This window comes from Zophobas morio, unplaced genomic scaffold, assembly GCF_036711695.1.
Source record: "Zophobas morio isolate AGI-343-1 ecotype UQ-CSIRO unplaced genomic scaffold, CSIRO_AGI_Zmor_V1 ptg000024l, whole genome shotgun sequence".
Lineage (NCBI taxonomy): Eukaryota > Metazoa > Arthropoda > Insecta > Coleoptera > Tenebrionidae > Zophobas > Zophobas morio.
The window spans coordinates 12,612,852-12,734,747 of NW_026972129.1; the positions used below are offsets into that span (position 1 = coordinate 12,612,852).

The 121,896-nt window shown below is 32.4% G+C and overlaps 7 protein-coding genes and 2 long non-coding RNA genes across 21 annotated transcripts; 4 read left to right on the top strand and 5 right to left on the bottom strand.

The window, feature by feature from the left end:
* The first annotated feature begins 5,585 nt into the window (after window positions 1-5,585).
* LOC135134864 (phosphatidylcholine:ceramide cholinephosphotransferase 2-like) lies at window positions 5,586-87,818 on the top strand. Of its 13 annotated transcripts, XM_064063727.1 has the most exons (9): window positions 39,082-39,205; window positions 42,851-42,995; window positions 52,832-53,006; window positions 76,757-76,935; window positions 84,140-84,355; window positions 84,447-84,657; window positions 86,555-86,829; window positions 86,886-87,061; window positions 87,649-87,818. In XM_064063727.1, exons 3-9 carry the CDS (start codon window positions 52,903-52,905, stop codon window positions 87,796-87,798), a joined length of 1,311 nt encoding a protein of 436 aa, XP_063919797.1. In that variant the 5' UTR covers window positions 39,082-39,205; window positions 42,851-42,995; window positions 52,832-52,902; the 3' UTR covers window positions 87,799-87,818. The 13 variants fall into 13 exon arrangements, with proteins under 13 accessions (XP_063919795.1, XP_063919794.1, XP_063919793.1 ...); XM_064063725.1 differs by lacking the exons at window positions 39,082-39,205; window positions 42,851-42,995; window positions 52,832-53,006 and adding exons at window positions 5,586-5,608; window positions 19,901-20,116; XM_064063724.1 differs by lacking the exons at window positions 39,082-39,205; window positions 42,851-42,995; window positions 52,832-53,006 and adding exons at window positions 19,761-19,810; window positions 19,901-20,116.
* On the bottom strand, window positions 41,839-47,484 carry LOC135134872 (uncharacterized). The gene is made up of 3 exons (XR_010281401.1): window positions 47,424-47,484; window positions 42,231-42,590; window positions 41,839-42,181 (listed from the first exon to the last, which is right to left on the bottom strand). It is a non-coding gene; the product is annotated as an uncharacterized LOC135134872 (long non-coding RNA).
* Window positions 87,819-106,931: 19,113 nt separating the features above from the next.
* On the top strand, window positions 106,932-108,036 carry LOC135134871 (uncharacterized). Its single transcript, XR_010281400.1, has 3 exons — window positions 106,932-107,179; window positions 107,269-107,687; window positions 107,746-108,036. It is a non-coding gene; the product is annotated as an uncharacterized LOC135134871 (long non-coding RNA).
* On the bottom strand, window positions 108,024-108,717 carry LOC135134868 (phosphopantothenoylcysteine decarboxylase). Its single transcript, XM_064063739.1, has 3 exons — window positions 108,622-108,717; window positions 108,373-108,576; window positions 108,024-108,320 (listed from the first exon to the last, which is right to left on the bottom strand). The coding sequence occupies exons 1-3, from the start codon at window positions 108,715-108,717 to the stop codon at window positions 108,066-108,068; spliced, it is 555 nt and encodes a 184-aa protein (XP_063919809.1). The 3' UTR covers window positions 108,024-108,065.
* LOC135134869 (cytochrome c oxidase assembly protein COX19) lies at window positions 108,622-109,098 on the bottom strand. Its single transcript, XM_064063740.1, has one exon. The coding sequence runs from the start codon at window positions 108,969-108,971 to the stop codon at window positions 108,726-108,728; it is 246 nt and encodes an 81-aa protein (XP_063919810.1). The 5' UTR covers window positions 108,972-109,098; the 3' UTR covers window positions 108,622-108,725.
* Window positions 109,099-109,127: 29 nt separating this feature from the next.
* Window positions 109,128-109,832, top strand: LOC135134870 (TP53-regulated inhibitor of apoptosis 1-like). The gene is made up of 2 exons (XM_064063741.1): window positions 109,128-109,468; window positions 109,518-109,832. Exons 1-2 carry the CDS (start codon window positions 109,322-109,324, stop codon window positions 109,611-109,613), a joined length of 243 nt encoding a protein of 80 aa, XP_063919811.1. The 5' UTR covers window positions 109,128-109,321; the 3' UTR covers window positions 109,614-109,832.
* A 184-nt stretch (window positions 109,833-110,016) lies between these two features.
* On the bottom strand, window positions 110,017-112,391 carry Nop60b (Nucleolar protein at 60B). The gene is made up of 9 exons (XM_064063721.1): window positions 112,282-112,391; window positions 111,960-112,108; window positions 111,689-111,905; window positions 111,380-111,634; window positions 111,055-111,329; window positions 110,658-111,001; window positions 110,531-110,603; window positions 110,330-110,479; window positions 110,017-110,273 (listed from the first exon to the last, which is right to left on the bottom strand). The coding sequence occupies exons 1-9, from the start codon at window positions 112,292-112,294 to the stop codon at window positions 110,202-110,204; spliced, it is 1,548 nt and encodes a 515-aa protein (XP_063919791.1). The 5' UTR covers window positions 112,295-112,391; the 3' UTR covers window positions 110,017-110,201.
* Window positions 112,392-112,622: 231 nt separating this feature from the next.
* LOC135134867 (complement component 1 Q subcomponent-binding protein, mitochondrial) lies at window positions 112,623-114,435 on the top strand. Its single transcript, XM_064063738.1, has 5 exons — window positions 112,623-112,952; window positions 113,004-113,154; window positions 113,221-113,414; window positions 113,468-113,556; window positions 113,608-114,435. Exons 1-5 carry the CDS (start codon window positions 112,733-112,735, stop codon window positions 113,755-113,757), a joined length of 804 nt encoding a protein of 267 aa, XP_063919808.1. The 5' UTR covers window positions 112,623-112,732; the 3' UTR covers window positions 113,758-114,435.
* On the bottom strand, window positions 113,850-115,847 carry LOC135134866 (Golgi pH regulator). Its single transcript, XM_064063736.1, has 8 exons — window positions 115,609-115,847; window positions 115,388-115,551; window positions 115,233-115,339; window positions 114,957-115,182; window positions 114,716-114,906; window positions 114,483-114,664; window positions 114,250-114,435; window positions 113,850-114,199 (listed from the first exon to the last, which is right to left on the bottom strand). Exons 1-8 carry the CDS (start codon window positions 115,648-115,650, stop codon window positions 113,933-113,935), a joined length of 1,365 nt encoding a protein of 454 aa, XP_063919806.1. The 5' UTR covers window positions 115,651-115,847; the 3' UTR covers window positions 113,850-113,932.
* Window positions 115,848-121,896: the final 6,049 nt, after the last annotated feature.

A 121,896-nucleotide genomic window follows, 5' to 3' on the forward strand; every position in this document is an offset into this window, starting at 1 on the left:
GTAAAATTTAAAACTACTCTAGAAGATAAACAAAATTTAGAAGTACTGAACTTAAGAAGAAAATCTACAAAACCTATTAATAGCAAAGATATTTTGCTTAAAAATTTATATAATGGGGAGAGACCAATAGATAAAAAAAAGAAAGAAAATTTGCTGGAGCTATTGGAACTTATTGACGAAAGTGCAAAACCTTTTTACAAAAATTTGAAGGTCTCAGAAGAACATAACAGAGACGTAGATCCAGATATTGACGCTTATTTTAGCGATGAAGAATTTTAATTTAAATTATTTTAACTTTAAATTCTTGTTTTCTACTACTTTCATTATTAATAATATTGTTGTTTGTTTATTTGTTTAATTTATTACGTTACAATGTTTTTTGTTATTTTTTAGGAGTATTAAAAAAATCTGTTTACTTACCCAAAAATATTTTGAAAATAAAATGAATGTTATACTAAAAATTTTACCATGCATTCTTTTTCCATTTCACTTAAATATAGGCTATGTTCTTTTTTAATCCATTTTTTAGTGTAAATTTGATTTTGTTAAGCATACTGTTATGGTTTGTCAACTCAGATTTACACTTCAAAATGGATTTAAAAAACAGATTGTACATGATATTGTTATTAGTAATAATTTTATTATTAACGTATTAAGAGGGGTGACATATTAAACAAAATTATTATTTTAATAAAAAAAAAACGCTGCACTGTTTATTAATTAATGCATATGTCGAGTTATGAAGTTTATACAATAATAATGAGACGAACTTCAATTTGACAAAAAGGAATAAATAAACTTATTACTTATTTGTCATTACATTATGTGGGATCATCTAGAGATATACCCTTTTGTCAGTATCATATCCGGTTAATGTTTAGTTATAAGTAATTAATTTAACAAAAAACTAATAATAATTCAATAACTTCTGTAAGACAGTAAAATTATTCTATGTAATATACAAAAATGAAAAAATTGAGTTCTAATAACTATTTAAAATTATAATACTCGAAAATTTCAAAGGCGTTAGTTTTTAAGCTCTGCTGTAAAATGCAGTTTTCAGAGTTATCCCCTTTTGACTTTTTGCCACAGATATAGTGAACCAAGAGTTATAAGGTTATATGGCCATCATAAAATCATCCCATTGTGTCGAAGTTAAGTTGTTTACAATAGAAAAGGTTTTAGGGTCGTAAATAACGTGTCCACTGCAGCTCGACCGGCTCTTGTGGTTTCGTTCAGGGGCGGCTTTCACTAAATATGAAAATCCACCACTCCACTATTTCTTTACTACCTGCAGCCGCTGAGGGTTCCGAAATAACCACTCGCTTTGAAAGCCGGCCCTGTTAAATATGAGCAAGAAATGTTTAGAAGATGATTTATTGCCAACCGGTAAGCTTAGTGCGAACCACACAAAGGGGGTATTTATTTGCGGTCAACTACTTTTATGATGGCCATATAACCTTATAGGTCTTGGTTCACTATAATTGATGTATTATTTATTAAACTACTACAAGTAAAAAAGCATATCACGCGCATGTTTCAAGTTTTTTTTCAAATATAATTTTGTGATAACATCATAACTTGCTAGGAAAGACAAATATATCAATTTGTATATTAGGTCCTGTGTTCCTAGAATTTTAGAGAAATGATAAAAGCCCTTTTTTGATGAATTGCTTCATTCATTAAGTGAGGACGTATAATATTTTGCATATTTTAAATAGAATTTATCTAGGAAAACTTTGAGAAGATATTATCCAACTGTTGATGTAGATGAACAGACAAAACGGAGACCGACATTTTTGTATTGTACAATTATTCTACGTGTAAAAGGTGGAGACAACATGAAATTAGCCATGAACCCTATTACATTACTAGTTTACGCTTGAGAAATAAAAATATTCTAACAAACTTTTCCTAATTTGAACGGATCTTTATTATTAAAATACAAAGTGCTTTACAATAATACTACTACTGTGTGTAACAAACTAAATTAAAAAAGTTTGTTAAATTTCAATTTCAGCTTGCAATATTCCTATCAAAATCCACCGTTGTTCATCTATCAGTAGTCATGGTTTGACTTTCCTGTTTCCTGAAATTTTGATATTAGTTTCCTACTGATTCCAGAATTAGATATTTATTAAAATTCATATTAATTTGCTAACGAGAATTGTGTGTTGGAATGAGGTATGCCAAATGCAGAAGAAAAGATTAAAAGACATTAAAATAGTATCAAAGCACGACCTTTTTTATTTCTTTTGCAAGATTAGCACCTAAACACAGATGAAGAAAATCGATTTTTGAAGTTTTTATTTTTTCTCTCTTAGCAAAGTTATTTATACACTAGCTTTGTCAGTTATTTAAGCGTTACGGATAATACAAAAAAAAATTAAATGCTTTAGATTAATCCCTCATACCCTTTTTATGCTTTGTAGTTCATATTTTCTGAATGAATCGAAATGTAATAAGTTGTAATATATGTTGTTATAGCAACGAAATTAATTGATATGTGTTTATATACCACCAATGCAACAACATGAAGATGTTTTTGCTCTAGTACTAATGTAAAATTAACGACAGTATAAGCTGAATACTTTGATAACCTAAGTGGTTTGTAACAAATGAATAAAATATTAGAATCCTATAAAATAGCTCGATATAGTTCAATTATTATGAAATTACGATCAAGATAATCCTGCAATAGAATAAAATGAATCGTGTGACATTTTTCAAAACTGCTATTTAGAATTTAAAATCAACCATACTTAAATCTAGCTTCCTTTTTATGACACGATAGACAAACAGAAGCTTATCCACAGAATATTAATCACACTCAACATTTCAGTGTTTATCCGTCATTTTGAAAACATCGTTGTAAACAAAATAGTTACAAAAAGAAAGACGAAATATTTTTATTTTTCATGAATATGTACATCGTTACGATTGTTCTAATAGTTTGTTGTCAAGTGTACTTATTTGTAAATGGTTATAACATAAATATTATTTAGTCCACCGTTTATTTATCAGTGAAATCATAAAAATAAAAAACTGTTGGACAACATTTACAAGGTGTACAACCAAAACTTTAAAATCTACATATACAGCCCTTTGAGGGAGGGAAGTAATTAATTAAATAATAAATCGTTCAAACAATTGTTGAGATACTCAAAAATTTTATTCTTTCCAAATGGACAACCCGAAACCCTACTGAGACCCAGGTTTATGAAAACCTTATAATGATGATATAATACAGTGTGTTTACTTCCGTATTAAAATTAACGATATAGTAACACATTTAATTATGACTTGAACAATAACGAAAACGGAAGCAGTCACATGTATCTAAATAAACTAAAAAAAATTAGAAATATGTTTTGAATATTTAGATTTCCAGTGTTTGCTCCGGTTACTGGTGAAACGGTGAGTTCGAGGTCAAGTTTATGTCCGAATTGGTTGAAATTCAGAAAGCTTATATAAGTAAGGAAAAATATTCCATACCAAAAATAAACAGAACAAATATTTAAATATATGCACCAGCAAACTAAAATTTGAAATGAGAATGAGTTGACGTTTTACTTTTTTAACAATTCAAATCAAATGAATAGACAAATTGTGTTGTGGTGCAAAACAGAAGCTAAATTTTTAATACATATGTATTCTTTGATGCTCTTACTGCAATTTGCTATTATTTCATCTATTGCACATATTAAACAACAGGAAAGACTGTCTTACTCTTTCAGTTGTAAAGAATTCTTCATATATCATGTTATTTGTTCTTATCACATTAACTGTTTTACATTACATACTCTTGACTGACTGGATTAAGTTTGTTTTAACTTCTTTTTTGGTTAGTGATTTCTTTCTTTATTACTTTATCCAAAGCCTTTTTAATGTCGATGAAGAAGCAGTAGATCTTTTCAATTTTGGATATATCTTTTCCGTTAACGTGGTCTTGTATCCATAATCCTTTTCAAATCCACTTTGTTGGTCTGGAGTTGTGGTTCTATTGCTCTTCTAATTCTTTTTGCAAGAGGACTAAATACCAAGACTAATGAATTATTTCACTCCACTAGTACGAGATTGTTTTTATAGCATTATCGCTTTAACTGAAAATGGATACGTGTTGGTATGTTAGATGGTGAACTATTTAATACAAGAAAGTATCAAGTATGTAGATAAGATCGCGATTTTATTTCAAGGTGTTGTGATATTAGGTGTAGATCCGAACATTAAAGTACACAAATTAAATATATTGTTACGATTATTATGGGTGATTTAAAATCGGTGTGGGTAAAACTCAACAATTTATTTCCTAGTAACTCAAGTTTACACGACTAATTACACAGCGATTATGTACAGAATAATTCCGACTGGAATGGATTTGACCAGACTCTCCCATTGCTTGATCTTCACTGCCCACTCCCGACGGTGGTTCCCATTTAAATAGCCGCGCGGTCCTTCTCGAGGTCTCCGTCACCGCTTCAAGGGTTGTTCTGGAACACCCATCGCGACATCTGCTTCCAGGCTTTTCTCCGTCCGGCGTCACCGACAATGGGTCATCATCGCCGTACATACTAGAACTCATAGGTGTCGTACTGGGGCGGCGTATGGGTTTATTTTGTAACAGAATATACCATGTTATTTTACTGAATTCTCAGTAAAGTGGTAGTTGTACTTCAAAGATCACAAAAATTGTTTGCAAAGAATATACACAGGTACTCCTATTTTTTAAGGTAAAGTTACGAGTTTTACTTGAGAATTTTACACTTGTCTGAATTTACTTCCACTTCCACTTCTAATTATTTTTCTTTAATTATGCGTATGTAGGACCCATATTTATAAAAATTCGACAAATTTTAGTACCGTCACGTTGCCCCAGTTTTCCCTAGAATCGCTTTAATAAGCAGATATTTATCACCAAGTGTGATGTAATCATTGTACCTTCACACTTATTATAGTTTGATTATCTCTTAACGTAACGTAACGAGCGAACGAATATGTTGTGTTTTAAAGACATTTCAGAGATGTTAAAAACGACTGTTGAAGCAGGTACTTAAAAGGTGAGTTACCCTGTTTAAAATTTGTGGCATACAACATTAATTTTCTTCCGCTATCAGGTCATGCCCGTAATAATTTAAGTTACTGTCCGTATTAACATAACTTGACAACGCAAATATTATTAACCTAATTGATTACTTCCATTGTATAAACGCCGTCGTCTCTTTAACGCAATTCCAATTCCCGATTCCGTTTGACAAATACGATAATCAACTCAAAAAAGCAAAAAGCGTCAATTATTAAAGTAAACATTACCCAAAAAAAATCCGGTATTTGAACAGTCGAAATTCGTTTACGTTTTGAATAATTAATTGATAAAAAATACCATTCGACCTAGTTGCGTGGATAACAACACCTGTTTGCTTCGGCAGCGTTATAGTGACGGACAGACGCAAGCGCAACCTGTCCACCTAAAAAGCGTCGCTTCTGGTCGTCGATGTATCACCAGGAATTCAAGCGAACGCTCAGGAAGACATCCAGTGTCGCGCGAAACTCGTCGCAGGGCGCACGAGGGCTAACTCCACCGACACCAAAACTGCGACACCATGACCCAGTAAATACCGGTATTTTTTTTTATTAACAGCACTTTGGATTCTGTAAATACCACACCACTTCACCAAAAGCCACTATTATAATTAATGTTTTTTAGGCGTCACTGCTATGTTTTGCTAAATATAAAGTTTTATTTAACATTAACTACTAAGATGTCACTTGAATGATATGGTCAAATTTGGTAAGTGATAAAAAGAACAATGCGACGTAGATATGATGACCGTAGGTTTTTTCAAATTACACGGCATGGCAGTGAGCGGAAATCGATGCTTAGTGACATTTTGTGATTGTCAGGCTATTTGCAATTAAGTGTATCATTAAAAGTAACCTTTTCGTGCTTCGATTGTGTTGCCTTCGTTTTGCTTTGTGTTATTGCTTGTGGTTGCACCAAACTTGTGCAAACTAGCTAACAATTTTCACGATTTAAATTATTTGAACTTCTGAACTGGCATGTACAATATAATATGCAACTATAATAATCAGTCAATGACGTTTTATATAGAAAATATAATAGATAGACATTATTAAATGGACAAGTGAGAAAACAAGTCAGGAACAAATGTAAGTCAAAACAAAAATAATAACAACAAAAACGTACTATCAAGACACTTTTTTTTGTCCATCCAAAAAAACTTTTTGGGTAAACTCTAAATGCAGCACATTATTCCCACTGTGCTTAACATTTAAGACAAATTCCAACATTACCGATAATCCTTAAACGAAACGTAATATCAACTACAAAATGTGAATGTTTTAAAGTTCCCGAATAAACTGGATAACATTTTATGTATGAAGAAATCAACAACCACAAAAACACCTTTATTTAAAACAAGATAGGTATTTGAAAGTAGATGAAAGAGAAAATGTAAGCTGAAGAACCCATTTGACAATTTATATTATATTTCGCCTTTTTTTCTTGTTTTTTAATTTTTTTGAAACTTATTTTTTAACAGTACCTACATGGATGGACAAACCTTACTCACAAATTAAGTTCTCCATTGATTGAGAGGAAAATGTGCAATATGGTGTTGATTTTGATGTTTTGGATGAAAAATCAATCAATTAAGTCAATAACTACTTTTTTTTTGGTTTCCTATTTCATTAGCGTCAATTTGTGTTACTTATGTCCTTATATTGTGTTAATTTATTGCGTCATTGTGCCAAAATTAAGTTCCTCTAGCACACCTACTTACTTGTTGCTAGAGGCGAATTCCAGAACAATGCAAATATTATGTTGTAAATTAATTATTTTTTCCTGTTTCATGATACGAAAAATTCGTTCATCACAATTTTGGTCGTAAAGCGATTATTTGTGACTATTCAACAATCTACAAAATCTAATAGCGTCGTTCCATATGAAAACACCAAATGAGATGCGCCCCATAATGTTTGATTTTGATGAAAAAAATTGACACTGATCCTTTAGGTAACAAATAAGGAAAACTGTCGTCATTTTTTTAATGTTTCATTTCCATTAAATTCTGAAGTTGTGCCATTTTCAAATTCTCCTGTTATGGGTTGTACCCTATCTAAACAAGCACCAATGAGTGGGCTGCTGAAACTTCGTTATAATTTGCCGTTATTGACCTGAAAGAGTTGTTTTTTTTTAGACATTTAGTCCCATGCAATAGACAATGCAATGGAGGAAAAAATTGCTTGGAATTTGTAAATTTTGAAAAATCATTAGGTTGGAGAAAAAATACAAATTTGAAACTTTCACGATATGTAGTCTCCACGTTCATCTTTTCACACCAGTAAATCCAGTTCCACCATTTCCATCTCGCTGAGAGACATAATTTTTTTAAATGACTGTTTCTGAAATTATTAAAAGTAATTGGCTTCCACAGAAAATTATTATCTTACAATATATATAGTTTTCAGTTGCAAATAATGCTGCTAAATAGTGGCAGTAGTAGCAGCTGGAAGTGTCCGTCTGGGTTCTTTTTGGTTTCAAAAACAGATGTTGAAGATGCAGGAACGTACTTATCCGAAAGATTCATGAATTTAATTACAATCAAGAATACAAGGATTCATGGCAATTTTGTACCTCTTTCTCATCATACTTTAAAAATACAAAAATATTTAACAACTTCGAGAATGTAAAAATAAGTTAAGAAATCAAATGTTAGGAATAAATAATTTTTTGTGGCACCATTTACTACACGAAATAAAATTAATGCGTTCAAATTTTGATATAGGTACATACATACATATTTTAAGCAATTTTTTCTTCAAGAAAATGATAGTCCACGAACTTAAAACTTCCGTTGCATTTTCTATTGTATGAGTACTAAATGACTGAACAAAATTAATTGTCTCACATTAACAGTGTTGGTACACGAGCCAGCTCAAAATCACCAAAATCAGGAAATTAAATATTGCGAATATTAAGTAGCCCATTATGCACTGATGACATACATATTCAGATAAGGTACTCATATTTATTATTGACAGCACATTTCTTAGGCAGTAAAATAAAATTACAATAATTTCAATGTGTGTTATATAAAAAAAGTTACAGGCCATAATCGGAGAATTTGAAAATAGCACAACTTCAGATTTCTAAGGTGTGCCAATCGGAACTGAAGCACCCAAAAAAATAAATGACGATGTTTTTTCATATTGTTTACCTAAAAGATCATCCCCAATTTTTTTCATCAAAATCAAAAATATGTAGGGCACTTTTTTATTCAAATTTGGTGTTTTCAAAGAGAACGATCCAATATGGATGCAGTATTTGAAACATTTAACTGTACCTACAAAATTTGAAATTTAATTACTTCGTTATTTATACTATACTTAAAAGAACAATCGGTTCTTAGGTAAAGCAGTAATTGCAAAAAAGTTATAAATTGCATGTTTTTTCGAGTAATATGTGATAGACATTATTTTTTAAAGAACAAAATATTATTTAAATACTATGTAGGGTGCAGGATTTGACCAATATCTGACATTGTTGTTACAATAAGCTGTCAATGTGTCGTATGTCACACTTCTATTTTATGACATTCATGAAAACAAAGCTTTAATTCTTTCTCTTTGTGTGTGTAAGAAATTTAGTATGGTGGACCCAAAAATAAGACCCATATAAAGGATGTATCATCTCAACTTTTAAACAAAATTATTTCATACTCAAGAACTCAAGAGTATATACATTTTTTAAATGCAACAAGACATAATTTACATATACATAAAAAATCTGGCATAATCGAAACGTAATTTTTGTTTCCATTAAAATTTTACGACGCGATTATGATGAGCTGGACGACACAATAGCGAAACTAATGGCGATCGTAAAATGACCCCTACCAGTTAGCTTTCGGTGAAAATTAAGAGAACTAAGGCCCACAGAAAAGAAATAACAAAATTATTCACAAAGTAGCAAAACATAAATAGTCTAATCACTGTCCCTATTAAGAGAAGACTCCAACAAAGCTTTATTAATTTATTATATTAATTAATTCTGTATTTATCATTGTTAATAATTATTTTTTATTTTTCACATTTTTAAAATGTTCAGTGCGCTTATCACTTTTGATTATAAATGCTTGCACTTATTCACATATTTATTAGGATGTTTTGTATTTTCTAAACGTTGCTTTGAAATCACTCCAGAACAATTCAGTTAAATTAAAAATACAAAAGCAAGGATAATCTTAATATTTTTAAACTATTTGCACCATTTCGTAGATTGCACAGATTTTTCGAAGTTTTGTCCCGAAATAACAACCCACATTTTTACTATAATAAATGGGTAATAATATGGATAACCAACGTGAAAAATTATATTCTAAGTACATGCTTAACTTCCTTCGTTAATATTTTGTACATCGAAAAAAAAAGAAAGGAAATCAATCGAACCAACGACCTTCGCCTTGGAAATTCAACATTTTTATGGCACGACCACCGATTTATTACACGACAGTGCTCTTACAATGTTATAAAATGTGATTATTTTACACAAATTTGGATACCTAGGGTAAAAAATCAGACCGGATTCATAAAACACAGATACAGGAGTATGTTATTTTTAAATAATTTAAATCGCATTTATTAAAATAAAAAAATGAATGGGACCTCATTGATCGTAGGGATGATTAGCCAAATTTTGGTTAGTATTTCATCATCTACGTCTACAGGATATTCTTACCGTACACGTGAAATCTGACAACAATCTGTCTGATAAAAAATCGACACAGAGGACAAACAGACAAATGGAGAGACCTATTTCCTCGAACTCTTGGGGTGATAAACGTCGAGAAAACATGAAAGTAGCCAGTCGCCAGATGGACACTATTACTTAGCTCGCTCGAAAAATAAAAATTAATCATTTTTGAAATTTTCGTTGCTGAATTTGTCGAGCATTGTCTGCACAATTTCCAGAATTAGAAAAAACTGATTTTTACACTAATCTTAGGACAGTACTTTTGTTATTTGTTCAAGTTTATCAGCGTTACATTATTTAATATTTTTTGCCAAAATTAACAAACTACGATGTTTCGTCTAAATTATCAATATTTATAAAATTATGACAAATACTATATTTTGACATGAACAGTTATTTTAGATTCCATAATATCTTGACAAAATTTACTGAATATAAATCCTACATCAGGAAGTACTGCTCTGAAAATGCCAATCTACTTAGTACCATCGTATACTAAACTGATAATCTATCATACAAAGTGTTTTTTTTTTCGTATTTAGGGTCCTACCGACGTACAGCTGTCCGTTCTGTCTGTCGTCTGTGTCAATAATTATTAGAAAGAAAACTACTGGACTGATTCCTGTCAAATTTTGTATGTAGTTTCGGAATATCGTCAGTGGTTCCGTAATTTATATTGTCTGGCTAATGTATTTTTAGCAACAAACAGAAATAAAAAACCTATATTTCCCTATTCTACGCGTTGTGAAAGTTGACGAAAATATTAAAATAGACAATGACAATCGTGGAAAAAGTAGATTTAATAAAATATGTGAAAAAATATATAATCTGACAAAACTTATGAAACGCTTGGTATTGGTAGATAAATTAGCCTAAAACAGCTATAGTCAGCATGCATTTCGTCAATTGAACTATTATTATCATTAAAAAAAAGTTTAATAAGAATAGCATTTTTAAAGTAGAGGGTTTATTCTTAACTATGCAAAAAAGTACAGTATAAATTGTAAACTATTTGAATTGAATAACCTGACATAATTAGCACTATCCTGCAATTAGTTTTAACATTTTTGTAAACTCTACAAGATGTTAAAATATGACATAAAAATTGTTTACGAACACTTTGATTTACCCGTCATAACTGCGTCAATAAAACTGAAAAGCTTTAATCGATCTTCATTCCGTATGTTCCAGATATGTAAACACGTCCTAGAATTATTCAAGACGTTATAGAATGAGTCCGAATCGAGGCTTTTAATTCGAACTTCTAGAGACCCAATTTCTCGACCACTTATTCTGACGTAAAAAACCTTGCGTGTAATAAAAGAAAAGCTTTCAACTTCAAGAATTTCCACAGAAATAATTAATATTATGTCTGTCGAATTTTCTCGCCGATACAAACCGCTCCTTAATTTCATAATCGATAAGAATCGTGGAATGAGGTTGCATGCACGACATTGTCTTCTTGCAAAAGACCGACAAAAGTATCGATTGTTGTTACGTCGTCTAACTGAACAATTAATAAAATCAATTTTTCTCGAGGCCAGTCTGCACTTGTCTAAAACCAGGCTTTGCTGAAATTGTTAAGTCTCTCGTTTTCCGCGTAATTACCTAAAACGTTCTGATATCTTTAGCGTTGCCGCCCTTTAGACCACTCCTTGACAAACAGGATTGGTGCCAGAAATGCATAGTTAGGTTTATCAATCAAAAGGGGTATGTTGCGGTTGGTTGTTTATGAGGCCAGAAGTCTAATTACGTTACAAAAATATTAATATGTGAAATTTTGCCAATCATAAATAAATATTTGCAATTAAAGATTGTCTGTTATTATTAAATATTTAATTTCAACTGTAATTATAAACGTATGTACGATTAATACGATTTTTCTTTTCAAACGTTCTAAAATAAACTATAGCTAAAATTTTATAAATTGAAAAAATCTCGTCGTAAGGTCTTATGGCAACACTTCATTGAGAAAAAATTCAAAATGCAAACAAATGGGAAAATGGTGAACCGTTGAAAATTTACCAGTTCCGTTTAAATTTTTGTTAAAACATTAGTAGAACTATTTTCATAAGTTAATTAAGGTTGACTAGTTCAAAATATGATTTGAACTTGACGACGATTCTAATAAGTTAGACTCATCTAAATCTTTCTATTCTTAATCGAAGTATAACATTAGTTGGAAACTCAAGTAAATTTTTTTATAACAAATTTAAAATGTCCAGACATCAGCTTAAAGACCTAAATAAAGTAAGCATGTACGCAGGAGTATCCAGTGCCATAAGTCATACAAAATTTATAGAATAGCTATTTTATCAAAAAAGTTTATCATTATTATATATAGTGTTAGCAAACTATTCTTTGTGTTTGTTGTCGTTTTAAATATTTATTGCGTTACTTATCAAGTTATCAATAAAGAAACCATCATTCTATATATAGGGAATATTAAAAAAATAATTATAAGAGATCGACGTTTATATATTATATAACGTTGGTATAGACTTTGAGCCTTTCATTACTCATATAAACTACGAAAACTACTTTGAGACACCTTAATGGGATTTTCTTTTAGGTATTATATAGTCGATTATTTCTTTATAACGACTGAAGCGATTTTGATGAAGTGTATTAAAGACCAAGCTAAACCAATACCTACTTTACATTTATTGTATTAGAATAAGCACTGTACTTAAACCCTCAGTTTTAATAACTTTGATTTTCTTTTATTTATCAATATTAAAAAATGTGTACATCACAATATGTAGACATAAAAAAAAGTTTAACAAATATGCGTATAGTCTTACAAATAAAACATACAAATTTCAACACATCTTTTTCATAGACATATAATGTAGGTATAGTTGATGACTCAACCTGGTATAGTAAAATTTCTTCTGCTAATGTAGATAACTATATTCCTCTAATTGTGATGTAATTAAAATTGAATTTGCAATTATCCTAGTAAACTTTAACACCTTTAAAGTTAAAAGTTCCTACTACAAAATATCTTGTACTCAGGTAATACGGAAACTTTTTTAGTTGCTTTTTTTAATAATTTTTTCAACAAGTATGAAATTAGTAACACCTTTGATATTTAGTAACATTAAATACTAAATTAATAATTCAAATCAAAATCTTTCCAGAAACTGAATAGAAGTTATTTAATCAGAAGCATCGCTTCATCACTGCATAATTATTACTTAAATAATGTCTCTCTATTTGCATATATAGTGGGTATATTAACACGCACCTATATGTCGTTTGTTTTCGTAGGTTAATACTTTTTAGTCACACAATCATATTTTATGAAATCTATAACGTCAATATACGATATGGTTGATTTATTAAAACTTAATAAAAATTCACAATCCGTTCTCTCGGAATGTAATATAACGATTGTGTTACAAAAAGTTTAAATTTGGAAACTTCACTTCATGGAAGTAAACCGGGGTTATAAATGTAATAACACGGCTTATAATTTTTGGTAAAATTGGCTGGGGAGACTTTAAGTTAAATGTAGTAATTAATCATGGTCGCATTTTGGTTTATAAAGTGTTAATTTGTTGCCATTATAAACACATAGATACATGGATCATCAGAGATTTCAGATTACATATAAATTTTCCGAGGGTAGCAAATCATCACTAAATAATCAAAATTTAGCTAATCAAAGTTGAAACAGTTAATCTAACTTTGCACTACGAACGGGCACTGTATTTACTAACATTTGTTTAAATTAAAATAAGTAAGTAGTACATATCTATTCTACAGCAATTGATAAAATTTACACAGGCAGTTTTGAAAACTAGAAAAATGAATCCACATCACAACAAACATGCTTTGCTAAAGCAAACGAATAAGGCATCTTCCAAAAAAAAGTAAGTATAACCAAACAATCATTTTTTGGAAAAGGAAAATAGTGTCGTATTAATATTGAAAATTACATGTCTACTTTCGTAATGTCGTTTCTTGTCTTTTTAAATAAAACTTTAAAATATGTATAATAAAATGTTATGTACTTAAAAAAACACATCACTCTACTAGTATAATTATTTATTTAATGAAATCGTAAGACAAGATATCTTAAGCGAGATAAACTTAACTTAGTTTTGTGTAACCTCTTTTCGGAGCAGTCAATACATATATTTAAAAATAAATAAAATAATAAGTAAAAACCTGCATTTTCGTATTCTGCGGACTATGAAACACCAAGAAAGCACGCAGTTAAACATGTTTTTGGGTATACCGTGTCATAAGCTCACGCATCTAGAACGATTTTAGAACTTTCCATTATATCCTCGCTATACAGGCAATAACCGGTGTCCGCACCGTCAATAATAGAAGAAGTTTTTACGTTACTGTGAGCTCATTCCCTGATTATAGTTGTACGAAGGTCTGCACATTGTGAAGCAAATTGGACAAAAAATCAGGAATTAAATTTGCAAAAAATGTTTGACGCCATAGATATTTCTATAAAATAAAACATGTTTGTTTCATATATGTTATAAAAGAGAATACAATATTCAGGAAAGCCGCTAACATTTTGTTTACTTAAGTAAACAAATTCGAGAAAAAAGAGTCAGGAAAAAATGAAAGTCCAATTTTAAAGAACTAATTAATATTACACAATATTCTGACAATTTTTGGCTGACCTTTTTCAAAGTTAGACATCAACGTTTTTTTTCTTAACCAGAATAAAACACACATGCTTAAGCTGTAGGAATGTCTTATATTAAAAACAGTTTGATGTGTCTAAGCATTCATAATTTTTTTGTTCTGCGTAAACATGTAAAATATATAATTTTCTGACACACACTTCGTCTAACCATCGAAAACTTGATAACAATCAACTTACGTATATAAACGTGCCTATATATGTATAATTATTCGTTATTTGTTTGTGATAAATAAAACTTTCAGTTGACATTCAAAATTAAACAGTTCGTTAAAATTTAATGTAATTTTTTATTGTGAACTTTTATTTTTGTCTATCAGTGATCCTTATTTTTAAATAAGTAAAATCGAGTGCGCATTTATTCAAGAGTAATAAAAAATATTAAAAACGTCAAGAATTTTTTATAAACTTGATGCGGGGATATACACACATTATTTACAATTAATAGACATAAAAATGTATAGCAATAAACTTATTTTTAAGTCTGCATGGTTCGTTTTGAACCGGCGAAAACTGCTCCTCTGCAAATCGATAAATGCGTAATAGTAAATTGCTCTTAAATCCTGCAAGCTATCCCCAGAGAGGGCGTTAGTATTAACTTATTACCATTTTTTTAGACGAATCCTAAAAAAAACAATTAGGATTTAATGACGCCATCTGAAATCTGTTAAAGATAAAGACATGTTGCCAACCCATTTTTACGTGTCATGAAAATTCCCAGAAATAAAAATGCTTTATATACCATATGATGCCATTTATTTTTAAAATAATGATGTTGCCATTGCAGATATTTGACCCATTATTTGATAGTTATTTCACTTAACTCTCAGACTAAACAATAAATACGTTGGTTTTGCCAACATCTTTGTTTTAAAAATAAACAATTGTACACCCTACTAGGAGTTTGTTTTTATTCTTGCGGTACTATAAACACGATATTTTTGACCTTAGCAGGCCATTTTTTTTTTTTTTGTTGGCTACATCTGTCATGTATATTTCATGCGCGCTCGTTTTCAGGTAACAGAAAAACTATGTTTTTCTTTTTTAATCAAGTCAGTAAAATTTTAATGGCATTACCGTCAAACAATTACGTTCAAAATACCAAACGTAATTTCACTGCAAATAAAAGTTGCTACCAAAAATAGTTATTTTCCTAACAAGTGTGGGAAGTCAGCGATTCCGAAACGAGTGCAGGTGTTACTGAAACGAGCGTAGCGAGTTTCGGTACCTGGTGCACGAGTTTCGGAATCGCACTTCCCGCTCGCGTTAGGAACATGTTATTTACAGTTAACCTAAGGCCGGAACAAATAAGTTTAAGCATAACTGGCATATTATCTATAACTCACAAAGACCTCTAGATGTTCGTTTTTAAAATGTCTTTATAAGTGTCCCAAAAATTCTTGTGGCCAAAGATGAAAACTTAACAACTTCATGCTCTGGTAAAAGAACAGCAACCGAAATTTTTGTTGATTTTGTATTCCGAAAAGAACTGCAACGACTCTTTTTTTTTCATTTTTTAATGTAGATAAACTTTTGGTTGATGTGCGAAACAATAAAAATTTCACGAAGAGAGAAGAACATTTCCAAAATTATTAAGGTTACAAACGGTCGGGTCACAAGAGCTTACGAAGATGTAACATTTGTGTACACAATCCAGATTTGAAAAATAATCTTAGCAAAATTACAGGTAAAGGTTCAAGATTTACAATCTTATTGGTTATTATTTTGGGCTTTAAGGAGAGATATAACTTTTTATTGGACTCGAAAAATAACGACACAGATTACTACAAAACGATCGACGGGTGAAATTGGGTGATTAGTCAGCTGATTGCTGCTTTGAACAAGTTATACCGAAAATGTATAATGGTAATGGACAATGCACCATACCATTCGGAGCGGTTGGACAAATCATCCACATTTTCTAGCAGAAGAAGTCCAATGCATTGGTTGGTTGGTTGGAAAATCATCAAAATCTCTCAAAAAAAAAACAAGCGTTTTAATGAAATCTTTTAAAACTGATCGGAAAAAAACAATTCTTGACAGACAAGACATTACGGGAAAATGACCATAGATTAGCCCCATACCATTGTCAATACAACCCTACTGGAATGACGTGGGGGTTTTGTAAACTGTACTATAATAACAAGCACAGAACTATTCGGCTGTCATCCAAACCTAAGGTTGAGAATTTATGGCTTAACACTCTTTCAAAATGTACTTCAGAGATGTAGTAAAAATTAGTACAGAACTTATTTCCGCTGGTTGCAGGAAGATTGTCTGTTTTTTTTCGATAACGACGACTCATCTTTGTATAACGAAATACTGGATGCTGTAGTTGAATAGCAGGTAGAATTAATTTATTAATAAGTGCAAATAACCAAAACTCTAATAACTACTTAATAACTACTTAAATGCATCGTGCCAGAGGATAGTCGTTTTTCCAAATTTAAAGTACCATACGCAAAATTTACTTTTAAATAGTAGGTTTACCATTCAGAAAAGATTTTAGGCTTGCGGAACACTTATGAGGAAAAAATGCCTGATTTTAGTAAAAATACACTAGAAAATTATCGAATAATTTCTGTTTCTTTATTAATAAATAAGTAAGTATCATCAGGAGTTTCACATAACACCTTGTTAACTACCTTGCGAGATGATATTCTAGATTTCTTGGGCTTCTTGGCGTACCAAAATAATACTGTGTTAAATTGAAATATACTAAAGTCAGACCTGCTAATGTCTGTGTTAGACTGCCTTCGTGTATATCATTTGGGATTTTTGCGGTAGCAAATGGTTTAAGGCCCTATAGGCCTCTTTTAGGAGATTCTCCGGAATAAAACAATCTTCAAGTGTACTCTCATCTACTTCTTCTTCTTCTCTTTGCTTGTTCACATCTCGCAAAATTCCACATATTTTCAAGAAACATTACAAAATTTATGATTTTTTGACGATAATAAACAAGCGTCACTATCACCGTGAATGTCTACCTTGGTTTATTTTCATAGATGAAATAACAATGACCAAAATAATTCCAAATTGGATTTAGAATTAATCTGTCGGTATTGGGAAAAATAGTATAAGTAACACGAAATTAAACTATTTTTAATCTCTTGACTCTTAATGTACTATTTGTTCCCTCGAAAATTTTAAAGCCCTTTTAATACACTATTCGTTAGGAACAAGAAAAAATTTTAATCCCCTAATGCTTAATGTACATATATATTTGTGTTCTCCCGTTGATTTTTTGCAGCTGAAATACTCGTACACCTAGCATCAATTTTCCAGCAGTATGTTTTCCATTGATGATTAGGTACTTGATTAGTTATTAGTTATTATATTCGCCCTTCAGTCAAAAAAAATATCGGTTTTATATAAATATTCATTAAAGTTATCAAGTTCTGAAAGTTGAATTAATCACTTTAACAATAATAATCCTTATTGCAATATTTTGCTTAGTTAATCATTTATCAATCGAAAAGTAGGAATTAGACGTACTATGTTAGCCCTCGTGCCTACAAAAATGTTTTTGTTAAGTGAAGGTTTAGCTATTGAAAGTTACGGGCCAGTTTCATAATCAAAACTTAATAGTATATTAAAGAACGAGTTTCATAAGGCAAATACTGAGGCACGAATCCAAGTTTATAGAACGAGCGGTGAAGCCACGAGTTATATGAAGGATGAGTGCCACAATGGCCTTATGAACGAGTTATTTATACTATTTTTTCTACCGCGCACGTATTTCGCAAAATTTAATTGAAATTTGCATTTTTTTAAATTTTGTCGTGGTTGGTGATGGGTTGGTCTGACACTAACCACGAAATATTTGAGGTTCGAATTTTCACAACAACTGTAATTCTAATCAATTCGAGTTTTTGTAAGTTAAAATTAGTTAAAATGTCTTCTGAAGAAGTTAGTGAAATCCTTACGCATCCGGAAATACGGGAAATTTTAATTTATCATTTGCCACTGACATTCCCCTGACATTTTTCGTCATGGCTACCAATCTTACCGACCTAAATTACACCAGTTCTATTTCAGAACTCGTTTCGGCTATTAACGAACTGCTGTGACGTCATTTGCGTGCTTTAATAGCTCTATTACAAAAAAACCAAAAAACGTGCTCGGTAGAAAAAGGACCTTTAACTAATGGGAGCTTTAAATTATTGTCTCAACAATGTGTTTCCATGGTAGAAATCCAACTTTAATTGTAAAGCTCCTTTAACTTGATTATGAAATCGGCCCTAACTCTTATTTGATATTTTGGCCATGTTTTGATAGGCGGCTAATTGAACCTTATCAAAATGTCATCTTACGAAGTAGGTTGTGTTAGAATGAGGTTAGTTTATCTTTCAAATAGTATGAAAAGTGTCACAAAGTTGACTGACAACTAATTGCATGTCAGTCTGACCACACCGCGTCGTAAACTTTCAAAGAGTCGGTTTAGTGGTGTTGAATTCGCCTGTGTAACACAACTGTAATTAATTGGATATAAAGTGCAAACAACCTTCGTGGTGCAAAACACGGATAAAAATTTCAATTTGTTTAAAATGAATATAACAATGGAAGTACTAACGCGCAACATAGTATAAAAAGATGGAAGCAGATATTTTAATGAAGAATACATTTTTTGAAAAAATATGAAACATTTAAAATAAATGGAAATTATACGGAATGAAAATAAAACTGGTAATTGTTTAACAAAAGAGGAAAAAATGTGAGCTTTGCTAAATAATTGTATTTAATATAAATAAATAACCGAATTGCTAAATTACTGCTAAAAATATGACTAAGACTTTTTCATAGTATCCAATAAATACTCTTTCTTGACATCAACAACCCTAGTACATCCTAAAAATATTTTTTTACTATAACGCAACACTTATAAATACCAAATATAGTTACCAAACGCAAAGGTCATTTTTTCCCAAAGGATACATTGCATTAAAATACTGAATGGCGTGTCGGTTAATCATGCACACAACATATACTGAATAACAGTAGGTACTTTGTAAACATATGATAAATAACACTAACTTGTCTGGCCCCACTAAATTTGCCTTAGCTGCCGAATAAAAGCTACAATTTCCCATTTTTTCTTTTTCTAGAATTATAGATCACCAGTAGGTAAATTTTTCGGTTATCTTGTTGACTAACTGACAGTTATCGTTATCTTTGCAATTTATTTGAATAAGTCCTTCTATGCATAAATACAAATATTTGAAATTATAAAAAAGCAAATGTTGGTGTAGATACAGATGCTTTAGCCATGTCGTTTATACTTCGCCGCATGCTTCGATTATTTACTATTTCGTGTTGTTAAGACTTTTAATGGAATCAGTCCCAAGAGATGTTCATCGAATTGCGTACATGTGACGCCTCATATGTGTTGCTTGTCTACTACACTTCCATGGTTTGATGGCAGCAAAATTAAAATGTTGGTATTTTTTGTTTAGTGGCAACGACAGTGAGACCTTATCTGGAGACGCAAATTCCTGTAACATATCCGACGATATCCGACCTTATCATGCTGATGTAGTGTCTCCTGATTGTGGGATTCCATGGACAACCACATCCTCAGAACAATTCACTACATATCCAGTGCCTCAAAACCAGTACAATTTTGTCGAAAACTTGAAAATAGGCAAGAAATCCATCCATGAGCACGAACGGTAAGCAACATGAATGTTTATTTCAATTATAACTTCAGTTTACAGGCTCTAAAGTTGCGTTAAAATTTTATGAGCTTACAAAGCATGAGACGTTTATTTTTTTTCTATCGCGCGGAGATTATTGGAATGAATCCATCATTTTGGGTGAAATTTTCCAAACTCCACCATAAAGTGCGAATATGCAATAGATACTTGATGACGATAATGACATCAAAGTTTTACACAGCAGTGCTAAATTTTATTTACTTTGTGGACAAAATCAGTTGCATGAAATCTAAAAAGAAAGATTTACTAGTCAATAAAAGCAAAGCTTTTTAATAATGAATTCGAATCTATAAATTAAATTTTTCTGTCACATACAGTATACACTTTTACTGTATTAAATTCCACTGCCCTTGAATCGGACTCAAATTCAACAACTGTATCAAATTGGCACAAACTACATTTTTTACAAAAATCTTAGTAGAAGTCCCTTCTCCATAAGACGGAAAGAAGGAAACATGGCTGTTAAACATACTGTTGTTATTTTTTTATGAAGTATATTTTTCATTATACGCTTTACAATTGATATAATCTCCAACTTTTTTTCGCACTGATATTTTATCTTTTGTATTGTCGACAAGTAAGTATTTGGAGGTTAATGAGTTCAAAAGTGTAAAGGATTCTCTTTAGTTGACTGTTTAAGCAAATTGAATTGCTGCCGAAATTGTTTTATCTGACTAAGCTGTTTAGAAAGTAGGTAATTAAAAAAACCCTTTTCTAAACTACGTCCAGTATCTAAATTAAAACTGTTACATCCGGCTGCATCTTGATTTGCACAATGATTTTTCAACGCTTTGCATACTTTTGTTTATTTAGAAAGAGTGAGCAGTCTGTGACCAAAAAATTATATATAACTATGAAAGGTACTTAATGCGGTTATCTACGCGAAAAATGTGTTATCACTTATAATATAAATGTACACGCTTAACTTCGATTGTTTATGTTTGTACATCAAAAAACTGTCCTGTTTAGCATGTAGCAATTTGTTTAATTTGAATGAGTTTGTCTCCTCAAAACAGAGAATTAAAATTACCTATTATTAATTAAGCCACAATGAAACAAAATGTTCTTAATATTATTAAATATTCTCACATTTTCGAGAAAAGGCCGTCACTAGTTCTTAAGTTGATCAATAAAATTAGATGGTGATTAATTTATTTTGTTCAATAAAAAAAGAAACGGTCAAGTTTGGAATCGAAGGTGCGACCGCAGTTCTGCGTGCTGACTTATAAACCATAGAAGTTTACATCCCCTGTTAATCGTAAAATGTCATTATACTGTGTTAATTTTTTGTGAAAATTTCCCCGTTTAGGGAAAAAACTCAAAGCGAATTCGTACACAACAAGTACAAGAGTACGTTCCTGAATAACATTCAAATCATTTTAATTTAGAATCCTTTGAGATGACGTTATCAAATTGTTGGTGCAAAGATTATCCAAATCTTGGTTAGAGTTTTACTATCTACGTGATATTCGTAATATACTTATATATACAAAATTTGACAACAATTGCAGTTTCCGAGATTATCTGTCTAATAAAAATCAACACACACAGACGAAAACGGGAGACCACTTTTTTCGTAGTCTAGGGGTCATGAAACGTCGAGAAACATGACACTGGCAAGTCGCCCGATGGGCTCGATTTGTACACTTGCTTAGCTTACGCTTGGGCAGTAACAAGAGAAGTAAATTTAGAAGGGGCGGTTCAAATGATAATTGTCGAAAGTCACAGCCAGATTGGTTAACAATTTCGCGTAAAATTTAAATCAAAGTTAAAAGTCAGTTTATAAGGAATTTAGTTTTTTTTGGTCTATTTCAAGTATTAGGTTTAGAAGATAATCCGCTATTAAAATTAATTTTGTTTTAAACTTTTCTATCACGTATGTAGCTTCAGTTAAATACCTCATTTTAGAAAAGACATACGAATTCAGTTCCGAAGATGACTCGATAGCAAATTATGTTGCGCGTCTGATATGAACCTAATTTTCCTAATAGAGATGTTTGAGCCGGGAAGTCATCTGTGGAATACTTATTACTTGTACTCGTATGCTTATCACACTTTAAGTCAGCACAGATTAAAATTCCAAAATTAATAAGAAATTTTCGTATCAATAAATAATTTTATCTGACTTTCGATTCAACTTACAACAATATTGACAAAAGGAAAAATAAATTTTACCGATGGTTTTTTGTTATTATTACATTAATTTTAAAAATTATAGTTTCTTAAAATCTGCTTATGTTCTTCACTAATAGCTCCCAATAAGTCAGCTACATAAACAAAAATCTTTACCATCGAAGAGGCGAAGAGGGTAATCACAAGAAGGTAAAAAACGTTATTGAAATTTACCAATTTTTACGCTAAAGCCTTAGTTTTTATAATAAAAAATAAAAACTTCAAATTAAGGGAAAAAATAAATTAATCAAAAGATATGTGTTATAAATACCGTGTGATTTTCTAAATTTCTACTAAGTTGACCATGGCGCGTACGTCAGTAGTGCAATTGAAATGACTAACGTAAACGTCATGGCCAACTAGAGCAAACATTTTTAAAAATCACCGGATTGTATAATATTAAAGGGAGGTATAAATTTGTGCCCAAAATAGTTTCAGATTCGAAACTGATTTATTGTTTAAGGTGTATGTTCATTTAATCTATAGATGACTATAATTTCTAACTATAAATATTTACAACATACTCTGCTTAGAAATGATTAGATTCTGCATAATTTTCTGCGAAATTCATACGGCATAAATGGATTTAACTTAAATTTTCCTTAACTTTGACTACCATAATAGAAATAATATCACAATATCGTTCAATCAGTTTTAGTGCTAAAAAAACACTCTGAATCGATTTATTTTGAAACTGAAGGCTCATTCGTGAAAACATGTTCAGATAGTAAACAATACATTATAATAAAAGCATTATACAGGGTTATGATAAAGTAATGCACAAAATTCATAAAAAGTGCAGCATTTGTTTAAAAAAAAAATGCAAAAACATGTCAAGCTAGATAAAAGATATATACAAATGCGATTTTTGACAGATTTTTGTTTTAATTTTTAGTTATTTGAATTTTATTTTGTTTCATATTCATACGATGTTTATTTCGTTTGTTATTATTTATCTCTATTGTTTTTTTGTTATGCAACCCCTACATCGAGCTACATTTTCATACGTAGAAAAATAAGCTTTATTAAATAATCCGATCATTCAAAAAAATCATTGATGACATTATATCTTTTACAAATTTGACGTACAATGTTTTTGACATATGTCAAAAGATGGAGAGGAAACTGAATGACATGTTTTTGCATTTTTTTCAAAAACTCATACTACGATTTTTATGAATTTTGTGCATTACTTTATCATTTTATTAACATTATTTGAAGTGTAAATCTATAACCGACATTTATTTATACGTCATCATAGAAAAAACTGTCACCTCTAAGTAAATCTTTCTTGAAATGTCCTCCTTTTAATGACTTCCATATTGTGTCTAAAACAATAAAAAAGAAACACTTACTGGGTTTAAAGTAAAAAGTTACGTCTTTATCAGAAAAAGGGTTTTATCTATTTTTTGTTCAGCTGCTAAAAATAGTACATAATATAACAACTGTCGAAAGTTGCATCTTACACGCAGGTGTTGAGGCTGACACGAGCGTGCAAGAGCACTTTCGAGCGTGTTGCACACTATACTTTTTCTGCGGCTACGACACATCGTTCGAGTTTAAAAATGTTTACCCCAAATATAAAGGTCCTAGTCAAATACTTCCTCATAACAAACAGTATTTTAGGCCATAATCTACAACTTTGGTGCTGATCGTTTTTACATTCTTCAAAATCTTCAATAATAAAACAAAAAACTTGCGTGTTAAAAATTTCAGTACACTTTTGTACAAGTAGATTTCATTGGATGAAATTTAAAAAGGCTAATACAGTAAAAATTTTCGTGACACGATGTGAGACGGTTCGCTCAAGTGCTGTCTGTGTTTTTGTCAAACTTTTGAGTGATTTTAATAGTTTTTATTACAGTTTTGGATAAATTGATAAATCAATAATTATTTCAGATAAGTATAAACAAATTTTGCCCTTCGACGGCTTGCCGCCGCATTTATTTTGCTAATTTTGTGGTTTTGTTTACAACCTATCTGGACTCTAATATCCCTAATAATAATTACCTTTTTCAGTTTTGTAGTGCATTATATTTAAAGTCAGATTAAGCTCTCCTTACTATGAGGACAGTAGTAATTGCAGCTGCTGGAACTATAGTTGAGCTTAAATCGACTGGATTTACCTCTTTATTTACATACTCTTTTATTTTAATAATAGTAGTAAAGTTGAACTGCAATTGGATATAAGCCTGTTATATAACGTAATAATAATAATAAAAGTTATTTTGTTAAAATCGATAGATAATGGTTGGTTATAAAACTAAGACAAAATTTTGAATAGGGTCTGAAATGTGACTTGACAAAAAACTAAAAAACGAAATTTTTAAATTGGAAAATTTAAGAAATAGTGTGATATACGTTGACATTTATGTAAAAAAATCGAATTTTAACACAAATATAACATTCGACTTCTTCAGAAATTGATAGGTTTTTGATAACTGATACCACTATGAATTTATCCCATCCATATAAAAGGCATTGCTAACAGGTTTCCTACGCTACCAACCCAAAGTGGAACGGACAACAGACTGTGCTTTTAGAATTTACATTAATTTGAACCCGACTTTAAACCTCAATAAATATTAAAATTTTAGGCTTTATACTTACAAACATTTTGTTGTAAAACTATTAATTAATTATTCGCAAATCAAATATCTAAAATTTAGCAACCCGTGTATTTCTCTGTATACATTCTTTATAGATTTAAAAGCAAGCCGGAGATTGCTCAAATCCTTGATACTAATTCTACTGTAAAGAACAAACATCAATATTTCAAGAATTTGCGGTGAAATCAACACGACCTACTGAAAGTGTTATTACGTATCCCATTTCCTATGCAAATCATGTCAGTATAATAACAGCACACAAGCTCAGACAAGAACATCCACGCCCTCAGTTAACACGTAGTTGCCTTGACCCAACCGAAATTAATTTAGAATTCCATCGTAGTCATTGGACAGTCAACATACTGAAGTCCAGAAAAACTGCAAATTCTTCGAGCTTAATCAAAAACTTACACTTCGCGTAACGTAACAGGAACCAAAAGTAAACTCCATTAATTTATCTCATCGGTCGTTAGTCCTTGGTAGAAGTAATCGATCAACCGATTGCTAAAAGTATAAAAGGCATAAGACATTCAACAAGCTTGACCTAATTTTTTATATCTAATGCTCCACATGAAGAACGTCGCCAGTGTGATAATACATGTTTCTGGCGTATAATTTAATTGCTCTAAATAGGTGAATAAATTTTAACACGATATGCACGAAAACGGTATTAGTGAACCTGGCGCATTCACCATTTTTTACACGCTTAAAATACGATGTGTCGTTTAGTTGATGTGCTGAGCAAAACATCGAGTGCTACAATATCCAATAATATTTATCAATTATTAAAAACTTTGTGAACTTTTCTAGACAGACTGTACATTATATATTTACGAAGATTTTCAAACATTAATAACCTGGGAGAATTTTCAGGAATATGTAAATAACATTCCTCCATTGTCTAAGCTGCCTTTTAATTTTAATTATAATAATTGTATTACCTTTGTGTTGAAACTTATCGACTAACTAATGTTGATATATAAATGAAGATACAAAGACAGCAACACCAATAATTATATAAACTATAGTCTGGAGAAAAATTAAGTAATCTCGGTCCTCAAAATTAACGTTGAAGTACTTCGATAGTTTGTTTAGGCTTGGTCTTTCCCCAAACACAAATTTTCTGATTATCGACCTGTTTTGCTATAATGGGAATTGTGACAAGGGGTAGCGAACTATGATCAAAGGCCAATTAAAACATCTCGAAGATAGGATCTGTTCATGAGACATTACTAAAATTCTCTCGAGACCAATATTTCTATCTAGTAAGTGATAATTTATTGGAGAGAATTATAATGTATAGTTTGTTAGCAACCATAAATAACTCATTACTAATTGTAGAAATTGAATTACATATATAAAAAATATGATGAGACTTATTTACTTACTTTAGGTGACATTATAGACTGAATAATACTGTTATTTACCTATATAAAATTAATTTGTTGAATTTGTTTACCATGTCGCAATACATAAAACAAACACCACATTACCGTCCCTTTTAAGCACTAGTTATTAACAAACTCTCAAACTTAAAAAATCTAGAGAAATTTTCAAAAATTCTAAACTTGTATGATCGCACTCCAGAATCAATAGTTTTCGTGTAAAATTACGTGGATTTGCAAGTAGAGAAAAAGATCTAATAATCATACGTACTATATATACTTAAGGTTCATGAATCCGCCTTGATTTTTTTCTAGGCATCCAGATTTTCACAAAAAATTCCAAATTGCCTCATCATATTAAGAGCACTGACGTGTAGTAAAGTCGGTGCTCGTGACATAAAAATCTTGCATTACTAACGAGACGGTCCAACAGTAAAGTTGGGCTCGCTTATATTTAATAATATTAAAATAAAAATTATCATAATAAGAGCCACTTACCCAAAATACAATTCAGATCGTTTTGCTCCGTTTTAATCATTTTAGTCGCCTCCTCTGTTTTGGGAAGACAAAATCATTCAATCAGGCAGCTTGCAGCGTGCTTAATTGTCGCATTATTTCCATGCATAAACGCAATCGAAGTTAAACATGTACTGATAATGTTTTCTTTCCAGTTGGGTATATGCTTCAACAATATTTCACATTGTTTGCACTTGTGCGGACTGTGTCCTTAGTGGCGCAAGGGCTACGGGGATATTATTTATGCCAATGCATAGCCCGCTTCTTTACCCGTGCTTTAGCAGTCCTCACATATCTCTATTTTTAACTTATAGGTGTTGTGATAAAACATAAATAAAATTCGCAAAATTAATTTTTATTTTTCGAAAAAGCTGTATTTGTTGGTATCTAGGTACTTCAAGCGCGAGGGCAGTTCTGTCTAAATAACTTTAATCCATTTTTTTCTTTAGATGCTACTATCAGAATATTCTCCACTCTAGCGTTTAAAATATAATTTCTTTTTATGACAATATATCTTGATTTATATTTTTTATTTATTAAAGGCATCATCATAAACTATTATTTTAAATGTGTATAAAGTGATTTCCAACTGTACACAAACATTTATTAATGAATGACAATATATCTGTAACAAATTATCTTTTGTACTGATGGATTGTCAAAAACTTACCTTTTATAGGATAGTAGGACTTGTAGATGTATACATGTATGTATCGTATGTCTAAAGTAGAAAGGCATAATTACTGTCGACGGCAATCCAATCGATCTATCCTTCTAAAAAAAATCTAGTGGAAAAATTATTTTAAGATAAATATAGTATTGTTGTACTAAGTTGTTCATGTAATTATCAGGAGTTTTTTAACATAATAAAATGTAAGCAAATTATTAACGTCTATCGTTTATTAAAATTGATCTTATCTAACAGACACAAAGTGTGTGTTTATGAACGATCGCAATACCCCTAAAAAAGGGTTAGGTTGTATTTATACCAAGATGGAGACCAATTTCAACATTTTTTCTGTCTTATGTAAATTTTGATTGTAAAGATAAAATTGAATGTAAGATAATCTTTTCTTACAACCGGATACATTCTTTATTTTGAAAAAAAAAAATAGAATTTCGGTTGACTGGGAACGCCTAGTCAGAAAATTAATGTCCACAAATTTATAAATAAATAAATAAATATATTATTAATATCCAACAGACATTAGTGTCTAACAGGATTAATGTAAGAGTTATATAAATACAAAACATCAATATAGAAGAGATATATATTTTACGATGAATAAGTGGTGTTACCATACATGTAAATGGTAAACGCTAGAAACAGAAAAAATTCTCTCGCATACATAGTGTAATGTATGATAGCCAAGGTGTGAAGTGTAAAGGCATCATCATAAACTATTACTTTAAATGTGTATAAAGTGATTTCCAACTGTACACAAACATTTATTATTAACAATCCCCACTTCAATACTGCTTGCTGATCGAATGAACATATTTTGGACTTCTGGAGTGGATCATGTTCTAAATTAAAAATTGCTGATCTGTCTCTGTAAAATCTTTATATGAGCTGGCCCTGAAATGATCAAATTTTCCTGATGTTTAGAAACAAGCAAAAGTATCTTCAGTATTAAAGAAAATCAACCCGTCATTGTTGGTATATTTTTCTACAATTTTTTAAATGATATGGTATGACATATCTAAATGTATTTATTATGAAATCAATCCTGAAATGTTTGTTCATGAGCATGATTTCGTGCGTGAACGTTTTATATACTGATTTTCGTTCTAAACAATTGATATTACATTTGTCTCACTAACTTCTTGAATTTAACCAGTCGTTAATATATTTATTCATAGTGTCGTGCACAATTTGTGGAATTTTTCACATCTGATCTAAGAGAGTGACACCAACCGCCGGAGTACCTCAAGGCCCATTTTAGGTCCCCCGTTATTTTTGATTTTTATAAATAATATTGTTAAAGATACACTGATGTCACACCACGAATTCAACCATTTTACATTATTAATTCTTATTTACATTTTTGTAGTAATAATACATGATGCTCTCAAAGTGTATCAACAAAAAAAAATAGCGCAAAGTATTCGTGGATAACTGGTCTTTAAAAGACTTGCTCACTTATGCACACTTATATTTTAATAAATTATTTTATTTTATTTCCGTAGATTCTTTATATCGCAAATATTAAAGATTTCCACAAATAATTAACCTTCTACGCAAAACTGAAATGGGGTAGAGACTATGTAGAAGCGAAAAAACCTGTTTTATTTCCCCTTTAAATTGCTCCAGCTATAATGTAGATACAATTTGGTTTCTGCCCGTGTATCAAAATATTCGAGCCTGGAATATCTCCATGCAAAATATCCGAATTGTGGATTTTCTGTAAACCAGCAAATACAACTTTCTTTTCTTCATCCTATAGCGCACGACCGCATAAAGGGTCACCATCTAGTCCATCCAAGATCAGTGTGTATGTACCAGGAATTGTATAACAATCCGCTGAAATGAAACTCTATCGCCACCCCGAGTTTTAAGTTTTGAGTTTACTTTTCTCGTCTCGTTTTCCTTTTCATCTTCCCAATGGTTTTTGCTGCAGATGAGACACCAGTACTATGAATTATTCGTAAGACACGTCCGCTTCTTCCTTCACCGAAGATACAACTTTTTATCAACAATTCCCTATTTAGGATCCACTATTGTTCAATGAGTCTGAGGAGGATTTGCAGTAGACAATACCACTCTAACACGCTTTTTTTATTCCACTTATTGCTATCTTTCATCATCGCAGCTATAGTGAGCATTCACCTTCTATTTCTGACATACAGCCTGTTATAGAAAAAAGTACATTAATTTTAACTCGTAATAGAACTAATCCAAAGCAATTAAATTTGTAAATAACATTTTGTCGTAAAACCCTTTCATGATTGAGTTAAAATTAGTCAAAGATTTAATACAAATTCACCTACCCGCCCATGGCTAACAAAGCAGTTTCTTGCGGAGAGGTTTAAGAAATGAACACAACACGGAACAAAAAATGTAAACATTTGAATGCAAGCCTGTAATAGGTAATGGAGACCTACCTTGAAATCGCCAAAAACTCCTTAATAAATGTCCACAGTGGCCACCATTATTGTCTAGACAACACTGAAGACGGCGACGAAATGAGTCTTTGACTCTTTGTAACATAATTTCATTGTTTTGAATTGTTTCAGCAACACGTATCACTCGTTCCCACAAAATTTCAAGAATATCAAAATTCTTCATGCTTGCACTGCATTTCCCTGGGCTTCTCCATACACTAGCACCATGTCCGTGTATTCACTGTTCGAATAGCGGGACACAACTTCACACAACGAAAAGTGAAAATACCACAAAAGAAAGTCGAAAAGGAACTAAATGTTTTGAAACTGATAAAACGTTATCGCTAGCCAACTCGCCAAAAAATGATGCATCGAAAGTGAAATTTACGCTCAACAATTGAAGAAATCTATGGCCGGCTCGTTAAACAAAAAATTCGTTTTTGAAAAAATGTCTAATAGAAAAATGTTTTCTGTAGACGAGTTCTGTTCGTGGTTAAATTTAATGTACTTTTGTACGTTGTATTTTCCATACTTCTTTTTAACCTATCATGTGGCTTCTTTTTCTTCTTGATGGTGTCGTATCACCTCTCATTTTTCCTCTTCCTTTCTTGTTCTCCATTATTGTCTTTGTTCTCATCAGGTGAAATAGAGATATCAAAAAATCCATCTTCAATTTCTTCAATTTTAGTAACCTGTTCTAGGTTAATGATTATAATTTTACGAACTCCGGAATTATTGTATTTCATCTTTGATTCGTTCCAATACTATCAAACTGTATTGCAGATGAAGTGAGTATTCCAAATGTCGCCCGCCAGGTCAGCTTGACCGGTATGCCGTAAGTTGCATAATGCCTGATATGAAGCGGCATTCAACAGGAGTTTCACCATCAAATAGTAGCTCTGCCTTAATGCATTATAAAGCAACACCTTTTCGTAATACGGGTTTTAATTGTATAGATGTGCGTGACGGATTTAGTTGCAATGTATAATGTATCATCAACAAAACAATTTGCTGCCTTGGCTTCTCCAATAAGCAACACTTTCCGGTCTGATTTGTGGAGAGAGAAATGAGCAGTAAATCGTGGTAATGCAGTGTGAACCATAATATCGTAACTACCGTTGACCACATCCCTAATGGAAGATAAGACATTCTTATGAAATGCAACATATGCTGCGCCTTCATTCAGCGGACGTGGGTTTTCACCTTGTGGGAAATGTATTAACTTCAGTGGAAGGTTAAACATTCTTTGAAACCTGTCAAAATCTCTTTCAAAGGTAACAACAGACCCTTTGTGCCTGAACAGATCTTTGTATTCAGTATTTGATATGGTACAGTTGGTTAAACACACTCTTTGGATTGAAAGTGTTTTTGTGAAGAGAGTTCCAACCTCAATATTCTCTTTGCACTTTGATTCACTATTCAATATTTTTTTCTGAAACAGGATAGTTACAAACAAAGATACCATGAAGTTGAATTGCCTCCAGCAGCCATAGTAGTTTAACAATTTTGCGGTATCATAATCTGGAAAACAAACAATATAAGATATTTGTAAAAGATTTTCTGCTTTTATTACAAAAGAAAAAACTGCTTCTGCATCTTTTAGAAAAAATTGGTTTAAAATCTTGGTGGAATTTAATTATTTCTTTAATAAATTAATATTATGTACTCCTATTAATAATGGTCTATTATCTATTATTTTATCTATAATTTACTTATTTAAGTATAGTTTCGTTATTTCTAAGGGGTAAAACCGCTTAATAGCTTGGAATAAAGGTTTTCAAAAATTTAAAGCTGCCTCAATTCGTTTTACCTTTTCTGGATAGTTAGTTCTTGTTTTGATGTCTTTGTTAAGTTTAAATCTATCTTATCAATATAACCCTTTGGGTTTTTGGTGCCGACATGTTTTGGTTTTTGTTTCTTAGCTTCACCTTAGGCTTTTATTAAACGACTCTTTGAGATTAGGTCATTTGGATATGTATTTAAGCAAAATCTACCATTAACATCCCTGTTTCTATCTATTACTAATATACGGAAATTCTAATCAACAGTGTTTTGTTTTAGATATTTTAAAACAGTTTTTTCAGACACACTATAATCGTTAGAAAACTTTCTGACACTATTCTTTTTTAAATTATATTCTTGTAATAATGTTATAAACTTATCAATCCTAGTGTGTGTAAGCTAAAAGCGATTGATACGTATATTTTCTTAGGACTATCATTTAGTTTAGTGCTGGAAGGCACTTTTGCTATTTGTTTTATAAATGATCGACATTTATTAGCATACGAGCGGAGTTCGATGTATTCTCGGTATGACTATGAATCGCACAGAAATTTAAACAAAATTTTATTTTTAAGCAGAAAGCTATCTCACTTTTGTCAACTTGCTTGATTTCTGTGAGTGTTAACAGATTAACAACGTGGGAAATGCAAACGTTCATTTTCTATACTTGCTTATCTCCAATTTGTCACTGCTCGGTCTTGAATTTGATGGATACTTTACTGGATGAGGACGTTCACCTTGCACTTCTTCTAATTACTACATTCTCGTGAATCTTAATTAAAAGTGATCAATAGGAACAGTTCGAAAAATAAACTTTGGAATTTTAAGAAAGCTGATTATCCTGGCCTATACAGTTATATTGATTAATCATGATTCAATTCTTGATATTACAGATCTTGATCTGGCTTGTTGTCTTTTGTATAGTCAGAGACTCTTGACGTGTATATTCTAAAACCCGTCGCCTCCATAAGTCCTTTTTCCCCATGGTTTACACCTTCTATCATTTGCAAACTCAATGAAAGTTTTCTAATAACATTGAGATTATCAATGACTTCAAGAGACTACGATCTGAATTAAAATTATTATTTGCTTAATATGCACTCCGTGTTTGAGTATGCAAACATGGTTTAGTTTCCGTTCTCTCAAATTTATATTAACTCTTTGAAAAAGATTCAGAGGCTTCCTTGAAATTCCTGGTTTTTAGAACTGATGGCCTCTATCCCGCAAGGGGCTCATCCCATTCCGCACTGTTAGCACGTTTTGGTTTAGATGACTTACAGAAGAGACGCATTGGAGCTTCCTTGAACTTTCTTCATAATGTAATACATTTCCAAATTAACTGTCCTGATCTCCTTAGCAAATTGTCATTTTCTTCATCCCGGTACCATCATTTATTCTGCTTACCAACTCATCGTAAGTATAAATATTGAAAAGTTCCCTCCCATATTTCATATGTGTTCTCTGTATACTCAGCATCCAGATACTTTTGACATGTTCATGTGACAACTGTTCTATGGTGTTTCTCCCATCTCCCTAGTTGTCCTATTGTCGTAATTCAACCGTTTATTCTTCAGTTTAACATCTATACCATCTGTATGCAGTTGATCTGTAACTGAAACTAATGCCTGTTGACCAACTTACCCTAATAATAATAATGACATCGAGTATACAGAATTGAAAAAAGTGATCATCTCATGTTTAAAAATCTCACAATATGCCAAGTTAACTGGAAACAAAGTGTAATTTACCTGTGTTCAAATGGAATAGAAAACAGTTTACCTTCTATGGAAACGTATTCGTATATAGCGCAAGCGGTAGCAAATCGGTCTTTCAATAAAAATATATACATACATATTACAAAGGAGAATACGTTTTTGATAAGGTAAAATCAGAATTCTATTTGTGGTATTAATTAGTGTTGTTTGTTCTCTCGACTCTCTGCAAATATAGCCTTAACATCTAAATATTTATCCGAATATTTAACCAGATATTTTCCGGCTATCTATTCACTAACAAGTTAGTGTTGTTAAAGAGTCGGCTATTTTCAAAAATAACCTTACTAGCATGATGTTTATCCGGATATTTAACCGGATATTTTCTGGCTATCTACTTACTAACAACACTAATTACACTAGTATTAGTGCGATAAACGTAATTAAATAACATATATTTTTATTTTATTTATATCATTATGTTATTTTACTAGAGCCTATGTTTATATTCTAGTTAGTTGTATTAAATAGCCGGCTCTTTTCAAAATAGCTTTAATAGCTGGATAAATATAAGGATATTTAACAGGATATTTTTCGTTCTGGTCACTAACAACTTAGGGTTGTTAAAGAGCCGGCTACTTTCAAAAATAGCTTTAATAGCTAAATATTCTCCGGCTATCTAATCACTAACAACACTAATTCTAGTGTAAATAGAGTCAAACTCTACACACATTTTAGCATTAAATAATTAAAAATTGTGTAGGATTTTGTATCTTCGAAAATAAAGGAAAATTTAACGAATTATGTCACTTACCTTCGTCGTTCGGTAGTGAAATTTAGGGAAACTACAATGTGGCTTCCCATGACGTCATCTTACACCAACCCACTTTTTTTTAAATATAAACAGTTTAAACAGTTACCCCGAGTACAAAAAAACCTGTTTCATAAATCGTATAAATCTTCCCATAATTTCTATTGTTATTTTTTACTTATTATGAATAATGATAAAAACGATAGTTTTGTTTGTTTAACTTTTTTATGTAGTTTTTGCTTCACGACATTGCGGACAGCCTGTAGATACTGCAAGCATTTTACAAATAGTGAGTGCCTTATGTTCCTCTTCGGTATTTTTGTAAAATCTAAATTAGAATATGGATTACTCATTTTATTAGGTATAGAATGTACAACATGTGTCCATGTGTAATTTAGACAACAGACTATCAAGTATCAAATCACTCAGAATAGGCGTTGGAATATCATTTGACACAAACGGCATGTCTGTTCTTATAACATATAGCATATAACAGATTAATTATCTTTCTGCCAAATGGATGTTATAAGAACAGACTTGCCGTTTGTGTCAAATGAAATTCCAAGGCCTTCTCTAACTGATTTTTCAATTGAACACCCGATATACTGAACAATTCTTTTGCCCATTTGAACCAACGTTTAAGTAAGTAATTAATGGTGGAAATTCCATGATAATATTCTAAGCAGGTACTTGGGGTTGTAAACGTGGGGTTGTGTCCTCACCAATCCTTTAGTCGCTACTTTTCATCTTGTACTTTTGTATGTACCAGAGTTCTGGAATAAACCTCAACCAAGACCGTCACACTATTTATTATTACTTATATGGTGCTTCCATCCATCATCCTAGAGCATCATCATCAAAATAATCAAAACTTTTAATGATAAATAAATACAAAAAAACCATTACTGTACGGTGTACGTGTGCGATCACATTTACAAATATTGTACAGTGTTATTGTACTGAATTAAAAAGAATAGTCCTTGCTTATTTAACATATTGTTACGATGTTCAATGATTTAAAATCGGCGTGGGTAAAACTTAACAATTTATTTCTTAGTAACTCAAGTTTGCACGACAAATTAGTAATTACACAGCGATTATGTACACAATAATTCCGACTGGAATGGATTGAGCTTCTCCCATTGTCCGGACTTCACTTGGCTGACACTAACTCGTTCCCGAAGGTGGCCTCTATTTAAACCCATAGTTCCGTGATCGAGGTCTTTCTGGAATACCCATCGCGACTTCCGCTTGATGAGTCATACATCATCGCCGTACATACTAGAACCGCCGTCGTAACAATAGGTATATAAGTCCCTAGTTATGTACCACTACGTATTTTCACCTTAGAAAATTCATATTTTTTAAACTATTACGTTTACACAATTACTTTAATTTCTATATATTTATGCATACTCTACAAAGTGTAAAGAATCAACAAAATTTACAATTAGATAAGTAAATAACAATATTTTTCTAGTTAAAGTTGCTAACATAACAACGGTCATCAGTCCCTTGTCCAATATGTAAGTTAAAAATGTGCCGTGTAAATCACTTAAAGTTACCGACAAACGGCAGTAATTTTTTATTCTCTGAAGAAATTTTAATTTATTTAAACGTACTCTATTGCAACAGGTAAGTATGAAATGAACGAGAGTGGTAAAAATAAAAAAAATACGTACTATAATAATTATTATTATTATACTGAGATTGAAGTACAATTTTGTTTAATTAGTTAAAACTGATAATAAAACAATTCAGTTAGTAATAAAGTAACTGATTTTTTTTATAAATTTGTTGGTTTTCATTCGCCCCTTGGAGACAAATTTAACAAAAATCTTAATAGGTATCTCCCAAAATGCTTTATAAGGTGACTGCTCCTTTCACACACATCTGTTTAACCAATTCACGGGCCATTATAATTGTTGTGAAGGAACGTAATTTTAGATAAAAAAAACTGTAATTCAAATTCATCTGCAAAATTACCAGAGTTTCATGGAAGTAAGTACCAATATGTAAATTTAATTAACAAAGTCTAACGTAGGTTTCCAACAAACAGAAGAATGAATGCAGCCAAAGTTCTACATACGTATCTTAAATATCACCAACCATTCCTATTTTTATTAAATGTAACAGTTTCAACAAATATTGTTTATGATGTTTATTCCAAAAAATATATTAATTTGATTTTCATTTCTTTATTTTTAATAATATTGTGCCTTTAGTCACAACACGCTGTATTAAGTTTAGTGTGTTAGCGTTAATTTAGTTTAAAAATATATTATATACATATATATTAGTATTTTCCACATGTAGGTTAAAAATAATAGACAAAATAATAAGTTATTACAAAATATGTATAAACGACTTGAGTTTCGTATCAACAAATTAACCCGTATTGTAAGTTCAAAACAAGCGTGGCACCATGCTTAATGGTCGATGTAACGATGTACAATAACAATAATTTATTAAATTATACAAATTGACCAACAAATAAACGAGACAAATGAACTAAAATATTCATACACAAAGTGCTTTAATAATATATTTTGTTCTACGAGACTGAATTGGAAGTTTCATTATTCGAGTGACAAATGTTCTACTTCAGACAAAGTCCCATGATTATACAAGAAATCAAAACATATTTTGTTTGTGGGGAAGTATAAGCACATTTTTTGAATTTTCAACGATGAAATTAATTCTGAAACAAAGACGACTTTAGGTTTCATTTAAGACATAGACTTTGTGCAGGTGTGGAAGACATTTGCAACATTGCCAGTAAAACGAAAACAAAAATCAGAAGAATATTATTTGGTCAGCGTTTACACGATATTCCTAATATACATACAAAATTTGACATCAATCGGTCCAGTAGTTTCAGAGATTATCTATCTAATAAAAATTGATACAGACGACAAACAGACTGAAACGGAAGACCTACTTTTTCTTACTCTAGGGGTCATGAAACGTCGAAAAAACCTAAAAGTAGCGATTCGTCGGATTGACCCTATTACAGTACTTCCTTAGTTTACGCTCGGGAAGTAAAAACAGTTCATTAAGTCTGCAAAATAGTCTTCTCTTAGATAATCAACCATTAGTGACGAGTATGCTTTCTAAATTGAACGAAAGGGATCTAAGCCATAAAATTATCGAATAAAAAGTTTAAATATTTCGCACAGAAACACATATTTGTACATTCGTTCATCGCAAAAAGTAAATCAGTTCAAAATAATTTATCAATGTCCACAGGAAATGAGTAATCTTCCAGTATTAGGTCATTGGGACATTTGTACTAATTTTAGCACGAATCATAACTTTACATTATCCCCAGGATTTGAGAGATATTAGATAACTCCTTCTTAAGAAGATTGGTAAGACTAAATCATGTACTTTTTTAGAACTTGTGTCTAAGTAATTCTAAAGCATTTTACACAGAACTTCACTCTCGAAGACATCAAATATTTAATAATTTTGAGAAAATGTCGTCAGGTTTTTACTAACAATAATCACAACGTACGGCAAAATTTTTAACAATAGATGCGCTCTTTCCAATTAATCGATAAAGCAAATTGGTTACTGCAGTTTATTTTAACACCCTTTTTAGACATTTGTAATATCCCATTTCTCTAATCCCGAAGTCAGTGTTTATGTTTGAAATTTCGCATTTAATAGTCTAAACGTATTTTTTAAAATAAGTCTTATTTGTAAACTTATTTAGTACACTATTAAATACAAGAAAACGGGATATTTAAACAATTAAAATTTTGATTAGTGTTTTACCACAAACAGATATATGGAAACGAAAAACCTATACTTACGTATTCAAAGAACTATGAAAAACCAAGGAAAATGGAAAAGGGAACTTAATTAGTAATTTTAGTACTGTGTTTTGAGGGGACAAACTCATTCAAATCAAAGTAATTTCTATGTGACATTCTTCCGATGTATAAAGATAAACACTTGAACTGAAGCTTGTTATTAATGTTGAGAAGATATTTTTTCCCGTTGCTTATCTGCTTTAAATATATTTTACATAGTCCGTACTTGGGAGAGCAAATTCTTGGAGCAGGGGCTACGGGAGTGTTATTTATGCCGCTAGTTTTTGCTTTATAGGTCGAAATAACCTTCGTCTAATTTTTTTTATTTATAAAAATATAATATAAATCACTTTCTTCAAGAGTGAATGTAAAATGTTGCTACTTGTAATTTACAGGTTATTGTAAGCTGAGTTTTATTACTTATTTATATCTTCTATCTTAAAGCTTATTAGATTTGACGTAGTATGCATGCAGTGTACATTTCGTTTATTATCATTATTGCTGCTTTTTAAATCACCTAAGTGCACAGTTTTATAACAAAAATATTTATAGTGTCGTAATATAATGTTATATTAGCAGTTGAAAATAATCGGCATTTAATATTAATCTGAAACGACTATGACGGTCGATATGTCTAGCATGAACATGCATTGTTGCATGATAACATGTTACAATGAGTAGTAGTCGAGTCTGCTCGAAATCTGATCATACCCTTTCAGACCGACAAATCATTGCAAAAATCCTTTGTCTTAAAATCAATATTTACAAAGAATATGTGGGTGACCTACTCATTTATGACCTTTTCAGCGAAATTTATGTTCTATTACCATGTTTTGAGAAAAAAGGTTTGAAAGGTGTTCCGAATAAAACTGCATAACGTGGGAGGGAATGATTCAGGTTTTACACCTTAAATTCTCAGAAAAGAATGTTTTCTTGAATGAAAGAGTGAAGAGCATGCGCTTGAAGGAACTCGAACGTCGTCCTGACCGATTCACAGTTTCAGCCGGGGAGCTGAATTAGTCCTATGCTGATAAAGCTAAATATTCAGAGCAAACATAACCTAACATTCTCCAAAGACCTGAATTAGTGCAGTGTTTTCAGGACAGACAATATTATTTAGACGTGATTTTCAAGGTAAATCGATGTTGTTGACTGTATGTGCTGAAATCACTATTACATGCGCTGAATTATTTACAAAAAGCTCATGAACATCCTGCTGAAAACCGGCTTTCACCCATTTCAGCAACTGTAATGTAACCAGGACAAGCTTTTTTATGAGTTTTGTTTAAGCACGAAATTATTGCCGAAAATAATTCGGGAAAAATTCGACCAGAGCTTCTGAAATGTATAATAACAGCGAATCGATAGTGTGACGTAATTGTTAAGTTTATGAGTACAGGCTGCAGCAATAAAAATATATTGAGGGTATCAAAAGAAACTAACGGTTCTGTAGCATGCTGTCCAATAGATCATTTTTGTAAGACATTGGGCAAATTTTAAGAAATGTTTTTTTTTTAATTCATATTCAGTTAAGTAAGCTCCACCAATTAGTCTATGCCATCGTTTTATGCTACAAACTGCAGCAAAGATTATAAAATATACATGCGTAAAGAACATGTTTTTTTTTATTCTAAAACTTCAAAATCTAGCGTCTCTTCACATGTAATCGGATGTTTTAAATTAACAAAACAACGTCAAACTACACATTCAAAGTAAACATTTACGAGGAAGTCGAATAGTTGTAGAATAAAATATTACGTTTTTCGAGCATCACTGTTTATTTTTATACTGAGAATATTGCTTTCTAAAAGCAGTAATTCTTAAATCTCTGACATAAATTCGCTTAAAATATCTCCTCCTCGACGTTAATTAAAGTCTTTTTTCCTCACTTCATTTGACCCATTTTCGTACTGCAACCAACAATACTAGCGGTATCTTCATTAGTTTAAAATAACTTTATTAAATATTTAATAAGCAATTAATTTAGACTGCTAAAATTCACGTTAGAAAAACACAGCATTTTTACAGCTTCAAAGAAAATAAAATACATTTTTATCTTGTTTATATTATTCTGGTACATAAAAACACAGTTAATGCTCCAGCTATAAATGCCCCTCCTCACATATTCCCTAAACTATTTTTGTTTTATAATTTTCTACCGCAGTATGATTTTTATTATGGTGGTAGACGCCAATACATTTTTAAAAATAAAGACTACCGAGACTTCTTTTCCAAACAAAAAATATTTGACGTCACCAAAATGAATCATCGATTTTGTTCCACAATATACGGACACACAGTATGAAATTTACATATCAGCATCAAATATGGAAAACTTTTTTTCATTCAAAAGGTAAAAATCTGATATCTGAAACTTTTTGGAACAGTTTAAACATTTACAATTCATGCATAATTGAATTAAATATTTTCAGATTTAAAAGCTACAAATTGCAGTTTATTTGCTTCTGTATATTTTCGTTGTGCATAAACTCCAGTCCAAATCAATATACCCAGCTACAATACAAAGTTTGTATTCACAATGAATTGTGTACATTATTTTTTTCACAACTCCGTTTTCATAATTGAGATAACTTTATTCGATTTATTACGTTATTGTCTGTTTAATGATAAATGTATTTCTTTATGATGTCCTTTCGTTTGATTAATTGTTTTCCTTGCCGGAATAAAATATGATTAGTTCTTCTATACTTCACTAATTTATACTTTTCAAAGAAGGATGATAACATGACCCCAAATGTAATTACGTTTTTGAAGCAGCTAATAATATAACAAATTTTCTCTTTTGCCAACTGCTAATCAACTGCAGTTTGAGGCATACAATATTTCAACAAAAATCAATTTTATTTGTTGCCACAAATGCTCAATTCTACACCATTAACTACATAAAATTGGCCACTGTAAACTTAAACGTTTTGAATGAGTGACATCCACATAGAGCATATTGAGATATAATTGGAACAATTAAACTAATACCAAAAAGATGCTGCTAACATTTGACAAAGTTTAATAAGATTATGTGTATCTTATGACCGCTAAATTAATATAATCGTATAAAATCGTCTAAAAATGTTGATGGCCACAAGTCCTGTCAGCGATTGAAGAGCTTCTCATTCTTCTTAAAAGGATTTCTTAGTGCCGTCACATTCACGCATGAATACTTCTTCAGCAAGCATTTTTATAATAATCTAAAAGAATACTTTACTGTACGTAGAATGGCTTCTGTTTGTTAGCACAGTCTTACGATTTAAAACACAATTCTTCGAGATACAGTTTTTAAATATACTAATGCACATTCTGGTATGAAAGTTGTTGAAATTTCAGTTATCTCAGGTATCTAAATTTCTATAGCTAGCTTCTTAATAAATTATGTATTAACATGACAAGTTCAACCGAAAATAAATTAGTTTCAACTCACCTTAAAATATACAATATTTTTTTGTAAAAAATTGATATGTAACATTTGTGGTGTTTTGTAATTACATATCTAAAACAGGCTGTGAATGTTTTAAACAAGAAATGTAATTAAATTTTTTTTTTTAACTAAAGTTACGTGCTAATTTATGTAAATAATAAATATTACGGTTAGAATGGTAAATTAGTGTGACGATCATTTGTAAACATTCTTCATATTTTGACTACAAAAGCAATAATAATTATGAGACACTGAAAATTATGAATGTTATATTGATTGGAATGGAGTTTATTTTATCAGTTTTTCTTTAATTTATTAGAGATCAAAATTTCTGTTGGTATTTTTTAAGTTGTTGAAGTTATGCTCTCGTTGCATTTACATTTCTATTTGTGAATCAAAAATACAGTAAACAACACGATCATTTAGTAGCCAACGACTAAAAATGTTTCTTTTCGCTATATTCGAATTGTAACAAAACAAAAAGATTTTATTTGTTGTTGTTAAAATATATAGACATTTTTTTCTTTTTTTTTTCAACCACTACAGTCTAAGTCTACTTTCAACTTTGTCAAACGAACTATCTTTAAAGTGTACATGTTTAAATCTAAAAATACTGTGTAATAGCTACTTCGTTTTCCTTTAAGTTGAAAGGAATTTGTAGACTCGGTTATTTGCTCCTACAACATAACATATAAACAGAAGGAAGTATGTTAGGATTTCACTTACTACTAATAATTAACAGGAATGTTACGAACCGACTAAATTCCCTTGAATATGTTTCGTATTCTGTGTAGTTGTAGAGATTAACATTTTCCATAACTTATGCATAAAACACGTCCCTGTGATCTTAAATCAACACAACCAAGTTAAATTCCTGAAATGTTACCTACTTCTGTCACACATAAACGGGTCACTTTATATTTAGTCCCGTGCAGACATGAACGTTATGCTGTAAACATTTTGATTACTAATGCGGCTAATTTAATTAAATCTTCCGTCTCTCATGAGAAAACAATTTCCTCGGACTTTCTTGTAACTGGACGCACATGGCGGTGAACCTTTGGACAAATGCCAGTTGTTTGTCCGCTGAAAATAAATTCGATGGTAGTTTTCCAAAGTGAAATTTTTGCGTACTTATACAGTTATATGTATGTCTTCCCTGACCGAAACAATCTCATTTGAATATATAGACAGACCAGACTAATCAATATTTTCAGCATCAACTTTTCATACGTGTTGCACAAATTCGGCTTTAGTCCGTTAAACAGTTACTTTTGATCGTTTATGACTACGTACAGTTCTAAGAGCAAAAATGATTCAGCACATGCAATAACCATCTATTCCAGACTAGTTCATACTCAAAACTGCCAGTGTCCAACAGTATTAGTATTTTTTCCTACAAAGATAGTGTAAGTGTGAACAGTTCGAAATAATGAAACTTCAGCTGATTGTCGTCGAGACTGGAGAAAAGTGGCGCCGCGCACTTTTAAGGTGAGGATTTCTAAGTAGATAGCCATTTAAAAAGATTGTTATTTTATTTTGTTTTTAAATGCTAAATATTGATACATTAAAACTTAAAATAGATGTCATTTTCACGTATGTACATTACTAATCTAATTTTAATCAACTGATGCATGGATGTGACTTCGTCATCTGTTTGCGATTCAAGGTAATATAGCTAAAACACAAGGTCGTCAAAATTAGAGAAAAACAAAGGTGCGTAAGGAGCACGCATAAGACGCATGTCCTATAGATGCAAACATTTAATATTGCTGCAATTTTTTAAACCGATAACATATGATTCAAATTCAAAATTCGCCTTAGATGACAAATTCGTTGCGACAGATTCAACCTCTCTTCTGGATTGTGACTCATCTCGCATGATACGAATATGTAGAACACCGGAAAATTTTAGTTTCATTGTATGGTATGTTAGCTGTAGTTGATCATTTATCGTTAATATAAGTTTATAAACGACAATATGTATATTTTTTTACATTCGTGAATCCACCATTTTCACTGATATATACGTATATATCAACACTAGTTGCTTTTAAATAGGAAGTCAAGAATGTTGATCAACAATCAAGACAAAACCTACGTGTTACTAAATGTCCAAATAATCCAAGAAACTAAGTAGAAACAGAACTGATGATATTATTGATCAATTTGCAGATAAATAAAAAATTAATTAAAATAATAGTAAATCTTGACATGTTGCAGATTGCGCTCAATTTAATTAGTTTTTATTCAATGAGAGTATGGAATATTCAAGAGCTAAACAAAATTAAAACATAGGGCTTTTAAACCCAGGTTAACTTTGTAAAAACTTTACAGACGAAGATCGAAAACAAACAGTTCAACTTGTTACAAGAATAAAAAAGTAACCCCAGACAAATGGAATTTTATAAAAGTAAACAGCTTCTTTTGTCTAGCAACTTCAGTTCGTGACACCCTTATAGCTTACTGGCATGAGTCACAATATTTCCTAGATTTCAAGTATTAAAAGAATGAATGTGTATATTTTTAACCAAAAAAAAAAAAAACAGAAATAGAGATGATGCTGCTTTTTGTAAAAATATCGAAAAGATAATTTGACGTTCCACCAAAATTTAAGGTTCGAACTTCAATATGAAGGAATTAAGGACATTTTATCTTCGATATTATCTACGTTTATTTTATTTTTTTACTTATAATGTAGCTCTTAACAGATACTTCCAAATACTGTAATTTTACACCAAGCAAAAATATCTACCATAGTAAAAATCGCAATTGTCAAAAATTTGTAATTTTCCAGTTAAAGTACTTAATTTAAATTTCTAGATGTGAAAAGCAAAACTCTTTAACAAAATTGTTGTTGCATTGTGTTATTCAACTAAAAACTTTTGCATTAATTTTTATGTTGTATCGAAACACAACAATAAAACAGTAAGCATTGAAAGTAAGCCATACATCGCAACTTTGTTTTCTGCTGGCGATGTTAAAAGGTCTCATTTTGTAGTGTACTAAATTAAGCTTTTCCCTTCAAGCCAAAACCAACAGCGTTTACAGAATTTCAATATCTCTATCCGTTCTCACGATATAAAACCGCGGAATTTTAACTGGGACACCCTATAACTTTTTAAATATATATGAACTTCTCAACAATTAACTTAGGTATCATAATATCGGATATTCATTTGAAAAAGTCATCAAGTTGGCCTTGAGTTTTTGTAAGCTTGTGAAGTATGTCTACAATTAACCTAAAACAGTACAGATTAATAAAACACGTGCGTTTTTCTTCTATCAAAAAAGCAACGCCAACTTGATGACTTTTTCAATTGATTACCCTTAATCTACAGTTTACTTCTACTTACCATACGATGAAGAATATTTTTAGAAAAAAATCATTTCACCTTTCAAAAAATAAATATCAAAGCTGCAAGAAAACATAACTTTTAGTTTAGCATTACACTGAATTAACGATTATTTGCCAGATCCAACAGGACGTACAGTTTTGAGCTACCTTTAGACTTGACCCTGTTCCCGTTGTTCGATAGCGTATTCTATTATACAGCGTGGAAACTATTTATGGAATAAATTCAATACTAGTGGTATTTGCCGAAAACCGTGAAACAGTTCATCATTCCCGTTCGAGCTGTGACATCTAGAATAAAAAATGGAGTCGGATTCATAAACCACAAGTGTAGGAATATGTTATTTTTTTAAATTTTAACAATATTTGCTTCCCAAAATTTTAGGTGACTACATCACATTGTTAGTGGACTTGATTAGATAAATTCTGATTAGCGTTTACCATCTATATGATTTTCCTAAAATACGTACAAAATGTTGTAGTGAAATCTCTTATTGCCGAGTTTTGTTCTTCTTTATATGTTTAACATATATACAAATATATTTCGATTATAAATATATTATTTCCAGGGCTGGTCTTCTCCGTAAAGGGGCGGGTACAACAAAAATTTTGGGACCTTATTATTTTTTTTCAAGAGTCAAAATTATAACCTAACGCATATGTTCTGGTTATATTTATGTCAAGTTACATCGTTTTTATTTAAAATTAGTTCTCTTAATAAAATAATCTTTAATTCAATCTTCGTCAACATCGCACTATATGTAGAGATTTAGAAAATTTCTAAATCGTGTTTCTGTAAAGTTTTTATATCAGGAATATTTTGAAAAAGTACTGTATGGTTCAAATAAACATTTAACATCAGTCCACTAGTTTCGGAAATTATTTGTCCAATGATAACCGACACAGTAGACAGTCAAACGGAACCGGAAAACCAATTTTTTGTATTCTAAGGATCATGGAACGTCGGAACAACGTGAAAATAGCCATTAGCCGGATGGGTCCGTTTACAATACTTCTTTAGCTTACGCTCGGAAAGTAAAAAAAATAGAAATACATCAAAACTTGATAAAACCAAAATGTAACAAATCTTCAATTTTGGTATTATTTGAGAAATTTTTTCACGTTTGTGTGAGGTTTATATACAATATTGTTTGGTTAGATAAAATGCGCATTTCAAAAACTATTAAAGATACAGATATCATGTAGGATTTGTTTAAAATACTAAGAGTACTCTCCAAAACTAAAACAAAAAATATAACATTATATTAAAAAAGAATGAGTTTGACGTAATAGCTTAAAAATGGATGACGAACAACTGAAAAAGAGTGTAATTTAAAATAAAAATTGACTTCTTTCGACAAGTAACAATAGTTTTGCTATTACTTATATACCTACTGAATCTACTTCGTAAGTAGTTTCCAAAAAAATGTATATCTATATACTTGTCAAAAAAAAAAAATGGATGCCATAGTTTAGTCAAACATTTTGAAAAATGGCAAGTCCTTTTTTACTCATCTCTGAGTGCTTTTAAATAGTACAAAATTACAAGTTCTAGAACGCTACTTTTTTTACAGTTACTGGATATTTTTTATCAATCTTTTTTAAAGTTCAAATTTTGTTAAAGCCCCCTTATTTTTTTTTTTTTTTTCTTTTACGAAAACAACTATGTAATTTAAAACCATGGTAAAACACGTCACTCACAACATTACCACAATGACGTACTAATAAAAACCCGCCTACCAATTACTTCATATCATTTAGGTTTATGGCAGGAGATGTTAATCATATTATTAAATCGGTGAATGTACTATCAACATGCCTTAATTATTATTTATATTATGCTTTATGTTGTCTTATCAACATACGAACGACCAGTTGCGAGTTACAGTATTATTCAGAGTGTGTTAGTGATATCAACCCAAAATGTCCAAATACAAAATATTCCCCATTGAAGAGGAAGGGTGCGTACAATCCAAAATTTTGCACGTTTTGCAGGTTAAATTTACAAATGACGCAAGAGCCATTCACAGTTTATCAACTAACGTTACCCATTCCATGAAAGAATGTGTCACCAATAACACGGTCCCAAGTTCATTTCATGCAACTATACTATTGAAAATACTAAAATAATAAATTCATTATTTTGCCGACATTAGCAGCATGTGTTTCTTTAAAACATTAATACTGTATTCTGCTAAATACGGAGACAGACTGTACCCATTTTAAAACCGGATCGTCGTAATTAAATCAGAAAGTTGATTCGAAATTTAATGCGACATAAGTGTTAACAATTACAGAAACCATGTTCGTAGACATTAACAATTATGACTTGTTGTTATGAATCTCTACCAACAAATCGAAGTGGGGAATGCCGTGATGCTAACAAATCAGTTACAACAAAACATTTAACACACAATATCTCTTCGCCAGTAGTTTATAACGAACTGACGCAAAATCTAACGTAGTTTAAATTTAGTGAAAGTAGTCTTCTCGAGTACTGCAATTATTTTTCAATGATTATTACGTGTCTAAAAAGAATGTGGTAGGGTTCATGCATGACTCACATTAGTTATCCTCGTGAATTTCTGCCGAAGAGGTAAATTTTGTTCAGTTAAAGTACCACAGTGTTGGGATTACATGGTGATAAAGTGTACTGAGGTATGTATTAACTTTAGTTTGCTATTTTTATTTGTTTTAATTTTATCGTGAAGAGATTCACTTGAGTAAATAATCAGCTGAGCTGCGCAAAATTGTTCGACTAAGTATACTATAAAACAGAAGTCTAAACATGTTTATATGGTTTTCGACGGATACATAACCGATATTTATTTATGTTACACACGAGTTGATTTTTAATAACAAACCCATGAACCAATCAAATTAATTGGCTGTTACCTAACAAACAATAATTTTTGAGCACAGAAAATAATTTGTCAAAACATTTATAGAGTTGAATTATTGTTTGTATCTCGATTTTCATTCATTACAACCTAGTACGTAGCTACCTGTTCACTATTAATAAGCGTTATTTTTAAATTTCGACATAACAGCCGAAAATATATGAGTAAATAACTTTAAAATTAATAATTAGGTATTGAAATTTATTGTTTAATGTACCTAATAGTTTTCCGCCAAGCCTGCTAAAAAAATTAAACATGTGTTTACAGGTCATTAAAAATAACTATTCTTTTAGTTTTAGTTACACATTTATAGATTATATTTTGTGTATTGTAAAACGCATTTTTAAATCAGTCGCAAACTGCACATCCACAAAAATTTTGTTATGAGGGAGGGGACAGTAAAAAAAGTGAAAGAACTAGACGAAAATAAGTAGTGGACACACCTGCGCAAAGAAAGTAGTAAATGAATTTATAAAAGTTTTATCCTAGTTTTGTTTTTATATTGCTCAAGGTCATTTGTATAGGTAGTGTGCACACTTATTTTTAATAACAGATTGCTCTACATTTACATAACGTAGGTACTCATATTTAAAATTATATACAGCATGATTCACATAAGAATACGAACCCGACGTACTTTGCAGTAGCGGCTCGTGACCTTTTGCACTGAAGGGACACAATTGATTGATGAGTTAAATTGAAGATATTAATAAACGAAATTGGGTGACGGAAATACATAAATACAAAAATACATTCAATAAAAATAAAAAAGGATTTCTCCACATACCTTTTCGCCTTCGGTCAAAATTTTACGTTCATGGCATCCAAAATTTCATTTTGGACAGTTTTAGCGTTCCTTTAAAAACCGTTGCCATAAAATCAATCAGACCTGGAAATATACCTGGATTTTGTGATTCCCTACTTTCGTCATATCCACGCAAAGCAAATTCAAACATTCCACAAAATTTTATGCACATTATCAATCGGCGTAATATATGGCAATTTTTGTCGACCCTTGCGTTATGTGCCTGAATATTATTAATATAAGCGGTGTGTAGTTGTTTCCGAATGTCTGTATTACCGAGAAGATTATCCAAGAATATTTATCATACGTGTTAGCGCAGAATGAAAATTAAAACCCGGGATAGTAACTCAATCCTGCCGACCACTGTCGGAACGGGACCGCCAGTCCAGGTGAATCAAGCGGCTAGGACGTGAGGTTTCCATGGCAGCGGTGTAAACAGAACGTCTAAATCAGCCATGATTCGGTCTCTGTTCCCGGCTTTTATCGTCGGAAATAACATATCATATATCCAAGACACATCTTTAGATGTAAGTGGAAGTAAATTTTGATACATTTTATACAAGTGGAGTGAAATAAAAAAATTAGTTTTGATAATTATGACACAAATTTCCGGTTAATTTTTTTAATTGAAAATTACTATTTTGATATGTCCAGTGTGTTTGTAGACGTTGTAATTTTGGGGGGGCACGTGCTCTTGTGCCCCCGGCACCAGCCGCCCCTGGTAGATCTGATCCAGAAATAGGGTGGATCTGTCATTACCACTAACTTGATTACTGATTGAAAACAAAATAAAATTTGATCAGCGATCGTACTGTTATGTACATAGTCCTGTATATTATACATTTATTTAAAAAATATGAAACACCACGACGTCATCGACTTATTTTGAAATTACAAAATCCCATCGACGCATTCCTGGTGTGCTGATAAAAAAAGGCGTCCCTGAAATGATTCACGACTGTATTTTTTGTATGCAATTATCCATGCATAACAAAGATAAAGCAAAAGCAATATTTCTGCGACAATGTTGGCAGGTAACCTAAACTTTTTCAAGCGTCGTCATTACCTTAATGATTCGTAGTTTTGTATGAACGTATCAAAAACCGAGTCTTTTGAGCTAAACTCAGTTACTCAAAATAAGTTATTTTCTGTTTTTGAAAGTAGTTTAAACCAAGATGAAAAGACAATTTTCTGAGGAAACTTCTAATTTTTCAATACCAAGGGACGGTGCTTTATTGTTTCTACACCAGAACATTCAAAATGAAACAAAGTAAGTTAATTAAAAATATTTAATAGATAGGTATCACTTTACAAACAGAATTCAAGTTGATAAAAATTCATTATTTTCATGTTATTTAAGAACAACTGATAGAATCAAGTGGGCACTAATAAATATGGTTTACATCCATATTAACAACAATAACGATGATGATGCTGCTAGCTGCTACTGATAGTTCTAATGATGTAATTTTAAAACATGGTTAAGTCATATCGCATAAATTCTGGAACGTAGCGTACACTCGTAAATACCTACCTAATGTATTAGTTGACTTAGCTTCATTTTTATAGTGATCACGTTTAGCTATTCAACAGATTCTGAATGTTGAATAGCTGATGTTTACTAGTAGTAAGGTTTACACATATTATTTATTCTTTGTCTTGTAAATCTTTGCATTATCAAATCACGTTTCTATCATTGTTATCTAGTAAATTAAGTGTCGAACCATAAACCACCACTAGTCATTAATCGAAATACCTGTTAAACCAATAACTCAAAAAACATAAAATGAAATTTTTGTAGGTTTTCCCTGAACTGTTATCCACTACATTTTATGACCAATGCAGTAGTTAAAACTATATTTTACTCACAATTGGTGATTTGACTAATTTTATTAGGTTATTTACACGATTCGGACCATATATGTATATAAGCCATATGACGTCAAACATAATTTTATTACTTGAACTGTATGATACCGACATCTTTTTAAAAATATTTATTGAAATATGCGCACTTTTGTGTAGAAAAACTAAAATTAAAAAAATGGTCTATGTGTAATTTTATTTTTATATAATTTTCAAATTTGTCATTTCCAGGTCATTTGCAGCCAAGTATGTACACAATAAAATATTAATTTAATTGTTTTGCGACTTTGGTCTAATATAAAACAAAAAATCAAATTAGGGAACGGTATTCAGAAAATTAAAAAGTGTTACCACATACAAACAAATCTTTTTGAAACTCTGACACATGAATTTCACAAGCTTCACCCAGCATCTTTCCAGTTTTTGTTTTATTTTTGTATAATAACATATTTCTAGGTACCACTAACTATGGCAGCAACATTTGGTTTAAAGAAAAAACATAAAAAAATTGTTGTTTTAGTAAATAACCATACAATTAAATAACATGAAGGTGCTCTGAATTTCAGTAATTTGTCGTTATAAACACAAGAGATTGAAGAGGAGATAGGAAGGTGAAGATAGAAGACTATCTACACATAAAATTACGTATTATAAATCAAAGTCTCTCCATATTTTGAGACGTCAAAAAATTGCGTTCCAGATATTTCACCTGTTTCACTATTTTCAACGAGCCCATGTCAATAATGTGTTACAAAAATAAATTGTTGCAATTAAGCTAAAGAAAAATATTTGTAGTCGAGTAATAAACGTCAAAATACATTTAATGGGTACCTACAACCTTTATGTTACCACAATAGAAAATAATTAATAGAATACACACAGAAATAATTACAAGGGATATATTTGTATCGAAGTTGAGTATTTTCGATCTATTTTTGAAAATAAAAAAGTTGTTTGTATTCATTGCATTTGTTCAACTACGAATACAGATATCGTCACACTTATTAATGGACGTAGGAATAATGCTATAATTTACAAGCCAATAATGTATTCAAACCAATCCTTACGTTAACCGACGAACATGTGGGTTTGTTTGTAACGTTACACATTATTAAACACTGCCCGGAGAAGTGTGTTCAAATTAGTATCGACCAAACCTTACGAAAACCCTCACCACACTTTGTCCGAGTTGTCACACTGTGGCAATATTTCATTTTATTGAGAAACCTAATTTACTAAATGGCCTATAAAATATTAAGTACTAATAAAGTTCGATATACGGACAGGAAACAGCAGATAGGAATGTAAAGTTGTGTAAAATCAAACATCGATCAATCCTCATCAAAAATTTACTGTTTTGTTAGCTGGCAGATTGTCCCCACATTGTTCTTACTAGTCTAAGCTATTTAATCCCATTATGAGGTTTTTGTGTATAAAATGTCAACAATGGAGTGAGGAAATCGTACGTTGACATTTCACTGCAAGATCGATGAATACAACAAAACTTGCGTTTATTTTTAGTTGCCATCCGAATACGAAAACGTTAAAGTGAACTTTGACGGAATTACACCTAGCGTTGCTCGGGTGTTATGTTGAACGCCAACAATAATTATTGTTGCTTATTTTGTTTATCGCAAAGTCTAGCACTAATGAACAGTTTGACTAGTCAATCAGAAAAACAATAAAAATAAGGTCAAATGGTATCAAGAAGTTTTATATTATCTCGGTAGTCCACCGTCATTTTTATTTATGGAAACCACACATGAAGTGATTCATTTTAATCTCTTGGAATTCTCGAACCGTTTTTCAAAAATCACCAGTCATTGATAACATAATTTCTCCTTGGAATTATTAACAATTATAACATTATCATTTTCAATAAACCAATCACAATGCGTATGCTTTGGAAAAGCATAAAACAGACACAGGAATGTTCATTAAAAAACACTGTTTACTTGAATCATGTTATTTTCGCTCTCTTCGTCACCGCGCTATTCTAACCCTTGTTTGCTATTTAAAAATCAATTAAAATCATATCTGAATCCATGAAGTAACACAATATTAACAGAGTACTGATAAATCATGCGTTGTTTATGTTGTCACTGGATGTGGAAAAATAACTTCTTTTAACTATTACAGCCTTAAATTTTCCAGCAGATGTTGCGTAAGTGTCAATTAACGCGGCTGGCGCGGTTTTAGAAGCAGTAACAAAGTACCTAATTGCAAACTATCGAATGGTGTTAACAATAACCTAATGCTCATGTGCAAAAACGCTTAGGTCGATGTATAAGGAGAGCGACATTGTAATCACACTCATTATCTCTCGTCGGGTATCTCGTTAAAATATCTACAATACTTTCTTTGCAAAATGCAAATAAATCGAATATTGTAAATTTTAAAGGTGTGCAAGTGGACAATGGCAGTTCCTCATGGTGATTAGAAAAGTTGCATGATAACAGTTTATATAGGACGATGGGACTTGAAACAGTTTCCGCAACAGTGCACGAAAATGAAGCAAACGTCGAGAAAAAAACGGAAAAAGAAAATGCCACTGAAATTGTCATGAATGGCGGAGAGTGAGTAAAGATGCTTCGCAGAATAACAAATAAATTCTATATTCGATCTAATTTCACATCTAGTCGAACCATTTCACGCCCTTTTAACGCATCTCTTACTTATGCATTAATACTAAATTTCGTCTAGATTTCTAAATAAATCTTGAAATAGTCTTGTAACGACATTGTTGCACTGTATCACATGTTTGTTTTTTCAAATATTTATATTTTGTATAGCGGTATAGATAGTCTTCAAGGCTGCCCCACGACTAAATTCACAACAAAAAGCATTTTGTTTAAAAACGTACTTCTGTGGAGAAGTAGGTGGTATTAGATATTTATACATGGACTAATTTAATCTTGATCAGTTCAAGTTCAATAGTAAATCCAAGGCCACGTCTACAACAATTGGAATACTGTGTGTAATTTACCTACGTTAGTTGGATTTGTGTAATACTTGAAGGAGGAAACTATTGCCAAAATATAGTTTAATAATAAAAAAAAATATTATTTATAAGGTTATGTCTATTTAATATGGATATATGGATATGATATGTCCTTATAATTTTTAATTGGTAGAATAATTTTTAAACTAATTAACAAAATTGAGTCATTATATAATTACGTTCGTGAAAATTAATGTAAAAATAATACCACTACATGATTGTTGTTAAGGTAGATATGGGAAATATGACGAGGTCACGTATAATTATTCTGCTATGCGTACATTTAGCAAAAAGAGAGGTAACTTAATAATTACACTTGATAATGCACTGCTGCACAAACACGCATTGCATTTCAAATTATTATTCTACCTTTGGTATAAAACGATTTTTTTTTATCATTAGAAATTGTCATCGCGTTTATTTTTGTAAAACCACCAAAAAAACTTACAGGTTTATAAGACACTTGCATTGCAACGTATTCCCAGTTCATTTAAGATATTCATTTATTGCGTTTCGTTACGTCACACATTCTGTCAAATAATTAAGGTCAAATTCAATTGTTGATAATTATTTGATAGATCAATGGTTATTATTAAAGTAACCTTGATTCGCATTTCAACTGAATTACCAACTTTAGTAATAATACAATTCCGTTGGGTTCTGTCATTTAGTGGAACGAATATTGTGTTATACTTGCAAATAATTGCGCTGTAGGAATGAGCAAAATTCACCGGCTTGCGAAGTTCTTTGACATTTACTAACACCTTCGACGTTTGCACAGATAGAAAAACTCGCATAAAAAAAATTATTAACCCATTTCTGTGGAATCCAACCGATCTATTATCCATGACATAACTTTAATATTTCACAGTTACTGTACATTTATTATTAACAGTAATTGAACCGAGCGCTTTCCACTTTTTGTGTAAAAAATAATTATTGATTACATGCTGTACTTAAAAATTACTACACAATTTCGCATTAAGTACGTTATAAAATGTAAAAGTCCTCTTATGTATAAATTCGCGTACCTAAAATATACAGAATACTAAGTTTTAAACCAATTAAAAACACGAAACGGGGCATCTCTGAATCACATAGACATTTTTCTCCGTTTACGTAAGCTGATTATCTTTAAGGATTTATAAAAACTTCCTAAAAATCAATAATGCACCCTCAAGTCATAAACTTGCACAGATACTTTATTTACAACAAGATGTTTAAAACCAGTGTAGTTTACATTTGTAACCAACACATCAGTCACATCTTGGGTCATTGACAAAATGCATCTGACGATTTTTAGCAGTATACAGGATGATTATAAAAAGATCATACATCGATTGATAGCCACTTATACTTTCGTTTAGTTTAGGATAAAATTATCTAGATTCAAGAGTTACTGTAAATGCATCAGCCAACAATGCTACATATCCACCCCACCGCCAAGACCTCAATATTATCCTAAAATTTTATTAGGTACATCCTAAACGAAACAAGTATACCTGTCGCAAATGTCAATCATAATCTAACTATCTTAAGTCTGAAAGCGGCAAATTCCTACTAAAGTGGCAGTTACAAATTTTCCAAAATCAACTTGATCTACGATCTTTTATAATCACGCTGTATAATACCTAATAATTACATTTCATAACAATTTTAGTCTGTATACATTTACGTTTACAGTTTAGCGAAATTAATTCATCTTACAACCCAAAAGACGACGGATTAGCGAGAGTTTGCTGTAAATAAATAGCAAAGCGTTTCATCTTCTCTATTAAATTTATCATTTCGTCAGATTAGGAAAAATATGTTAGGATATATAATTCTGAAACTTTATGTTTGCGTTTACGCAACGTGCGGCTGAAAATGATCTTCCTCGAAGGTACAGAATCACCTCTGGAAACAAAGGCTTCATGCTTATCTCGTTTAAAACGTTAACAGGTTGTCAATAAATGTCACATGCAGTATTTAGAGTAAAGATAATTTTGGTCAAGATCACTTTCGTCTTGGTGTACATGATAAACAGGTTATAAATGAATAACAAGTGAGAAAGTCAATCACAGTGGAAGGTTGGAGCAAATGGTGTAGCCTAAACAATCAAAATAATTTGAACCATCCACCAATAAATTCCCACCGCTACGTACAAAGGAGTTCAGTATGTCGTCAGTAATAAACACTTAATTGGTAGCAAATCCACAAAGTTTGCACCACGAGTTTTCACCGACTGTTACGTATACACATACTTATTTCTCAGTGAACTATTTTTGCGAAATGATATCGAAGTTAGAACGTTTTGTTGCCTTATGCAATTGTATGGGAAAATAAACACAACAGTTATCTTATCACGTTAAAACAAAAAAAAAGTTGATTATTATCTGAACGCGATTTGATTCAAGTTTGTCGTTATTTACTAGATCAACACTTACCTGCATTGTTTGTACTGATAATTTTGTTTATTTCAATTATATGTTTTATCTGCACTGGTAGAATGAATTTAACTTATTGTATATTTTTGTAGGAAACGAGGTAAGAAAAGTGTTTTTTTTATGATTTTTTTATTATGTATTTTGTAAAGGGTGAGATACATACATAATCTTAAAATAATAAAATTAAAATAAAAAATAAAAATAATAAATATCTAATACCACTGTTCTAGCAATCTAATTGGTGTTGCCATGTGGCGAATTTAGACTGCGGCTCCGTAAAGTCGAGTTGAAATTGATCTCTAATCACCAAAATGCATGTCAACGAAAACGAGCTTTCAGATACAATAATCACCATGTAATCTCAATTCCATGGATTATGTGACGTAGTTTTACCGGTCTGCCTTACATTCTTATCCTTAACCGGTGATATTTTTTCGCAAACAGTGGTAAATCATCAGTATTTGTTAGTCAAGTTGCAGTAAGATTATTTATTGCAAGTGTCATAACACAGTACAATTATTTTTCACAAACTTTAAGAGGCACGTTTTAGGGATTCGAATTCTAAATGGGTGTCACTTTAGAATTTAAGTCTTTTCCACACTGCGCAAGTCTTGTTCGGTGTACCCACACATTTTCGGATGGTATTTTTACAACATTGTTTACTTCCAAGGTAACACTAACACGTCCTAAACAATGCTTCCGACTGAAATTGTGTAGCATTTAACCCCCAATTAAAGTAAGCTGTTGTAAAAATATCACTCGAAATTTATGAGTATGTGCATTACTCGAAACAAGATTGCATAGTGTGTGAACGACACTTTAAACGCTTAAGATGATGAAATGGACTCTATATTTTACGATGACAGTATTTATGAATTCTGTCGTGGCATAAAGAAAAAACTGCTAAAGATACTGAGCCAGTGACTGACGATATTTTCTGCCAGTTGTTACCCAAATTTCCCCTATTTGTTGTTGTTAATAATCACTATAATCAGATGTACCAACTAATGTCTCAAAATCGTTCTCTTATTTTGCTAGTGTCAATCCACATAGTTGGAAGTACCACAATGCAAATCTTTAATCTTCTATTTTTCAATAAAATCATTCCGGTTTCATCCACGGATTAACATCGTGTGGTACCTGAGTCTCTGACAATGTATTAAAGCCATCGAAATCACAATCCTGTACACCTGTAAAATATAAATAAACATACATAAATAACCATTAAGTATCGCTAACTTGTTACACAATAATAATCAATAGATATTAAATGATCATTATTTTGTCATCAGCTTGATATCAGTATTAGATTTGATAGATATTTAACTACATGATAAAATACTTATATGTTGTGTTTACAAATATACAGGATGACACAAAAGCTCTGGTACATCACAACATAGTTGACGGAGAACAGTTAGTAAAAATTTTATTATACGTAATACATATTAATTTAGGAAACTGCAAAAGCGATTTGAATTGTAACGTTAATAGAGACGTTTTAAGTTACTTAGAGCCCCTTCGGTGTCTCGCATTAACAGAGTAATTTGGAGTACTAAAAATGTCCTCTTTAATTCGCGTTATCGGTTATACTGAAAAAAATGGCATAAAGTATTTCAATATACATATACCCTGTTGTGTCCATGGTTTTAACGAAGCTTTTCCGAACTTAAGTTTAGACGATTGTGAAGAGCATAAACAAGAGTACCACAGCAGTCCGTCGTATGGTCTGTTTTTCGATGCCAAAACATCGAAACTCTAGACAGCAGAACAGCGTTCTTGTCTTGCCATTCAAGCAGTTTCTGAGAATAAAAGTGTGACGTGCACAGCAAGGCGACGTTCGGTTCGTTTTTCTGTTGCAGATGAAATATTTTCCTTAAATTGCGGATCTGTACTTCATCCTCCGTAAACATAACAATAACAGAACAAATTGACACCACTCGTCACAATGTAACTAAACCATCCTTCCGTACCTTCCTATATACCCGCATAATCGCAGCTCGCGTGGTGTTGTGAAATCAGAAACATGTCAAAATTTGTTTAGACATGTTCTTACAAGTCATAAAGTACGCAATTATTTAAGTATTGAACATGAATGCTGTAAACCAAAAAAAAAATGGTCCAAAGTTATTTAGTCAGAACTTCCCTCGTCCATGAATAACAGTCGAACAAATGCAGATTCGAAAAATTATAAAATGTTATTTTATTTTTTATGATAACCTCCACGAGTTAAGATAAAACTATGTGTAGACTGTTAAACTAAGGCAAAGGAGAATGTTATGTGTATGATTCATCTAAGTTTTCCATAACGAAGTTTTGTTATCAGGTCATCAACATTTTGACAAGGCTACTTGTGTCAATTTGAATAGGTACAGTGTAATACTCATAATAACAGTACTGTATTCTCACAAACCATAAGTACAGCAGTATGTTATCTTATAAAATTTAAATGACTTACCTTTACTTAAAAACATTTTTCGGGGCCATCATCAGTTTGTTGGTAGAGATAATTAGACAAATTTTGATTTGCGTTTTACGATCTATCTACACGATATTCCTAAAATACATACATATAATTTTAATACAATGGGAAACCTACTTTTTCGTGCTCCAGAGGCCATGAAACGTTGAAATAACAAGCAAAGTGGGATAACCCTATTACGATACTTCTCTCGTTTACGCTCAGGATGTAAAATGTTGTCAAATTGTGTGTTCCCTCTCCCCTAAAGTACATCAAACTAGTCCAGTTTCGTAGATGAGTTAATAATAATTAATAAAATTTAATTTTGCGAATTTTATTCATTAATAACAATCCATATTATGTGTTAACTGTTAAACTACGGGTAAAGAAACCGAATATGCGTATGTTTCAATAAGTTTTAGCAAGTACACGTATATTAATTTGGATAGATAACGTGTAATACTACCAAGAGTACTATATAGCTAAAATTTCGAGAAATTCTCTGGTTTTTTGTCCAAAAATATAGACGTCTACTCAAAATATTATGACGAATTCATAAAAATAAATATGTTATTTTATAAAATTTAAAAGCATTTAGGAAGAAAAATTTTAAGATGACGTCATCGAATTCCATCTAAACAATGTTCGTAACATGGGTATATGTAAACTGTGGTGCAACAAAGCCACTAATCTTAACCAGCCTACGTTGTACATTTTTATACAAAGTTTAATACCTCCGATAATAAAATCAGGTACCAACCCTTAGTCGACTCACTCGTTTATCTAAATACATTTTTACTTTCCGAAAGTAAGCTATGCAAGAATTATAATAGGTTAAATGGCTACTTTCATGTTTTCTAGACGTTTCATGACCCCTAAAATACGAAGGTCCCCCGTTGGTCTATCTATCGTCTATTGTCTGTCGATTTTTATTACAGACAGGAAATCTCAGTCCAGAGACCTACTAGACCGACTGTTATCAAGGAATATCATGTAGTTGATAAAACACTGACCAAATTTTGTATAACCACTCCACTAATAATTAAATGACGGAAAGGGAAATTTGTTGATAGTAACTCCTATTTACATTTTATAAAATAACATGCACACCTATACATCTGATTTATGACTCCGCATCAAGATTTTCGAAAAAAAAAATTCCACCATAACATTTTACATAGTGTAGGTAATCTATGTGGCTCTACCGTAAAAATGTTGTATGCATTACTAACTCAAAGGTCACTGCTTCGGTTGACTCACGATCACGAGTCACAATTTTTTTTATCATTTTAAGTACGATTCAGCCCACTTTCTAGAAAGTTTGAGAATACTATAATGCTGTGCCCACCTATACTTAATATAATGAAATAAAAATTATTATAATAATAGCTACTTATCCAAAATAGTATTCAGAACGTATAATTTTTTTCTCCTCTGTTTTGAGGATACAAAATCATTCAAATTCTTCCGTTTATTCCAGTTAACCTTGGTACGTGCTTAATAGTCGCATTTTTACTTCCCCAGCGTAAGTTAAGGAAGTAGTAATCGAGTCCATCGGACAAATTGCCATTTTAATATTTTCTCGACGTGTCATGACTTCTAGAGTACGAAAAAAGTTGTCTCCTGTTTCCGTCTGTCTGTTTAGCGTCTATATCCGTTTTTATTAAATACGTAATCTCCGAAACTACCGGACAGTTTGTTGTTAAATTTTGTTAACCGCTAACTAAAATTTGGCTAATCATCCCCACCACCAATGAGATGACGTCGTCTTCAAAATTCATAGTAGTATTTTTTTTTTAATTTTATAAAATAAGATATTCCTGCACTTGAGGTGTGTGAATCGGTACCGAATTTTCACCCTAGATACCCAGATTTTCGAAAAAAAAAAATCAAAACTGCATAACAATATTTTACAATTTAACTTTGAAACTGCAAAACCGAATGCTCTGAGATCTTGTAAATATTTTAAGGTTATCGTAATCAAAAGTTATTCGTTTATTTCCTCCCAAAACATTGATGACGTCCATCATTTCAAAATTTTGCCGAATAAATCCTCTCTCAAATATGCAAAACCTTATGACTGTATACGCACTTAGTTCTTTATAATTGCTTATGCAGGATGACTCAAAAAATTAATGAAAGAGTCAATTTATTTTATTGATTAAATCAGGAACTGCACAACCGAACGCATGGTAAATTTTTAATCAAAATATATTTGTTTATCCTCTTCAAAAAAATGGTGAAAATTTTGCCGAATAAATCCTATCCAAAAAGTCCAAAATATGATGAGTCTATACTTGTGATTTATCACTGCATTAAGTTTTTATATTCCTCATACAGGGTGACTCATAAAAATTGAAATAAATAATGAATGAGTCAATTTATTTTATTGATTAAATCGGGAACGGCTCACTCCATTCTGCCGAAAATTTGGGAATACAATACTGTTACCATTAGTATTACACTGCACCTATTCAAACTGCATCTTTGCAAAAATATTGATGAGGTCATCACAAAATTTTCTTAATGAAAAACTCATTTGAAACGTTTACTGATGTGTATATCTATATTTTAATTTCTAAAAGTTCTCATTAAAAAAAAATAAAATTCGTGTAATCAAATTTTATAATTTTTCGAAAAAGCTGGATTTGTTCTACTGTACCTACTTCGATGACTAAGGAACTTCTGTTTAACTAATTTAAGGCCATTTTTTTATATTTCCCGATGATACAAGTAAAATTATTCATTTCACGTTATAATAAAATCTTTTCCAATATTAGTACTAACACAAGCTTTTCCAGTTCTACTTAAATGTACAATTTTTTGAGAAGGAATGACGAATCCTACGTAGATTTTAAACACTAGTACATACTGAACAAGTAACGGTTACCTTACCACTGCAGTTTTTCTCAGGCCCTGTGAAAAATCCACCACAGTTTAAATGTAGGGAATATAAAAATTCACAACAACCAGTCCAATAGTTTCAAACATTATCTATCTGGTAAAATTGCCAACAGACTACAAACAGACGACGTATGACAGAACGAGGGAAACGGGAAACCTATGTTTTTATACACAAGATGTTATGAAACGTTAAAAAAACAATACTTCTTCAGCTTTTATACTCGGAAAGTAAAAATACGTTTTACGTCAAATTTTTAAGAGTGAACTGTATTGACAATTTCTCATGACGGGATAGTAGAAACACAAATTGAAAAATACGTACGATGCACATTTTAAAGTATAAGAAAAGACCTTTATGACTGCCATTCTCTGCTGAACTAGAAGTGCTGCGATGCCGCTGTTATGAATGTTATGATTTCTCAAAGTACCTATTTAGGTGTTCTCTGGTAGACTTTTGATAGTATAATTTGTTTTTAATAGTTTGAATTTGAACACTCATTTGAAATAAATTCCTTATAAAATCTTTAGCACAAATTAGTACCGCGTGATCAGCAATGACTCAGTCTGTTGGTAATCCTGGATTTTTAGTTGAAATTGGTATCATGTTTTCTATAATTTCCGGTTCTCAACTGTCAAGATTGACCGATTGTTGACATTTTTAATTGCAAAATGTATCCAAAACATAACCTAAATTTATCGCATGTCATGATCACCACGACTGACATCTATCCAGAGATATGTAAAAGACTAGATACAGATATTTAATGTTCTCGTGGACATACGTTAAAGCCCAAGATGTCAGTGTACGTTTATATCTCCCTCTTTTTCTCTAGCACGTACAATGGTAACCCGATATCTGAAGGTCTCGCTCTGTACGGCGCAACCAATCAGTTGGCGCAACGTTTGTCGTTGATGCCGTTCTTGTGTTTGTGCCGGTCCCTGTCAGACCAATCAGACTGTGGGTGGTTATGATTATTTATAATTGCCGCCATCAGAACGGGCCAATAACAAGACAACCACCTTTTAGAGAGTGATGGATGTAGCCTACACTTGGCAATCCATAGTACTGGTGCTGATATAGAAAAGGATAGGCGACACAAAGTATTGCTACTCTTAGATCATAGATGTTGGCCCTAGATCGGGAAAGCTATAACCGCATCTGTCTTTTACATATCTCTGCATCTATCACAATCACACGATTACTTCCGCTATACCAACATAAACGCAAGAAAAGTTCACATTTCTGTTTAAAAAGTACTGCCAACAGACCCAGTCATTTCTGATCACGCGGTACGTTCGAAAATTTAATGGCTTCCTAATGATTTTTCATCCGTTTCAGTTCTTCTAACACTGAAAAGAACGCAGACAATTTATGCACATGTTCTGTAATTTTTTTTCTCATCTGTCGATTATTTATTCCGTAATGAAAACAGAATACGTGTAAAATATTAAATTAATTAAAAAAAAAAAACGAGCACGCAAGAAATTACCTTGAGAATTGAATATTGTGGCATTTTTATCATTAAAAGAAATATTACGTTTTACACGTCGATCTTAATAGTAGCAATGTTATGTAAAGAAAATAAATCCTGTAATGCCCGAGCTCGTTTGAAAATTCGATCTTCACCGGGTCAGTCGTTGCGAATCATGGGGCAAAATACCACAAATGAGTCCCAGTGACTGCGCTGGCGCCGCTTCCAGCCCGCCGTAACGCAAACCGTAAACCGTAAACGTCAGTTAGGCGAAAACAGTCGGGTTGGTGGTGTTCAACGTACAAGCCTGCGTCCAATTAAATCGTGCATCTTCTTTTCTTCACCCGAAACGTCAAACAAGTGTCACACGTGACGTCGAAACAAAATCAAAACATATGTTTTCGAAAAATTGATAGAAAAGTGCGGGCGCGACATACTTCTTTCGACAAAATTTAGGTTATGTGTGTCGGTGAAATCCTCTGAAATGCACCTGGCGTTGTACGTTGTTGCTGTCTCAGCTAAGGAAACAGAAGTCGTCTGGTCGAGCAATTGAGGAGAGGCTTTATTGGCAAGTTCAAAGTTCTTCTACCCTTTGTTGGAGCAGTGCTGTATGAGAATTACTTCCACATCACTTACCGTTCAACTATGACTAGTTGACAACCAGTCCGGATTTATTAGGTGGGTTGTTGGGGGCTCACTTGTCACCGGTTAGCTAATATGTGGTTACACAAGGTCGCGACTGTTATTAAACAACATATTTTCTGTTACTTCATCGAAATCTGGGTTAATACTTCGGTAGCAGGTTCGGTTTTTCTGATTGTTTTTTCTTTCTTTGTTTTTATCGAGATTAAAAAGAATACTATTCGTGTTTGTAAATGTTTCAGACAACTTAATTAGTTTCTATTGTTTAATGTATTGATAATATTCAGCACAACAGAGCCGTGTTGTGTGCATTTACTCATGCCGATGCATACCTTTTAAATTAAATGAAAGACCACGTGATTTAAAATGGCGCTGACATGTCTGAACATCGTATTCATTCACTCGTAAACTACTATGACGCACACTTTTTTTTGTTAAACATGTTTGCGAAATAATAAGAACCAGCCTTGTAATTATCTACGTAAAACTAAATTTTGGAATGACAAAACAAGTAAGTGTGATTGACTTTCGCACGGCAGTGTAAATTCGTGGTGTCAGATTTTATAAACATTCCTTAAGAAAACGACATTTTATTAATTTTCGTATCAAATACAATATAATACAAGACGGTAGAACAGATTTCGAATAGAACATGTGAACTGTGTGAAAATGACTTCATTACCAACAGTAATAAGTAATTTTGAAAAAAATTCCCACGAGGCCTTTAATAGATTACATTGGAAAATCTTCTATTTTATTACACAACGCAATTTTCTGACTATTCATTTTCCTTAGATTACTTATTTTTGTTAACAAAACGAAGGTAATTTGCTCCACAGCAAGAGGCCACTATCTGGAAATTAACAGTAACATCGAAGATCGTTCAGACCCGTCATCAATAAATTAAAAGACACTAACAGACCTTTGTGAAAAAAAAATATTTGCACGTCCGTTCTTCCCTTACAAATAACGTATGATCAACAAGTTTTCAAATCAGGGTAGGCTATGCATATATTTTTCATTTTTGGTATTATTTATTTTTTAACTAGCCAACTAAATTTAAAAAAGTGGTGAATTTTTTAACCACGAGGTTGGTAACGATGTTAGTAAGTTTTATGTCACTTTGTTCTTTTTAAAATCCTGCGTCAAAATAATCGCGTGTTTTTGAAATGGCTGTCTAAAGTACTTTGGAGTAAAATTCTAGACAATTCAAAAGCTATTGACTTGCCATTTGCAGCAAAAACCTGGTTATGAGTATCCATTGTCATTCCTTTCTGGACATGAATAGTCGAAATAATGGCTGATATGCATAAAGTTTAGTAAATACTTTATACTGAAATTTCCAAGTCAAGTATTTGCTTTCGTTTGAGTAAAAGTAAGGTTCAACTTACAAATACAACATACTTAATGCTAACTATTTCAAAAATTTTCTAGTCTTTATACATAAAAAAAAAATTTACTTGAAGTCACAAAAGTTTTTCAAGCTGCTTTTTAGTAAACTTTCATAATTTAACCATTTAAATAAAATTAAATTGTGGGTATCGTTGATGATTTTTAGAAAAAGCGACGGTTGCGGTTTTCAGATTTTATTTAGTTCCCTACTGTTTGAGAGTGTGAGGAAGAAGAAGAACGAAGGGTGTTTGAATGGTCGACAGGTAGGCTCGGTTTCGAAGAGGTGGAAGTAGGTAAAGAAAGAGTTTAGAAAATTCTAGAAACGGGAAAAGAAAGTATGTAGGAGCGTAGGGCAAGTAGACGAAAGATAATCCGTATTTACAAAGATTATGAATGGGCTCAGGTAGAACACCTGATTTTGTGAGAACGGTTGTTTCTAAAAAATCATCGTGCTAGGAGACTCAGGTTTTATGGTATTTCCCCTCGACTAATATCACCTTATAGACATCCAAAAAACCCTGTGGAAGAATATTTTGACCTGTACACAAAAGAAATCGAGTCGCCATCGAAAGATGTTTTGGACAATTAATAAAACGCTTTCCAATTTTAATCAATGATATCATAGCTCATTTGCACAGGATGTCAAACATAACAGTTTCATGTTTTTTATTGTGCATATCTCCAAATTTTTAAATGATAAAAATAACTTTTCTAAGATTTTGCCTGAAAGAAATTGTCGGAAACAATGAAAAAGATAATAAAATTCTAGGCATACAGCGTTGGCGCGAATTTTATTCGCACTACAAATAGTGTGATTAGAGTACTTTAAGGATCCATTAATAAACTTTTCTACATCTTTATTGTTGCTGCTGTGATAGCACGAGCTAAGTCATTTGTTGATAAAAAGTTTTGTTTTATCCGTTTCCGGTAGAGATTAAACTGTCTTTTTTATTGATGGTGGCATTTATCTTCTTCAATGATTCCGCCAAATGTTGCACCTGATGATATGTATTATAACCATTGGAATTCTGTGTAAAGCCGGAATTTCTCTTTCTTGCGATCATCCACCAGATTTATTAGAAACCGATTCTTCCCAGGTCTTAAGAACAATTTTCTTGTGTCCCGTTCGTTTACCATCTGCTTTTTGTTTTAATTCCGTTTTCACGTTGTGTATTTTCTTCAACGAGGTTTTGCTACCTGGTATACCTTCCTTAAAATTTGTCATGTATTCTTTCGAAATGTTTTTTAAAGCTTCTTTTTCCTGTTTCTTATATTTGTCGTCTGTGGTTGTTTAACAAAACGAATCATTTTTTACAGAATGTTGTCAATTTTTCTTTCTTATTTTTTTCCAAAAAGTGAAGAATTTCAAATGCATATTGTCTTCTGGATGATTTAATTTTATGGAAGACAGTAGTTGTCCGACTTGTGGCAACGAGTATTTACTGGAAAAACCAGAAGTATTTACTTAGTATTAAAAGTATAAGATTATGCATATGAATTTCAGTAAGTACTTCTACTTTTAGTATTTACTGGTAAGTATTTGCATTTACTTAAAGTTGTTACTTTTTAGTAAATACTTAATTGTATGTATATCAGCCAATATTTTAGTTTTAATGTTGTAAGAAACGTGGATGGGGATACATTCTCTGTTTTCATCAAGGTTAAGTTCCTTTCATGGATTCTACAAGGGGTTCAGTTTGTGTTGGGAAAATGGCAGCTTGAAGAGTATTGGTACTCACAGCTGGGGCCATTAAACCAGGAAGCTTCTTTTGTTGATATGCTTTTTAATGTGGACTAAAAACCTAGAGTCTGCTCTATCTACACTTTGAATAATATCTAATCGATAGTTAATTGTAGAAATTTACGAACGTCAACTGCCAAATGGTTTTTCTTATTGTGCGTCTACAATAATATTAAACCAGTGAACCTGCCAAACGTCAATGTCAACAAATCAAAGAAAATGGAAAGCGAAGATTCAAATGATTTAATGTCGGAACAGACAACTCTCTGTCTCTAGACAACCATAATTTATGAATCTGAAAACAAACTTAATGTTACCTAGTCGAAATTTGATTTGACAAGGTTGAATTTTGACGCACCAGGTTTAATCAAGGAAATGAAAAATATATTCATAACCTACCCCAATCTGAAAACTTTTTGATCGCCCGTCTTCTCCTCCCCTGGTCTCGCTACATATGATCTTGTAACAATTGGAAACAATTAAGCGTCGACATCTGGACCAATCTAAGCATTCGCTATTTCCAATCAAGATATTATTAATTCTTATTAAAATTCAAATCAAGCTTGTCGATTTGTCTGTTATTTTCCAAGTTAAAATTGGCCGATGTAACTCCTTAACTGATATAAGCTGTAATTTACTGTGAAAATGTCTTCGTCACAATTATTCATTTAATTATTATAGCGTCTGATTTTCTAAAAACATTGGAACGAAATAATACAAGTGTATGGAAACGTCACCCATATCAGTTTTTTATTCACCTGTACAGCTTCAATTTAATATTTACAAACACTGGCTTATCAAAGAGGTGTAGAAAGTCTTAGTTGCTCAATTTATCAGAATTTTAGAATTAGCGTGCAATCAGTTGGCATTCCTTGTATTAACAAATCCGTTTATCAAAATACACAAGGTGTATTTGCTTACAGTACTTGAAAATTGGTTCCAATTTGTTTAGACAGAACTTGCCATATCTATGAAAAACAATGAATTCTCCATTTAATACATTTATTTTTTTTATTTAATACATGTGGAAATTGCAAGGTTATGGTTTTGGGATTATCAAGAAAATTAAATGGATCACTTTCAAAATAATAAAAACATAGATGGAATATTTGAGTACTTATGAGAAAACTGAAAACTACTAAAGATTTTATTTTTGCAAGAGGAAAAAATGAGTACCAAAACTGCCATATTAATATCAATCAAAATTACTATTCATTTGTGTACAGAGTTATCAAAATCTATACGAAAACACATGGTCAATGAATTAGTCTTTAATTTTTTACGCTCAATTACCGTAATTAAAGTTATCTAATGCGAGAAATGTCTCTGAACGTGTTACACCGAACGTCTCATATTTTATGCAAGAGATAAATTTCGGTTAATCGTAGGAATATCGACATGCGATAAAAACCAAATAAATGAGAATTTGATAGCTACATACTCGTATATGTATAACAATGCCGTCAAAAGTTTTAGAGCGGAACTGCCGTGCTCAGTATTTTATTCATAAATTTAACTGTACTTTTCAATAATCAAAAGTACCAACTATTGTCTGTACAAAAATATTTTTAAATATCATTAACAGTGCGTTATTACTTTAGTTTTTCCACAATAAAAATGTAATTATCATCACAGGCGTGCTGTGTACTTTTTCAATTATTTAGTAATTTGGTGGTTTGTAGGCAACCTTTGGTTTTCCCATACTTGTAAATCTATTGCAAAAGTGGCGGTAAGCTTTAAGGCAAATTTTCACAACAATAATCGTCAACGTAAATTCCCGGCCTTAAGGTTTGCAATCCATGTCCTGCATGCCTTTGGATTACTCCGCGGCATTCACCTTCTGATGATAAATAATAAACGATAAGCAGTGTGAAAGTTCTTGAGTATTTTTTCATGGAATTTTATCCTGCTTTTTGAGTTTTTTTACAGGATAATGCTTACACCCTGAAAATTATATTCGAAAACGTGCAACGATTGTACGAAAATCAAGACAAAAATTTTCAGCAAGTGGGGATGAGTTTTATCCTGCGTGGTACAAAAAACGTTCATTTAATAGTTGGTGAAAAGACATCAAATGTCACTAATTCGATATGTTATAGGAGCACTGTAGCCACTGGACATTTAAAAAAAAAAGAAAAAAGCGAAAAAAATTTAGTGGAATTTAAATTGTCTTTATTGATCTTTATGTATTTCATTCAAAATCAATTAGTTAAATAAAAGTTACGAGAATGTCGACATTTTGTGCAATTATCATAAAAATTTTCTGTGACGTCAGTTCCGACCTTAACGTAGTAATTAGTAGAGTTTAAACTATTTACACTGATATAAATATGATTATAGTTTGGTTTATTTTATCTTATATGTATTATGTTTTGTAAGTGGCTTTGTTTTCATAGCACAGGTTAAGCATGTAACTTTTTTAAAAGTTAACATAGTTCGTGAAATAATGAATATCGTGTGTAACATACGTTTATCAATCGAAATCACAATATAAACATGTCTGCAGATCAATAAATATCGAAAACTTTTATGTCACCAGTTTTATAGTGCTGAAGTAATGGTAATGCATTAAAGGAACAAAGAAAAAAAATGTCATGCTAGGTTTTGTGTGTCTGCAGTTTTGCTTGTGTGTTTACTGGCTATTATTCTATGTGTATTCAAGAAACTAATTATAGCGTGCGTTCGGCATTTTTGTAAAGTTGCAACCAATGTATGTATGTATGTATGTGTTTGTCAATTGATGTTGAACAAACAAGAAAGTTTAATTTTCAAAAGCAATTTGTGTAGTTTACTTACAATAAATAAACACTCGAGTTTCAGTAGCATCGACACAGTAGTGTAAATACCGCCGAAATCACGAACGTGTCATTTTACAGTGCGATTAGTTTAGAACATATTCCTTTTAAGTGCATGTTTTTAACAACACATCGACTTAAGAGAAGTTTAACGATTTGTTTAATAAACAGATATGGTGTTCGTTTAGCGATCTTGATAAGTAAGAATAAATACAACACAAATGGAATGGCTGCTCTAAAAACCTGGCTCGTGCGCATGTAATCTGCATATCCAATACATTTCAAAGTATATGTACACGCCAGTGTTTCTGCTATTTTCATAATTTTCAATTTTAGGATAGTTGCAATATGGCATTGCGATTCAGAAAGTTAATTTCGGAAGATTCCAGACCTACTCAGGCACTTTTTGGTCATGAACATTACAGCAGCTTTTTACAGAGAAAATAACTGTTAAGTTTTTATTAATTGTACAGTGATGCTGAGATACTTATAAACAAATTTGGTTTTGTCATGAGTTTAACGTGGAACAATACAAATTGTTACACTTTTCTTTCGTATCCATTTCTTGTTCAGTCGTAGACATTGAACTCAAATTGGTCACCTACATCGAATCCTAGTAACTACGTGAGATGGTATTCTGGCCCACGAGAACGGTGTTTTTTAAGAGTTAAAAAATTAAGTACATACTTGAGCTACATGTACAGTGCTCGGGTAGAGATTGGCATTTAAATGTTTAGATATATTTAAATACGTCGACAAATGACAGAAGCGTGATCATGTTAAAACATTTTCTCATACAGATTTCTTAAATAAATACGTTTTTTAATAAATAGATTAAAAACACGTATAACGTTTATTTCCCCTATAATACCGAAAATACAGAATTACAAAAACTGTGAACGCGTTTTGCCAACCACGTTGGAATTATGTAGACAATACTAACCTAAAGTGGAATTAAACTATGTTAGCTTATACCCTATGTATTCAGACAGAAAATCCAAAAAAGACGTTTTTGGCCGCAATCCTTCTTGCACCTTCAGTAACAAAAGGCTAGAAAAATTATTCGGTGAAGTCGGTGTCTATTAATGTTATTCAAAGTCTTCTCGGAAACCCTAAGGGTAAAGTAGGGCCTACTGAAAAGTCAGGGATTTATGAATAAATTGTAAAGATTGTAATTAAAAATGTATTGGGCAAACAAAAAGGTCAATCATCATGCGATTCAAAGAACACATGGCCCACCTCAAATTCGGAAGGTTAGAAAATCGAGTGTTACGCATCATAATTTGAAGAATAAACACGAAATAGACGTGAATTTATTAAAATTAATTTAAGTCTGTCGATCATTGTAAAATTCACAAAAGTTAGAAAGATTTAAAATAAAAAATCATCTAGTGAATGCAGTTCGTGGGCCCATCCCATAAAAATTTTGGTGGTGATGGATAGACAAATTTTGGTTAGCGATATATCAGATCGATAACAACATGAAAATATGTAATAAATTTCAAAGAAACTTGCTTAGTAATTTGCAAAACAAATTGTAAAACTTTTGTGTTTTTTTTCCAAAAAGCTGAAAAGATGATTTCCTAAATTTTTGCCCTAGTTGGCCATGGCACTTATGTCAGTCATTTGAATTGCACTATGCGTCATGGCCAACTGGAATAGAAATTTAAAAAATCACTTGGTGTATTACACATTTTGGATAGGATTTATGTAACAAAATTTTGAGATGACGTCTTCAAGTCTTTGGAAGGAATACATACATACATCGATATTAATTGGCGCTTTACAAAGTATACAATAATTTTAAGGCTGATTCAAAATTTCAGAGCAGTCGATTTTGTGTCTTCTAAGATAAATTTTTCGAATTTTCTTGTATAATTTGAATTGTTTTCCAAAATATAGTCAGTTAAGGTAAAAAATCAAAACGGATTAATAACTCACAAGTATAAAACCATATTAGTTTATAAAATTTTGAAAGTCTTAAAATACGGCTGAAATGCGGCAGCAATCAGTCGAGTAGTTTCGGAGTGTCTAATAAAATAGACAGACAAACGGAAACGGGACAACGACATTTTCGTATCTTACAAAGCGGTAGTAAACACCTAGTCAATGAGGCTTGCCCTTTTGGCGGCATTGATATTGCGTTTGCAGGATTATATATTGAAAAGCTTTAGATTGATTTATACTACTGAATTAAAATGAGACCCTTTCTCACACAGCACACTCAATAAAGTAGCTCCTAAGAAGTCGGTCCAGAACGACAGTGGAACATAGAATCTGAAGATATATTATTAATTGTTTGTTATGTTTATCTTAAAGTGTCGTTATTCACATTATTCCTACGTTTTGTAACCATTCATAATAAAATATTCCTTATCAAAAGAGAGATCATTATGACACTTAATTACACATTTTCCAAAACAATGTTTATTTGTTATGTGAAAACGATGAAACTTTTGTCATTTTTGAAAGTGAAAATCCCTTGGGCGCACCTCGCACACAATTTTGAAGTGAATGAGTCTGCTCCGTCAGCCTTCGAGTATCCTCGTATTTGCGAGCCGAACGAGTGCATCTGTTCCTCTGCCTACCTACTTACGCCGAATTCAATAATTCTCAATCATATGGCTTTAACAAATCATCATTTGGAGAAATGTGTGTAACAAAATGTGAAGCGGAAAATGGATAAATAATCATAATCATCATCCATGAAAATTGGCACATTTTTATAAACAACACTAAGGTCGACGCTGCTCAGTCGGGACTTACATAAATTAGCCATGGCTTTGAGTGGGAATTTCAATGTAGATTTCGCAAAACAAGAATCAAAGCCTATAATTGATTTTTTAACAACCACATTGAATTTAAAGATGTCCTATTGTTTCGTTATTAGATTTTTAATAATGGTTATGAAAATAATACGAAATAAAATAAACAATTTTGTTTTATAATTTATGTCTTGATCGAACTAATATCATCCGTAAAAATATATGTAACATATTCGAATTGATTACGATCGCCATACAAGTTTTTACTTCAACCGTGCGGTCTTAAGTACACTCGTTTTTTTTTCTTATTGATATTCCATTGGGTATAATAAAAAAACTTTCATTAATTTAAAATAACGTAAGTTTAAAAAACTTCAAAAGGTAAAAATGTTTTGAAAACGCCATATCAAAAGTTTGCATTCTACTATTTATAGCTTGAATAAGTTAAAATAAATAACGCTAACAGGATAGCAAACTCTTGAAAGTTTGTTTAAATAACTTCATTATATCGCACCCGAAAAATGTGTTTTTCTTTTTTTGATCAAAGAAATAGGACGGTTTAATTTCCCCAATAATGTGAAAGTTGTGTTTACGTTAGCATTATTTATGTGAAAAGGACAATGTTCTCATCAAAAATATAGATTATCGATAAAATTGTTTACTTTATGAGTCTCGACAACCTCATTAAGTTGCAGTTAAGTGGTTATGTTCATGAATAAATACTCCCATTTTATTTGTGTATACTTTCACTCTTTAAAACTTTAACTCGTATAATTAAAAGGTATCGAGAAATGATTTAATTTAAATTGATCTTATTTGATTTATTAGAATTCTTTTAACAAAATGTTGGACAAGAAATTACATAATTACTATATTACTCCATTTTGAATAAGTGTGCCGATTTCGTCTTCAAACAGATTCATGGGTAGACTAATGGTGTTTTACCACACTATCACTTTTTATGCACTACCTTTGTTAGCATTTATTTCAACTTATTATTTATCTCCACATAACTCTAAAATAAAGAAAACAATCACTAGGGACCAAAAACTCTGTGAATATTTTTGTCTAATGATAGGTAGGCTATTTTGATCCCCGTAGGTTGTCGTGTGTAGTCAGTCAGGTCAGGTCAGCGTGTAAATCAACGTGACACGTGTTAGTGAGCTATTCTATTAAACACTCAGTATGCCGATAATGTAATGAAAGTCACATATACCTAAATATATGTAATCTTACCTGAAAGATCAGAATAGCTAAGAATTGGCACCTGCATAAAAATAATTACTCAAGAAAATGGACATACGAAAATTTGTAGTAAGAAAATACATGACCAAATTTTCAAGAAAATATTAGTTATTAGTTAAATATTTTTTCTTAACACTAGTGACATTTATCGTCGCTGGAATGTAACACTAAACTTTGCGTTCAATAATAATTATGTTTTGAAAAGTTTTTCCCATCTGGGTCTAGTCGACGATCCGACATAAATTTTACGTTGTATTCTTTTCAAAAACCGCAATATTTCTTTCCTATAAAGGTGCGGTTACACGGGTTATTATTTATGTTTTTTCCGGAAAATAATAAATCTTGTAGGCACCTTCTTCAACACTGGTAATTTCGTTAAGTCGTTTCTTGTCGATTCTGTTTGCCTAAATTATTTTCGTAGTTCGATCGTTCCGAAAAAATAAATTTATATCAATTTGGATATACTCAGTTATTCTGTTGAGTGTGTATTTACTGGTGTTTGTTTTTACTACTAGTTTGGCAAGCGCAACAAATTTGTTAAAGCTAGATTTTAACAGCAAAAATAAACATTATTAACAGCAATGTCAAACACAAATTAGTTGTTGAAAATATTTGTGAAACTATAAATTAAATTATACTTTTACATTAACATTTACTTCCTTAAAATGAATATATTTTATTTTATATAGATTGTTTATTGCTGACTTCAACTATTTACTATTTACCTATTATTCTAAGCACTATCTAAACAATATACACTAGATGCTAGTACTCAGATATAACGGTGAAGTATGTGTAAATACAATTAGTTATTAAATAAATAGAAAATATAATATTTACTAACAAAATAACATTTGTTTAAATATGAATAAAAAAAGTTGTTTACCTGGTTTTGTGTTTACAACGTGTTTTGGTTGTCTGGTAAGCAATTGATTGTAAATTAAGTTTATTTAAGGACATTTTTCAGTGTTTCCTAAATAATAAAATGGAAGTGATTTTTAAATTGATTTTAAATTGACACTGGTTTTGACTTGGTTTCATAATCAACCTTACTACTGGAAACGTAAATTTTCGAACAAAACCACCGAACACCACAAAACAAAAAGGTCAAATATCCAATTTAAGTTTTCCGTTTTTATCATTAGATAAATATTTATATATAAATCGAAAAACAGCTGTTCAATTCGATTTATTTTCCTTTTCCTCATATCATATTTATTTTTGGGGTTATTTTGCGTAAACAGATTGTCTTGCCTATAGATAGATACACGATTACAGGATATTCCGGCTTCGTACTATTTTATAGCGAAGGTGATAGCAACTAAGAGGAAGTGACGTAAATGTTAATCACACGTTGATTTTTCAATGAGAATTATAATTTTATGTTCATGTAACATACAACTTTTGATGTTATCACTTTTTTATTACAAAACCAGCACCCGAACATAATGATATTAACTCAGTTTCCAGATGAGGGTCATTATTGTTTTGTCGCTGTGATGGAAAATATTTATTTTCAAAGACACATCGCACGATTAGGTGAAAAGACGTTTTAAAAATTACGTATTTCTCTATTGTGTTTGAACGAGGTGAGTCAAGTGCTAAATTTTTAATGTTTCCTTAACTACACAATCGTTTATGCCACCTTAATTGTACAGGCTTAATAATGGATTTTTAATTTAAAAAATAAAAAATTTAATTCCGTTAGAAGGTTCTCTCGTTTGTTTTCTTCTGAGCAGAAAATTATATTAATGTATAGAACAGGCAGGAAACTTAAAAATTGTGTACTTTAACCACCTGCGTATACAGGGTATGGAATAAATTAGACACTAATAACGACTTAGGAAATCATAACAGTAACTCGTGGAAAATTTATTTTATGGAAAAAAAGTAAGTAAAAAGAAACCCTAAATTCTCAAATTGTCTCTGTCGTATTTAAGAATTTTTGTTTTTGCACGCTTTTTCGAATTACTTTACAAACGAGTTAACAGGAATATTTTTGAACTTAATAAAAAGAACAAGGAAAAAAAAATTACAAAGCGTTTGAAAGAAAAGTAATACACCTCTGACATGCTGTTTGAAAGAATGGAATTTGGGTGTACGAGCGTGGAGATTTGTTTGAATACAGCTTACACCTACATACGATTATTTAAAACTTTAGTATCAATCTGGTGGTGTTAAACCTGAGATAATAAATAGATCGGGCCAGGTTCAAGTCAGTGCCAGTTTTGTCAATTTATTTTATGCAATTTAAGATATCGTGTAGATGGTAAAACGCTAATCAAAATGTATTTAATCGTCCCCATCAACAATTTGATGACGTTTTCTCATCCATTTGCGCACTAAAGTTGTCTAAATTTTGTATATGCTCCTGTAGTCGTGGTTTATGAATCCGCTCGTATAAAAACTTTCTAAAACATCACTGATGCATCAGTACGTGTACTAACATCCCATAAAATTTAAATTGCAGAACCATTTACATAATAAATCTGTTCGATGCTTTTCTAAGTTCTTGTAGATTATTTTATGTTTGAATTTATTCTGTACCTGTTTTTGTCTTTGAATAGAAAAAAGTTACATAGGTTTTAAAATCAACACCTAGAAAATACGGCTTACAATAATTATTATTACACCCACATTGCAATTCAAATTTCGCTTCTTTAGATACAAAAGTCAGAAACGGAATTCAACGGACATTTGTAATTTATTGTATAACCTGAACTTAATTGTTAATTGTAGTGCGAACAATAGCCACTTAACGAGATTTCTAGTTTAATTTTAATGTAAAAGTCTAAATAATAAATTCTAGGCAGTGTTTTAAGACGGCGCAAAATTCACACAAATGGTATTTCGTCTACCAACCCAACGTCTATTTTTAGGTAAACAAAATAATAGAAGTTTTATTCTTTCTGAAAAGTATCGATTTAGATTACATTTAGATATTGTGCAGCTGTCATTCTAGTGCACAGTGTGGGGTTTTGCAACTTCTATATTACCTCCTATTTTAAAATTCAGGTACACAAACAAACGTTATCGCGTTCGCAAAAATCAACATTATTTAAGTTAGTCACCTTTCCATTACGACTGCTACCGTTAATTTTGCAATTAAGCTGATATTTGTGCGCAGACGATAATGAGAGTTAATTAAATCCTTCATTACGGGAACTACACTTCAACTAAGTGGTAATAACGAGGCCAGACGGCAGTAAAAAATAAGATGATTCGATGTTCCGAATCGTAGTGACGTTAATAAGTTGATGTTCGAATGAAAAAGGTAATGTTGGAGAACCGACACAACCCCACATCCTGAACTGAAACGAAACAGGAACTGCACACTCTCGCGTTTTGCCAGACTAATTCAGCATCGCTCTGTGTTGCGGATTCCATTATGTTTTGTTTTAATGCGCGAGGTTAGTTCTGTTTTTAAACAGCAAGAAGGCGGAAATACACGTTGATCTAATTAGTCGCTTTTCTTGTTACAGAATGGTATTAGAGCCCAAGTTCGTTGACTATGGAAGTATCCATCCAACAGCAGATGTGCCTCAGCTTCAACAGCATAACTCTTCACATGCCTTATTGAGCCCACGCTCGGTCCTATCTCTACCTCCTCTTGACGACGAGGAACTGCCAAATACCTCCAAAGGAACGAATATGACGCAAGGTATTGTACCCACATGAACGTTTATTTTATGTTCGACATGAAACGGTCCTGGCAACAATAACATTGTGTATATTTGAGGGTTATTCTTAGATTTTGTTTATGGCTTTGTTGTAAGTTCACGTTTGACTTCTGGTCCTAACAAAAATACATTTTCGAATAGTTCACATTTGTAGCTAGTTTTCATAAAATTGCTCGAACATGATGTTGTTGGATGCCAACAATTCGACGAACTCAGATAACTGATTTTATTTTCCTGTAAGATGACAAATAGTTAGCTTCAGAAAAGAATATCGATTGAAAACCGATTAGTCATATGTTTATTTTATCACAGCTACATATACATACATACAAGTCAACTCCATATAAAATATTGTAAACAAGCAATTCTTTGTTGTAGTTATTGAGCAGATGTTCTTGTCTGTTCTAAAAACATGATTTTTTTTTTATTTTGGGTCTTATAATTAATTTACGATTCTGATAAATTGACAGCTACGTTTTATAATCACTATCGGAACACAAAGCTTCTATATATGATTATGATATCGCTTTTTGTCTGCCACCTTGTTGCAGTAAAAATCAGTTGTCCGAAAAAAGCTAAATTGTACGGATAAAACACAATAACTGTTGTGCAAATGTAGTGAAAATTTTATACTGGTATTAGAGCGTGGCTTAATCGCAAAGTCGCAATATAGTTCGTGATCCTTCCCTCACTGTTTTTATTGGCTTCGAATTTTATTTTGGCAGAATAATATTAATATATTTTTGACAAAAACAGTCAAACAGACTTTCAATTCTCCGTTTACCTTCCACTGTTTTGAAGAATTTGTTGAACTGTAAAATGCAGTTCTTAATTCATCTGATAGCGTAAGACTGAAAAATCAAATCGTGTCAATTTAGAGGACGATCGTAAAAAGTTGACGGAAATTTCGTATTGTCACAAATCCTATTCGTGCTGTTGCATCATGTTGTTGGAAATGACCTAGCCAAAGTTCGTTGTGTTGTGGTTAATTAACAAATAATTCCAGAAGTGCTTGTAGTTATTATTATCGTGGAAAAATATTGATACACTTATTCTTTTTGGTGCTTCGACCGCTCTAATTGGATACAATTTTGACAAAAATAGTATATTAAAGAACGAGTTTCATAAGGCAAATATTGAGGCACGAATCCAAGTTTATAGAACGAGCGGCGAAGCCGCGAGTTATATAAAGGATGAGTGCCTCAATGGCCTTATGAACGAGTTATTTATACTATTTTTTCTACCGCACACGTTTTTTCCCAAAATTTAATTGAAATTTGCATTTTTTTTAATCTGGGGACTTTTGTCGTGGTTGGTGATGGGTCGGTCTGACACTAACCACGAAATATTTGAGGTTCGAATTTTCACAACAACAATTGTAATTCGAATCAATTCGAGTTTTTGTAATTTAAAATTGGTTCAAATGTCTTGCGAAGAAGTTACGCGTCCGGAAACGTGGGAAATTGTAAGTTTAGATTTGCCACTGACATTCACCTGACATTTCTCGTCATTGCTACCAATCTTACCGATCTAAATTACACCAGATCTATTAAAGAACGCCTTTCCGCTATTAACGAACTGCTGTGACGTCATTTGCGTGCGTTAATAGCTCTATTAGAAAACCAAAAAACGTGGGCGGTAGAAAAAATACGATTATGTCACTCCAAAATCAAAAATTCTAGGAATTCATTCAGTCGAATAACTGAAGCCAGGTTTCACCAGAAAACAACGTTAAATATAATAATCTGTCTTTTCGTAATCTTTGATAATAGTTATTTCGTTTTCGTCAAAATCTGCAAGGAAAATTATAAATTGTGAAGGTGATTTCCAGGAATTATTTGTTAATAACATGAATCAAAGTATTATTCACCACTGACGGTTTTGTTTCGAATTTGTGCAGGTTTTCTCAATCTTCATGAAACAACTGGACTCAGTGGCACTTACTACTGTTCGTGTAAACACTTTTATGATTCTAATCGCTCAAGCTAATATTTCTATCACTCGAAAACAGAAATAAGCGTAATTTCGCAATTGGTGGTCCATCTGACGAACTTAATTCTATTTAACGCCAAGTATAAAACCAAACAGTTTTATCGTAATCATGTGCGTGGTTTAACGTCCACTAGAAAATATGATATGGTTCCATTAAAGTGCCTTTACACTGCATGATTTGTCATATGACTTTTGCTAATACAAATCGTATGATAAGTTGTATGATTTCAAGGAATCATACCATTTGCAGATTTTGAGTTTAGACTGCTGTGCTTTCTCATATGATTTTTTCGTTCGACTTGAAGCGTGGTGGGGTGAGAGCAAAGTGTCACTGTCAAACGACTATAACCTAACCTAACATTTGGGGGAAGCGAAACACGTTTGCTTGACTTTGGATATTTTTTGTATTAGCCTCACATTAAATTTAAGAATTGTGTGTAGTAGTGAAAATTTTATACAATGAATAGTGAACAAGTGGCAAAATATCAAAGTGGTTTACTGTGCTTGATTGTGGGGTTATTAAAAAGAAAGCAATCGAGACGTAATAAAGATCTCGAGTAAAATAAACAGTTTCACGGGCTAGGATCAGAGGCTCGGTCGATCTATAATAACCTCACTTTCAACACCAATTTATTTTAATTTCTTGAAAAACGCGCGAAATTTAAAATTATCGTACGAGAACTCTCTTCAAAATAGACCCCGTCCTATTCTGGAAATCTGCTATGATTTGCTTATGACCGCTCTTATGATTTGTGTTATGGGTCAAGTAATATGAGAAATCATACAGTGTAAACACGAAAAAAGCTGCACTAGGAGAAGTCATATGAGAAGTCATATGACAAATCATGCAGTGTAAAGGCACTTTTAAAGTCTTTGATTACGTCATGTGGCTTCTACAATAACGTAGGTATAGAGTAAAGGAAAACTAAACTTATAATTTGTTGTATAAGATTTTATTCCATCTGGTATTCTATATCATTATGATGTACAATATTTAAAAATATAAAAGTATGAATTAATTTAGAGACAAATTAGTTAAGAGTCGATGAAAGTATCCACACATATCCCCATAAAAAATAACTTATGCATTCGATACGTACAAAGAGTACAATAATTCTGGGATAAACGGAAACTACTTTTGTGAGCAAACAGAGCGGAGCAAACCAATAATGAGGGTGGTTTGGAAGTTTTCGATTATCTCAGATCATGTTTCTTACAGTCAGACCCCCGACAAACAGACCAAATTTAAAAACACATGTTTTTGGTAAGCGATTCATACGTATCTACTAACTGATTATATAGTGGTTCTTGTTTATTTTTACTTAGTGTATGCCAATAACAAATCTAACTACGTCACCAGTGGTGTGATGTTTTTTAAACACAGTTGTCAATATTTGTTCCCGTTTTATTCTTCTCTCTATGCCAAAAGTAATTATGACCGGTTGCCCACCTATCCGCAATTTTTATTATTAAAATACTTTGATTCGTTTCAAAGCTGCAAGTTATATTTCTTTAAAAAAGTTTTGGCAGTGTTTCTATTTATTATTGGGTCAATAACTTCGTGTGTACACGTAATTAAGTATTGTCAAAAAAGTTCTTTTAATGTATTGAACCTTGTAATAAATTGACTTTTGAAAGTAGTAGGAAGTTTAATTAAAAACCCACTTAAGTGATTGGGGCAATATTCAATTTTTATGTTATTACTTGGAAGTTCTTTTTTTAATTAAGCGTCGTTACAGAAATATTGTTATAAACTAACTGAACTCAAGATATGATGTGAACGAACCCAAAAATTTCCTCTTTTTAATCCAACTGTCTAGACTCTAGACAATGTAGTTTCATTGGCTGAGTTCCTTGCCCACGGCATATATGCTCCAAATTTGAAGTGACATCATAATATGGAACTCACTTAGTAAAACATACCCTTACTGAAAGTGAGCGTGGGTCCAAATGACGTCACACTGATATCACTTATAATACATATTTATTAATTACATTTTTACATTTTCACCAAAGTACAAATCTCAGGTACCGCTGGATATTTTTGAATCAGACAGATTTTCTACACATTTATACTTCAAATGTGACAACAATGAAGTTAAAGACAAAGCAAATAGTTTGACAAGAGCTTCCGCTGTGACTCACTTGGGTATTGCTTCTGCTACTTATCATTTCATATGAGCAGTAAGCTGTCTAACCTGTGCACAATAAATGCTTCGCTCAGAAAGTTTATAATTTGTTGATAACAGTAAATTTTGTTTACTTTAAATTCCTGGATAACTAACTTAGTAAAGTCACTTTTTTCGCAAATCTTCAAAGATAAGTATAAACCTTATCAACTGCCACCACACTTGTAATCAATTTACCAACAATTTTACGGAAAACGAGGAAACTGACTTGAACGAAAATTTTTATTTTTAATTTTAATGAATTACACAATATTGTACGCTGGAACTTTGAAATATTATGTATTATGCGCTACTGGCAAATTTTAAAAATTTTTACTTCTGCTGGTTGATTGCGACACAATAAAGTCAGGCTTACAAAGGACGGTCAGCGGAAATTATTCAAATTTCTTGATATCCGGCTGTCTGTAGAGTACTAAAACAGAATACTGAATCTAGTGTGTCCGACCTAAATAATTTGAAAAACTCGGAAAAAAAATGCTAATTGTTCATTAAGCTTATTTCGAAAAAATAGGCCTAAAAACACGTTTATAGTTAACACAAAATATAATACGTACATAGTTTTTCATTTTAAAAGTTTGTTATGTTATTTATTTCTTCCTGATCGTAGGAAAAAGTAGGGCTTCCGTTTCAGTATGCTTTGTCAATTTTATTAGACAAGTACTCTCCGAAACTACAGGACGAATTTTTGTGAAATTTTACGTTTCTTTTAAGAATATCGTGTAGGTGATAAAACTCTCACAACCACCAAAAATGCAGTGACATCATCTCAAAATTTTGCAAAATAAACACTATTTAAAATGTGCGAAATAACACCTGTGATTTATTAATCCAGCCTTATTATTAATCTTGCATGTAGGTTTTTAGAAAAAATTAAAATAGAGCAAGAAACTTAAGTTAATTTCATTTAAAATAAGGAGAATAACGCGTGTTTTTGTACACTTCCATTTATAGAATTATGTACTTATACAAGGTGATAAAACAAACTGTGCACTAACCCAGCGGTACATTTTTAATTTCACAAATCTAAGTCAGAGAAAAAATATTAAAACAATTTATTTTTGTTATACGTCAATTTGACGTTCACTTACACGAACAAAATATTGATTTAGATACATATGTAGGTTTTAAAAAAGATTTTGTCAGATTTATGAACTAGATTATGAAATAGATTTTTGAACTTATTTCTTTGCTCAATAAACAGTCCGACAACATGTCATAGAGTTAGTTAGTGCGCCATTTTTTGATCACCCTGTGTTTAGCCAAATTAATATATTCGTCCCTTAGACGTGATTTGGTGACGTTATCACAAAATTTTATGAAGAAGATATTACTTGAAACAAAGCAAGCTTGTTTATCTACTTCAACATCCTACATTTTTTTTAAAACAATCCTTGAATGAATGAAAAAAATATGAAAAGTGGAATACACTGTACATACAGGCTGTCACTGGGCGCGCGGGCCTCGATATCTTATTAATTATTAGAGATAGAAAAAAGAGTCAAAAACCAAAATTGTACGGTTCTCTCAGAATTATACTCTAAAATTATTTGTAACTATAAAGCGTGCTCTATTTTAAAGGCGTAACACACCACTTAGTTTTTTTTACTGAAACAATCTACATATTTTGATTGAGCTTTTCTTAGCCTTTAAAACCACAGTTTACTTTTGAAATTCCAATGCGACGCTGCCACGTTATTCCAATTTTCTTGAAATTTTTTGGCAATGGCAATTTTAATATACAGAGTGTTTAAAACTAAAACTTTACAATTTTCAAGTATCGATATTACATTATTGTATCTTACTCTATTTTTTGTTCTCATTCTTCTAAAAATCACTGTAAATATAGAAAAATACTCAGCAAAAAAATAAAATGCAGTATATATGAAAATTTAATATCAGTTATGCCACAACAGAGGGCGTACCTTTCTTTATCCCTCTACAAAATATTGTAACAGATTTTAAAAATAACCCTACTATATTTTTTTTGTGGACCTTTCCATTGCCAAAAAAACAAGAAAATTGGAATAACGTCGCAATGTCACATTGGAATTTCAAAAATAAACTGGTTGTAAAATCTAAGAAATCAATCAAAATTTTATAAAGATATATAGGGTGTTTCATTTAAAAAAACTAAGTTGTGTGTTACACTTATAATCAAAACACTCTGTATAGTTAAAAATAATTTTAGAGTATATTCCTCGAAGAACCATACAACTTTGGTCTTTGACTTTTTTTCTATTTCTAATAACTAATAAGATATCGAGGAAATCGCGCTTAGTAACTCACCCTGTATATCAAGTTTAATAGTGGTAAATTATTGTAATACTATATTTGATATTTTTAATAACAATGAACTTTATTAAGTCTTATTGCCACTTATTTTTATAAAAAAAAAGAAAAAACTCATCGATGAGAACGGAATTTTCGAATTTTCACAAGGACTCTGTAACATTCGTTTCTTTAATTCTAAAATTTGAACAGTTCTTGTCGAATGGTTTAACCTTTATACACTAATGATCTGCGGTCTTTTTAAATATAATGTTCATTCAAGCAGTTTGGAACAACTAACAAAAAAATAATTACCTTCATCAGACTGATTTGCATTATTTACCTTTTGTAATTCATTGAACGTGCGTAATTAAGATTAGATAACTTCGCTAAGTCTTATATTTACTTAAGTGAGTTGTTTCATACCTAATGCAGCACATGCTAAGATAATTACGGAATATTTGGATTAACAGTGTCACAGTGTCTTTTTTGAAGTACATGTTTACCTTCCTCTGATTTACTTTTCACAATAAATTACAATGAAGGACTTTCGTAAGTAATCGTCTGAGCTATATTGTATAAAAAATAGAAAACATTTACCATAATGACAAGCTTTATTAGTAGTACTTAATTAAAAATGAAAATCACGGCGATATATCGAACACTTACTATTTTACAATTATTCGGAAAACTACCTAAATCGTTCAGTTTCTAGAGTTAATCTTCGTGTTCGCAGGAGATTTATATCAGAGACAGCCTTTATTGCCTAATCCGGGAAAGTCGGACAAATGGGGCCACAACGCACACAATTCCTCCGGCCAGGAGTACTACGAGGACGAAGACGATATCATACAAAAAGCTAGCGAGAGCAATGGCGTCATCAAAATCAACATGCCACCTCCCATACGGGAGGAACCCAGGTTCCCTCAGGAACGATGGAAAACCCTGTTAGGTATGTAAATTTTGTTGTGTCGTGATGATGCCATCGCTTTTGTTTACTTTGATATGATGTCGTTGACAAAATTTTCTGTTGTCGTTTTCAGCTGCGATAATTCTGGCCTTTAACTTCGTATTGACGCTCACGTCTTTGGCACTCGTACATGAACGATTACCAGATCGTAGCGTATATGGTCCCCTTCCCGATGTGTTCTTCGACAACGTACCTGCTTTCGACTGGGCTTTAAGTGTTTCAGAATACATTATCATAATTTGTGTAAATTCGTGTGTCATAACTATGTTTTTTCACAAACATAGGTAAGAAAAGTCGCAGCGAAAGCTCGCCCAGAATTGAGGTATTACTCAGCGGTTAACCTTTTTGGTGGAAAGATTCGCATTCTAAATATAAAAACAGACTGTAAAGTGGGGTAATGACGGGAAGCAAATAGTCTCTAAGTGACATCCTCTGTCCGAAATCCAAGATATGATTATCATAAAGATGGCGACAAAACTGTTTTATAGATTTGACAGTTCAATTTACGCAATTACAACCAGCAACACTTGGTGCTGCCATTTTTGTCTTGACCTGAAATATAATTTTAGCTAGTTAATATTGTAAATTATAAAATTATACTCAAAATTTGCAAAAATATTAGAGCAACAATTTACTATTTTTATTGTTGCCAAACCTGTTCCCAGTGAATGATAAACATCAACATCATCAATAATGTTATTTTTCGTAGGTTAATGTTTTACTGTGTACACCAGGACGTGATGGACCCAATCTAAATATACCGGGGGTTCTAGTTACCCGTTCCACTTTAATATCTTAGTTATTTAAAAACACAACGCTAAAAAAGAAAAGCAAATCTGCTTAATAACATGTTTTTTTTTTCAATGTTATTACTTTTTCCATAAATTATTTTTTGAAAATATAATTTTCCAGCGAATAAAACCCTTTTGAAGAATGTTTGCAACTATGTAAATTGGAACGAAAAAATGACGGACGAAATTATAATTATATAACAAATCAAATGTTATGACCTTTAATATCATTTACGGCGAGTTTCAAAATCATAATAAAATTATGTAGATTATGTCATAACATTTGTGATAATTCACTCTTCAAAAAACAAAAATGTCTAAAACGAAATAAACCTTTCAAAATCAGGACACAACGTAGGTCTCACTGACAACTAATTTCATTTTATCGTTGTTATAAATTAGTTAATGACTTCTAAGTGGAAGTATTTTATTATTAATTTACAACATTACGCATTGTTAGTTCTTAGACGATAATTAGGAAAATATTTTAATAAGATCATTTTAGCGAATATTTATGAAAGTGTAGATTTGTCTACACTATCTCTCTGTCATAAATGAAACATTCCTGAGATATTTTCTAAAACTACCGTGCTTTAATAAGCACGGTAGTTTTTTGAGTAATCTCAAAAAATTTAAGATTAGGTAATTACAGATTATGAAGATGATAAAATTAAAATATTTAAAATATTAGAAAACATGGGTAACACGAATAAAGTGTACTAAGTATACGAGCTAATTTATTTTATCACTTATCGCAGATGCTGATCTGATTTTCCTGAAAGACACCAGTACCAAAAAATGCGATGATCAATACATCGAAATCAATATGTTTATCTTAACCAAATAAGCAATTTTATCATTTCAGAAAATCATTAAACAAGATTTCACATTAAAGATGCAGTTGAAAATAAAATATTCTGAGATTTCAGATTTTAAGAAGATAAAAACTGATAACTAAAAGATAAATTACCGCAAAAGTAGATAGTAAAATTCTTAGTAATTAATTACATTTTTTTATCATTATTTATTAGTGTGTTCTTTTTAATGAGAAATATTTTACAAAAACTTCAAGATATTCTGAAACTGTTTCCAATATTTCAAAAGAGTAAGTAAGAGACAAAAATGCACAACTCTGGACAATATGCCGTCATCTATAAGTTAGTGTGCAGTCTGTTCTGAGAAAATATCATTTTTTTCTCTAGTCTTTATAGGAAAAAAAACAGGTAATCAAACTTCACATAATGCGAATCTAATCAAATACCAAATAGGATTATTTTCCTATTATCCATATTTTATACATGATGAAAAAATTAACTTTCGAATACCTTAATTCTGGGTAGTTCTTTGCGTTCGTGATTGTTTAAATTCTCTAACGATATATTTTTTTCAGGTTCATAGTCTTTAGAAGGGTATTCTTAATTATGTCACTATTGTACTTGTACCGGTCCATAACCATGTACGTTACCGTGCTACCTGTGGCAAGCACAACGTACTTTTGTTCACCAAAATCAAACGAAACTTCTCCTTTAGTAATAGCCAAAAGAGTCCTTACTCTCATGTCCGGGTTTGGATTATCCGTCAACGGCAAACATGTATACTGCGGAGATTTTATTTATAGCGGACATACAGTCATTTTAGTACTTAGTTACCTCGTCATCGCGGAATGTAAGTGAAACACTCTATATATGGTAACACAGAAGATAATGTAAGAATATTTGCAGACACTCCGAAAAAATTATATCCATTACATTGGGTATATTGGGTTCTGGGCATTGTTGGTGTTGTAATGCTTCAATTGTCACACGGCCACTACACTATAGACGTCATTATAGCTTATTTTATTACAACTAGGATTTTTTGGACGTACCACACACTAGCCAACAACATCAGTCTCAAAGTACGTATTTTTTTAGTGTACCAAGAAATTTTATTTTACGTTTACGTTACATTTTCTGTTTTGAAGAACTAAAGATTAAATCAACTGTTCATGAATTAGAAAAAAAATTGGTGTTGTAGCTATAACTTCACCATGACAGAGCACTTCTTACTTGAAGACGTCATGCCTTAAGCACGCTGTTTTATGTATTTTGTTTTATGTTCATTCATAGGAAAAATAGAGCTAAATTTGAAATTAATATCAGAGTTCAAAAATTAGTAATTTAAAAATATGGTACAACACAACATATGCTTGTACTTATTAAAAAATTAACAAAACGCTGTGTGGAAAATGAACAGATAAATTTGATCTTTAACATTAAAAAAAAAATTCAGTAATCACTCGCTATGTACAAAATTGCTTAAACAACTCATTCATATTCAACTTTGACATTTATGATGCTTTCCAGAAACTGGAATGCGATGAGTGGAATTAATTTTTTTGTAATCGTATGTAATGTTTACGTAACGTTTGCAGCTGCGATCTATGCAGTTGTAAAAGCTGCTTAATAGTGATTTTATATCATTGAAAATCGTGTTTATTTTCAGCAACATTCGCCAAATAACTTGTTGGGACGAGAATGGTGGTTTTGTTTCTTTCTTTATTTTGAAGGGAATGTGGGGGGTCCAATACCAAGACAGTTTGATTGGCCTTTTCCATGGCCAAGAAGATTTCACTCAAAAAGTCGGGATAGTTAGTGCAGTGTGTGTTGTATAAAGTGGCGAAAAACTGTATCAAATTTTATTATATGTGATAAAAATAATGTGTAGCGCCTTAACTGACTTGCTCTTTATACATATTTATCTATATATTGTACATACCGTTAGATTTTTCTGATATTTTTATTATATATCAGTGTATTTCAGTGGTAAAGTACATAAACTTTTTTTACTACGATGGGTAATGTCTTAATGATTTGTATATATTGAAATGGTTTGCACTCTGAGGGTTTTATTTAATGTTTTTATAATTTAGTTTAAACCGCCGCTATTAATGTAAAATTGATTTAGTAAGAAAACTAAATTAAAATTTGATTATCTATATTTAACTGTGCCAAGTAATATAAGAGTTTCATTGGAAGAAAAATTAATTCTTGATTTAGTTTTCTTATAAATCGTCGACTATTATAAAAAAGTTCCAATTTTTAATTTGTGATAGTAATAAGAAAGTTAGAAAGCGCAGGTTTTTAAAACTAAATTGTTAAGTAGATACCTATTTTTGTTACAAGTTTACAAAGAGTAGTAATCATACTTTTTTAACATCTTTTATATAATACAATACTCTTATTTTCGAAATCTCAAAATTTTGTTTTATCGGTAAATAGCATAAACTACAATAGGTACCTATTTATTACTTCGTTGTATAATATTGTTGAATTTATGTTTCCGTTAATCGAATTAAAATAATAATGCATTTGATGACAGGATAAATTTATTAATGGTATTAATATCTATCAAGGAATTGGTGTTTCTTTGTGATAGAAGTTGTAAAACTTCGTCTTACATAAGTAAATATTACAATGTAAGCTTTTTAGATCTGTGAGTGTAATATTTTAGATATAAAAAAATGAAAACTGTCAGTCACTCTTGCCTACAATAATCTCTTAAAAAAAAATATTTAATTGTATATTTTGTATTTATTGTCACTGTTTTTATTTGTTGTCACTGGAAGGTAACTATTAAAACTGAATTTTTACAAGAAGTAATATAGTTACAAATGATAAATAATTTATATCTCACAATTTGTGATGGTTTGTAGTTGCAAAGAGTATATCAATGTTGATTTCATATACATTGTTGAAATAAACAGATATTTTACTCAGTGGTGTGTGTGGTGTAATTTATTTAAATGGGGCCCGGTGCTCTCTTCAATAATTGTGTTATTTTGATTCAGTCATATGAAGCGAAAATAAAGCGATGCATGACAAATCTTTGCGCCTTCAAATGTTTTATATTTTATGTTTATAAACACAGAATCTGCAGATTACCTACATGCGTTAATGTGGAGGCAACATAACGTCATTAAAATGTTTTTTAATGGAACTATATCAATTCTTAATTGTCCATGTTACAAAATAACGTCCGTAAAAATACAAGTAGATTGTGATATAATAATAAAATGAGGAATTATATTCCTCAGCGCGACGAATCTCATTGTCGGAGAATTTTACAGCTGTGTCACTAGAACTGACTAATTCTGGAAGTAATAGAAATTCAAAATATTACCTATTCAATATGTGCTAAATTTTCTTTCACCAACTATTACAAACCTGGTATTTCTTTAAAGGTTGGATTATAAAATCAATCATCATGCGTCGACATATTACGTAGCAATAAAAATGTGACGTCAAATGTGTTTTATAGAGCTGTTTTGCATTTTATCATATATGTACCCATATAAATTTCATTGTGTTTGACTGATTTTGTCTTCGTTGTATGTAATACCTTTGCTTTAAAACATTGATTAAAAAATGTTTCATTTTTCCAGAAATGAAGCAAATACGGTACCTGTAACTATTATGTTGTGTACCAGTATTATTGAGTGTTAAAATTATCCTTTTTGTTCATTTCATCAGTGATCAAACTAAATTAACGCTCTTTTCGACCATCCAAAAGGATGTGTGTTATTCACCTAATTCAGTGAATTCAAAATTCCGTCTTTGGATTAGATCACTTTGGAAAAAATGGATGTCGTGAACAAATAATTTTTTTCTATGACAAAATAAATGAGCTTAAATCCCTATAAAAGCTGAAGCGCAGAAAGCAAAATTCAGTCAAGTTTCGAGGTTCCTTCGGCCATGCTTCAGCTTTGTTCTATGATTTCTTTCCAAGAAAAAGAAAACGGGACTTTGAAAAATTTGCTGAAATCAGGAAGAAGTTGGTTCAGCCGTACCTATTAAGTATTTATTGTATACGTTTTTGTCGGTGGTTTTCGATGTGTTTGGTCTGAACAAATAGCGCCGGGGGGTGGAAAGAATTTTTAGCGTTAACAGGCGTTCCATTTTTCGAGCGGTAGGTCTTGGCCTTACGTCAGTTTTTAGGTCGGCGAGGAGTCTTCCGATCGCTTTTTATGAAAATTAATCCAACGTTTCCTTGGTTTTTACTTGAAGTTTATTACCTTTCATTGTGTTAACTGTTCTCTAATTATTTTGCGGTAGCTCTAGGAAACCTCGCACTTCATGCGAATTTAATGCTGTTAGCGTCCTTTAGAGCATTGATGGTACTATTTTCTCATCTGACCACCCAATAATCGTTGATTTTCGCATTAATTAATGTAACAATTGCTTACCTCTGACTTCGAATGTTTTTAGTTTTATATTTAGCGTGGATTTAAGTAGAGTTTGGAAAGTGCGTACTTAATAGGAGCCGTAAAGTGTCTTCTTAGTAGACAGGTCCTTGTAAGAACTTTCTGAAATCTTGCTGCTAAGCTTATGGAAGATTGTCTATCTTTGCAGAGAAGTCCTTCCATCTATCTGTTTTTGTTGATATTATAGAAAACTACCCTTTTGCTAACTGTATTACCGACATAAGCTTGCGCATGTGCGCACTTGACACTGTAAGTTCAGTTGATGTACCACCAAGTTGCAATACACATTTCAATCGTTTCGTTCAGTTTTATTCACCTATAATTTCCAAACAATCAATTCCACTGGATAAAGCAAAACCTTGCTACAGGTTATGGGCCCAGGGTACTGCTGATTGTTTGGCCGCGTGTAAAAATAAGGTGAATCCGATATATCTCAGTGATAAAAACTTTTGTGTTCCGGCAACAAAATGGCAGCGTCCACGCTACCACCGATCGAAAAACTACTAGGGCGCGAAAACTTCAACTCATGGAAATTCGCAATGCAAACATATTTGGAGCATGAAGAGTTGTGGGAATGTGTTGAGGGTACGAACACTACGGCAAAACAAGTTGCAAAGGCTAAGGCCAAAATAATCCTGTCGATACACCCCATAAACTATGTCCACGTGCAAAATGCGAAGACCGCGAAAGAGGCATGGGAAAATTTAATCAAGGCCTTCGACGATAAAGGACTTACGCGAAGAGTTGGCCTGTTACGTACCTTAATCACAACTCAGTTGGAAAATTGTGATTCCGTAGAAGAATACGTTAACAAGATTATTTCAACAGGACATAAATTGACGAATATTGGTTTTGTTGTAAGTGATGAATGGCTCGGGACGTTATTACTTGCTGGATTGCCAGACCATTATCGCCCGATGATAATGGGACTAGAAAGCTCCGGTATCGCCATTACCAGTGACTCCATCAAGGTGAAACTATTACAAGAGGTCAAGGTCGATACAAGCAGTTCAAACAAAAATGGAGTAGCGTTCTTCGGAAACCACGCCGAAAAGAAGAACTATACTAAAAATGGGCCACGGTGTTTTGAATGTAATAAAATTGGTCATCTCGGGAAGAATTGTTTTAAACGAAAGGCTCGCCTGCAGAGAGAAAATGGCAAATCTTCCAACACGAAGGAAGCGAAATCCTTCTTAACAGTCTTGTCAACGGGAAACGATCATGTTGAAAAAAATGAATGGTATATCGACTCCGGCGCATCGGTCCATCTAACAAACGACAAAACATGGCTGACATCCGCAAGCAAACCTCCTTCATCCACGCAGGAAATTATAGTAGCCAATAAAAATCGTCTAAATGTCGATGCAGTGGGGGAGGTAAATTTGGACGTTTGTACAGGTGGTACACCTGACAAAATAAACGTAAAAGAGGTTATGTTTGTGCCAGATTTGACAACAAACTTGCTGTCTGTAAGCAAAATAACCAATAAGGGGCACAAGGTCTACTTTGAGAGCAGTAAATGCAGTATATACGACAAAAGCAACGCCCTCATCGCCAGTGCCACACTGAAGAATGGCATGTACAAACTGGATCGACCGAAAAATAAGGTGCACGGTGCTAACTCAGTATCGGTTGCTGACAATATACATCTATGGCATAGTAGACTAGGCCATCCGTCAACGGACAGCATGAACCGAATAAAAAACGGGGTCGTTACGGGAACGAATTTCAAAAATTCGCTGAGTGAACCTTGCGAGGTATGTGTGCAGGGCAAACAACACCGTCTACCATTTAAGCCACATGTCAAGAACTCAAGCCGACCCTTGGAACTAATCCATTCAGACCTATGTGGTCCTATGGAGGAAAATTCATTGGGAGGATCAAAATACTTTCTCACTTTTGTGGACGACTTCACCCACAAAGTATTTGTTTACTTCCTAAGAAACAAATCAGAAGTACACGATGTTTTCCAAGAATTCAAGAATATGGTAGAGAATCAGACGGGAAATAGAATCAAGACTCTGAGGACTGACAATGGAACTGAATATGTCAACAACAGGTTGCTCAAGCTGCTGAAATTGTCTGGTATTTGTCACCAAACAACGATTCCACATACGCCCGAACAAAATGGAGTTGCAGAGCGGATGAACCGCACCATCATAGAAAAAACGCGTTGCTTATTAATTGGTGCCAATTTGAAGAAAAGGTTTTGGGCAGAAGCCGTAAATACAGCTGTCCACTTGATCAACAGAGCACCGACAAGAACATTGAAAGACGTCACACCAAATGAAGCTTACACAGGTAAGAAACCTGATCTATCCTATTTAAAAGTGTTTGGTTGTAGGGCATTTGTTCACGTGCCTAAACAACAACGCAGAAAATTGGACCCGAAGTCAGAAGAATGCATTCATGTGGGCTATGCAAATGGTTCGAAAGGCTACCGGCTCTATCACATAAGAAAACAGAAAATTGTGGAGGCTAGAGATGTTGTATTTTTTGAAAAAGAACTTCCAAAGGCATCGCAATGTGAAAACAATGATTGGTTGTTTTACCCAATCACCGATGAAACGAACCTCCGTGATCATACCGAAGAAAGTGAAGAGTGTGAGATCGAAGAAACTCAAGCAGACGAAATTGATGAACAAGAAATTGAAGAAATTCAGGTTGAATGTAATGTCCATGAAATTGAAACCAATGATGATGTTGAGCAAGTCGAAAACACCGAAAGAGAAGAACCCGCTATAAGAAAATCAAGTAGGGAAAGAAAAGCAAAGGAATTTTCTGAATATATTTGCTACCATGTTCAGTCGTTGACGAGGGAGCCCAAAAATGTTGAAGAAGCTGTTTCGAGTCCTGAGTGTACAAGATGGCTTGAAGCAATGCAAGCTGAATACGATGCACTCATTGAAAACAAAACATGGACTCTCACAGATTTGCCAACCAATGCTAAAGTGATTGACAGCAAATGGGTATTTAAAACAAAATTAGATCAAGACGGGAACATAGATCGATTTAAAGCCAGACTTGTAGTGAAAGGTTGTTGTCAACGTAAGGGGATAGATTATCAAGAAACCTATTCACCTGTGGTACGATACAATTCGATTAGATTGATCTTAGGGCTTGCAGTCAAGTATGACCTTGACATTGATCATATGGACGCAGTGACTGCGTTCTTGCAAGGAGATCTTAACGATGACATTTTTATTCAGCAGCCTGAATTATTTGAAGTTAGAGGCCAAGAAAATAAAGTTTGCAAATTAAACAAGGCAATGTATGGTTTGAAGCAAGCTGGAAGACAATGGAATTTGAAGTTACATCAAGCGTTTATAGAAATTGGGCTAAATCAATCAAAACGAGATGAGTGCATATATTATCTTTGCAAGGATAATAAGATTGTAATTGTCGCAGTCTATGTAGATGATTTACTCATTTTGGGCAACGATTCAAAAATGAAAAATGAATTGAAGAAAGAATTGGAAAGCAGATTCAAAATGAAAGATTTGGGAGAATTACAGTATATCCTGGGAATTCGGGTAACAAGAGACAGAAAAGAGGGCAAATTATGGTTGGACCAATCAAAATATTTAGAAGAGGTTTTATCAAAATTCAACATGGCAAACTGCAATCCGACTAAAACTCCGTTAAGTCCATCCGAGAAGCTAACAAAAGAAATGTGCCCAAAATCAACGAACGAGGTTCAAAACATGGAGAATGTACCATATCAAGAGGCAGTTGGGTCATTGATGTATGCATGTCAGGGTACGCGTCCGGACCTGGCATATTCTCTAGCGTTATTGAGCCGATTTAACAATAATCCAGGCTCTGCTCACTGGTCAGCTGTGAAACGAGTCCTTCGATACATCCAGGGCACAAAGGACTTCAGACTCTGTTTTACAAGGACAGAGAATGGAAAACTTGCAGGTTTTTGTGACGCAGACTGGGCAGGTGATGAAGATGAGAGACGGTCAACCACAGGATATGTCTTTACATTCCAAGGGGCCCCTGTATCATGGAATAGCAAGAAACAACCCACCATTGCTTTATCCACAACTGAAGCAGAATACATGGCTCTAAGTGCAGCGGCGCAAGAAGCTATTTGGTTACAGGGCCTTCTAAATGAATTAATGCCTGAAGTCGATGACGAAGGACCTATTCTGAAATGTGACAATAAAAGCGCAGTGGATCTGAGTCGAGTGGGAGGATACAGAGCAAGGACAAAGCACATAGATGTGAGACATCATTTCCTTCGTGAGCAAATTCAAGAAAAGGCCATACAAGTTCAACACATTGCTTCGAAGGAAATGACAGCTGATGTGATGACCAAAGCATTACCTCTGGAACTGCATGAAAAGCACCTGAAGGAAATGGGACTCAAGAAGCGTTAATTTTACTTTATTTAAATTTAAAAATTTTTGTTGTTGATAGTTGTAGTTTTCTAGTGGGAGTGTTGATATTATAGAAAACTACCCTTTTGCTAACTGTATTACCGACATAAGCTTGCGCATGTGCGCACTTGACACTGTAAGTTCAGTTGATGTACCACCAAGTTGCAATACACATTTCAATCGTTTCGTTCAGTTTTATTCACCTATAATTTCCAAACAATCAATTCCACTGGATAAAGCAAAACCTTGCTACAGTTTTCCTGCTTTGAATTTCCTCTTTTAGAGCTCCCAGAATTGGATGATTTGTCAAGTCGGATTCTAGAGTTTCCTTGCTGTGTATATCAACCTACTGAGATGAGACTTCCACCATGGGACATCGATCCTACGAGGATTGCGTGTTAGGGAACTTTCCTTGTAAGACTCAACAGTGACCTCACGTATCAAGGTGGCCATTTCTGCTGTTCCTTTTACATGTCGGACTGTATTAGGCAATCACAAGAGCCTTTTCGCAAGAGTATGAGAGTCCCAGTTTGTCGCTCTTGGATCTCTATGCTCCCATTCCAACTCTTCATTGTTTTGAATGCTAAATCGAGCCCTTACCCGACCTCATGACATCCAGGATTCCTGAAAAAGTCCGATGTCCACACCCCAGATGTCCGCCTGCCTGCCGAAGCAAGCCGTGTACAAATGGAGCTGCAGAAACGATAGCCGGGATTTATTCACTAGGCCTGTGACAATCATTTTCTGTATTTCGGTCTTCCTGTCTACCCAGCAACCTTATGTGGTGGAAAGGAAATCCCGCCTTTAAAGGATTATTAGAGCACAATTTCGACCTTTTGTAGTCTTCCCCAGATAACTTAGTCCTCAAAATCATCTAATCATCTACTACTTTTCACGACCTCGGGGCCTCGTAAAGTCACCCTCTTGGTCTCTTGTCTAAAGTTTCTTCCAAGAATTAAGGTAAAACCCATTCTTTGACCTAATATGTATAGGTGAAATCATGTTTCTTTGTTCCGATACACACCTTGACCATATATGATCAGAGATCACACTTCTCTGCGCCAACGCCAAGTGCAGGCATAAAATGTCACCAACCAATCAAATCACTCAACAGTCCACGTGGATGACGCATTTCTATGCCAAATAAGAGCAGAATTCATGGAGAACCAATCAGAGCACACCAGTGCCAATGAAAATCGCCGATCACCTGGGTTAAGGAAGAAACCGACGCTCAAGCTTGTGTAGTTCCCATGAACCGAACTTCCTATAATAGGAAGAAGCTTTAGAATTGAGCATATTGAATTAGTTTAGTTCCGCCGAATCACCTGTTTGGTTGATCCGTGTGGAGCCCAGTTCGACCCTGTTATACAACTTCTGCCGCCAGGCCGAAGCAGCTCTAAGAGCTTCCACTCGCCCACCGTCGTAACGTGGTCGAGCTTTCTCCGACCTTCAACTCACTGTTCAATCAGATAGCTCTTATCTTGTAAGTTATCACTGATTTAATTAATTATGCATGTGCGCATATTTTACTCTCATACCTCACGCGTCAATCGAGCAAATGTAGTTAACCGATAAACATGAGACTGTTACGACAGATCCACAAACCACCCGACCATCAATTTCTGCTTTTTTGGTTGTATTCGGATCTTTTGTGCCGTCCCAGGAGAGTCTGTCCTATAGGGCACTGCGCAGGTTTTTACCAAATCCACGCGCTCAGTTCCAACGACTGGGCATTCCTCTACCATTAGGTATACTATACGGAACATCGCAAACCCCATCCTAATATGAATGGTTAGATTACCACGGAATGACCCAGGAACATCCCAACAACTCTCTACTCTGCAAACTTTGGTACTTTTTTTCCGTGATCAGGGCCCGCTTCGTTTAACCTAGCTTAATGTTTACGTTTATTGTCATTTATCATTCTCTCTAATCATGCAGAATCATTTCCTAGTCTTAGTTGCGAATAAATTGTTCTAACAAGCTACCACCTCGTGTCTCGTTCATACTGTATCACTTGCTTATTAATAAATTACCCTTCCCCCCTTCTGAAGCGATCTTCCACAGGTCCGGGACCTAAGGGGCAAGTTTTGTGACGGCCACCGGTAAAAAAAGTCACGACACTACATATTGAAATAAACCATAGTAAAGAACCTGCATTGCCACCACATTTATAGTTGCCGGATTGAAGACGTAGAAAGTCCTGAAGTTTCTTGCCCTCGGGGCTGCTATGAATTTTTCCCATAGTCCAGTGACGAGCCGGGTTGTTTTAAGCCCGAATCGTTCCACAGATGACCCAGCTAAAGACCCCCTAGACCAGGATTCTGGGCTTCTAAGAACTCTCAGATTTATGTCTCGGAGCCACGAGTGGTCCCTGCACAAGTACCAAGGCTCTCTTGGTCTTCAAAGCTTCGTAGACTGAGACCCTCCAATTGTAGGTCCCTAATAATGAGCCCTAACCAGTTTCGGATTCTATCATGCTCACACTCTGCATGGATTACCTCCATCGGAGTCTTCTCCTTTCATCAAAGCGGTTTTAGCAGTACGTAGCAGTGCCTTGAGAACCCTCTCTTAAATGATGTGCAGACGGATCCCCATGGAGAAACCCCCTTCAAAACTGCACATGGAGAGCAAGTGTGCCCTCTTCGCAACACGTGAAGGGTCCTGCTGGCTTGAGCGCCCCTTGCTATCCTAAGATCACCATTCGCGGGTTACTAGCGTAAGGCCATTCGTCACCTGGGTACGGCAGATCGATCGCACCACAGAATTTTGGAAGCGCTTATAGGACTTTTGCGTAGGTATTCTAAATTCTACAGTCCCCACGACAGAGTGATTTACTATACCATAGGTAACATATTAACATCTCGCTTTGTAATGAAATAAAATTTTGGTATTTATAATATCATGTTTCTGAGATCTCATAGAAAGTAGGCATTTGTTTCCGTGTCTTAATAGAATCCAAAGTACAGTATGGCTGTCTGAACTTTCTGGGCATCCCGGTGCTCGCTACCCAGTCTGTACCATAGACGGTGAGCTTGTTAGATGCAATCTGCAAACCTTTTGAAGTACCTATGTGATACAAGCGGGTAACTCGGCGAGAAGCCAACCCCACAACTGCTAAGTTAACTCCCTCTAGACAGCATACTACCCAAATAGCTTCTGATCCTTCACCAGAACACAAGTGTGCATCGTGTCAGACGTTTTTACATTTCCATATTCCAGTTTCATCCGGAAATTATCCATGGGAGTCGTACGATGCGGTGCATCGCGGTCCCGAGTTCTACAGTCACTGGTATACCGGAGCCAGTACATCACTTTCGAGATTTAGTAAACCTCGCGGCCCGTGACCTGCAAGCAGATAGATTTGTTAGCCTCTAAGACTTGAAAGGTTTTATATTCGCGGCAACTACCCCATAAAGTTGCGCTCTATACTGTCCTTTCGCCTCCCATGCGGATAAGGCTAACTCAAATCCATCATCGAACGAAACACTGGGTCTTTAGGACACTATCGGCACGATAACCAGTCCGTCCCACTCCACACCTGGCACGGACCATTCAAGAAGGCTCCGTAGTTCGGGTACCGACGGAGTTCACGTGGTATTCAACTTTCTGCTCTCCCAAAGACACTCGTCGCGGCGAAAGAGATACGGGTATCTCCTCACCCTCGACCGTCTGACTCCCTCGTACTCCTTCACCCCCGGACCCTTTTGCAGGGAACTGAAGGCTTCGTCGGCCTACATTAGAGCTCCCGTTTGTAAAAACAACCTGTACCACGCAAAGGTGGGAATTGACATAAATTCGCTTCTTTGTTCCATAAAGCTATGTCCTACCGGTATTAGTACTGTTCCTCTCACGCCCACCATATGGAGGTAACGCTTACCAGTCTTAATTTCCTGATCCCCATCTTTCGTGTTTGTTCAATCCAAACTTATTCCCTATATCTACTAACAACGACGCTGAAGTCCTTCAAAAGATGTATCCTGCCGATCTTAGAACGTGGGGTAACTTCATCACTTTCATGGTGTTGAACAATTTGAACCTACACACCTTTCATTTTTTTTTTGTAAAACAAAATAATTAATAATTGTGTTGTCTGTAACACTATTCGAATGGTCGTAGACTGTAATTTTTAAATTTGAATTTCAATTTTTCGATTTTCCAACTTTTGGATGTTCCTATTTTTAGATTTTGCAATTTTTCGATTTTTCAGTTTTTCAAATTGCAGTTTTTCGTTTCGGTTTTTCATTTTCTTAATTTTTTCAATTTTTTCGGTTTTTCAATGTTGTGGTTGTATCTTTTTTTTTTCAATGTGAAATTTTTCAAATTTTCGATTTGCAATTTTTCAATGACATCGTTTGTCTTCGATTCATTTAATAAAACCAAGTTGTTTTTAGAGAACCAATCGGTAAGTTTATTTTTTGATTCTGCTATGCTAGTTAATAACTCGGTAAGTGTTGTACTTCTTTGATATATTGTCTTGTCATCAGCATAAAGAGTATACCTGGAAAGACTGTCTTGCGCTGGTAGATCGTTTATACATATATATAATGAATAATAACGGTCCTAATATTGATCCCTGCGGTACCTCAGTGTTAATTTTTCTTTTTGTTGATAACACATTGTTCACCCTGGTAGACAGATAACGGTGTGATAAATACGAGTCAATGAGCTCAATGCTGCTCGGTGCAAAATTGTACAACTTTAATTTATCGATCAGTAAACTGTGCGACATGCAGTCTTTTGGAAAGTTGTTAATATTTCAGTTATAAGTTTAGAATTGCACCAGTTGTATTGCGATTTTTGCGGAATCCATGCTGACTGCCACTGAAAAAATTATTTTTTTCAAAGTGAATTTGAATTTGTGAAGCCATACATCTTTCAAAAATTTTTGATTTTGCTGGCAGAAGCGACATGGGTCTATAATTGGATATTTCCCCAAATTGTCCCCCTTTATGGATGGGAATCTCCAAACCCTCTTTCAATTTATTAGGAAATTTGCATTATTATATTATTATTATAATTTTCAAATTTTTAAAAATTTTCGACTGTTTCAATTTTAAGATTTTAGAATTTTTCTATAATTTAATTAATGTATTTTAAAACATTTTCATTTATTCGATTTTTCGATATTTAATTTTTCAATTTTTCGATCTTTCAATGTTAGTTTTTCGACTTTCGATTTTACAATTTTTGGGTTTTCCCGTTTTTCGTTTCGATTCGTTTTTTCTTTTTTCGAATTTTTCGATTTTCACGTTTCTCGATTTTTAATTTTTCAGCGATTCAATTTTCGTTTCTTCAGTTCTTCGATTTGCATTTTTTTAATGGAATGAAAAACGAAAAATATAAAATGGAAACTTTGAAAAATCTAAAAACCGGAATTTGAAAAATTGAAAAAAATCGAACGAAAGTGAAATCGAAATATTGAAAATTAAAATTAATGGAAAATCGAATAATTGAGGAATTGAAAAATCAGAGATTGAAAGTTTTCAAAATTGAATAAACAAAAAATTATAAAATCGAAAAAAACATTGAAAAAATAAAGGAAATGAACAACGAAAAATTGTGACATAAAATTGAGAAAATGGTAATTATAAAATCGGGAAAAAAAATAAAAATCAAGAACTTGAAAAATTGAGGAAACGAAAACTTGAAAAATCGAAAAATTAAAAATTATAATATCGCAGAATTGTAATATCACAAAATTGGTCGAAGGCAAATAAATCCAGATTTTTCGAAAAATTATTAGATTTGATTTTGCAAATTTTAAAGTAAATGTAAAGAAACCTGCTACGCGTTTGTTTCAAGTGAATTTTTCCATTACAAAATGTTGTGATGACGTCATCAACATTTTTGCAAGGTCACGTATATCAGTTTGGATAGAAGCAATTTAATGCTAATAAAATAATAGCTGTACTGTATTCCCAAATTTTCAATCAAATTAAATCAATACAATAGCTATAAAGTCATTCATAACATTTTGAATAGTTCAGAGAGGATTAATTTATTCGACAATGTTTTGGAAACGGACAGACGAATAAATTTTGATTAATGATTTACCATGATTACAATAACCTTAAAACGTTTTTCTACAAGATTTCAGAGCATTCGGTTTTGCAGTTTCAGAGTTAAATTGCAAAATATGTTGTTATACGACTTCGATTTTTTTTTTCAAAAAATTTGGATGTCTAGAGTAAAAACTGAACACGAATTCATAAACCACATGTGAAGGATTATCTTATTTTATAAAATTGAAATAATATTTACTAATGTAAATTTTGGAGATAACGTTATCCCATTATTAATGGGGTGTTTAGATGTTTATCCAAATTTTAGTTAGCGTTTTACGATCTACACGACATTCCTAATACACATATAAAATTTGACAACAATAATTGGTCCAGTAATTTCGAAGATTATCTGTCTAATAAAAATTCGTAAGCAGGAAACTTGTTTGGTCGTGCTTTGGGGTCCCGAAATGTCGAGAAAACGTAAAAATAGTAGCCAGTCGACCAGGATATAAAAAATAAAAATGGGTTGTGAATAATAACAAAATAATATATGTAAGACTGATGTTACTTACAAAAGTTATTTCGAAAAAAATGCTGGCGTTATACAAGTAAATAGGGTAAGCAAAATAATTTGTTTATTTTTTAAGCCCGAAGACATTAGACTTTTTAAATGTTCGATATAAATTCATAAACCTAAAATATTAAGGTATTTGCTTTCTACGAATGGTGTGGAATTAACATAGGTCAATCTTGATTAACTTAAAAAAAAGAACAATTATTATTTGATCATAATATAATTATATTCCTTCCTGTATTCAGTAACGATAAATAAAAATTACTCCAACGGTCATATAGGTATTGGCCGTCAAAATTTAAAGAAGAGATCGTGAGAATTTAGCATGTGGCCGTCTAAATTGTGTCTAAATTTTTATATTTTTTACACTTTTAATTTTTTAATGCAATTATTTAAACTTTTGCATTAGTTGCTCAGCTACCTAGCTCCTATAAAAATAAATAACCGAACTCGATCAAATTAAACTTTCTTTTTACGATACGAAATGAGTAATTTTTCTGATGCGCAGTTTTCAAAGTAGGGACGAGCGTCCTCCCTAAAATGTCGTTATAAAGCGAGGTGTTGGTCGTTATTCCCTTTTTACTTCCCGAGCGTAAGCAAAGGAAGTATTGTAATCGAGTCCGTCGGCCGACTCTCTACTTTTACGTTTTCTCGATCTTTCATGACCCCTAGAAGACGAAGAAATAGGTCTCCCAATTCCGTCTGTCTGTCCGTCTGTCCGTCCGTCTGTCCGTCTGTCCGTCCGTCTGTCCGTCTGCCGTCCCGGATTTTTATTAGACAGATAATCTCCGAAAGTACTCGACCGATTGTTGTGAAATTTTGTACTTATATTAAGAATATCATGTAGATGGTAAAACGCTAACCAAAATTTGTCTAATCATCCCCACCACTAATGCGATGACGTCACTTCAAAATTGTACATAGTAAATGGGTTTTCAATTGTATAAAATAACATAGTCCTACACATGTAGTTTACAACTCTGAATCGACTTTTCACCCGAAACGTCCAGATTTTTGGAAAAAAAATCAAAATTATAAAACAACATTTTGAAATTTAATTTTTAATCTGCTAACCAGAATGCTTTGAAATGTTGCAGATGTTTTAAGGCTATAAAGAGCATAATAAATTTTTAGTCAAAAAATATTTGCTTATCCCCTCCAAAAACTTGATGACGTCAGCTCAAAAGTTTGTGGAATAAATCATATCTAAAATGTACAAAATATGATGAGTCTGTACTTGTGATCTATCACTCCATTCATATTTTTTGGATTTGCATATACAGGGTGACTCAAAAAAATTAATGAATGCGTAAATTTATTTTACTGATTTACTCAGAAACTACAAAACCGAATGCTTTGAAATCTTGCAGATGTTTTAAGGTTATAAAGAGCATAATAAATGTTTAGTCAAAATATATTTGCTTATCCCCTCCAAAAAATTGATGACGTCAGCTCGAAAGTTTGCCGAATAAATCCTATCTAAACTGTAAAAATATGATGAGTCTGTACTTGTAATTTATCACTCCATTCATATTTTTTGGATTTGCATATACAGGGTGACTCAAAAAAATTAATGAATGCGTAAATATATTTTATTGATTTAATCAGGAACTACAAAACCGAATGCTCTGAAATCTTGCAGATGTTTTAAGGTCATAAAGAGCATAATAAATGTTTAGTCAAAATATATTTGCTTATCCCCTCCAAAAACTTGATGACGTCAGCTCGAAAGTTTGCCGAATAAATCATATCTAAAATGCACAAAATATGATGAGTCTGTACTTGTCATTTATCATTCCATTCATATTTTTTGGATTTGCATATACAGAGTGACTCAAAAAAATTAATGAATGCGTAAATATATTTTATTGATTTAATCAGGAACTACAAAACGGAATGCTCTGACATCTTGCAGATGTTTTAAGGTTATAAAGAGCATAATAAATGTTTAGTCAAAATATATTTGCTTATCCCCTCCAAAAACTTGATGACGTCAGCTCGAAAATTTGCCGAATAAATCATATCTAAAATGTACAAAATATGATCAGTCTGTACTTGTGATCTGTCACTCCATTCATATTTTTTGGATTTGCATATACAGGGTGATTCAAGAAAATAAATGAAAGCGTAAATTTATTTTACTGATTTACTCAGGAACTACAAAACCGAATGCTTCGAAATCTTGAAGATATTTTAAAATTATCATAAGCATGGTAAATTTTTGATCAAAATGTATTTGGTCGTCCCCCCTAAAAAAATTATGACGTCACCACAAAATTTTGCTGAATAAATCCTATCTAAAATGTACAAAATATGGTGAGTCTCTTCTTGTGATTTATCATTCCATTCAAATTTTTTCGATTTGCATATACAGGGTGACTCAAAAAAATTAATGAATGCGTAAATTTATTTTATTGATTTAATCAGGAACTACAAAACCGAATGCTTTGAAATCTTGCAGATGTTTTAAGGTTATAAAGAGCATAATAAATTTTTAGTCAAAATATATTTGGTTATCTTCTACAAAAAACTGATGACGTCAGCTCAAAAGTTTGCTGAATAAATCCTATCTAAAATGTACAAAATATGATGAGTCTGTACTTGTGAATTATCATTCCATTCATATTTTTGGATTTGCATATGCAGGGTGACTCAAAAAAATTAATGAAGGCGTGAATTTATTTTATCGATTTAATCAGGAATTACAAAACCGAATGCTTTGAAATCTTGGGAATATTTTAAAGTTATTATAAGCATGGTAAACTTTTGTTCAAAATGTATTTGTTCATCCCTCCTAAAAAAATTGACGACGTCACCCTTAAATTTTGCTGAATAAATCCTATCTAAAATGCAAAAAATATGATGAGTTTGTACTTGTGATATATCATTCCATTCATATTTTTTAGATTTTCTTAAGAGGTGGTTCAAAAAAATTAATGAAGTCAATTTATTTTATTGATTAAATTAAAGGCAACACTTATTATTAGTATTACACCCCAACCAACCCAATTTGGTAGACACAAAATTTGTTAAAGGAAAAACTCGGTTGAAACATAAGGGTAGCACGCTTATTTACATCGACTTTAACATTACAGACCTGCATTTGTTTTATGCGCTCACTTGGTTCCGCGAATGTGGAATAGACATGTTTATAATCAACCAATTGTGAATTTCACCGTCAAGAATTAAAATAAAACCCAATGTTTTATATAATAAGCGGAAGTCGAAGCAATAAAACCGATGGTCGTTTTGTTTACAGTTTCTCTGTTTGATTCTCACGTATGCTGTTACGCTTGTCATCTTAAATTAAGAATGTTTATACATAAACGATTTTCAGTTGCCTTTCATATTACCAGACAGCGGATTTTTGTCGGGCTACGTCACGTTTAATCGGTGCTAATTCCATAAATATAATTAACGATTTATTAATCAAACAGCTAAGTAAATGAGAACGGGAATTAACAGCAGAGTGCAACGAAACAACTTTATTCTAATCTCAAATAAACGAAGTGCAGTCCGCAATCGCAATAAATTCGCATCCCGTACGAGCCGTACCGAGTTTGGCCTTGCCTAGCCCGACAGAAATCCGCTCTCTAGATATTACACGCCGGCGCCGTATACCTGAGTAAATTGTTTCGTTATTTTATTGATTATAAGAAAGCAATATTCAAAACGACCCAATTCATTTTCCCGAAAATTTGGGAATACGAGCCCTAACAACTAAATATTGGGACAACAAAAAATTTTTATAAAAAAATCACCAAACTTTTTAACAAAAATGTAATTTATTTTAGATAATTAAAATTTTAAAATTAATTCGTTTTGCAAAACTGTTAATGTTTACAGCACAACAAAAACTGATTTCTAACTCAAACAGTGACATAAAACTCTAAAACAACGTAACATTTTGTGACACATAAATATTGGGACACAGCAAATTCAGTAACTGGTCATATCTCCTTTTGCCTTAATAACTGCAGGAATTCTTGCCATCATACTTTCAACTAATTTTCTGCAATACACAGGAGTTGTTACCGTATCCTAGACTCGCTAAATTTCGTGTTGAAGATTGACAATCGCTTGTTATGGATGATTTCCTAAATATTTTTTTATTTCACGCCATACCGTTTCTACTAGATTAGAATCTGGGCAATTCGATGGTCAGGGCAAACATTTATATTATTATTCTTTGTAATAAGTGTTGTAGGTGTGTAACTTGAAGCATCATCCTGTTGAAAAATATAAATATCAACAGGATAGACTGCTTCAGAAGTTGTTAATATTTTTTTACAAAGTCTCTTGACATTTGTTTGAATTTGTATTTTCCCTTCCATGAACGTTGTTAACTGGTCTTTAAATTCCGTTAATTGACATGCACCCCCAAACCGTTTTTCCGCTTGCAGACTTGACTGATTGTTTAAGATAATCCATATTAAAATTCCTTTTTTATTTCAATAACTCTTTTTCGACTATTATCTCACCCATACATCAAATTTGGACTCAGCGTTATATACTACTTTTCTCCAATTTTTATTTTGGTCATATTAACCAATTTTTCTTATGGGCAGTTTTTAGTTGTGGTTTTACTTTAGCCTAACATAATATAAATAAATAATAAAGTCAATCAAAGATAGCTTTATTTAAGATTTACAATGTAAAAACCAAAGCCTGATTTGTGTACCCATTCGCGACAATATTGTCTTGAAACATTTAGTTGGTTATCGCTATTCCAGCAAGTAGTAATTTCTCTTGAAGCACTCCGTCGTCCACTTTTATAAATTTTCATTAGTTGTGGTTGATCACGGGGCTTCACAAGTGGTGGCCTACCAGGAATTTTATCTTTTATTCCTATGGTACCTCTGTCTGCGTAATATTTTACGATGTTTACCATCGACGACTAAACTATTTAGAACAAATCTTCACTTTGTCTTATCGATTTTCCCATGCAGTACTGCGAAATTATTATTTTCAGAAATTTTACTAAAATTAGCCCACCACTAACTATTTTCTTCTAAGTGAAACCAACACTAGTATGAAATGCTACAATCCCTATAATAATGGCAGCATTTACCAGCCACTGCGTTTGTATTTCGATGGTATACTTAGCAAATTTTCTCGGGTGTCCCAACATTTAAATGTCAGCAAAAATTGCACATTTTTTATTTAGGTGACAATGTTTGCGCTCTAAGAAAATTTATTAATTTGCAAAATACCTCACTCTCTGCCAAAATAGATGCCCATGCAAAATTTGCATTTAGTCCAAACGAATTGAATGATATCAAAAATATGTACCGGATTTTTTTGAGAATTTGTTTGTGTCCCAATATTTAGTTGTTAGGGCTCGTACAATAATTTTATTCTTAGTATTACACTACATCTATCCCAACTGATTTACGTGTCCTTGCAAAAATGTTGATGACGTCATCATAATTTTTTTTTTAAATTCCCACTACAAAAATGTAATGAGAAAAAAAAACACAATAGGCATGCAGTCGTCAAGTTTCCGACAGCGAGGGAAGTACTGTCTAAACTCTTTAGACCAATTTCTTCTTAGTACAATAAAAAAGTTCAATACAAAAACACCGAGTAAAACAAATCATGTGTTATTTATAAAAACAAAATATGTACATTGAAATATGTTTCGCGTCATTGACTCCCACCAATTTACAGAAGGCCAAAAAAACGCTCATAAGTTGTCTTTTATTCCGTATTAGTTCTATACAAATATTGTTTTCTTTTTATGCACCAATGGATAGTGACTCATCGTCGTATTGTGAGACGACGTACAGCGAAGATCAAAGAATTGGTATGTTCTTGAAATTGGCATTGTTTCTTTTTGACCTTGGCGATTCCGTAACTACTGCGCACTATTATTATTATTTTTTTGTATTTTAGAAAAAGCTTTACTCGAAGAAAAAAGAATTCGTGCCCTCCGAGCTGCCGAAGAAGATCAGGCTAGAAGAAAACTGTTTGAGAATTACGCAAAAGAAGATTTACCAATATTTAAATTGCCGGGCATAAAATTTCACACATTTCGCCACTTAAAAATTAAATTTTCGTTTGAACCTTCAAAAATTACAGCTTTTGTGAACAAAAATGTAAAATTTTTTATTTCACTAAAATATAATGGCAAATACTGGAGGGTAAAACGGAGTTCGTTTCCACTTACTTGCAATCGGAAAATATATCCCGTATTTAACGATCAATATTTCATTGTCGACGATGAAAATATTTTGACAGCTATCACTAAAATGTATCAGTTTCTTGTGGAATGGAAGGACAACGAAGAAGAGTTTCGTCTTGAAAAATATGAGGTATAAATTCAATTTGTATTAAAAACACAGTCATAGAACCAATTGAACTCTGTTTCAGAGATACAAAAAGGGCGAGGAAGACGTAGAGCTAGACTCTGATGATGAACAGTTATTTTTGAGCCAGAATGAAAGAGTGGCACTTTATCAAAAAAGAATAAAGGTACTTAAGCGCATGTTGCCACCTAAAACTTAAAAATAGCCACAAAACGCTTGGATGCATCATGATTTACAGCTTTCGCAAATTAGTATTATGTACATACCCAACACTTTTTACAATTATTTAATTTAATAATGAATATTGTTATACTTATTAGACTTTTGTAATAAACAAAAACAAACGCTAGCATTATTTTTATATAATTTTCATGAAAAACAATTCTACAATTTTACAAAATCTTGAACAGTCTTGACAATGGTATCAACTTCAGCCATAGCTCCTGCACCTGTATCTCCACACATGAGAGTTTTTTCGATAACAGGAACTTCTTTGTACCCCCAAGACTCAAGAGTGTTGATTTGGGTTGCTGTTATTGGATGTTGGTACATTTTAGTGTTCATAGCAGGACAAAAGAAAAGTTTTTTGTTAAGATCCCAGGCTCTTACTATACAAGTGAGAAGATTATCACACAAACCCTAAAAATAATATTACTTTAAATATCTACTATAAGAACATGGGTCCCTATACATTTGCAATTTTGGCCAAAGTGTTAGCATCCAAAGGAGCGATCAGAAAAATATCGGCCCATTTACTTAATTCAATATGTAGAACTGGGTCCCCTCTTTTATTCCACACCGCCCACTCATCTGCATCATGAAACACTTCCACATCAGCAGGTAAGTTGTTTTCTTCAAAAAAATGTCTAGAGTGTTCAGTCACTACTACACGAACCTAAGACACAGTCACTAATTTTTGTTATTAAAATGAAACACTTACTCTTATCTCCGGATTTAGACCTATTAAACCATTTACTAAAAGGGGTAACTTTATTGTGGCTACACTGCCAGTACAACCCACAAGAATGTTCACCATTTCAACACTTAATTCTCTGACTCTAAACCTAGTTTTCTCCAGTCTTCTTTCACCATAAGATTATTGTCCATACGACAAGCTAGGTATTCACGAGCTTCACTTCTGCACGCTGAATTGTCGTTGTTATTTACATTTAGGCACTTCATATATTTAATCATTAATTTCCGACAGATACCTTCGTGATCTAGCGGAAAACTTCCTTTATCTGGAGGAGTCGGAGTGAAGGTTTTTTGGCCAAAGGTCATAGACGACATGAACGGTTTTGTTATAGACGAATCCGACTATACAAATAAAAACGAGATCGTAATTTCTATTTTATAAGTTAACCTAAAAACAAAACTCTGTTGTTATTTCTAAAAAAAAAATGACATCACACATCACGTGGTTCTTACGTTATATTTGTACGTAATGGTAACCACTCGCAACACTATAACGTAGCAGTAAAAACGCAACGTCATTTAAAGCAATCGATCGACCTAACCTCAAAATTATTTTGCGCAATGTTATTTTAACAAGTGTAGAGTTTTAGACAATACTGTTTGCTTTTCTTAGAAGAAAATTAAGACCCGTACTTAGTTCTTCTGTATAAGCTACCGAACCAACAATGAACAGTATTGGCGAAGCTTGCAACGACTTAAAACGAGACTACGATGCATGTTTTAACACCTGGTTTTCAGAATACTTTTTAAAGGGACATACAAATGATTCCATGTGTGCCCCGCTTTTTAAGGTTTACCAAGAGTGTGTCAAAGTAAGTACCATATTCGAATGTGTAGAAAATATTAATGAAAATTTTTAAGAGAGCAATGAAGGACCAACAAATAGACTTTCACGAAGTTGAAAAAAATTTACTAGGAACAGAACAGGAAAGAAAACCGCCCCAGAAACCTAGCTGACCATGGACATCTGTGATTTGCTCATGGATGTGTTCAAACAGAATTCCAGATGCAGTCACTATAATGAGCAGTCAAAATCATCACCAAATAAAGCAGCAAATGCCTGACGAGTCACAGTTTGATGTCTGAATTAATGTATTGTGTTTTATCAGTTGTTCACCTTCACAATGCATAGTAATAATGTTGACATAGTATATTTTAATAAACGTTAGATTAGTGTTTATATATTTAATTTTAGATATTAAGATTTGTAAAAAAGCTAAGTCAATAATGAATTATTAAGTATAAACAAAAATCATATATTATTAGTCAAGATAGCTTGCCTTTTGTATCCCTATATTTAAATTGCGTCAAGTTTACTTTGCACTTATTTATTCTCAGGAACTCAATTCAAAGTCACCACATCACTAAAAATGTATTTACTTCATGTAAGTAAATTTTAAGAAAAAATAGTTTTAACACAGTCCAAGAACTAGAACATTGTAGACTTAGTAAAAAAGTCATAAAAAACCTAGTTTCTCAAGACTGTGATAATGCACTATAGTAATTAATCTTGTAATGTTACAATAAAAAAAATATATAACAAAATTATTCTGCCTCTTCCTCTTCTTTGTCTTTACTTTTATCCTTTTTCTTCTTCTTCTTTTTCTTTTTCTCTTCCTATAATTGAAAATCAAGAAAAATATAACCAACTTTAAAAAATAATTAGTGTATACCCCTTCAACCACAGCAGGCTCTGCAGCCACTGATGAAGCTTCTTCTGAACCATTTTCGCCATCGTCAGTCTTCCTTTTTTTCTTTTTCTTTTTTTCCTTAGGACTTGTGTCAGACTGCATGGAAGTATCGGCACTAGCACTTAGTTTGCGCTAAAAATAAAATAGTGTAATTTTAACTGCAAGACCAATATTCTGTTTTACCTTCTTGGAACTTTCTTCATCTTCAGGTTCCTCTTTCTTTGTTTCTTGCTTAACATCGTCTTCTTTTTTAACTCTAAAATAGTAAAACATATTAAGCGTCAAAATAGAATTGTACACTGAGACTTACGAATAATCAACATAACTGTTCAACCATTCTTTCGGGGTATTTTCGTTAGGTTTCCCATACTTATCGAGCTGGCCTTTGGCGATAAGTATTTTCTTTTGACTTGAACGAGGACCCAGACCCCATTTTCTAGGATATGTGTCTCTCTCCATGATGACTCTTTTAATCTTTGCTACCACCCCATGATCACAACTGGCTATTGTTGCTGTAGTCATTAAAGCGATTCCTAGTGCTATGGCCTCTCCCTTTGTAGTCACAATAACAATCTCTTCATTAAGTTCAATATTGTCTTCGTATCTTAAAATTCCAGGCAGAAGAATTTTTGCTCCATAACAGACAGCATTTACCTATGAAAACTATTATAGAACAAAAAATACACAAACAGTGGTAAAAATATTACAGAACTGTCTTTCATAATTATCCTTTTGTGTTTGACCAATAAACCTTCTAAAGGTTTAATCACACGGCGCAAGTAACTTTCATCTTTGTGGTTTTCATATAACCACTGTGCGTCCATTACATCATGCATTGTTGACATCTGTTCGTTCTCTGATTGAATGCCTGAACGTACCCTTCTGAGTTCCAACATTTGGCCCCCCACTCCCAAAACTAAACCCAAATGAACACACATTGTACGAATGTAGGAACCCGCTTCACAACTGACCCAAAATACACCTAAATCGTGAAAATTAATTACATTGTTTTGTTCATTCTCAGCAACTTACCCATATTTCGACTTTCATCATACTGAAATAATTTACTGTCATAGACAGTTCTAACTCTTAATTGTCTTTTAACTGCTGATATTAGCGGCGGCCTTTGAAATAAGGCACCTCTTAATTTTTCCAATCCTTGCACAACTTTTGGAATCCCACCTTCCACACTGGAATGCAGTTTAAACACTGCGACATATTCTTTGCCTGCTGCTTGTTGCGATTTTACAAGCCTAGTGGCTCGTTCTATGCAGACAATTAAACAACCTAAAATTACCAAGTTAATTTCATCCAGTCATATAAAAACCAACTACACATTACCCGTTACTTTTGGATCTAGAGTTCCAGAATGGCCAGTTTTTTCAACTTTTAAAATTCTTTTAATCCAAGCCACCACCTCATGACTGCTTGGATTACTAGGTTTATCAAGATTAATAAATCCAGATTTTACATAGTCAGAAATTTCTCTTCGAAGCGGTGAGGAACCATAAGGTAGCGGAACATAATGATTAGTTCTTACATTTAAACGATCAAAGTACTAAAATATTTACACAACATTAGTATTTAACGTAGCTTGGAAGTTCACGCTCACCTTCAACAACAAAGGCCACTTCGAACTGTCTAATTTTGCAACCAAAGTTGAAGGCTCCACTGAGAAATCTGAGCCTTTTTGTATATTCCCCAAATCTTTTTCACCTTTACTTTTTTTCTTCTTCTTTTCTTTGACGGGTGCTTCGCTTTCTGCAACAATAAAAACATTCAACAGTTGTTAAACAAAACGACGCAACCATGGCGAAGCGGCCGGCGCGATTCTACAAAATGACGGCCACCCGAAGCTTTTAAGCGAATATACTCATTCAACTAATTTTGCAGATTTTATTTATGTTAAAATACTAATATTTACAAATAATTACCAAATTCTGCCATCGCTCACAAATTTTTAAGCACGTGCATTCGAGACACCGATTGTAGGTTAACTTTTTGACAACTAACAACAAAATTGACGCCGCCAATGGACCAATGACAACACGCGAAGAAGCGATCACGTCATCTCAACATGAAAGTTTCATTTTATTTTAAATACTTCACAACAATTAAAACATTACTGGCATTTTGTAAGTTACATTAGTGGGACATTCGTTGAAGATATATTTTTTTAATGCCAAATTTATACATTAATCATTGCCCAAATTCCTATTTATTTAGTGCTTTTTGTTTCGTAAAGTTTAATTTGTTTAGGGATATGTGACTACCGGTTTGTCAACTGTCAATTAACTGGCTTCGATCAAGTGGTAAAACACGTGTGGGAAGCTGTACCGTAAATCTTACTATTAGTGTTTATTCCCATAAAATTTAAGTACTAAAATGAATAATCTGCTCAGGAGTGCATTTAGAATCAGCAGCTGCAAAGCATTTTTAAATCCCACGAAAAAAGTATTGTTTCCCAATGGCGCCCTTCAGCAGCGACAAATAGCACGCAATCTGTGGTACATGACCAACCCTCGAAATAACGAATCTGAAAATAAATTGAGCAAATTGTGTACTTGTGGTTGTATGAATAAATATCAACAGGTTCATAGTAAAGGTAACACACTGGCGAAAATGAGAAACTGAAACTTAAAGGTTTCTGTTTTAGCCGAAAAAGAACTTGTAGAATTTCTCACGGAAGAAATATTAGCAGAGAGAAAAGCTCGACAGTCAAATACTTTGCCAGCTGAACTGGATGGTTTTAAGATTCAATTAGATGGTGCTGAAGTTACTTTTTCGAAAGTATGTGATGATGAAAAGTAAGTTTTTTCATCAATTTGACTATAGATCTGTGGTTTAGTGTCCCCAATTTTTAATTATTGTAGAATCAAAATAACTTTCAATGTTAATCATACTGTTGACACGGATACAGAACCTGAAATACATCCAAATATGGACAAGCCAGAGGTTGGGGAGTTAAAATCGAAACCACCATTTGATATTGAGTTATCAAGGGGAAAAACTACTCTGAAACTTGTATGCTCATTTGTTGACTCAGATGAACGCCAGGAGGGTTACAGTTAAGTCAAATAAAAAAATAATAATTTTGTTGCTTATTTTCTATTTTATTAGATGATATATTTGGATTGGATGAAATCAGTATTTACGATGGGGATTGGAATGACAATATTTATGCAGTGTCAGGAGAAAGCATAGATACTGTAAGTATGCAGTATAGATATATCGAACATGAATTAATATTTTTATTTCAGTACTTATATGACCTGATTTTGAATTACTTAGAAGAAAAAGGAGTCTCAAACGAATTTGTTGAAAAATTATCCAAATTCAGTACGTCATATGAACATTCTGCATACATTGGCCTTTTAGAAGGATTATCAAAATTTGTTTCTGGAAAATAAGAATTTTGATAAGTACAACAGTGTAATTGTATCATAGATTTAAGTTTTTTTGGTTCATAATAAACATTACATAAATTTATAAAACATCAGAATCATTTTGGAAAACTTTCATATATTCTATAGTAGTTTATCACAAGGTTAAGTTTATACAAAGCTTAAATTAATTAAAAAAAAATCAAAGATTTTCATGTACAGGTTGCTTATGAGCTAGATACAGAGTCACGATACTGCCCAAGGCACTTACTAAAAATATTACATCGAACCAACGATGATAAAAATTAAATTGCAAATCTCCTAAAACTTGGGTTATTATTGTCCTATATTGTGGAGGCATATTCATCCTCATAAGAAGAACAGAAGAAACAAAATACATTCCCATGATTTGGGCTAAAATCAGTACAATAATGTTGGAACTTTTACTTGATGACATTCTGTTGAAAAACTGAAAAAACACATTGAAAACGTCATCAAACAAGTATTAAAAAACCTTACCTTTGTTAAAGTCAATAATAATCCTCTTATGGAAGTAACAACAATACATCCTATCAAATAAAAAGATACCTGTTGAGACCAAAAATTGACATCAAAATTAAAACCCATCCAGTGAATTGCAATTTCTATGCCTCTAGTTACAGGGTCTTTTTTTCCTACTCTGTCAAATACTATATTAATGGTACACTAAAAACATTTTTCCCATTACTGTTAATTTGACTCATAATTCTTACAATAAAAATTTTCCATGTGCAGTACACTGAAAATATATACCCCAAAAAATTAAAATATATTCCTTTCCATGTTTTTGACCATTCTATCCTTTCAAACATATTGCGATTTTCATGCGCTTCAAGAAAAAGCTGTCTACTTAACTCTTCCAAACCTGCTATTTCTAATTTTAGCTGTGATATATCTGAAAAAACTTTCTTCGCTCTTGGTTTTTACAATAAAATAAAACTTTTACTTTCTTGGTTTCTGTTATTGCTTCCTGGATAGATCATACTCCATAATCCAGATCTTCTAGGCATTCCTTCATTTATTTTTTCAAGAGATTGTCTTTTTGCAATTGCGATTCTTTTTTTCTTCATGACTACCATATCCATTGCTTGCATCAATCTCTTCTCAATGTTCATCACGTCTGTGATGGAAACTTCCCTTTAATTTTTTGTATTATTATTATTATTTATTTATTTGGAGTGAATTACCGAATAAAATAGGCCATTGATGTATAGGGATAGTTGACTGCACCAAATCCAGATAGTAGCGCCATTACTGTGACCCCTATGACACCAATTCGTGAAACTAACTGCTCCATGGATAAAACACCCTGTTTTGGGCTCAAAATTGGGAATGGATCTCCAAATTTCCAAAATATCACAATAAAAATGATCCACACTAAGACGGTTAAATGTTTTATGTAGTCGGGTTTAACTGCAATTAGTGTTAGAAAATTATTTGTACGTACAAATGGATCACCTTACCAAATGAAATATTACTAATACAATAGTAAGCAATATAAAAAGGGTTTAATACAATTACCACAAACAACAATAAATACAGCATTAGGCACCAGTAGAAATAGCGTGAGCTTAAATGTAACTGTGTCAATATAGGTCAAAACATAAATATTTGTTACCTTGCATCAAGTAGTTCTAATATTTCGAATATTATGAGTTCAAACATTGTACATGATAGAGTCAAAGTAATCGAAAAAATTAATTGTACCATAATATGTCTCACTTCATAATCTTTGAATAATTGTTTTACAAAAAAGATCCATGCCCCAACAAAGAATGTTACCTTAAAAATTGCAGATTTATTGATTTCTTAAATAAACAAAAATATGAAAAATAAAACCTGGGAAAGTAACACCACTATGGTGTCTTGTAGGAACGTCATTATTATGGTTTACATATTTTTTAATCAGTTTTATATTATTGCTTTGTTTGTTCACATTAATTATAAGAAAAATGTTACACTTTTTAGGTTAGGTTCTGACAGAAACCGGTTACGGTTGTGTCTGTGTGAACACGTTGACATCACAGGTTGACATCCGGATACGTCCACAGAACATAAAAAAGCGAGTCAAAAGTGTCCATTTTTTAAACCAGTGTAATTTATTTTGCATATGGAGTATACAGTCGCGGCCAAAAAATCTTGGACGTCATTCTTGTACCCTTTTGAAAATTTTGATGTATTCTTATTGTCATTTTGACGTTTGAAATTTGAAAAGTTTATCACGTTGCAATGTTGCATCGAGTATCCGCAATCAGCATGCCCGCAGTGTCAAAAATGACAAAAATAAAGTTGCAATACCCAAGGTATTTGACATTTTGTAACAGTGGAATGACATTGACGTGCAAGCTTTTCTGGTTTTGACTGTATATATACAGGTTTTTCACGAGAAGCTACACGCCTAAAAAATCCAAAACGCAACCAACAATACAATTGTGTAATACTCTCTACTATCGTCCCTCTTCTCATTTTACCTCGATGGTAAGGTTCGACTAAAGATATAGTGCGTTTACGACAATGACTTCATAACAGTGGCGGCTCCTCAGAGGAGGCAGGGGAGGCTGAGCCTCCTCTGTTTTTTGGAGCTGAGCTTCCTCTAATTTTTTCGATGAAAGAATTTGTATTTTTATACATTTGTTACTATTCAGAATATTTTGTTTGATTTAATTTACTTTCATCATATATCAGGTTAAAATATCGAAAAAAATTATATTTGCGCCCTTAAATCATAATTCACACCACTCCGCGTTTTGCTTCAGCCGTAGAAGCTAGCCTCCGCCGAGAATGCATCTTACTATTGAGACCGCAACCTTGACGCATAGTCATTCAGCACTGCATTGGCTAAAATGTTCATCGTGGTGCCGCTTCAGGCCGCTAGCCTCCGGCTAGTGCATCTCTTTTCAGATCAAGTCGCACGGATTATTTTATCTCTTTCTTATTAACTCGCGCGATCGGGTGTAAATTGGAAAAACATTGAGGTGGTTTCGCGTGCTCCCTATTCAGTGGTGAATGGTGTTTAGGCTTTAGTACCTACGTAAAGCCTAAGGTGTTTTTTTATATCATTTATTTGCGTTTTATTTCTGATCGTTAAAAACAGCTGGTATTATCGACATATTAATATTACTTATACTTAACGAGAATGAGCAACGAAAATAAGTCAGTCTCATGTGCAGTGTAAAGGCATGAAAAATCACAGGAACACATATTTTCTTCTACTACTTTAGATTCCGCTCATAAGAGGGATATTGAGAACTATAACGAGAAAGTTGGTGAAAATAGGGCAATTTTGAAAAGACTAATCGATGCAATAGTTTATCTATAGTGTTCTTTTCGTGAGCATGACAAAAAAATTATTCAGATAATGAAGGATATAAAAAGTATTGGTTTTCAAATTTGAGCCTCCTCTGAAGAAAACTTCACGAGCCGCCACTGCTTCATAAGCATTTTTTTATTTTTTACTTTTTGGCCAGACAAGTGGTTTACTACCACCATTGTGACGAACTATTGTAAGTCGCAATTGTAAAATATAACTCTAATGCTAAACAGCCACTCAGTTAGTAGGAAATCAATGGCGTGTCTAGTTTTAGTGTTTTTTCCTGCCGTAGCTTCGGCCGTTAGTAACGGTTGGTGCTAAACTTTTTTACATTGGTTTGGGATAAGTACTTTTTGTCGACTAGTGTTTTGTGAACAATGTGTATGGTGAAACCGATCAGGTTTCTATCACATTTTATGTTTGAGGCCCTCTGGATACGCCACTGGTTTATGCACTAATTTGCTTGCTTCTCCTGTATTCGCTAATTCTTTTAAAATACCTTTCTTCTCTCTCTTGGTTACTGTTTATGGTCATTAAGGAAATTTATGAAAAATAAATTCATTTGATTAATTTGTATAGTGTTCTAAAATTTCAAAATTTCTGCGCTTTCTAACAAAAACTAACATCAGTCACATCAAACATCTGGAAAAGGTAATTAAAAAAAAATTAAAGCAAAAAACCCATCTCATGTCTTAAAACAAAAAAAAAATTAAAAAAACTGTTTTTTGTTCGCCAACATCTCGAGTTCCAACTGGTCAGAATGGTGAACGGACATGCGCAGATCGTACCAATTTATGGACCTTGGTTGCAATGTGCGAATGTGCCCTCGGAGGGGAGAGTATATTGGAGAGGGTACGAGGCTAGAAATGATGATTTCGAACAAAAAATACTGCTAATAACATTGACTTAGATTTCGATAGTCTTTTCTTTTGAAGGGAATAAAATAAAAACCGCTTTATATAAAATCGCAGAAAACGATTTAACGGATGTTCAATTGACAAAGTCATCTTTGACTGATTTCTCAATGACATTTAGCATGCATTTTGAAATGTTTCATTGCTACATAACGGGTGTTGAATTGAAAAAGTCAAGCTGGCGTGGTTTTTTTATAGAAGAAAACGTAGTGAAAAACACGTGTTTTATTAATCCATACTATTTTGAATAATTGGCCATTTCGTGGTCAGGTATCATCGATTAGATTTTAGGTTTATTGTAGACACACAGTTTGAAAAATCATGGCCAACTTGATGACTTTTTCAGTTGAACATCCGATACATTTGAAATATTATGAACATATTTTTCTATCTATTTTTTTTTAATATGACTCTAAATTATAGATCTGACAAATACGGTAATTGATACAAAATGTAATATTGTTGAATATTGTACTACAGATAAAGTAGTATGAAACAAACCGTATTCTCTTAATTCCTTTGCAGTCCGAAAATTTCTAAGGAATACAAACATCTTGATACTGATAAATAGAAAGCCATACAAGTGGGGATATTCTATGGTAGAAGTCCACACCACAACATTCTCCTTCCTCTATATTCTCTTGTTTTCCCCAAATCTAAAAATTGTGCAGTAGTGCCATTTATACAGCTATCTCACAGCCAACTGTAGTCCGGTTTATTTTCGATCGCAGCAATTTTCAGATGATTCTACTACGTATAACTTAAAATTTTCTTGCATTTTTTAACATTTCTTGTCTAAGAATTTTTAATAATACATTTCTAGATGAAACTGCATATTGTAGAAAAATATTGCACCATTTTAAAAGTAATATTTAAATATGGTATAGCCATGGAGTGTACTGTAAATTGGTAACGAGCTTCAAATAAAAACGACGTCAACTTGGCTTTGGAAATGTGAACGAATCGTTTACTAAGCCCTAAATTCACATTTACAAAGCCAGCTTGACGTCGTTTTTATTTGAACGCTCGTTATCATTCTACTAATACAGACACGAGAAAAAAAATCAGAAAAAAATTACTTCTACAAAATGGTATCGGTATGTGTAATTAAAACATCTTATACATCGCTTAATTGCCTGGTACCTTTGTAGTGTTCATTTTTTTTTGAAATTTGTTTATTTTGTTAATAAGAGCATACTAATTTTTATCGAGATGGACATTCCATTATTAAATCTGTAGTAGTAACGATATTAACACAACACTCAAATTTTTAGCAAAAAATCTACACGTCTCGACAGCTACGCTGTCATAATCTTCGACTAGATTAAAAGAATGCATAGCTGTTGACACTTGTCAACACATAATTTGTTAAAAATTTTGGGGTTGCGGGATAATAACGGCTGTGTTAGTGTCAGTGCATCGATGAGTAATTGTTCTGAAGATACCAATAATGTTATCAATGGCTAGTGTTACGTTGTATACACCAAAATTAATACATGAGTATTTATCACTCTTAAAAGGTTGATGACATCATTATAGAACATTATTAAATAAATCTTTGTTGGAAAGTAGGTTTTAAGATACAAGCGGTATTGTTGTGCTTGAGGCGAGGGAATTCCACTGTAATCAGTTAGTAGCTGATTTTGAGAAGTCATTATTTCGTTTCCGATGTAACACGAGATTTATATCAGATTAAGTACAGTGATATATTTTTTATACAATTTTTTTTTTTAATAATGACGCCAACATGCCTAAGCTCACGAACATGATCCGAATTATTTGATTACTTTTTTGTTCAGTTTATACGTTAAATTATTATTAGTAACTTATACCGACGATAACAATAAAAACAATAAAAATGTAGACCGTTTAAACAATAATTTTCGTTTATGAGAATAATAGCTGTCACACAACCTGTTGGCAGTTTTATTGTAGAAGCTTACAAACTTCGCAACTCTTTCATGTGTAGAACTCCTTATAACGAGAAAAATAAGCGGTCGAAGTAGAAAATCTTGTAAGTTATAGTTATAATGTTTTATTAAAAGTATTTGCGAATTTTGTAAAATTATGAATTAATGTCACGAAATGAAGTAACGTAATGTAAATTCATCACATCATCAGTTTTGTTTCTGACGTGCTTGTAACTAATGTGCATAACAAAAAAAATTGATCGAAAGTTGTTTCGATAGAATTTTCCTCGCTCCTGACGTACAATATCCAGCATTTTTGAGTGGTGTTTTTTCTTACACAATTTGTGATAATGTCATCAACATTTTGGGAACGCCATGTAAATCAACATTGGTGCAGTGTATGAGTGTAATACTAAAAATAATAGTAAAAATTTTCTGGGAAAATGGAGTGAGCCGTTCCTGATTTAATCTATAAAATACATTGACTCATTCATTAATTTTTTTGAGCCACCTGTATAACCAAATCTAAGAAATATGAATGCAATGATAAATCACAAGTAAAAACTCATCATATTTTGCACATTCTGGGTAGAATTTATACGGCAAAATTTTGAGATGAAGTCATCAATTTTTTGGGGCGAATAAATAGATATATTTTGATTAACAATTTACCATGTTTACAATAACTTTAAAACGTCTGCAAGATTTCAAAGTTTTCGCTTTTGCCGATTCAAAATTAAATTGCAAAATGTTGTTTTATAATTTTGATTTTTTCCAAAAATTTGGACATTTCGAGTAAAAACTCAATACGGAATCATGAACTACATGTGTAGGACTATGTTATTTCATACAATTTAAAACCCATTTACTATGTACCATTTTGAAATGACGTCATCATATTATTGGTGGGGATGTTTAGACAAATTTTGGTTACCGTTTTACCATCTACATGATATTCCTGATATAAATACAAAATTTGACAACAATCGGCCCAGTACTTTCGGAGATTATGAAAATCGGTGACGGCAAACAGACAGACGGACAGACAGACGGAAACGGAAGACTTATTTCTTCGTGCTCTAGGAGTCATGAAAGGTCGAGAAAACGTAAAAGTAGAGCATCGGCCGAAGGACTCGTTTACAATACTTCCTTTGCTTACCTACGCTCGGGAAGTAAAAAATATACATATATCAAAACCGCGAATGACAAAATTTCTGTGATTCGGTGTTCAGAATGAATACCTATATTAATTTCTTTGGAAATGTGGGGTATTCTGAACGGATTTGCAGTGATGTCGCAAAATCTTTAGTACAAAATGAATTGTAAACTTTGTACGATTCCAACCATCAACCATGAAGTACAGAAATCTAAAAATCTTAAAGTACAAATGCTATAAAATTTTTAGTGCCAGTTTTTAGTGAACAGTTATTATCAGAGAACGAGTTCTGATGTTAAACAAACTATAAAGTTGTAATTAGCAGCAAATTTTCTTAAAAATTCGTCACCATTGTTAAGACAACACATAGAGACCACATTAAAAATGCAGCCCCGGTTCGTCTGTACTACAGGCAGGTCCTATTGTTCATCGAATAGTATTATGAGGGAGGATAGCACAGAAACAATGAATAAACGATTGAAAAAAATTACCACCCCTTTCGCTTTACCTGTTAGATCGCGGGGTAACTGTAAGTATATAAACGCCAAGACAAGCATAAATGGGGCATTACCTACACTGAATTTAAACGTTTCGGTACAGCTTTATAATAAAAACTGCTACATTGACAGTTTTTATTCAAACATACCCATAGTAACAGTAAAAGTAGCTCGGTCTTCACATTTTAGAAATTAAAAAAGTCACTGTGGTTATCGTAAGTAATAAACCAAAAAATGTTATTCACCAGTATTCATATTTCTAAATAGTTCGAGTTATCTATAGCTTTAGTAGTGCATGAAGGGATACTTTAATGCACAAAAATGAAATTTTGTTTGTGAA

Bases quoted from the DNA above. Each gene is read 5' to 3' on its own strand.
- Nop60b (XM_064063721.1), bottom strand. The intron at 111,906-111,959 runs GTGAGCGTGAAC...TAAATATTTTAG, and splicing joins AGTGGCCTTTGTTGTTGAAG to TACTTTGATCGTTTAAATGT. The intron at 110,274-110,329 runs GTATACACTAAT...TTTCAATTATAG, and splicing joins AGCCTGCTGTGGTTGAAGGG to GAAGAGAAAAAGAAAAAGAA.
- LOC135134864 (XM_064063723.1), top strand. From the start codon at position 19,863: ATGGCAGCAAAATTAAAATGTTGGTATTTTTTGTTTAGTGGCAACGAC. The intron at 84,658-86,554 runs GTAAGAAAAGTC...TATTTTTTTCAG, and splicing joins ATGTTTTTTCACAAACATAG to GTTCATAGTCTTTAGAAGGG. The intron at 86,830-86,885 runs GTAAGTGAAACA...GAATATTTGCAG, and splicing joins TTACCTCGTCATCGCGGAAT to ACACTCCGAAAAAATTATAT.
- LOC135134867 (XM_064063738.1), top strand. From the start codon at position 112,733: ATGAATAATCTGCTCAGGAGTGCATTTAGAATCAGCAGCTGCAAAGCA. The intron at 112,953-113,003 runs GTAACACACTGG...TTTCTGTTTTAG, and splicing joins TCAACAGGTTCATAGTAAAG to CCGAAAAAGAACTTGTAGAA. The intron at 113,557-113,607 runs GTAAGTATGCAG...TTTTTATTTCAG, and splicing joins CAGGAGAAAGCATAGATACT to TACTTATATGACCTGATTTT.
- LOC135134870 (XM_064063741.1), top strand. From the start codon at position 109,322: ATGAACAGTATTGGCGAAGCTTGCAACGACTTAAAACGAGACTACGAT. The intron at 109,469-109,517 runs GTAAGTACCATA...AAAATTTTTAAG, and splicing joins TTTACCAAGAGTGTGTCAAA to AGAGCAATGAAGGACCAACA.
- LOC135134868 (XM_064063739.1), bottom strand. From the start codon at position 108,717: ATGGTGAACATTCTTGTGGGTTGTACTGGCAGTGTAGCCACAATAAAG. The intron at 108,577-108,621 runs GTAAGTGTTTCA...ACTGTGTCTTAG, and splicing joins GTCTAAATCCGGAGATAAGA to GTTCGTGTAGTAGTGACTGA. The intron at 108,321-108,372 runs GTATAGGGACCC...TATTATTTTTAG, and splicing joins CTTTGGCCAAAATTGCAAAT to GGTTTGTGTGATAATCTTCT.
- LOC135134869 (XM_064063740.1), bottom strand. From the start codon at position 108,971: ATGTCGTCTATGACCTTTGGCCAAAAAACCTTCACTCCGACTCCTCCA.
- LOC135134866 (XM_064063736.1), bottom strand. From the start codon at position 115,650: ATGACGTTCCTACAAGACACCATAGTGGTGTTACTTTCCCAG. The intron at 115,552-115,608 runs GTTTTATTTTTC...GCAATTTTTAAG, and splicing joins TAGTGGTGTTACTTTCCCAG to GTAACATTCTTTGTTGGGGC. The intron at 115,183-115,232 runs GTAAGGTGATCC...CACTAATTGCAG, and splicing joins TATTAGTAATATTTCATTTG to TTAAACCCGACTACATAAAA.